The 144,179-nt window shown below is 37.2% G+C and overlaps 5 protein-coding genes across 13 annotated transcripts; 2 read left to right on the forward strand and 3 right to left on the reverse strand.

Annotated features, from left to right (window-relative positions):
* Positions 1-3,355: 3,355 nt before the first annotated feature.
* On the reverse strand, positions 3,356-6,318 carry RPL27 (ribosomal protein large subunit 27). Its single transcript, XM_008803453.6, has 3 exons — positions 5,960-6,318; positions 3,747-3,848; positions 3,356-3,657 (listed from the first exon to the last, which is right to left on the reverse strand). Exons 1-3 carry the CDS (start codon positions 6,245-6,247, stop codon positions 3,481-3,483), a joined length of 567 nt encoding a protein of 188 aa, XP_008801675.4. The 5' UTR covers positions 6,248-6,318; the 3' UTR covers positions 3,356-3,480.
* Positions 6,319-23,053: 16,735 nt separating this feature from the next.
* Positions 23,054-36,893, forward strand: LOC103715715 (F-box only protein 6). 4 transcript variants are annotated; one of them, XM_088708598.2, is made up of 4 exons: positions 23,113-23,286; positions 32,003-32,049; positions 32,198-33,462; positions 36,395-36,893. In XM_088708598.2, exon 3 carries the CDS (start codon positions 32,256-32,258, stop codon positions 33,435-33,437), a length of 1,182 nt encoding a protein of 393 aa, XP_088564724.1. In that variant the 5' UTR covers positions 23,113-23,286; positions 32,003-32,049; positions 32,198-32,255; the 3' UTR covers positions 33,438-33,462; positions 36,395-36,893. The 4 variants fall into 4 exon arrangements, with proteins under 4 accessions (XP_008801672.1, XP_008801671.1, XP_088564724.1 ...); XM_008803450.6 differs by lacking the exon at positions 32,003-32,049 and having other exon boundaries at positions 23,054-23,286; positions 32,225-33,462; XM_008803449.6 differs by lacking the exon at positions 32,003-32,049 and having other exon boundaries at positions 23,063-23,286.
* A 6,909-nt stretch (positions 36,894-43,802) lies between these two features.
* Positions 43,803-60,092, reverse strand: LOC103715714 (uncharacterized). Of its 3 annotated transcripts, XR_015971971.2 has the most exons (4): positions 59,877-60,092; positions 56,816-59,199; positions 56,439-56,542; positions 43,803-44,192 (listed from the first exon to the last, which is right to left on the reverse strand). XR_015971971.2 is itself a non-coding variant. In XM_026807944.4 (3 exons), exons 2-3 carry the CDS (start codon positions 59,048-59,050, stop codon positions 44,178-44,180), a joined length of 2,250 nt encoding a protein of 749 aa, XP_026663745.2. In that variant the 5' UTR covers positions 59,051-59,199; positions 59,877-60,092; the 3' UTR covers positions 43,803-44,177. The 3 variants fall into 3 exon arrangements, 1 of the variants encoding a protein (XP_026663745.2); XR_015971970.2 differs by having other exon boundaries at positions 56,439-59,199; XM_026807944.4 differs by lacking the exon at positions 56,439-56,542.
* Positions 60,093-62,883: 2,791 nt separating this feature from the next.
* LOC103715713 (protein NUCLEAR FUSION DEFECTIVE 4-like) lies at positions 62,884-73,450 on the reverse strand. Its single transcript, XM_008803445.6, has 3 exons — positions 72,613-73,450; positions 65,851-66,788; positions 62,884-63,776 (listed from the first exon to the last, which is right to left on the reverse strand). Exons 1-3 carry the CDS (start codon positions 72,946-72,948, stop codon positions 63,266-63,268), a joined length of 1,785 nt encoding a protein of 594 aa, XP_008801667.3. The 5' UTR covers positions 72,949-73,450; the 3' UTR covers positions 62,884-63,265.
* Positions 73,451-134,486: 61,036 nt separating this feature from the next.
* LOC103719127 (putative histidine kinase 3) lies at positions 134,487-142,813 on the forward strand. 4 transcript variants are annotated; one of them, XM_088708604.2, is made up of 11 exons: positions 134,487-136,327; positions 136,579-136,860; positions 137,491-137,660; positions 137,763-137,975; positions 138,082-138,268; positions 138,402-138,453; positions 138,535-138,764; positions 138,859-138,957; positions 139,046-140,154; positions 140,400-140,694; positions 142,336-142,813. In XM_088708604.2, exons 1-10 carry the CDS (start codon positions 135,932-135,934, stop codon positions 140,683-140,685), a joined length of 3,024 nt encoding a protein of 1,007 aa, XP_088564730.2. In that variant the 5' UTR covers positions 134,487-135,931; the 3' UTR covers positions 140,686-140,694; positions 142,336-142,813. The 4 variants fall into 4 exon arrangements, 3 of the variants coding, with proteins under 3 accessions (XP_088564730.2, XP_089782589.1, XP_088564731.2); XR_016397976.1 differs by having other exon boundaries at positions 134,550-136,327; positions 139,046-140,176; XM_089926463.1 differs by having other exon boundaries at positions 134,550-136,327; positions 142,344-142,813.
* The last annotated feature ends 1,366 nt before the right edge of the window (positions 142,814-144,179 follow it).

The raw sequence follows: 144,179 nt of genomic DNA on the forward strand, positions 1-144,179 counted from the left end.
AACCTCGCTTTGACTGATCTGCACATGTCAATAACAGAATGCAGCTATGGATGTCAAAAAAGTTAGTATCTGATGTTATATTATTTCTTAGAGGTGACTATCCCCTATTAAAAAAGTGGTGGATCTCACATCTACTGTTTCTCATCCCAAGCTTGAACCTCTCATTCTTTTATATTTTCTTTTTTTCCTCCCTTAGGTTCATGACTTCTATAGTATGTTACTGATTCATACAAATGCACCTTCATCAATTTTCCAACTGAAATAGGACAGAGAAAAGTTTATTACATTTATCTTAGAAGGAAAACAAATGAATGTTTAGACTTGCTGAATATAAAGGCTTAGGTGATGCAGATCATGGTTGCATAACAAAGTTTAGCTATATAATGATACCATGACTTGAAATCATGTATGCCCTTATAATATTCAGACCACTACGGATGGATTTTTTAATGTTATTGTAACCACATGATAGCCCTAATCCAGAATTGCTTGTAGTCATTAATTAGGTAAAGAAATACTTAGGTGTGCTTAACATTTGAGGCTACCATATCTCTCATATAGCACAATCCATTCACAAACATCTCAATTTTTTTCTACCAAACTCTTATCCTTGTTTCTTATTCTAGTCATTGTTTATATATGCACAGTAATGACCCAAGACCTCATGCATAAAAGCTAGCCAAGAAGTTGTTATTGGGTTCCTTGGCCCGGTATAACTACCAAAGATCTTCCCCATACACAACCAATAAGATACTAAACACAACCTTACGAGACCTCACATGCTACCCTCATTTAAGCCGTGCATCCTCGTCGAGCTAACGATCCAATTAGAATCATAAACACCAAGATAGGCTCGCAGTCAACCCCAAAAAAGCCTGCGTTGTAGTATCCCGTAGTCCACATAGACCATTAGTTGAGTTTGAAACCATTTGCAACATCCAACAGCCCTACACAAAAAGGCTAGCCAGGAAGTTGTCATTTGGAATCCTTGACCCTATATAAGTATTCAAGATTTTTCTTATATACAACGGCGTGGGACTAAACACATGCCCACAAAAGTTTCTAATGACCCAGGGCCTCAGACAAAAAAGCCATCCAAAAGGTATTATTTTGAGATCCTTGGCCCTATTTAAGTACTAAAGATCTTCCGAACGCACAACCATATAGGACTAAATATATGCCCGCATGGATCCTCGCACTCCCTTTATTTAAGCCTAACTTCCTTGCCAAGAGAAGGGAATCTCATAGTCAACATGATCGGCTCATGCTTAGTCCTAAAAGGGTTGTAGCATCTCCTCGTCACTCATGAACCATGAGCAAAGTCCACTCCGATACCACTTGTAATGATCAAAGGCCCGGCCCAAAAAGACTAGTCAAAAGGTATTATTTTGGAGTCCTTGGCCCTCCTTAAGTATCCAAGACCTACCCAACACACAACTAATATGGGACTAAACATACACATGCATGGGTCCTCACATGTACTCTTTTATAGACATACAAAATAGGCAACACATGCAAGTGGGTTATATCATTCTCTTCACCTACCTACAATTCTCTTCCCTACTTTTTGAAGCTAGTAATAACAAATTCTAATTCCCAATAGGAAGTCAAAAAGAATTATAATTAATTTATATTACGAAACAGATTTACAACTACTTGATGTTCAAATAAGTGGGTTTATATGTGCATTTGTCTAATATTATTAATTGCCTAAGGTTTTGGATGTTGTTAGCTTGTGATTGTATTATTCTTCATCTTGTTTAACTTGTCTCCTCTCCTCCACACCCACATCTTATGTCTAGACACTTTCTTGTTTTCTTCCCTATTTCTTTTGTCTGGGGAGTTGGGCTTAACGTGGACCAGCAACATATTAGGGCTTGCATAGAGTGTAAACCATAAAGCATTGTAGCCATAACTGGTTTAACCTCTGTCCAGCTTTGGAGTATAACTTAGACCTAGGTCCAAAACCCAACCTAAGTATCCTCTTAATGCAAATAAAAATCTTAAGTAGGGTCAAGGTGGTTATGGGACAAAGTATTATCAGTATAAAAGCCTTCAGGTTTCATTATGATATTTGAATAGAATACAAAGGTATAAACTTCAGTTTAATATTTGAATAGAATAAAAAAGTATATTTCTTAAGCAGTGCAATGGCTACATATAAATAGCAACAGTTTCCATGAGTCTCATATGCTAAAGTAAAACAGACTCTTGATTCCCTTTGTGTAAGAGACAAGACCCTCATCACAAGCTTAAGCACATAGAAATTGTGTTGGATGAAGGTATTCTTATAAAGCTATCAGGCACATGCAGCCAATTGTAGAAATATAGATCTCTGTTTCATTAATTTTGATAATATAGTATAGATCTCACCTATACTATATTATGAAAAGGAAGTTTCATATTTCAGAATATTCCTTGAAGGATTCCTTCTGTCAAAACTTTTTACCTAAAATGCCCTCAGCCAACACACTAATCCCACTAGCCATATTTTCCTTCCCTATTCCTTATGAAGCATGTTAGACATATAGTTACCCTATTGTTTTCCTTTCCTTCTATCCCAAAGGGCAATATTATGGGATTCTCTATGTTGGTCAAATTCAAATATCTCATAGTTACATGGAGCCTTTCATATCCACCAAAAAAGCTCTCCTGTAATATGACTTTTAGATTAATATACCAAAACACTTAAAAACTAACAATTACATGAAGCATGCCAACTATACACAACAAGATGCCTTCTCACCTAAAACCTTTACTTACAACAATCTCATTTTAACAACCAAATACCTTCTAAAAAATCTTAATTTTCAAAGCTCATAAATTTTTAATTATAAAAAAGAAGATCGTTATTTTGAAATCAAGAACCTTCTTATGCAGCCCTATTCTTTGTTCCGTTTATTTTATACAGGATAGAGTAGAAAAAATTTAATTAAAGCATAACTTATATTTGTATATCATATGTTTATTTATCCAGAATCCCAGATGTTTATTACATCTTCATGTTTGCTACTATCCAGAAAGTTAGCAGTTTAAATTTTTAAGTTTTATGAAGAAAGAGGGAACCGTCAAAACAAATTCAGCATGAGAGCCATAAACATGTTGATGCTCCAGGATCAAATGCACCCGCATAGTACAAATTCTAATCTATACTGCAGCATGAAACTTCCAAATCTCATAGACCCTCAATTTTTTTCAAAATCAACATCTATAGTTTAGTTAGGTACTATGTTGGGTACAAATCCCATAGCACCTTAACTAAGGAAGAACCATAATCATAGACTATTCGTTGCACTTCTATTTCTCCACAAAAAAATATCAAATCTAATTTAAAAAAAAAAAAAAAGCAAAAAGAGGCAGCAAAGAAAAATTGGAGCCTTCTCCTATTCATATTGCATTTGTTGATTTACACATCAACCACAGCAAAAGCAAAACCAGACAGAGAAGTTTTTTTGAATACAATCTTTCATAGGTAATCTGTCAGCAAATGGGAGCAGCATCAGAAACTTCCTCTGCTGATGCCAGTACCAATTGCGGAGAAAGAGTACCTTCCTTTTTGGCCTTCTTGCGCTCACGCTGTAGCCGGAAGTATTCCCTTTTCTTTGCTCTGTAACTATTCGGGTTCTCAGGCTGTTCAATTCGTGGGTAAACACTGATCTGTTGTGTTATATCAGATTACATGTCATTGAAAAGTCTAAAATTAACAAAAACATGAAAATGCATATCATCCAGAATTCCAAATTTACCTTTTTCTTGTCCGGCCCAAACTTCTCAAACTTGACCAGCCCATCTATCAAAGAGAAAATGGTGTGATCCCTGCCCAGTCCGACATTTTTTCCAGGATGGAACTGAAATTTTGCAATAAATTGAAGAGTTAAAAAGGAAATCATCATAGAATGTAATGCTACAAGCATAACATATTCTCAGTAATACTGACAGGAGAATTGTTGCAAATGTGAGGAATTCCTATAAAACCAGAGGTCACATTATTTGCTTTGTTGCATGGACACAGACGGGAGAATCAGATTCAGACTTATACGTGTCTGACTTTGCAAAAGGACAAAATGAAAATACAAGAATGTGTAGGAAAATTCTAAATTTACACATTCATTTTATTTATTCATAACAGAAAACATAAAAACTCTCACAGCTGCAAAATCATCTCAAGGATACAAGAAACTTTGACATCCCATAAAGTTATTTCAATACTTGCATCCTTAACAACCTTTATAAGTAATACAAATCTTCTTCTTCCGTCATTTTGGTGGGTTGGACTTATCAAAAATGCCAACTAGGCGTCATTCTCTAACAGTTGCTGCAAAGAATTAAGAAGCAAGAAAGAGCCCAAGACGTTAAATGTGGATCATATACATACATACATGTACCGACAAACAGACAAGCAGGCAAGCAGACATACATACATACACACTTACACACACTCATATATAAATACATATTTGAATATGCCTAGTAAACTGGAGGACAGATGAAAAGAAAAATGTCTACATCCCACTTTATCAGACATATTATCAGTCAGAAATAATATATTTGTGAGAGTGAAAAAATCTGCCTGAAAGACCAATGCATCATTCTTTGATCAAGAAACACAAAGAAAAATATTAAGCATGCAATTCAACAATGGCACAAGAACACAATTCTTTCATCAAAGGGCCTTTAAAAGAAAAATAGTAAGTTTGAGCATCACTAAGTCAAAGAAACTTCAGTAGCATTCCATGGGTCCAAGACAAAAGCGTACCAATGTGTCACCTCTGTAACCCCAACTCCTTCCTTGCACAAGAAAAATGAAAAAGTTTACTCCTCACAATGCTTCCTACTTAAAAGTGGTCCAAAAGTCAGGAGTACTTATAGTATTATGATGAAAACCTTTTGAATTTCAAAGTCTCAACTGAATTTCCCTTGAAAAAATGGAGGTATAAAATGAAAACGTGGATCATCAACCTTCAGCATTCCCATTCTTTGAAAACTAAAAAGTTAAAAAAAAATAATGGGTTAGACTGATCATATTTTCTTTGGCTTTCCCAACTCTTGAACACCAAATTGTTTCTCTTTATGCTCCATTCCTCTCTCCTACCTGAGATTACAGTTCCCATTGTCCCTCCTTTCTGTATTTCAGCTCTCTGACTTGTTTGTTTTGTGCTCTAAAGATGAATGCATACTATGCTTTCTTTTCACTTTAGCTAGACATTTTTCTAGTCCAAGGAAACCTTAGATGAATCTCATCAAAACCTTCATGTTTGGTTGGATGGTGGAAGATAAACCAAAGATTTGTCACCCATAATGGTCATTGCAGTATCCTATAGAAATGTAGGCAGATGTCATATCTACATCCTGTTGTACCTTCTCGTTGAAGGGTAGAAACTTCTGGCCGTAAAACAAGCATCAGCCAACAAAAAAATACTTTAGATGACCAATGGTAGCATCAGCTTATAATTTTGGACTAATGAATCCATCTCCAAACATGAGCAACAGCAATACAGCCACCTCCCACAAGTTGCAGACAATCCTGAACCATGAGGCCTTTCTTATCAACCCCCTTCACAATCCCAGCCGCAATCAAAAACAAAACCACCACTACCCCTCCTTCACCTTTATGTTGCTGTTTAACTTTAACAATCTAATGAGCACAGCTATATAAGGTTTTCCTAACAATAACGAATAGCTCTGGTAATACCCCCAAATGTACGACAAACTCAAAGAAATAACTCCCTTTTTACCACAAAAAAATTGATATCACAATCGTATCAGGAAACAAAAAAAAAGAGGAAATTCGATTCAATTTGTTATAAATGAAGTTCGGAATAAGTAAGTGTTGATGATGTTATATCAGAATTCTCCCAAGAATTGCACCAAAAGCCACAAAATTTCAAACTTTAACCGGAAGCATGATATAAAATTGCAAAGCAAAACGAAGTGAAGGTTTCAAAGGAGGGGCCTTTACCTTCGTCCCGCGCTGCCGAACGATAATAGCCCCGGGCTGGGCCACCTGATCGCCGTAGATCTTGACTCCAAGCCTCTTCCCCCTCGAATCCCGGCCGTTCTTGGTGCTCCCCGCCCCCTTCTTGTGCGCCGACTCGATCGTTAGCGGAGCCCTCAAGGGGAACGAGATGGAGGCCCCGCGGCGGAGCGAAAGCGAGCCAAGGTCACCCTTCAAGTAGGAGGAGGACGAGCTCGAAGCTAAGGAGAATCCTTTGAAGGCTCCGACGAGGTTGAAACCCACCGTCGCCATTGGAACTCTGAGAAGGAGGAGAGGTATTGGCGTTTGGTTGCAAAAAGCTTCAATATTTAGATTTTAGCAGGGCGAGCGAAAGGGGGAACAAACCTGGATAAGGGGGAAGTAGGGATTGAGATCTCATGATAGATCAGATGGCTGGGAGATGATGGTAGGATGATCCCACGGTGACTTCATTCGGGATTTGATCCATTCGATTAGAAGGCCTTTGTACTCCTGAATCTAATATGGAAGAGTGGTGGAAGGGATGGCAACAATTCTTGAGTTATTCATGATTTTTTTTCCTCATTGGAAAAGTGATTGATCAAGTATTTATCTCATCATTCACAAGTTCAAAAATTATTTATGAATAATTCATGAATTATCTAAGAAATCCTCCTTGGCATACAAATTAAAAATGTTATATATCACCATACTTCATGGTAATTTTGTTATAACTGTTTGCTGCGGTATCTCTGGCATTTGTTTAGATAAATATATTGCAGGATAGCAGGGATTTGAATCAACATCAAAGCATGGTGGGAATAGTAAATAATATGGAGAGGAAAGAAAAATACAGTAAACAATATAATAATATTTCATTGAAACTTCTCTATATCTCAATTACATTTATGTGGTGCTTGGTGACCCACATGAGATCCACCAAGATGATCTTTAATTCTTGATGATCCTTATCCCAGAATAATCCAATTCTATTTATGATCTAATATCAACTTATTTGGTATGCTATATTCCAACAATCAAAAATTCTTGGGCATTCATGAGTAACATGTTTAGTATTCTCTTACTTAGAGCAATACATTTCTTGGTCCAGCCATTCTTGATAATAGGAACGTGCAACGAATCTAAAAATAAGACAAGATACAACTAGGGAGCTATAAACAATTATTTACTTAGGCATTCTACGTATGGCTGAAATCAGATCGCATATGAAACAGATAATAGCATAACCATATTCATATTTATTTCATTTGACGAATACTGATACAGATACGGATGTTAGTCGAATGTAAAAATTTATATCAATATTTGTTTTAAATAGATACAAATACCTCAGATACCGAAAGTATGTATATAAATATGGATATAAGTCGGATAATTAAACTTTATGACCACAGTGTTAAAGATATTGCTAAGTGAGTGATCAATCAAGTTAATAGTATGTTAATATAGTCATTTATTTTTAAAAAAAAATCATAAGTACTATATAAAATTAAATAGGATTACAAATAGAACTAGATATTTGGATACGGATCGGATAGTTGTCTATCTATATCTATATCCATTTTTTTTTAATGGATATAGATACGAATACTAATATTAGTCAAATATTCAAATTTCTATTCATATTCGGATAAATTTAGATATAAAGATGGATCTAAATAGATATTATCCTATCCATTTTCACCCTTAATTCTATGTAAAGAAATTGCTTTATAGTCACCATAAGAAATTTGAAGGAAAAATTATATTTGAATCTCTAGTGGACTACAAATTACTTCTAGGTCCAACCATAATTCATATCTTAAGGGGCAGTTTTAATTTTGTAACCCCTTTTCGACAAGCTCACTCATCATATAATACCAAAACTATCTTGATACATTCCATAAAATATATTTATTAATAAAATAAAATATATTTTAATAAATTATTAATATATTTATTAATATATTAATTATTAATATACTTCATAGAAATATATTTATTAATCTTATAAATTATTAATTGCATAAAAATACATTAATTTATATTATAGAATTAATATTTATATTATCTTATTATTTTAGTATTAATATTTATTTTGTATAGAAAAATAAGATAAAAATAAGTGATATATTAAATAATTTCATAATATAAATATAAAGTACAATAATATATTTCTATTATAATTGAATAACATATTACAATAATTAATTAATAATATATTATAATATAATATGCATCATAGATATAATATATGTAATACCAATACAATATAATTTATATAGCATTGATATAATATATTAGGTATATTGATATACCCTTTTTTCTCCTAGATTATGGGGCATTCTTTTTCCCAAATTTTAGTCCAAAATCATTGCTCTAAGGGTGATCTTGGATACCTGACCTCAAGAACGGATTTTTCATCACAGAGTTAGATAATAATTTAAAAAATGGGAGTGATTTAGGATCACTACTACGTAGAATTACTATGCTGCAACTAAATACGATGATCTTGTCACCTCCACCACTATCACCCTTGATCTCGAGATGATCACCCCATACCAAACACCCTGAGGACTTTATAATCAGCTACAAAAAACACCAGCTAAGCTTTTAACTCTATCATATTCTCTCTCTTATTCTTTCTTTACTAAATCTAATCTAATATTGAAATCCAAGCCTTTTTTTTTTGGTACATCGGCGGCTCACACCCGACAGGTGTGAATACAACCAACAAAATCAGAAAACAAAAAATTACATAAAGGCATTGGCACAACCCCATGGTCTGTGCAGGTAAAACCTCCAGAGTGATGAATCACGAAGGAAGCAACCTAGTCTGTAACACCATTTGCCTCCCGATATACGTGTGTGGCCTGGTAGAAGTCACACTCCCCCAGTGTTCTACAAATGTCATGGAACAGCGGTCAATCATCGACTGAGCACCCTCGACTCCGGATCCACTCAATTACCGTGGTCGAATCCAACTCAAGAAAAAGGCAACCCGCACTCAGTATCCGCCTTGCATAGGGGACACCCTCCTAGGTAGCTCTAAGCTCAGCGCACACTACTGACGAGTCGAAGATCTGCCGCCTTCTTGCCACCACTAGTCTGGCATCGCGGTCCCTGATGACAAATCCCACACTTCTGCGGCTTCCGTTCTCTACTATGCTACCATCGAAGTTCACCTTGAGGAAGCCAGGGGTCGGGGTACCCAAGAGAAAAATACTATCCTGAATGCTGTAAGAGCAAAATTGGCACCCCAGATGTTCCTAACCAACCTAGTAGGTGAAGCCTCAATAATGCTGATGATCTCCGCCGCATGCAGTAATGGTCAGCCCGCCACCACCCTCGGATGAGGGCTATCGTCCTCAAAAACTCATGCATTCCTATCCAGCCAGCAATGATAGGCCAGGTAGGTATCATGAGTCTCCCTCTCCTCTCATCCGGACCTCCGAACCGTGGCCTCCAGATGTTGCAGGAACTCCTCAATGGATGCCCACATCTGCCACTAGTCGGATTAGACCGAGGCACATCTCCATATCTGACTAGATCTCGGGCACCTGAAAAGAGCATGGTAAATGGACTCCTCCATCACCTGGTAAGTTCCACAGTACAGGAATCCTCACTTCCCGCCACACCAGCACCCCTCTGGTAGATAAGCACTCCTAGGCTACCTTCCAAAGGAACAGGACAATCCAAAGGTGGATGTGCATCCTCTATATCCAACTGCCATCAATCTACCGCACCGACGGCCCTCCAGCCATCCTCGATAGGTCCCAGACGCTCACCGTCGTCCTCCCAGTCCTGCTCCACACTCTCCTATCTGCCACCTCCCCCTCTGGGATCGACAGAGCCAAAACAAGCTCAGCAAGTTGCTCTCTAAACACCTACTTGACGAGGTCCTCCTCCCACCTCCGCTCTCCCTGGGCAAATAGATCACACACTCTACGACCCTCTAACTAGCCATGGTCAATCATGGTGGGCCAGCCCTATAGTGCCACCTCAAATAGCTACCTATCCTCCAAAATGTTAATCGTTCGATCTGCAGTCCTAGCCTATTCGAACTCCATTGCTGTTCACCGTGGCCACTTCTACATAAGATGGCAATAAGCACAAATAATCTAATATTCTCTTAACAACCTTTAACTTATCCTACGGTAGCTCTTGTTAGGATGCACATTAGGCCAAAAGCTTACTCTACTTAGCTTGCATCATTTGAAGGTTTTCTACGATTTGGGCTAAGGTTGGGTCGCAAACTTTTGGCCAAATTAAAATTTGCCGAGCTTGGCCCAGTCATTATTAGCCCAATAATCTAAGTTGGCCTGATTCAATACCTACATAGCATGTACATGTATCGGCATGTATATTACACAAATATAATAAAAGATATAATAAAAGATAAGAAAAAGGAAGGATATCAAATTTTTACAAAGGTGAAGACCAAAAAAATCTATTATTATTATTAGGGTGAAGGCGCAGGAACAAGCTTCTTATGAGTATAGGTGATGAGTGTTTCCAAGATGAAGATGGCAATGATCCATCATATTATATAAGATTAGTTATCAAGTTTTTTTTTTTTTCTAATTAGGGATTGTACATAAAGTACCAATATAGAATTAGGATTATAAATATGACTACAAATGATGAATAAGAGTATTCTTTCTTCTTTTTTTTTGGATTTTGATTTGTTGCTAATTTGGGATGGTCTGATTTCAACCCAGCTTACTTGTAACTTATTGGGCTGGGCTAAGTGGGACCTAAGTGTTATAACCTGGGCCAAGCCTGCAACCATCTACAGGAGCACTAATGCTCAAAAACTATTACAACATAAATGCTAATAATCCAAATTTTAACACTAAAATTGGATTACCTTTTCCAACAACCCTCCCTAATCCAAATTTTATCAATGTCTATGGTCATCAATACTAAAAACCAAACCAGTTATGTTTTCCGTACTAGTGTGAGAATTGAATGAGCTTCCGGGAGATGGGTCGAGACTGGGGAGTATTATATGGTCTTCATATACCATGCATAGGCATATATGCATGCATGCATAGATAACAATTTCCATGTATAACATAAAACTTAAATTTGCTATGTTTGTATTGTTATCATTTCAATCTAAGCACTTACATTATTTATTTAGTCATCACACATGTTTATTTTATTTATTGTCATAGGCATGAGAAGGTATACTCATTGGATGCTTTCAAATGAAATTTTATAATCAAAAGCATTTGATTTGCTGCCACATTAAATGTAGGAGATATCGAAACACCAATTTGTTTTTCAGTACTTTTGTATTGGAGGTGGGGTATTTTGTACGTAACAATTTTGGTACTATATTGGATATCTTCGTAGTCACAATGGAGATCTATTTTTGCTTGCATGAGATGCAATTTTATACACGATCGAACTATATACATCCATGGGGCCATACGTGTTTCTTTTCATAGGCGCTCTATTGCATGCCTAGTGGCTGATACTAAATTTCTCGCAAACTAGGTAGAGGCTCTTTTTTCTCTTGTATAGTTCTTCCTTCTAAACTCCGAAAAAAAAAAAAAAATAAACTGAATGACAATAAACTTGAAGTTGTGAGCATCTCTCTTTCTCATAACATTGATAAATAATGGCTCAACTTAATTCCCCTTCTTCTATGTCTTCATTCTTCCATCAATACTGGTTGGTCACCAAATATCTAAATGCTAGTGCAATGTCTTGCTATGTTAAGCTCATTTTTATTTACTATCAATTGCAGCACTTTTTTTGCTTGTAAGGTCATGTTTCTGCTGTTTTCCAATCGCAATATTCTAAAATTAAAAATCTTAAGATATTTATATATTTAATATATATGTCTTCCATTTAATTAATTTTTTATTTTATTTTTTTAGTAGCGCATGAAAATTTAGCATAATGTTACCATTTGATCCTTTCTGTATCCTGGCTCTGCTCCTGATTCTCTATGATGTAATTAATTTTTGAATGTTCGTCATGTGCACCGATCGCACAATCTTGTGAGTAGTCTTCAGTAAATTCAGAGTGTTTGCAGCCGACCTTAGCTTAATCACTGTACATGCTTGTGGTTATGAAAGAGACCATAGTGGAATTTAGGGCCAATTACATCGTGTATTAAACCCATACTTGGCATATGCCATATGAGTGATCGTATCCTGATGGGCTTGGGCTTAAAAGCAGTAGGCTTATAGTGAGTTCGGGATAGAGCTGATCAAACCCTAGGCTGGATTCGGGCTTGATCCAGGTTCTATTGCGAAAATGAAGCCCAAAGGCTATGTCCAAACCCGACCCAGCCCGACCATCGGGTTAAATTTTTGCCTAGGCTCGACCCAATTTTACAGAGCCAATCCCAGACCCATCCAACAAGCCCGATTTTTTCTTTGCTCAGAAGTGGAACCAGCAATGACTCAAGTTGTTTTAAGGTCAAAATTCAAACAGAGAGATCGAGGCATTGCCTGGTGACGCTCTTTAGGACTTGGATGCATTTTTCTGACTTTGTTTTGTTGCCCTAATAATTTACTGTGCTCTTAACACGTGGCTGTTGGTTCCATGTTTTATATCTATATATATATAATTTTAGGTTGGATCGAATCGGATTGGATCGGATCGGGCAGTTTTTAAAATTGTTGTAGCCCAATTTGATCTCCAAGCAAAACAAATTTCAGGCTAGGCTCGGTAGGGCGTGATCAGCTCTGGTGCGGGAGGAGGATGCACGGCACCCTAGCGCATGGTAGGTGGATGCTGCTGTCAAGTTTGATGCCTACCATGTTGACAAGAAACACCAGTACAAAAAAAAAGGTTATGTTCCGACAGCCTACAACGAAGTAAAATATAAGGTCACACTTTGCATTGGACAACATCATGTCACTTCCATTTCGTGATGATTAAATCCCTTGGCTTTGCAATTGGAGTCATGTCTAAACAGTGCGATGGCTGCTGCTCTGAAGTCTAAAAAGTTGTAGTCAATGTTTGTGCGACCAATCTTTCAAAAATGGTTGAAAACCTACTTACTTGGTTACTGTTTACCAACAAGGAAGGGGTGTCCTCGTAACAACTCTAATAAGATTGGTTCTAGCTGAGATTTTTTTTTTTTTTTTTTTTGGCTTAGGAAAGAGAAAAGGGGGGGAGGGAAGGGACAAGCCCACCCCCACATAGCAACCCCCATTGGGCCTCCATACTACCAAAAGAATGTTCGATGCGAGCAAAAATGATCATGTGTTGGACAACCCAGCCGGTTTTACTCATATCCTCTCCACCCGTGGGTCCGGCTCGGTTACCCCTCTGGGCTCCAGCACGAATACCATGTGTGAGTACGTCATACCTGGCACCACCGATGCTACCAGGAGAGCGGTACGTCCTTTCAGACCCGTGTCCGAGCAGAGAGCATCTGGTCTCCACAATTTAATCGACGTCTGTGCATTTCGAACTCGGAACCACTTATTGAAAGTAAGGCCATGCTTCCACTGAGCTACCACCTCAGTGGTAACCAAACTCGAAACCAAACTCCGATCATTCGACTTATTAAGTGCCATCTATTATTTTTAAACTATTTACCATAAAAAACTAAACAATTTGAATAGGATAAATCGAGTTCTTAAGTGTCATTTATTATTTCTAAACTATTCACCGTAAAAAAACTAAATAATTTGAATATCTCGAGCTTTTGCAATGTCCATGCAGACAATGGTAAAAACATAAAGAGTTTAGATAATACGAACAATATATTTTTTAATCACTAAATATATAGGCTATAGATCTTCTAATCTATATATATATATATATATATATATTAGTTTGACAATAAACTGGCTAGAGATAGACCATATCGAATGGATCAGATCATCGGTATTGAGCTCTTAGTCTTTTGGTTAGAACTGATTTTGTTATGATTGTTATGCGAGCAGCCACATATTAGCTTTACTAATATTATATATTAGTAAATATGGATGTGCAAATGCATATAAATGTTAAACTTCAAAAGAAAGCAATAAAAGTAGATTAAGATAGGATTAATTTTATGAATGATTATCATGATCTATTCTCCACACTAAAACCTGATTTGAATTTCAAGGTATCTTAAATTGTTGATGTACTTATAAGGGCAACTTATAGTTCAATAGATTTACAAGGGAGTAGATAAACATCCCTTCTCTCACATTAGTAACGATGATTAACTTTGAATTTAACAAAATCGGAGATCTTGTTTTTGTGATATATAGTGTAGGCCAATATTAATATCTGTGTACTCCTATCATAAATGGGGAACCAGAAGCTCAAGAGTTTGTTAAAATATTATCCGAAGCCTTAGTATTTTTCTTGCTGAACAACATGAGTCTTCATCTAAGGTCGTAGATTTAGTGGGCTTTGAACGACCATGATGATTTGTTAAATCTAGTAGTTACGTTCGTTTATTTATATAAATTAATTGAATTTTATAAATTTTGAAAAGAGTCCAATAAACTAAAAATGTGGATATATATATATATATATATATATATATATATATATATATATATATATATATATATATATATAATACATTCTTATAAAAAGAATTCAATTGATTTGGGAAGTTAAGAAGAACCATATAAATAGGGAATAAACACAATAAATGTAGGTGACTCGGATGTATACTGTGAGGATCCATTCAGGCATATATTTAATCTTATATTTATTATTTTTTGAAAAGATTTTGAATATTTATACAGGGCTAAAGAACCCATAAAATATTTTCCGGCTATCCTTTTTGGATAAGGTTTTAGATTGTTATAAATGGTATCAAAACTGATCCGTTTCATAGCCCATGCAGACTAGAGACACTGCAGCACGAGCCGATCATAGTACTTGTGATTAGATTTGAATATAGCTAGTCTTTTTGGGTGAGGTCTTTAATTGTGTTATATATAATCCTTAATTATGTTTTTTTTAGATATGTATGAAAGGATGAACCTAAGGAATTCTAATTGCAAAATTTGATAAATTGATACTAAACTCATATTTTTCTCTCCCAATAAACTCTCTCTCTCTCTCTCTCTCTATATATATATATATATATATTATATCATGCATCATGGCTATACACAGCATCAATCCCAGCTATTCATTTCTATAAACCCCATTTATCAGCACATATCACAGTGCACGAACGACATGGATCGATGAAACTACATGTCATTGATCATGGAGCGTCAAAGAGTCAGAAGTTGTCAGAAACTTGTAAATTGATATTTCTGTATGTCATACGTTTAAATAATATTACTTCAACAAATGAATAAGATTTTTTTTGGAATCTCAGAATTCATTGTGCATGGTAGGCAGGCATGAAATAAAAACTTAGGGTTCATCTGCTCGGCAAAAGAAGAAATATATCGTATTTGGTTAAAGTTTTCAACAAAAATACATAAGAAAGTGTTTTTTTATGAGAGTAAAATAAGAAACATTTATATAGAATACAGAAAAGTCCAATTCTTGCAAACTAGGAGTTGAGATTTTTTTTTAAAAAAAATATTTTTAAGTTTTTAGATAAAATAGAACAAGATATTTTCTCTTTATTAAAGATATGCTCCAGAAAAATAGATATTCAATCAAATATAGACTACTCTAAAATGTGCCATTTTTTCATGGCCAATTAAGCATGCAAAAACTATTCTTCCAAATATTATATATTCAAGTATCAATTTTTCAAAAAAAATATTTTAATAAAAAAAAATTCTTCTCGCGAATCAGTTGAGCCTTTAACTTTCACTCTGTACATAATCTAAATGACCAAGTCTCGCTCCAAAGTGTAACTATAACTAAACAAAGCAAAAATCCATTATGATCATTACAAATTTTGTTGAACAACTTTGGAAGGAATGACACTTGACATGTTCAATCCTTCATCATTAGTGACTATATAGGCTTCCATGTAGCCATCAAAAAGAAGGCAAAAGAAGAAGAACGAACCTCCCTACCATTTGATCAAGTTAATGGGAATTTGAAAATGTTGCATACTCACTGCTGCTTCTTTTTTTTTTTTTGATGCAACATGATGACTGTTTATTGATCTCTTGTTTTGTTTACACCAGTTCAAGGTACACATTCTGCCAACCTCCGAGTCAAAAAGTCTAGTTCTTATGCCTCCATCTTCCTCCGTCAGGCCCTGATCTAATCAATGGCTGTGGGGTCCCCGGATGCTTAGGTTTTCAAACCTGAAACAAGCAAAGCTGCAGGCCAACCAAAAGGTAAGACTGGCTTGTCGAAATCATTTCTTTAGGGCTCGCATCACAAGTGACACAAAAAGCCAGTCAAGCAAAAAGACTTGACCCATAGTCATACATTTGCATTTACCAAAACAACCCGGTCATATTTCCTTGGCTCAATGACTCAACATCTTCTTGAAACAATTCCCCTTCCACTTGCATTTAGAATCCGGCTCAAATCATTCATCTCCATGAGTGTGAATCTTAGCTCATACTTCTAATTACAAACTTGGATTCAATATATGACTCAGAACTCGAGATGATAAGTTTACTCTGAACCGGACCGGCCTGGATCGAACCCAATCCATCCAACCAGACCCCACGGAATCGGCTTGCCACAACCACCAAGTATTATTCCCATTCCAAAAGGCCAAGATGGGTCACAGGTCATGAGTGGATGGAAGGCAGGGCTCATGTTAAAAAAGAGAAGTACTCATGGCATCCACCTCCCTTTCTCCCCCTTCCTCCCTACATAGTCATGGCCTATGATTACCCGACTCCATATCTTCTTGGGTTTTCGGCCAAACTAATCATTAACCCCCCCTCCCCTACTTTCTCCTCACCAATAGTACCACCCGGCAACAAAGACCACCATGCCATCTATTATTCTTCAAAATCTTAACCTAGCTCCAATCATGTCATCTTCTTCTATTAAAGCTACATCTGACCATCCAATGAGATGCATCTAGCTTGCAAGAGGGTTCGCTTGGGTCCGGATTCGGCTTGCTGTGGATCCAACCCAAACTAGCTTCGATATAATTTTTAAACCTAGGCCGGACCAATTTAGTTTGCAAGTTGGATTGGAGCCTAACTAGGATTCAATTCAAAAGGTTGCAGTTAGGTACATCGAAGTCTCATGAGAGCAAATCCAACCTAAAAATAATCGATGGGTTCAATTTTCAGGTGGATTTGGTAGAAACCGAATAAAATTATGCTCAAATCTATGTCTCATAGATCTCCTTGCATTCCCATCCCAACTAGATCATGAGACAAAAGAAGAAGAAGAGAGAAAAAAAAAAAAAAGAAGGAAAAGTGAACCAATGGTGATGGGATCTCCACCTAAAGAAAGGACTTTAATGGTTATTATTAGTTTTGGTTAAGTAAAGAGAAGGCTATTATGACATGGTAGCATGGGGGATGAGTCTTTTTTGTGAAGGCTCCTTTATAATTATATTGCTAATCATCATGGGGGTAAGGAATATAATGATGGATGGCATCCAAAGTTTGGGGGTGCGGCAACTGGAGCTCCAGATCAAAAGCGACTTGGCAACTAAATCCTGATCGTTGGTTTGGTAAGATCTTTGCTTGAAAGCAACTGTACCGTTGATTGTACCCTATTCACACGTGTGAGGCACGACACACACCCTATTCCATTCCTGCCGCTCCCCACACCCCAAAAGAGCCACCATGCTCCATCTAAATTTCAATAATGTCACTGGGTGCACATCAAAACCTCATTTCTTATGGTGTACGTGTACACACGTTTAGTTTATTGATGACCCTTATTTTAGCATAATTTGTTCTTCGATAATTTAAGACTATCGCATTTGATATGCTATGTTTCAGTGATTAAAAACTTCCACATATCAATGGGTAACCTATTTGGTATTTCATAGAAATCCAAGATTACTGACTATAAAATACCAATACTATCTCTTATATATTCCATAAAAATATATTTATTAATTATATAAAATATATTATAATAAAATATTGATATATTAATCATCAATGTATTTCATAAAAATATATTAATTATTATTATAGAATTAATATTTTTGTTTATATTTATAATATATTTTTTAATGTTAATATTTATTTTGATTAGAGAAATAAGACAAATAGAAGCAATATGTTACATAATTTCATTATATAAATATAAAATACAATAATATATTTTTACTATGATTTAAAATTATTATTGAATAATAATATAATAATAATATGATTAATAATATAATATATTATAATATATATTAGAATATTAATATAAAATAAATATTATATATATAATAGTAAATATAATATATAAGGCTACAAATGGATCAGGTCGACCCGTGACCCGGCCTGATCCGTGTAAGACTCGATCCGATCCGAATTTTAAGATCCGTGGGGCCGGGTTGGGTCCTAAATTTAGACCTGTTCTATTTTTCGGGTCGGATCGAGTCCACCCAATTTTGACCCGAATCCGGATCTAACCCAACCCATTTTTTTTTAGGCCTCGAAAGTTAGAAAATGACAGCATCATTTAGGCCTACTTTTTGGATCGAGTCTGAATTATATATGGACCCGATCCGATCCGAATGATCCGTCGGGTCAAAATTTGTAGGCATGAATCTGACTTGATCCAATTTTTAACTGGGTCGGGTCTGGGTCCACAACTTGGACCCGAACAAGAATCCAGGTCGGATTAGGATCACTTAAGATCCGATCCAACCCAACCGGACCTATTTGCAGCTCTAATATATTGATGGTATATTGATAAACCAATTTTTTTAACTAAAAGGTATTTTTATTTTTTAATTTCAGTTTAAGATTACCGTTTAAGGATGGTCTTAGATTTTCAACCTCAACAATGAATATTTTATTATTGTGTTGGATGGTAATTTAAAGAATAGAGATGATCTAACATCACTGTCATATAGAATTATTGTGGTAAAATTAAATGTAAATCATCATTTCTATTCACATCACCTCTTCCAAATGCCTTTAGCTCAACAAGGAGAAGAGAACAGGACGTTACCCTGTAACATCGTTCTGCAGGACTTGGTGCCATGTTCAGCTACATGAAACGCGTCACAGCAGAGCCCGTGAACCTTCTGTGGAGTGATATCTAATTTCTAACAAGAAAATCATAAGGCTGGCTATATCACATCATGGGGGCGATGGAAGTATTAATGAATGTAACCAGTACTCACCTGGCCTACTGGGTTGTTCAAAAACATCTGACATCGCAGAAGAAGGCCCCCATCAATGCTGAAACATTAATGCAGTTGTCCTTACGCTTTGGTGTTTCCAATATAGTTTTCTCTTTTCCCTTGGAAGGAAAGATTGTCCTTAAAATATGTTTATAGGTTAACATCAACCTGAGAAAAAAAAATATCGATCCATTGTTGGAATCGCCATAAAGTTAACAAAGTGTACTGCTTCATAACAATAAGAACTAGAGGGGTGGTGACTGGTGAGCTAGAGGATTTCATTAGCACTGCGAGAGTTTACTCATTTGTAACTTGATATATTGATATATAGACTCTATATGTGATGATAGAAATGAGTGAATGCAGTTGTGGAAGGAAAAAGATGTAGCAAATGTATTGGAAGCACTGTTTGGCCGCCATGTTGCTTAAAAAGAAAACCTAATGAATAATATTTTCCTAATATTCAAGTTTCTCTCAAGTGAATGGGCATGTTTTTGAGCATTTTAATGGCGTAAAAAATTTGTAACTAGTGAGATCATTGGCTAGAGTAGCAACATGTGATGGAAGTTATAAATTTAGATATGTGCTAAGAATGTGTAACTTGCAATTATTTGATGCAATCATGTAAAGTATTTGCATACTTGGACATGATAGGTGCAATGCATTTCCACTAGCAACCAATTGCCATCAATAGGCAACCTAATATGAATTTACTTGTTATCCAATATAGAAGGTTGCATTTCATGACTTTATATTTGCATCATAGTTTAAATAGACCTTTTAACCAAAGTCCATTGGTCTAAGCCATTCTATTAGTTATGTCTGTCTTCACTATCTGTTATGTTTATATGCCTCTTCTTCAACAAGGATCATAGCATAAATTGTTTGTCAAGTACTTTGGAAATTATGGCATTGCATGATGTGTGACAATAGTTGTATACAAGGTATAGATATCATGCGATGTAACTATGATGGCTTGTTCCAATTATGGAAAGTCTAATGCTACTTGGATGTTACATGTATGTACATGAAAGTAATGGCTACTTTATATAACATAACATACATCTATTGGCTTGCATCTATTGATCTAATACTCATGCTTTAATTTCATTAAACTCTGTTAACAAAGTCAAAACAAGCATAGACCACTTTTATCTCTCGTCTCTAATAAAAATCAAAGCCTAAATTCGTTTGTTTATCACATGAACAATTTTGACATATGTTATTCTATTGTCTTGGTTAGTAAGATGCCACAAGTGTCATGCAATATATGCGATTTTCGACATGGCATGCAACCTGATTTGTTAGACCTTGACTTGATCATGAAAAATATTTTGACACTTTGATGTGTTAGGTATTATATACATACGTACTTGTCGGTGACTACCAACATAGAAAACGTGATACATTCAATGACATGCATGTGTTTAGAAGACATTCATTTCTCAACCAACTAAACATGCCATAGCTAGATGGAACTCTACTAGCTACATTGCTAGGTCTAGGCCACCTAAGTGGATTCATCTCCACTCTTCCACAATCTTACATGTCTCTTTTCCAGCAAGAATCGATGAGCAAAATTGTTTGTTTCTCACAAGAAGTATTTGACAAGAAATCTTCGAAATTATGTTGTTGGTTAGATAGCAATCTTATATTTGCATGCAAATTAGTCATACCATACATAACCTAGCTAGTAATTGCTCGATCTAATCATGGAAAGTATTTTGACACTTTGATATAATGTGTCAAGCACAAACACATGCACTTAGAGATGGTTGTGATCGCAAATAACTTAATGCCTCTCTAGTAACATGCCCCGATCCAGAGGGCATGCAAGTCTCTCGACCTAACGGACTTGCTTTAAAACAATCAAACTGCAATAACTACATTGTTGGACCAAGACCACCATGTGGATCTATCTCTAATCTTTCACACCTCTACATTTTTTTTTTCCCAACAAGGATTAAAGTGTAAAATTGTTTGCTTCCACATATTTGTTAATAATCGAAAAGATCCAACTAAGAGAGATATTGTGTGGGCACTCCTCTCCTATCAAACGCAATGGCAAAATGGAAATTCTACGAGCGAATCTGTCCGTTTGCGGGACCGCCTCCGTAAGGTCTCAATCCGATTTCTGTCGAACGGGAAAGCAGCAGGCGCGGAAGTAAATGCGGGCGGTGCGTGTAATAACTCTGTACGAATATCCGTATCTAAATTCTATGCGTACAATAAAGAGAGAATTTTTAAATTAAAGTATAGGGAAAAAAAAGGAAGCAAAAAACGTTATCCCTTCTACGTAAATAACTATAAAATAAAAGTGGCTCACATAATATCCATTTAGATCTATATTTTATCCAAAACTATCTAAATATGAATAAAAATTTGAACATACGATATCTATAAAATAATAGATATGAATAGACAACTATCCGATCCTTATCTGAATATCCGATTTTATTTGTAATCCTATTTAATTTTATATAACAATCACAATTTTTTTTAAAAAATAAATAACCACATTGATATACTGTCAACTTAATTTGTCAACCATTTAGTAATATTTTTGATTATATGGTCATAAAGTTTAATTATTTAATTTATATTCATATTCATATCTATACTTTCCGTATTCAATTTGTATTAATATTTAATTTAAACTTTTATGGTAGCAGATATAATTTATTTTTTTCTGAATTTTTTGCTTTGTATCTCATCAAACGGTGAATTTAAAAATAATTGAAGACATAATCTATCTTTTGTGAATATAATTTCAGCGTTTTGTCCCATCAAATTAATGTGCATTATACCCGAAAATGGTATGGCCCATTTTTGAAATATCTATACAGAATTTTCTTGCTCATTTTTAATTTTACTAGGGGTGGCAAAATATGACCCGACCCGCCAACTCGACCCGTGTTCGACCCGCCATAAACAGGTTTGGATTTGGCCTAAACAGGTTCGGGTCGTAAACAGGTCGACCCGTTTAACCTGTTTATTAATTGGGTCGGATACGGGTTTTAGATGTCTGATCCGTTTAAACCGTTTAACCCGTTTAACTGTTGGGCAGGTTAAACAGGTCTAAATAGGTTAAACGGGTTAAACAGGTTAAACGGGTCTAAATAGGTTAAACGGGTCTAAACAGATCGGATTGGGCAGGTTAAACAGGTTGGGTTGGACAGATTAAACAGGTCTAAACAGGTTAAACGGGTCAGGTTGGGCAAACAGGTTAAACAGGTCGGGTCGGGTTGGGTAAACAGGTTACCTGTTTATTAAACAGGTTAAACGGGTCGGGTCGGGTTACCTGTTTAATAAACAGGTCAGGTTCAGGTTTGTAATTCCTGACCCGTTTAATAAACAGGTCGAGTTCAGATTTATAGTTTTCTGACCCGACCTGTATTTGATCCGACCTGTTTATGCCTGACCCGACTCAATTGCCACCCCTAAATTTTACCGATCAAAATTACAATATTTTCATTATTTTCTCAGAATATTGTTACTTTGCTCAAAATAGAAATAATTCAAGAAAATAATAAAAACAATAAAATACATTCGATTCTGAGTTAAAGCAGGGTCTAAAGTATTTTTATTTATATAAAATAATAAAATAGAAAGGAAACTAAAGAGGGTTTTATGCCGGAAATAAAGTTATTCCAGTCTCCCTTGAAATAGTTATTCCAGAGATAAGAAAGTTTGACTGGAATTGTTCCCTTTTTCTTATTCATCCTTAAAAAAAAAAAACTCCAGGCGACTTTATCCCCCTTCAAATTATACACGCACAGAATTTAATATGCGAAAGGTTTTAGGATAACTCTCAGCAAAAAAAAAGGTTTTAGGATAACTCCTACTTCAACCTCGCCGGTTTCCGAGAGAGGGGAATCTTAGTGGCATATTGGGCAAATAAAGGCAACCACGGAGCCCTAATTGGAGAGCACGCTGACGTGGGAAAAGGTGGGGTCTTAGGAGTTAGAGCTATAGAGGCCACGCAGGGAGAGGCGAGAGAGGGGGCGGAAGGGGGGTGGCGGAGCTGGCCGGCGGCGACGCGGCGGCGTCGGCGGGGAATGGAAGGAGTGGCGGTGCTGAGGCAACTCGTCGGCCAGATCCAGGAGCTTTGGGAGCTCTACGGCTCGTTCTGTCCCGATCATCCCCACCTCAATCCAAGGCATGCCCCCTCTTCTCTCTTTCTATCTTTTGAGTTTTGATCGATTTGTTCTCATTTTGTGATGGATGCTTGGGTTGATGGGAGGACGTTTCTCGGGGGTTTCTCCGTTTGGTTTTGGGGGGAAGGACGAAGAGTGGATTCTTAGTGAAGTAGTTTGTGTACTATATTCTGGTTTGGGAATGGAAAAGTTGCTTAGGTTTCGGTTATCTTGAAGAAAGTGGAGAACTTGAAGGGATTTATTTTGTTTGGGTATATTTGACTGTGGAAATTTTCCATCCGGTCTTTGAAATTTGAGGGCTTCTTGCGGTCTCCGCCTGTTTGTTGGGGCATTTTGTTGCATGATTGCGGCATCTTTCTGTTTTATTGTCTGGATAAGTGTTTGATTTCAGATTTGTCTTTCTCTTCTTATTGTTCTTATTCTTCACGGATTTTGTCTCCCGATTTTGTGAATTAGAAAAATTATTTTTTTAGAGGCACCATCTTTTAAATATTAAGATTTATTGGAGGTTTTGAGTATATTTGTTTTGATCATACTGTTTAGTTGATTCTAGGTTCATTTAGCTCTTTGCTCTTCATGATTCTGAAGCTATCAAATTCTGATAGTTTATAGATTACTGCTGTAAAATTGTTCTCGAATTCTGTAGGAAAATTTTTGCATTTTGATATGCACCCCCCCCCCCCCCCCCCCCCCCCCCCCCCCCCCCAAAAAAAAAAAAGAAAAAAAGAAAAAAAAAGAAAAAGAAAATTCAAACATAACAGGCCCTCTCAAATTTTTGACTTACTGTTGTAAGGGAACTTTCTAGATGATTTCTGCACCTGTTGCTCATGTCATAAGAAGCTTTTTCTTTGACATGTGCTCATTGTAGTGTGGTCAACTCCATGAGTTTGATGTATGCGTGTTGTATCAACTGCTGACATTCACAGGGGAAGTTGTCAGTTGATCTGAAGGATAATATAACTTTTTTTTTTTTTTTTGTATTGTAAGTTGATATCACAAAGAATAAGTTAATTAGATGCATTGCCCAGCTTTTTTTTGTTATTTAAATGCTGAAGCTCTTGTTCTTCACGATTCTTTGTGATGTTCAAATAGTGTAGCATGGTTGACCATTTGCTGAACCAAAGATGCGCATATTTGTCATGCTAATGCGGTACAAATTCATGATTGGTTGGCATACTTTAATGCAGCATCATTAATTTCCTTTCACATTTATGAGGCTCGTCCCTTAATGTGTAATGATCCTCCACTCTGCATAATTTTTTTGAAGTTTTTTTTTTTCGAACTCCACTTTTGTGTGATTATTTTTTTTTACCTTACTTGATTACAACTTCGTAGGTTCTGGATTGACATCCATGTAGTATAATATTTTACATAAGCATACTTTGAGGGCCTCTGCTTTGAAATGAGCAACTGAATGCATCAGTAACAAGTATACCAAGGTAAGGGCTTATAGTTATTGACAGTATATTGCTATTGAGAACTCCCTGATGTTTTGTCTCTATTATTATTAGAAGAAAATGTAAAAATGACCAAGATGATAAAGAATAAGTAGGAAGGTAGTGGTTTCAACCAAACCACTTAACTGGTGATAAGCGGGGAAAGAAGAAAGTACCCAAAAAAAGAGGCTCCTGACAAATTTTCTTTATTAAAATTATGCATTCCATTGCCTTTCATAATCATGAGCATGCTTTGTTCTTGGTGTCACTTGTCATTGTGTTGGAATCTATCTTTGCAGAAACTCTTCTCTTCCTCTCCTTTCATATCTCCCACCAAAAGGTATGCAAGAAGATATTTCATAGCTTTCCTTCATTAATACTTGAATTATTGGATGTTACTGAGCTATCCTCTGGCTCCAGCAAACCATGTCTCTTTCAATGGGAAAGAAAAGCCAATGTTGCAAAAAGCAGCTATCTTGGCCATCTTGATGGTCTGCTAGGTGCAGCTGTCTGGATGCCTTATCAGGTTCTGTTGTGTTCAAATGAGAGGATGATTGATTTATAAATTACTATAGGGTATCTCCAAGTTGATAGTTGCCATAGCTTGCAAGTTTTTATATAATAAGTTATGTTTCATTTATAAGATCTAGCTTTCTTTTTGGAACTCTCTTCATGTTATTTTTATATTTTAAACTTATATTTTGGATTTCCTTTTCCTCAAGGTGTCCACCTAGGCACTCATTAAGCACCCAGGCTCTGGGTGCCCCCCTAAAGGCCCATCTGTCACCTAGATTCTTTTTCAAATATTGAGAATAGCTAAATTTTTGAGAGAAATTTAAACTAACGATCCCAATGAAAATTCGTGGTGTTAAAAGAAATGAGAAACTTCTTTCTTTCACCTCAAACAATTTATCCTTTGCACTTGGATATGTAACAAGTGTATGTACAATATGCAATTTGATGATATGATGAGCCCCCATTACGTCTAAGACCCATACAGACACATCACAACTTACATGAGCCATAATGCAATAGGCAAGTGCTGGCTGGTCATTATTTTAACAGTGATGTGAGGATGGAAGAGGTTTGTATGATTTTGGTGGAATAGTGGAGATAAGGAAGTTTATAATGATTGTTATTGAATGAGGACTTTCAGAAAAATGCTTTCAATGAATTTACTTACATACCACATGCAATTTGGATAGATGGAAACATGTTGCAAAGAATCAAAATGGATGGTGATATTTAAGATATGATAAAATAATGGTGGAAACTTGATTATTTCAGTTAGCTTATTCTATGAAAAACAAGTGTGCAATGGATGGAGAAGTCTCAAACTCTCAATTGTTTACAATTTACACCAATAATTGTGGAATCAAATTTAAAGGTGCAATTGTTCATAGTATGAAAAAATTCATGGAAGACAATGTTGTAAGAAAAGTTAAAAAAATGATGATAATCTTTCAAACCCAATTTAAGTAATATGCTTGACCTTGAAAGTCATCTACCTTAGGCAATTGATGATGTAATTGATGCAGTTAAGAAAGGCATAACGTTTAGAAATAAATCCTGGGGTGTTAAGCAAGTTTCAATATGCTAGAGTTATTATGTTTGCATTTTAGCTCGCATATTTCCATTAAAATCTAGAATTTAATTTGGTCATGGCTTAAAGACTTGGTTTCAGCTGAGCCAAATGAGGTTAGCTTTGGCATTTGCAGTCAATAATTTCACTTGTCCATAGCAAATAACTATACAGACTTAGCCTTGTTTTGTCCGCACTTGTGCCTATTTTATACATACTTGTGCCTGCTTTCTACACACTTATACCTTGTTTTCTGCATTGGCCAGGGAATAAAAGATGAATGGGGATTTGAAAGTACATTTATGGCCAACAGGCTCTGATTGTTAAATTGCAGTCAAAATAGGGGCTGAAAATTAACTCCCTTAAGATAAATCGGGAATAATGAATGAGACATTATTTCAAACTATCATATATCATTATATCTTTTAGGACCTTTAGTTGTATTGTTTTTTGGGTTGTGCATCGAAACAATTCAAAAGTCATGTTTAGAAGATACTATGTTATTGGCAATAAAACATATGTTAGCAAAACTTTCGAGGAAGTTAGAGATTTAAGATGGAGAAAGCTTTGTCAAATAAAGTATATTTCCTCTAATAGAATCTTATGTCAGAATGTTCCCAATTTTCTCAGAAGCTGCAAACTTCAACTGAATTCTATAGAAAATGCTTCCTAACATCCAAACGAATGAATAAAGGCAAATAACTAGAATAAATAACCTACATAGCACATTTACATTACATTTGGCATCTTTTGTCAATGCTGGCTGATGCTTTGTAACTGATCCCATTTTCGTATGAATTTATGATAAAATTGGAACATCTGGTTCAGAGCTTCATGAAAAACTTCAAATAATGATTTATGCCCATTTTATTGATTGGGTTCAGTGGTCTTGGATAGTGTATTGGATAAAGTCCAGCTATGCACGTGGCAAATTTAAGGGAAAACTTGAGCAAAGGAACTAAGATAGCGTCAGATGTCAAGATAGAGAGTGGAGGATCGACGGCATTGATCCTACATATAAGCAAAAACAACTATGCTTGTCATACCATTTTTCATCTACCACATGGATTTATCTAGAATGCCTCTACACAAATTGATAAATATTTTTTCCACTCCTCAAGTTTTATATGGGAACTCTTAATTAGCTGACAGAAAGGGTTTATTAAGGATTAATTGCTGGATATGGAATCCTCCTTTGTGCCCAATAAACATCATTATTTTCCCTCCATCTATAACAGTTTTTCAGTGGATATAGCAATTAATGTGAATACAGATTATATTGTTAACAATAGATTCCGAATTCAACTTATCTTTGTCAACCTATTAGCGGTCCATAATATTTAACCTTTGATGTTTCAAAAGGAAAAGAGGATAATAGCAGCTAAAAGGCAATACATCTAGTGCAGTGGATATGAAAAAAATGGGGGTGTGCTTATCAAGAATGAAAGGTCCTTGATGGAGTTTTGATCCCATCAACGAGGAATCATTGAACAATTCTGCAATCCCTTCAATTGGTGGAGTGTCACATATTCGTTGCAGGTCATGGTTCTATGAGAATGCTTCAGATCTATGCTAGAATTTCCTTGGAAAAAATTTAAATTTCATGGCACTGTGATTGTAGGACTGGAAGAGGTTCAGGTCGGCTCTGGATGACCACAAATCCAAGAATTCAATCCAAATCTGAGACATTCACTTTTAGTTTAGATCATTGTCTATAATAGATCAAGTTCTAAAACTAGTGTCTGTTGGGTCCAAATGGAACCACTTGGTCTAGATTTGATTATGTGCAATTGATGCCTAACTGAACTCATATTCTATTTTGTCTGGGTTGGATCTCCCCTTTTAGGTCCTTTCCAAATTGTAGAAGCTAGACCTGGACATGTGTGCGTGCGTGTGCGTCCATTTGATGTAAGAATTTTACCCCATCTGACCCATTAACCACCTTTTGTTCGGTGCAATTTGGTCCATTCGAACCTTATGGTGGTGGTTCCAATTCGACAAGTTAGAAGGCCCAACCTGATTGGATTTTGGGTCTTTATTTGAAATCTGCACTCAACTGCTATGAACTTTTGTAGCTAAGAATTCTATTAGTGATAATGCAATGCATCACCATAGTATCACGTAACATTATGATAAGGCGCAACCATTTTTTAGAATAGCTCCAAAATAATTTAAAACACATCAGGTGCATGTTTTTATATTTTTGTTGGTATATCACATGATTAGTTTCATTTTTTTAGTTAGTGCGACTTTTTCTTATAGTTTGCCTCTACTTAGTTAAAATTGTATTTATCTTTTAAATGCATATGCACATAGGATTTTACTAATGCAATAATTACAATTTTCATTTCTTGTTCTAGCAAACAAATAGTCATCAAGTCCTCCTCTTTTTGTACAACATATACAAAGAAACCCATCAACTGGGAAATTTTTAGCGAACCTCTGAATGATAGATGTTTTATTTATGATTAGTCCCTTTTTTTCCTATCCCCCATAAATCTATTTTTTTAGTTATTCATTAGAGCAATATGATACTGAAGTTGACCTGAGGCAATTTTTTGGATCTATTATGACAACAATTAAGTGCCCCATGGACCCTTCTTTTATCTTGGAAAACCCTTTACTGGCTGACAAAAACATTTTTTTTGTGCAATCTAGTGCATTTATATCTGAATGTATAAGTGCCCATATGGATCAACTTCCTCGGAACATGATATCTTATTACTTTTAATTTCAAATCACAGGATAATTCATTACAATTAATAAGATCAGTTTTGATGTCTTATAGTGGTTTGAAAGTGTCTGTTATTAGCTTTGTTTAGTTATATTCAATACAGATAATATTGCTAAGGATCACTGTGACCCCATCAATCTTGACTTTTTGGAGCTGGTCTATTAAGCACTCCCTTTTTTATGTACTTTTTCTATATGCATGTAGGTACATACTTATGTATATAACATCCATATATCTATATCTGTCTATATTTATGTATGCATGTGTACACATTTGTATTCATGTATCTAGGTATTTATGTATGATTGGAGGTCCACCACAAGTATTATCATTATATAATATAGTTCTTTTTAATGAGAGTTTAGGTTTAGGATGTAGGATTAGATGTATGTATGTACATACACGGGGTTTGAGCTCCACCATGAGTCGTAGGATTATAAGATTAGGTTTTGCCTTTTAAATGAGAATTTAGATTTTGGTTTAATGACATCATCAATTGATGGCTGCGGCATTTGAGATAGGTCATGTCTACAGATGTCTAGATCACACCTCTTTTGATCGTGTGGGGCCTGCATGGCTGCATCAAGTGCTTGTGGGTGCAGCACACTAAGGGGAATGGCTCTATTCTCATCACATGGATATGCCTCATTGCAAGGTCCGACGTACCGGTACCGGTCGGCGTACCGGTAGCGGCCCGGACCGGTACGTACTGGTTCCATACCGATCCCGTACCGGTCTGTACTTGTTTTCTACGGGTTCTCCAACGATAAGTTACCGGTACCGGATTCCACACTGATCTGATACCGGTTCCAGGCCGGACCGGTACGTACCGGCCCGTACCAAAGAGAAGGTGACTCTTAGTTTGCTAGTGGATCGTTGGTAATTATATTTTTGGCTGCTGAGATCTATTATCTTGCAGCTTACTGGCTTTGTATTTGTTTTAACATCTTACAGCATCCTTCTTTTTAGTTGCCCTCGTTTGTGAGAAGTTAGCATGGTAGGTTTCTGGAACACTTGCTTGATGTTGTGCTGGTGTCACTGTTGGGAGTTACAAGAATTTCATTGGTTGGACAATAATATTTCTAAGTTGTTATAATAGTTTTTGCACAAGAATTTCATTTGTTTTTTTTTTTTTTGTTCAAACGGTTCCTTTTATAGTATTCTTCTTTCAGATTCTCAAGAACCCTTATGTTTGTTATTTCTTTTCTCTTCTACTTTTCCTAGTCGCATAAATTGTTTACATCCTTTAAGTAATAGATATGCAGCTATTTTTTTGTTGCAGTGGCAAATATTATTTTGCTGGCACAACGGAATATTGGGTTCAAGTCCTCTCGAGCAAATAGCATTAAGGTTTTTGATCTATTTGGCGACAGCTGACACACAACTTAATATGTTCTTTGGTGGAAAGTTAAAATGGATAGCATTATCGACATTTTGGTAACCTTTGTTGTAGCCAACTAGAAATTCTGAGATAGATTGTTTTAAGTTGTTTCACAGAGAAGTTTAAGAAAAATTTTTCCATGAAATTATTGCTCCTACATTTTGATATTAAAGAAAAATAAATGGAATATGGCCAAAATGCATATAAGCATGCGATATTTGTGAAGTAAGTACTTTAGCTTAGTGGGTATTTGTTATCCTTAAAACTAATTCTAGATGCAGAATTCCTGTACTATGAATGTCTGGGTCTTTAACTGTGGACTGTCACATAATTTCTAAGATTAAAAGCATCCTAGTCTTTAAAGTCTAGGCAACACTGCTGACATTCGTTAATGATCAAGATTCCTTTTTTTTAGATTTGTATGTGTTATCCACTATAGGATTAGTACAAAGACTCATGTAATGATTTATGAATGTGGGTAAAATGAGATGCTATGACACAGCATTTGCAATAGATAATAATCTCTATCAATCTCTTAATTCTACTTTTTTCATCAGCCTCTCAAGTAGTATTTTCTCTGACTGCCTATTGATGTCCAAGGCTTAAAGACTGTATAGCTCTTCCTTGTAATTATCTGGTGAAATCTTCAGAAGTTTAATACTTGTTCTCCCAATACTCTGTATTTCTTGTCCATCATTTTGGGTGTTTCACCACCTGTAAACAAATCAAGTCTATTATAGCATGTACTTAACCTATTTTGGATGGTGTGCAAAGTCTGATTAATGTTATGTTCTGATCCATACCTTCCAAGCAATGATACAGAAGTAACTAAAAATTTCATATTACACAGATTGATAGAACTAAGGATTCTGGAAATATGGATTATTATTTTGATTTAGAGTTGTTTTATGAAATGTAATGCAGGCCATAGTTAAGAAGTCTGCCTTCTCTACCTTGAGCTAATCATATATTGAAAGATAAGAGCAGAGGTTAATTATTCTACAAAAAAAATGATATTATAATTATGTCTTATTGGGAAGTTCATCAGAAGATATTTCTGTTGATTTCATTCAGATCTTCATTAGAATTGTCACCGTACTAATTGTTGCCGTTGCGGTTGGTGTTGTTGTTTTCATTGTTGTTATTATTGCTCTTATTGTGATAGTTATGTTGTTGATTTTGTTTACATTATCCTTTGGTGCAACTTTTTTCACCATTTGAAGGCATGAAGGCATTATGCATCTGTATTGACTAATGTCTTAATTCACAAACTTGCCTTTATATGTGCTATTTTTATTTTTCATTTATCTTCTTGAATAAGTTATAGATGTTATTGATTCCTGAGGTTGTTTATGGTATATGTATGTTTTTGCTTTCTTGCCAGAATGCAATCAATTTATTCAATTGATTATACTACATCTTTAGCACTTTACTTCAGGAACTCAGCATAGTTACTATCTATTAATTTTGTCTTTTTTCCTTGTTGTTTTGGTTTACTATAATGATTATCCTGTACTTCACTAATCTGGGAGTCTCCATGTATTGTTTCTTTTTTTTCCTGTTGATTTGAAATATTTGAGCACAGCTTGGTTTTGGCCCGGAGTCATGAGAAACAGTCTAAAGCTATATTAGGTGCACTTATGCTTCTTCATATGTTTATCAGTTTTTACTTTTGTAACAGTTGGCTGTATAGGTATTCAATCATCAGTTAATATACTGTTGCAATAGGAAGAAACAAAATAACTGATCTGAGTATCTGTTGAACACTGATTTTGAACAGATGGTATTTACTTGATCTTGATAACAGCTCAGTGGAGGATGATTATTGTGGTCTTATAATGGGAGAGAAGTCTGAGTACCTAAAGATGTTGGAAACTAACAAATCTCCACCTTGCAAGAGATCTCGAAGAGAAAAAAATCGTGAAAAGTCACTTGTTTCAAGTTCAACTGCGATGGAACAACAAATATGGAAAGAATTTCCTGAAGATCTTTATGAAGGTGTTATTGCAAGACTTCCGATAGCCACATTTTTTCGCTTTCGCTCTGTTTGCCGAAAATGGAACTCTTTATTGACCTCAAACAGCTTCTCCCAGCACTTCGCTGAAGTTCCTCGTGTGCATCCATGGTTCTATACAATAACTCATGAAGATGTGAACAGTGGAGCCATGTATGATCCTTCTATGAGAAAATGGCACCACCCTTCCATCCCATTTCTGCCTGCAAAAATGATTATTCTTCCTGTGGCCTCAGCTGGTGGTCTTGTCTGTTTCTTGGATATAGGCCACAGGAACTTTTATATTTGCAACCCACTAACCGACTCTTTCAGAGAACTTCCACCAAGGTCTGTCCGGGTGTGGTCACGAGTGGCAGTTGGGATGATACTAAATGGGAATACAGCCAGCAGTGGCTACAAAATAGTATGGTTGGGATGTAATGGTGATCATGAGATCTATGATTCGGTACAGAACAGCTGGACACGTCCTGGAATTGTTCCACCAAGCATCAAGCTCCCGCTTTCATTAAATTTTAGGTCACAAACTGTATCAATTGGTACCACACTCTACTTTATGCGTGCTGAACCAGATGGCATTTTGTCATATGATGTGGCCACTGGTGTTTGGAAGCAGTTTATCATCCCATCACCGCTGCACCTAACTGACCACACACTTGCAGAGCATAAGGGGCAGGTTATGCTTGTGGGTTTGCTGTCTAAGAATGCTGCCACATGTGTCTGCATATGGGAGTTACAGAAAATGACTCTCTTGTGGAAGGAGGTGGACAGAATGCCAAACATCTGGTGCTTAGAGTTTTATGGTAAGCACGTGAGGATGACATGCTTGGGCAATCGAGGGTTGCTCATGCTCTCACTGCGGTCAAGGCGGATGAACCGCCTAATTACATATGACATGTCAGACAAGCAATGGCAGAAGGTGCCGGACTGCATGCTTCCTCGTGGCAGGAAAAGGCAGTGGATTGCATGTGGCACTGCATTTCATCCATGTCCCACTGCTTTGGCTTAACTGCTTTCTCTGACTCTGGCGATAGGTACAAATTATAGCCTTCTAGTGTGTGCATTACTCCTGCTGATTGTTTTACTGGAAATTTTTTCTCTTTTCGCTGATGCTCTAGATATTGAGTGGTTACAATAACCTCTTCTTTGGTGGCTGCACAAACGAAACTGACATGTTAGCATATTCACATGGTTAACTAGCTGTCTTATCTTTCCCCATATCCATTTTTCTGGTTCCTCAGAATTTTCATGTCTGAGAAAAGGTTGCTGCAGTTTCAGTAATAAAAGAGCACCAATCTTATCCATCTTGAATATGCCGTGCCATTTAAACTATGTCTTCTCAGGGAAGCTTAATATATTGATACAGTATGTTCCTTAAATCTTTTAAATATGCATCCATAGTAGAAATGCAGTATTTTGAACTATGCTAGGATGACTGCAGTTCAGATTATAGTTTTTTCGGTATGTGCAGAATGGTCGCTTCAAAGAGATAAGAATTTATTCGCTATAATGTTAAATAATAATAATAATAATAAATAAAATTGCCTTGCATAGTATATAGTATTATTATCAATAGTAATATACATTATTAATTAATATTTCAATAATATCAAATCGATAATATTATTCTTATTGTATGAAAATTAATATATCATGTCATAATATATAATAATGTACTAATATATTATATGATACTTCCATATTTCTATTAATATAATAAAAATATCATCATTTTTATATATTATAACATTTTCATCATATGATACATAATATAATAATTGTAAATGTAATTATGTTCTATCAGTAAAATAATGGTATCATACAATATGTGATATAACATGTTAAAATGGGTTTTTCTGCATATTTGTCTCCATATTTTTTTGTAATTGAATATTAATCCCTGAAAACTTTATATTTGCATATTAATCCCTGCAATCTATTTTGTTGTGCATATTAGTTTCTGCTAGTATTTATGAACCAACTTGTGCTTAAGGGTTACCAGAGTTTGGAAATGATGAAGAAAACCTTTCAAGAGGGTTGAAGGAGTTAGGTTGTTTTCCTAATGTTTCGATTTTCCCTCATCTCCTACTCGTTTTTTTTTTTTTGAAAGTGTTCTCCTAGACTAAGTAAAGAGGTTATTTTACTAAGAAATAAAAGTTTATTCAACTATCCTGTAAGGCAAAACAGTCATTAAATCAAACTTGTTGATAAAGTAACACTGTTAGCGAATGAATAAGGAATATTCAGCTCAGGTCTAGTTTAGTTAATTTGAGGGACTTACGTGCAATGGGTTATAGGATTGCGGGGATTAATATGCAAGTATGAAGTTTGCAGCAATTAATTCACAAATATGAAATATCGTGGGAATAATATGCAACAAAAAAGACCCATATAATATATAATCTAATATATGTTATGATAATATAATTATATAATGTACACTACAATAATATAAAAATGTATCACATCACTATAATATAATATTAGATATGTAATACATTCTATACCTTCCATTGCTGGACTGCCCCTTTCAAGCTCCTTTGTAAAGGGACTTATTAGAATCTAATTGAATTGGAAGATAAAAGTGGAAAAGTAAAAAAGAACAATTGCTCCACAACATAAGAGGGAGGCTTTGGCATTTGAATCCTCGCTCTTCAGTGTATGGATAAATCCTAACCATTCATGCTTTCTTGCATATGCATCACATTAGCCAAATACTAGTTATAGCAATTATATTATAATAATAAACTATTATTTATTATAAATTGTTATGTAATATTAAATTATGAAATTCAAAAGTACAATTTTTCTGTCATGTCTAGTCAAACAATGTTTTTCCTTTTACTGCAAATGCACTCACAAACAGCTGTCAGGTAATTGAAAATGCAGTAATACTAAATACATGTAATGTTGACGTAGATATTCCCGAGTAGGGACTAGAGAGGCCCTTAGTCTCTCTAATTTCAAGGAATCACAGTAGATGTTGGAATACACTAATGTAAAATGCTTCAGAATATGGCTTCTGTTTTTATTGATTTTATTTGCCAGTATTCACAATTAGCATCTAGTGTTTGCTATATCAATGTCTTGTTTATTTTCAACTCATGCCTTAGAAAAGTGGGTGATTCCTCCGGAGGGCAAATATCACCTTAATATACACAGTCTTTAGATTTCTTGCATGAGTTCAAACTGCATAATCAATGAATAGTTGATTTTATTCCAATCTTCAAGTTACATGGGAAGTATCGCCACAAAGAATTGTAGGTGGCAGCTGGCTGTAAGATTATGTCAGACTTTAATGAATTAATCTGATTCATAAAGTGATCCATAGACATTGGATGCAACTTGCAGGTTTCGACAATATTTAGTGCCTTTATTGCATGGCGCATTTCCCCAATGGACATCTCATTCTTCAAGTTTTGGATCATATTCTCTATGCTTTCTGGTTCAAGTGGCAAGTGCTTTTTAAAATCTCCAATATGTTAGATGCTGCTGGTAGTTTTTTGATTCATTTTTTCACCCTAACATCGTCGTGGTCATAAATTGTCTTCGTTGACATCTGACTTCTCTAAGAGTTTACTCAGAAAGAATATGTGGCCTATTTAAAGTGTTCTGAGTACATCACTTATTACAATTTGCAAGTCTTGTTTAGCTTTGATAACAGTCCTGTTGGATACATGCTAGTTCCATTGTCAGAAAGAATAAGGCTTTCATCCTGCATCTTAGCCTTTCAACAGTCGCTTTTTCTTTTGCTCCCTTTTCTATATGATGTATGTCAATTCATGTCTATTTTTGCCAAAGCGACTAGATCTGCAGAGAAACTACAATTGTCTTTGATTTTTGTGGATGATTTTTTGTTTTTATCAGTTTTGTTATAACGTGTTATAGCTGCAGGTACGGTAGAGGTTTCTTTCCTTATATAAAACCAATTTTTATGCCAAACTAATGCTATCACTGGTCATACAGGTTTAATGATTCCAAGACTGCAAACACAAGCAATTCATGTTTTGCGGAGGGATTTGATCTTGCCAGCTTATTGTCAAATTTAATACATTCTTAGTCAAAACTATGGTTAAACTCTGAGGTATACTTATTGCCGGGCCCTTGAGCTCATGCCTGGATTTACTTAATGTCCTAAGCAGAATAAATGGGTTAAATGAAGCTGACATGTCAAATGCTTCCAAGGACAATCTTTTCTTTTGTTGTCAATGCTGCTTTAAGACATCCAACTTTGTTTCCTAATAATGTCTGTTTCATAGTTTCCTTGAGTTTGGAACCATGATGGTAGAGCCTACTTTTATCTTCAGTTTGGCTGGTGCTCTTCCAAATTTCCTGCTGCAGTAGATGTTGCTTCATGGATCAGTTTCTGGTTAATTTTACTTTCTTGAGTCATGATGCTTGCATTTACAATTTGCCTTTTGAATTATATGCATTTTAACGGATGCTTGGTTAATGATTTTGACAATGACCCATTCTTGTCTGTGGAAGGTTGTAATCGCCTTTCAGCTTAATCACATTCTTCGCAAACTATGGTTATGATGGCTGTAATCACATTCTTTCTTGGTAATGATCCGTTTTAATGGTTTGGTAATCCAGCAGGATTTTGGATGGAGTTTTTTTGCTGGATTCGTGGACTGAGAAGTCTTGTTTGAGCATGTCTCGTATCAACCCAACACCCTCGCTTTTCTCAGCTCGAATCTTGTGGATGGGTAATTGCGGATAGGTAAATAGAATCCTCATAATTTTTTTTTTTTTTGGGCTTACAAACTAGTAAGTCCAGGTCCAAGATGGGATTTCGGCAGGCTTTTAGAAGATCCAGGTTGTGCTGGGAGTATAATTTCTGTGAAATATCCTAACAGGCTCTCAATATTATTATTTCCAAAGAACATTCCAAAGCTTCCTCGGGAGGAACACAGGTTTGCTAACCAAAGATAACTTAGAAATTAGTGGGCTTCCATAGGTCTTCCATGATTAATTCTTGCAGCCGGTCCAGACTTTCTGTAAGGTTATAAACCTGTTTCTCTGAAGAGACCACAACTCCTGTGGAGAATCTGCATGGCAGCTGCTCCTGTGGTCTGATTCGCCTATCTTAGCCACTCAAGGTACCATCTTGGATTCTGGCTTGTAAACTCCTATAGATTCTTCTGTCCAACTGTCCTAAGATTGTGGTATTGAACTTTGGTATAAGATTGGTGGTTGAAATTTTTTGTGGTCATACCACCTAATCTTGGTTTAGATGGTATAATTCATTTCTACTTTAGGTAAGGGGGAAGCATTCGATTCTAAAAGGCATAGGAAGTTTGTTTTGACTATGATTTATACCTAGGTCCTGGTTTTCCGAGCTTGGGTGAAGAGAGATGGGTATGGAGTGGTGGGTGGAGAATAGCCCTTCTCAGTTTCAAAAAATAAAACAAAATAAAACTTGATAATGGTGTGATGGAGGACTCCCAACTCTGTTGTACATATCTGCAGCAGCTGTGCAAGAATGTTAATGTATGTGCCCCCTAAATCCATCGTCTCAAAGTCTACGGTTGGTATTCCAAACTAATTCATTCCGAATTAGCTCTCGTTTTGTCTTGTAGATGTTCAAGTCTCTTAAGATTTGAGTCAATAATAACTTGACTCTTCCTCTTTTCAGCCTGATTGTCTGAGAAACATTCAGTGTCCGTATCATACTAACTCATCGATCACATGATAGTTGTATAATTGAAATGGCCCTTCAATATGATAGCCATGATTTCAACAATCAGACCTAGAAGTAAAATATAATGAAAAGAATAACCAGAACTGAAAACTTTATCGTCGCCATCGAAGAAAATAGCAATTGGCTTTACATTATCGCTATAGTCAAGCCTCGATAACATGAATACATGACAAGGCCTATTATCGACCTAGACTACTATATCATCACCATTATAAGAGATGAGGAACTGATGAACCGAAGACATGATAACGTAATTAGTATGGATTCAACGTTTACCTAGAAATGCATCGTAGCTGGCCTTCGTATTAACCACAAAGAAGGTTTTCAATGTGACTTTGTTTCCATAGTCTCTTCCTCTCCAGTGAATTTACTGATTGTCAACTTTGTATTTTACCTAATTTCTTAATAACAGAAAAAGATAATAGATTAGATATGGAGTCATTATCGACCAATACACGGTTACTGATCAACCATCCAAATATATGTTTCACATACGAAGGCTTTAGATGTTTTGCTAAATTTACATGGGGTTTTTTTTAAGTACAATTTTATTGGGTCCTAATGAAGATTCCAATCAGTCAGACTAGATAAACTACACTTATGGCCTTTCTGTGGGCTATATTTGAAATGGAGCTTGCCGGCCTTGTAGTACTTCTTCAATTTACACGGGCCCGGCCCTCGTGAGACGACAAAATGCATGTTGGTCATGAAGGATTTTTTACAGCCTTACATGACTGGTACTCCCTCCATCTAATTCTTCTTCATCATCCTCTTCCACAAGAAAAGTAGGACAAGGGTCGGCATCCGTAGCTTTCTTCAAATTCCCCCCAAAAGCTTTACCCAACTTGCTGGATTCTTCTTCGATAACGTATGCTTTCTCTGCATGCATCTTGATCTTCCTTTCTACTGATTTGGTCCTAGGATAGCCTTCAAACAATAATGTAAGGATATGTACGGGCGTATGTTTAATTCCACATCGGCTATGCACTGGGCGGATCTTAGGTACTTATACAGGGTCAGAATCTAAATAATACCTTCTTCGCTAGACTTTTCATATGAGATTTTAAGTAGTGACAAATTGTATTAGAGTAAACCCAATCTTTGACGTATATGGTCTAGGAGATATTGCACTATGGGTCCATTAGAGCTGACCATGGGTTGATCATGGAGTTTGTGATTAGATTTGATTATATTTTGACCCTTAACCTGGAGAGGACGCTAGGGCTTGAATGGAAGGAGTATGTGAGAATTTGTGCAGATGTAGGCCGACATCAACTATCTTCTTGGCTAGCCTTTTCGTATGAGGTCTTGTGTTGTGAAAAATAACTAGTAATTTCCAATTTAATAGCAGCCACCTGACAAAAAAACCCTTCTTTTCCAGCCCCATTTTATTTCTAGCTTCATCCATTCATACAAATTTAAGGGCGATGGGTGTTGTTAAGAACTTGGGTTATCCATGAATGAGGTTACCTAATCTAGATCTACATCATCATCCCCAGAGACCATACAGCATCACTAGATCTTCATGCTCTTGAAATGATGGCCAATTCCTGTATGAGTCATGAACAATTGGCTTCTTTTCTTATGTTGCTAAAAGCCTTGCTAGATGAATTGGTCATGTCATGTTTTCCTTTTTTTTAGGTTCCTCATTCTTCCCCTCCTCTTGGATTGGGTTCCTGAGGTCGTTAGGGTTTACTGATGCTATATTGACTGCTAGAGTCTTAGGGAATGGATCACTCTCTACTCCGAGTACTTCTTTATCTTTCTCGGCCTTAGAAAGTTTCAATAATTCTCACTGGATATTGCCCTCTCTATCACATTTCCAAAGATGACACAATTGTTAGTCAAATGGATATATGAATTGTGCCACTCAGGATATTCTCTTCCTGCTAATTATTCTACAGTAGGGTATTGTGTGGTTTCTAGGTAGGCAGATGAATTGATGATCTAAAACATAGTCGAATGCCTAATTTGCTCTTGGTTATATCGAAAGTATAACATCGCCTGGATTTGTACAGAGATTTCTTTCTCCCAGGATGCTACAATAGCATCAGACTTGGCCCTTGACAGACCATCACAGCTATAAGACTTTTTCCTATTACCTCTGCTGCGTCGACTTTGATAAAATCGAACTCACAAGTTGTCCTTAAAATAGGCCCCGTATGATGCATTTTTTTCCTTCACATTTCCTGCTGAAGCAATGCTTCATATCGAGAAGCACCGGTCGATAACTAGGTCACTGAATTGAACCAGCTTGTAACTTATAATTGAGCCTGGCTTGCGCATCTACAAGGACTCACATTCAGCCAAAGTTAAGCAAAATCTTTGTCTGAATTTCTTAAACTTGGCTATAAAATCTTAAGCAGATTCTCTGTCATTGATATAATTTACTCTGAAGCCACACAGATATCTGAGTTATTCCTATAAAATTGAGATGGAACTCTTCTTTCATTTCCTGCTAGGTATAAATTAAGTTTTACTGAAGGATATACATACCACTGACAAGTGGCCACGGCTAATGAACTAGGAAGTAATTGTAACTTGCTAAAATTATATCCACTAAGTTCACCATATCGAACAGCCAATCGAGCAATATGCTCAATGATCGACTACTTCCATCGCTAGTAAACTTGGTGAAGTCAGGGATTTTATAGTTCCTAGGATATTCATATATCCTTTAATATTTATTAGGATATGGCTGTTTAAAAACTGGCTAATCTAGCCTTCTGAGAGCATGCCCAATAAATTCAAGTAATAACTAAATCATTTGTTCCTTATTCAACCCTTCAGCGGGTGGAATATCATACAACAAATTTCAGTTTAAGAGCCATATTTGACCTGTTTTCTAGCAGTCTTTGTTTCTCACAAGTCTTGTTATGCCCTCGCAGGATAATCGATCTCTTTCTCATCAAGATCAAAACTATCAAAATTCTGCCTTTTGGGCACAGGTCGAGAAGGCCTCCTAATCTCATTTATATTGATTTCAAGAGTTGGTTGCTAAGAAGCACAAGAAATTCAATTAATGCTTCTCTCTATAAAACCAAATCTTCTAATTTGGTTACATTCATGGCCTTGTGATCAAGAAACTTCTATAAGTTGCAAGTCCTTTCCTTGCCATTTTTTGTCAATGACCATAAAATCATCCTGGTTGAGATGATACTGATGCATCATTAATTGAAGGGTCAACAAGTTCCATATGATCATTCTCTCGTGAAGTTTCAATTGGCTTATTTCTTAGAGTTTCTTTGGCATTCTATCTTACGATGTCCCACCCGGCATACCAAAAAATGTTTTCTAGGAAAATAAACTATGGTCGATTTGGCCTCTGGCGTGCCAGATTGAGCAGATGATCAATGGATTTAGTCTATCAGGAAATAAGGTTTGGTTTTGTGGACCTCGCAATTTCCAACAGAAGAAGATTTACACAAAGAAAAAGAGCAAAAATGAAAATTATAACTCACAGGTAAGAGAAAGAGGCTAGCAAGACTGATTAACACAAGGATGATTGGGTATAAGTCGAACAATTTCTCAGGATGGAATGATCATCATGCCAAAAAGGAGACAGTTGTTGAAGTGTTTAAGATATCCTTTGATCATGGTTTCATTGACTTTTAAACTCATTAACTGTAACATTTTAATCTCAAACAGCTGCCCCAAAATCGTCGAATCTAGGTAACATCCCGAACTGCAGTCAGTTCTTGGAATTGTTTCATTGCTCGTGCTAGTCCTTTGATCACTTGTTTATTTGCCTTGAAATGATTACTGGATTAATAATCAATCAATCATAGGGTTTCAAGAGAGGGTCAATTTGTGCTAAAACTTGGCTTTAGAACTTAGGGTGAACAGTTAGAAGGAACAAGAAAGCAAAGCTGAAAGATAGATTTATTGGTGAAATAGTTTTGAATATGCCTTCTTGGAGGACTGACTTCATGGATCAAGGTAGCATATATTGAAGCTGGAGAACATTTTATATCCTATAATTTTTTGTTACAGGTAGCCTGAGTTGGATTGGGGATTGGAACACGAGAAATTCAATTCATAAGCATAAGCATATTGTATAAGAACATAATAACTAAATATCTAAAACAGTTAAGCAATCCATTCCATGTAGGATTGGTTGCCAACCAAATAGGACTTGTAATAAAACCGAACAAATAAATAGTTAACTACATAAAATTTATCACTAGAACCAAATTGATTTAATAAATTCAAAGAGGAATACGAGACATACAATATTTATTTCAAGTTGATTTGGTTCAGACCAGGGCAATTAGTGATACATATCCGATCCCTTATGAAATATTATCATATTTTTGTATACGAGACTGGTCCAAAGAACTGTGGTGGAAATAGGATATGGATATGTTTTGGGTCGGTTCTAGATTGGAAGGAAATCAATTCAATCCTTCTGTAGAACTAATAAATTGGCAAAGTTTCTCTGAGGCATGGTATGATTCTAGGACAAAAAAATGAGAGACAATTCCCAAACACAAATTATGAGCCAGAGATTAACAAATTGACAAGTTTTTTTCAAAAATGCCCGAGATTAGATTTTCCTTAAAAAAAAACACTAGATTAGAATCTTTTCACCATTGCAAGAGTACAACAGGCAAGCATGGGATAATGGCAGACATTATACAGCATTCAACAACTAGTAAAACTACCAGTCTTTCACATTACAAAAAAGCTATGCCCACTGCCATCATCTATATAACACCTATTAAGATTCGCCAGAGTAGATTTCTTCACAAGGAAAAAAAAAAAATCAACTGGGTACCATGTGAACTTTTTTAAGAGGTAATGATGCCATAAAACTTCTCAGGGTGCAACTCGAGCTCATTCTAGTTAGAAGCTAAACGGCTGAGATAGCAGTCTTCAAAGGAGAGGCTAGGCCGACAGCAAGGATCAAGTGTCATATGGAGAAAGGATTTAGAATCATTTCTCAGAGTCTTTCAGATATATCTCTGGAGCTTGATCAGATAACCAAATGATAGAATTAGCAAGCACAGGACATGAAGCTCGATCAACTAATAATAACAGCTAGAAAGTCAGATACTAAGAGGCTTCCAAGTATTCTTTTACAGGTATAAATAGGGGCAACGATTTGATAATCTGGTAGTTGAAATGGTAAAGAGATGATAAAGGACATAAAAATGGATTCAGGAAATGAACTCAGGCAATCAAAGGATGTGAAAGATGATATGTATAATGCTTCAGATAATGCTATCTTGGATGGGGAGGCCTACAAGTTTGCTGGAATTTACATAATTGTGGTAATTTGAAAGTTGGGCTTTTTTTCTTCTTCCCTGAGAAATAAAAGCAAATCATGCTATCTTCATGTATCAGGCAAAGGAGTATGAACCAAAAAATGGGAACAGGGAATTTAAAGGTTGTTTTATTAATATGAGATGAGAAATCCAACCAAAACAAGAGAAATCGACAAGAATAAGATAGACTCTATTCCCACACAATTTATATTTATGGCATATTTATCAGAAAAAAACGACTGGATTTTCTATAAACAGGGCATAGTAAAACAAACAGCTTCTCATATTCTGCATACATAATCAATAGCCATAACCATCAAGCCCGGTCTCGATTATCGGAGACCAGCTGCATCTCCACCACTAATTCTTACTGTATAACATGCACTTCATGATCATGATAAAATTTGTATAACAACATCCTAATGAAACTTGCATAGTTTTTCAAGTTATGACTTACAAGAAGACTTAAGAGTCTCAACCACTGCCATTTTCTGCATGCTTACAGACAGGAGGGACTGAGCCCACTAGTATTATACCGACCATTGACCAAGATGACAAGGTCCAACATTCTGCTATATTAAAAGTTCATATAGAATGAAAAGGTAAACTAGAAATATAGAAAACTGTAAATATATAATCCAGCTACAGGCCCTATGATTTTAATCTCCAGACATTCAGATAGAACACCATTGTCAGAGCTCTTAGCTTGTACTATCAACTCCCCACAAGGCAGAAAACAGCACAGGCCAACAGGCATTCCCTGGAATTTTCCTTCCATCTATAGCAGCTTCAGCTGTTCAAATAAGCCAAATAATAATAATTAGCACAGAAAACACCTTGGTGAGAGCATAATTAAACTTTGACAAAGCACGTCTTGCAAAATCTAAATAGTGATGTCCCTCTGTTTGGATTTAATCTAATTTGAATACCAGAAAAGGGAAACAATTAGCAACCCTAACAGAAGTAACAAGTGTATAATCAAAAAAAAAAGTAAAAATAACAAGAGCAATTAATTAGGTAAAATGTTTATAAAGAATTACAAAGCAATGCCCATCATAGTCCTATGAGAATGGAAGTTCATCAAAGATAATTGGAGAGTCCAGAGTATGCGTTCCACTCAGCTTACCAAATCTCAAACTTATTACAGTTGAACAGCAAAAACAATAACCACAAATACAATTCAAAGTGTAACTATGTATCCAGGTTAAGATGCTCAAGCTGTATGGTGCCTCTATCAAGGTTAAAATTCCCATCACAAATGCTTGTGATCACACAATTTTGCTTGAACTTCCCTGCTGTGGGCTTGTTTATACAGTCAATGACACTACTCTTCCATCAATGCTAGCCAGATTAATGGCTTGGATTTAATTTCAGTGCAGAAATTTGCCTCCAAATGGTGCAGGTTGTTTCAATCAGTGCCCATGAACCAGTCAATACATGACAATTTGAATTGAAACATTTACTCTTCTATTATACATGTAAATAATACAATTTTTTGTCAAAAATCATGAACCTGATCGCATTTTAAATGAAGACTTAAGCCATTAAGTCATAAAACTAACTTAATAAGTTTTTTAATAAATATTTTCAAACAATAAAATTAGAAAAAATAAATTTTCATTGGAGAATATCTAGATATATAAAATGTTCATATTAGTGAAGTGGGCAGATATAACATTCAAAATAGTTTTGTATCTATTATAGAACAATTCTACTATCTTATACCTATTTTCCTTTTATTTCTGTAATAAAAATGCATGCAAATGGTTACGAGAAAGAATTGAAAAATGCAAATATGTTAAATCATCCATAGTACATATCTAAAATTTAACAACTCTTAAAGAAGATTCTATTAATGACATATAAATGTCCCTTTTTTTGTGACTAGCTTCACATGTGAGAATTCATCAATTTGATGTGCCTCAATAGTTGAGACTATCCTTGAGTTTCTATGCATGCTTTGATGATACAAAATTTCTAGCTTGCATCCCAAAGTTGTCTTATAATCTCAAAATGTTAGTTGTTCCAACCAAGGAATGCCGTGCTGGTCGATACCGGTGCATACCGACCGTACCAATACACCCGGTACCAACTGTACCAATACGGGAGCATACCAACTGAACCGGTACACCTGCTAGGGGGTGTACTGAACCGGTACGCCTGGTACGAAATCCAGTTGGGCATACTGACATAGCAATAGATTGGTACTGGTACAGGGCCCGATACTGAGATGGCATCCCTTCGTTCCAACACTGTAGCAATTTAATTTTAACAATTTTCAACATCTCACTGTAGTCATTTAATTTTAATGTTTTCACTCAATATCACACATGATTGATTGGAACGGGCATACCGAACCTTTACTCCCGATAATGGGCCAATTGGGCATACCGACATAGTAATAGATTAGTAGTAGTATGGGGTCCAATACCGAGATGGCATACCTTGGTTCCAACACTGTACTAATTTAATTTTAACATTTTTCGACATCACACTATAGTCATTTAATTTTAACATTTTCACTCAACATTACACATGATTGATTGATGTAAATTTATCCATGACAAGAGTTGCTGAAATTGTGGGTTACAAGAGGGCCATGGTTTAGTATGTTTAGTGCCAACATCATGCAAGTCTGAGACACTTGCAATGTATGATTTAACTGAAACAAACATGTTCAGATGCTCCAAAGCCAACTCTAGAACATAACTAAATTAATAACATTCAATATACTTAAACTATTCCTAGTCTACTTGTGCATACACATGATAACCTTAACAAGGTAATATTCAGAGTGGACCGTGCCTCAATTGGCAACCCACAACCAGGTAAGAATTTTGCAAGCATGCAGACCAGCCTACCCATGTTCCAATAAGTTTCAAAGTTATGTCGCATCAATTAACCCATAAAAACAAGCTACTTTATCAAGCCATAAAATGTTAAAGAACTGCTGTGACTAAGAGGTGGAAACAGCTAAAGTTAAACTAAACTAAAGACAACAGTTTCTACTTTACTAGTTTACCAGTTTATGATATTGTTACCATCAATCTTGAAGCAATCAACACATGTTCAAGTTGATAAACAAATCATACATCATATACCATCTTTAGATACATAAAACAAGCATAATGCACCAAACTGCAACTCTAAACCACAAACTAACATCAAATATAGACTACTTCTAAATGGTAGCTTTTTCATCTTTCTTATTGGTAAAATATATGAAATATATCAAACTATCTCGTATTTTATTAAATTTTACTCACTGTTCCACACCAATGGTATCAATTATTCTTACAAGATAAATATCAACAAATTAAGGTTTTCAGTGCACTACTGCTTAGTATATACAAATTACCAACTAAATGATAATTCCAAGGTCCGCCGTACCGGTGGCCGGCCGGACCGGTACGGTACCGGTCCGGTACGTACCGGCTGGTACCGGTCCCGTACCGGCCGGTACGCGGTGGTTTCAAAAACCACAGCGCGCGGCGCTGTGGTTCTAAAAAAAAAAAAATCGTACCGGTGCGAACTGGCCGGTTCGCACCGGTACGAGGCCGGTACCGGCCGGTACGGGCTCCGAACCGGCCGGTACGAGGCCGGTACCGGCCGGTACGGGCTCCGAACCGGCCGGTACGGGCCCGAACCGGCCGGTACGCACCCGTACCGGCCGGTTCGGATAAAAAACCAGAAAATACCGGTTTTTTATCCGTTCCGGTACCGGTCCACGGCCGGACCGGTACGTACCGGCCGGTACGGGCCGGTACGGCATTCCATGGATAATTCTATTAGATATCTGAAGCACAAGAATGCATGGGCACAAGAAGCCAAAGGGGTGGGAAAGATAGTTCTTTTTTGTACTGCACTGATAACTTCTAAAAAGAAAATGGTCTAGCATAGCAGGAGAAACACTAATATACAAGGAGAAAAAGCGAATATGCTAACTAAAAAGTCTTGATTTTGTTTTAGATACATTTTAGGTTATACATAATTGACTATTTAAATCTGGACTCAGTCTGGATTTTTTATAGTTCATTGGATTTTATAACAATTACAGGGGATTATTAAGATTCCTTAAATAATAAGGTGTAATTACTTTAAGTTTCCATATTTAGATCTGTTCATTTGGAGAGATCATGAAGAGATAATTTACAATTTCTGTATTAATAATTCAACTTTTCAAATAAGTTGTGAAAGTCTATCTGTTTCTTCTAGGGTTCTCATTGTAGGAAGGTACCGGTGCTGCTAAGAGATTTACAGTGAGAATATAAGACCAGTTAAGAAGAATGGAAAGGACCTATTTCAAATTAGTCGGAAATTTGTGCCATGAAAGACTGCTGCTTGGAGACATGCAATTGTGAAAACGATTATTCACTACATTCTAAATTGTCCTTGCAAGGAAGTGATTAATTATAAAGATCACAGACTAACAGTAGTCCTCAAAATAGGAACCCTTTCCATTTGTTGAAACATGATGTGCTTATTATGTTCCATGGAGTAGGCCTTTTAATCCAGTTAGACAGTAGCAGAAACCTTCTTTATTTTCCTGGTTCTAACATAATCTTGTTCACAGGCCTTCTAGTCAATTCATGTTTTGCCATTGTGATTGAAAAGCATAGCAACATGTATTGTCAATTATTTGAAGATGAGAATAAGATAGTCAATTACTTGCATAAAAGGCAATTGAACACATGTTTGCAGACCAAAACTTTATTCTGACAGTTATAGTAGGAGTGCTCCTTCACATACGCACATTAAAGCTACTAGTACCTAATTAACCCTCATATTGCTACAAATTAAAATCATTGTGATCGATATGTTAACCAGCTACCTGCCTATTTTGACGTATTCACCAACATGATACCTTGGACCAATACTATAACAAAAAGGGAAAAAAAATATCGTACTGTTTATCAATATGAACATCAGAACAAGAATAGCAAGAAAAGACTTTTCCTTTTTAAGTGATGTTCTCAAACTAAAATTTTGCACTAGCTGCAATTGTTTAAAAAATTTCCCACAAAATTGAATGGGAACATGATACACACATAAAGGTCGCATGTGGATCAGATTAGCACAAGGAAATAATTCATAATCCATTTAGACAAACAAACATGTAGGAATTTTGACAGTATTTAATCGATCTTCACATTGTTATAAAATTAATGATTAATACTTTCAGTGTATGAATTTTCAAGGATTAACACGTTCACATGTTTAGGCCTGTACGTGTCTGAATCTTAATTTTATGAACTCACTCAAGAGTCCATTAACACTGAAAACCAACATTCATTGTCAAGCATTAGATGCCTAGAATTTCCAGAGCCTCAATTCAAAATGACTTTTGTCATTTGCATATGATAATATTAACAAAATATCAGTAAGCTAACCTGAGAAAATACACCTTATCAGAACAAACCTTTTAAATGCAATGTTTACTTTTTGGCCAAAGTTGGTCCATTTTGGCTGAATCTAATCGGTTTCAGCCAAGACCAAACCAAAACTGACCCCCAATCTCATGTTTTGGTCAGTTTCAGCCAAAGCTGACAAGTATCAGTCCAGCTTCAGCAAGTTTTGGCAAAAACTGATTGAAACTTGCTAGAAACATTTTTCTAAAGCTTTCTTTAGATGTTTTCTATCATATATTTGTCATTTCTTCTTTTTTTTTTTAATTTTAAGTACATAACTATGTAATACCAATTTCCAATGGATTTTTTTTCTCTAGTTAAAAAACGATACATAATAAATATAATTCTTGATGGCCAAGAATTCTAATGATCCTTGTCCTAGTACTTCACAAAGTTATTCTAAACAAGTAAATACAATACATCGCAAAACTAATAAGTTTTATATACAATAAATAAAATATTTCATAACTTCTTGGATGGGTAGGAAGTCATCTCATGGTTATCCTCATCTCTATTAATACTTCCACTCACATTGTAATGATGATGACCGCTATTATTTGTGGGACTCACCTTGCAATAGCATGTGGTGTAGAATAGGTAAACCTAATTTATTTTATACTCCTGTGTACTTGTCTTGTTAGTTAATGCTCGATTTATTAATATTTGGTATCTTACTTGAGGGATTGGTATCATATAATATGTTTAAAGCAGATTCAACATAGTTTTGTTTCAGTTTGAAACTATCCAAAATTCCAAATTATATAAGTTATGATCCTAGATAACTTAAAACACAATGATTTGCCTATAACTTCAGCCAGAAACTACCCGACCTATATTATGAACCTAGATAACTTAAAATAACCAGACTAATCATAAACCATAGCAGCCCATAGCACTTCAATATGTTGGTAACAGCATGTTTTGGGGCTTCTCACACTTGTAAAGATGAATTCAAAAGCTGAAATAGGCATTAAACCTCCTGATATGACCCTTATATGATTTATAATTATATCCCGAATTATAGTTAAATCAAATCTCAGATCTGGAAGTCCCACCTAAAAGCTAGTCACATCAACTTGCCCTCAATCCACATTTTACCTTTCAAATCTTGTTGGTTTCGATAATTCCAAACATCCCAGCCTTCCTTCTCCAAGATCTAAAGGCAGAGACCAGCCTGAGGATATCGTACAACAGGACAACCAAGTCCTAAACTTTGGCTAATTCAATCAACAACTTTGGTGCACCCAATTGGCTCTATGGAGAAGTGCATTGATGCATCAAAATACTAGGCTATCACAAGCCCGTACTTTAACATGATCATCAAACTTAAATTTACTTCAAAGGTTACTGATCGCAATAATTGACCATACTTCACTTTTAGATCTTCAATTGGATGAGTGCATCATCAATTATTGGATCAGTTCCAATGTCGAAGGATGGAAAGCAATGTACGCCATCTCGATACCGATCCCCGTACTAGTGCCATCCGGTTATTGTGTCAGTATGCCTAGTATGGGGACCAATTTGATGTTCCGAGTGTCAATACGCCCCCCTAGCATATTCTAGTTCGGTACCAATATAGTACAGTACGTCTCGTACTGTCCGGTACAGTAACGTATGCCGTATCTTGACGGAAAGAGTGTACAACAATTATGTCCTCAATATTTTCCCAAAAGCTTGAAAAACTCATTTATCCTCAATAACCCAAAGACAATAAATATATTAATAAATGATTTTAAATAAATAGAAAATAGAAATGTAAGGGCACTATGTGTTCAGAAGGCAAAGCATGTGCTTTAAGCATTAAATACATTTCCATGTATTGTTATATAACCTTCCAAAATAATCTAGTTTTTCGACCAACCTTCATATAGCAATTTATTAGTATATCCTCAAGGGACTTTGTATTTTGTCTTCAATACTTAGTCAAAAGCTTGAAAAGCTTATTTATCCTCGATAACTGAAAAAACAGTAAATGTATCCATATGTATTTATAAATGATTTTAAATAAATAAATAAAAAAAAGAAATGCAAGTATATTATGTGTTCAAAGGGCAAAGCATGTCATTTAAGCATTAATACATATCCATGTATTGTTATATAACCTTCCAAAAAAAATCAGAATTTCCTAGCAATATTCAATTATTCATGAATAATTGTATTACATATTGTCGAGGCTACATATAGTTTCATGCCAAAAACTACTAACAGAAGGCATGATTTGACGTGGTGTAATTGGCCAATCCTAGTAATAATACCAGATCCAGTTTTATTTTGCAACAACTCAAAAACCCAAACCTATTGATGGACAAATTATAAGTCAAGTCAAACCAAGCCCAAAATAAAGCCCAATCCAAATATGCCTAAAATAGCTTGTCGAGAGTCTCAGGCTTGGGATAATTTAAACCAACTCCAAGTCCCATCTGAATGAGCCTTTTTAAGGCTCAAAGTCCCACGTTAGGATAATTATCTACCCTTCCCTCTTTGATTACACCAGGGCTTGAACTAATTAGGCATAGACAACTTGCTGAGCTTGAGGCACAAAGAGACAAGAGAGAGGAGGGGAAGGGGGGAAAGAATAGATACATCAACCACATCAACTAAACCTATAAATAATATGAAATGGATCTACCCTTTCTTCACCTATTTTTTATGCTGCATTCTAGTTCCTTGTTTCTAAAACTTAAATCTGTCACCTTAATGTGGTTTGATAAGTTGAGCCAGGTTGTTCTGAGCTATGGATGTGTGCTGACCATCCCTTTAGTATACATAGTGCACATTGTTTTTGCAATATATGCTGATAGCATATAATCATAACTGGTTTAGCTCGAGACATATGGGTGCCAGAAAACCCAATGCAGAATCCAATGCCTCCAAATCACACCATTCCTAGATTGACATGTGGGGTGAATGTGCATTCATGGGGTCATTGGATTTCGCTCCAAGCACCAGTGGCACATGTTTGCCTCCTGAAGCAAGGCAAGACGAACATAATGATCAAAAAATAGTGTTAAAAGCTATGTGCGAGAATGAAGCATTGCTAAAACAACAATTTCCATTCATTTCCTTTGTTAAAATGAAAAAGATCTAGTATAGGAGGAAGACCACGCAAAATCAGATGAGGCGGGATTTGAACCTGGGTCACTAGTATCAACATCAAGTGCCTTTACCAACTGAGCAAGTTACCCTCGTCGCTGAGCCAAAAAAACAGTTTCAAAAAAAAAAAAGGGAAGTTTGCCTTGTTATCAATCTAATTTAAAGAAAAGATGTTTCATTTACTGGATGAAACAGAAATGTCAAGTATTAAATTGATATCCTAATAGATACAAATGTTAAGCTCATGGCAAATATAGGGAAAGTACATATTATCCAAAGACATGAATTGAGTTTATTGACAAAATGATTGTTTAATTGTTACCAGAACAATATCGCATGAACTAAAGACAAGGAGATAATGTGTGTTAACTACAAACTGATTGTTTGGCCAACTACACTATACATTGTCTGTGGTGTTAGTGTTCACGTATAACCTAATTTTGGTACAAAAATAAAAGTTTAGAAGATAGCTTAGGCAACTCCTAGAAAGAACAAAAAGTCATGGCCATTTACAAGTTGAAATAATAAGGCCTAAGTCATGGCCAGGTACGCCATCTTGGTGCCCCATACCAATGCTACCTTGTTACTATGTTGGTACACTTGGTATGAAGGCTGATTCAGCATATCGAGTGTTGGTAAGCCATCGCATACAAGTGCCGAACCATTATAGTATAGTACGCCTCATAACATCCAGTTCAGTACGCCCCGTAACATCCGGTTCAATACAATATAGACTTTTGACTTATTATAAATAAGTCGGGTTCAGATTGATAGATTTTTGATCATATCTTATATCTGACCAAACTCGTATCTGGTTTGACTGACCCGATTGACACCCCTAATATGAAGCAACCAAAAATATCAACATAAACTACACGTTGTTGTTGACATGTAATAAAGCTCTTGCCAACCATATAAAACCTATCTTTTATTCTTTCATGAAATCATGACACCAAATTGCGAGCACTGACTTTCCTTGTCTTAACTCACATTTCATGTGTCCTTATAGCTATTCCTTACTGCTGCATGGATGAGGTCCAATATCAAAGGTTTGGCGTAAACAGGTAATAAATCACATATGAACGGGATCAAGGTCCGCAATCTCGATACCGAGTACCATATCGATATCATACCGGTTCAATACGGTATGATCAATACAGTATGGTACAATCAATACAGTACGATACGCATTCCGAACCAAAATAACCCTCTAACCATTTTTCACACTTTTTTATCTCGGTACATCTCGGTACAAAGCAATACAGAGCCTGTGTCGATCCAAACTTGAGTTTTGTACTAGTTCCCACCCGATACCGTACAGTACACCTTGTACCGAGCAATAGCGGCAGTATGATAGTCCATGCACAGGATAATATTCCTTCCACTTCCATATATGACTATAAAAGTAGAGTGATCAATTAACACCTGTCATGCATTTCTCTCCCAGCCCGTCCCTCAAGAGATCTTTCGTAGGAAACTAGAATCTCATAACCCAAAATCAAATGTTGAAGGCACATTGTCCATAGCCTATACTTGCAAAGAACCTTCCAGTCAAGGTCGGCCGAACCAGACCGAATCGCCCAATTTGGCCCATACCGAGCCGACCTGGTAGGGGAGCGGGTCAGTTCGACTATTAAATTCGCAAACCGGTTCAGTACGGTATGACCAATAAAGTACGGCACGATCAATACAATATCGGTATGTATGTTGTACTTTAAATATATATAATTTGTATTATTTTATATTTTTCATCTTACTAGTTGATTTTAAGATATTTCATGTTGCTTCTTGTAGCATGGAACGTCTCACCAATCATTTTATTTTAAAACAACAAGATGCATCATTTAAGTTAAACCGAGATCATAGACACATCAAAAAATATTAAAAAAACCATCAAATTAGACTTAAAATTATTGAAAAAGTTGAAAATGATTGATTATCAATTAATTAAATTTGAAAAACTCAAAAAAAAGGCATGCCCCAAAACCGGCACGCCCAAGCGTACCGTGTGTCGGTAGGGTACCGAACCGGTACCGTACCGACTCGCCCGCTAACTCATACGGTTCCGATACCGATTCGCCGGATCTTGCTTCCAATTCTCCCAAATATTTTGCAATTCATCAACTTTCATTTTAAATGAATATAGATAAAAGTTTGATTAATCAACTTGATCATTCCATGATATCAGAAATTTCCGGTGCTTGTGCTTCGTTCTTTCCATTTTTGCCACAAACGGCCATAAAGACATTTAAAAGACCCGCAACTCAATTAACAGCATTGTCAACCTCGAAAATGAAGATTATCATTTCATATTTACTTTGCAACCACATGACAAAGAAGTGCTTGATCATTTGACCCTCCTACTAAATTTGAGGGAACAAGATAATCAAAACTGAGTGTATCAAAATGGTGAGCAACAATGTGGTGTCATGTCTAATACTCCAACAAGCATGACCATGTCATGTGACATCTGTTACGTCACTAATATATTCAAGTACATAACCACTACCATACCCAAGTAGTACAAATCCCAACCCATCTAATATGGGACACTAATGCATGCAGATCATGGACACGGATACATGAAGTCCATGTGGCTTCAAGAGCACAATGACCACAAAATTTCTTTCCTTTTTACTTTTTGGGTCATAACATGCACATCTGTGTGCTGATTCTAATAAGCATGTCAAGACAATTGAAAGTGAAAAAAGCTGCAAATACATAGGGATTCTTGTGAGCTCCAACCTAGAGATCTCTTGCCAAGCATTGATGTTACAGGAAAAATTTTGAGGTCTAGCCTCTACACCCTAGTGCAACTCCATGCCTAGGAAGCCATGCAGAAAGAGGGGCGCATCACGTGGGTCAGTCAACTCTGTTCTTGTGCAACTCATCCAACAGATACAATTGGGGAAGCGAAAGATCGAGCAAATTCCACACACTAAGTTTTCCACCCAAGTTGGACATTCCATCCCAAGAAAATTCATAAGCCATAAATAAATGCCTGATGGTGCGAAAGAGACTATTGCAGCAAACAGATGACACCTTACAAAATATCGGATTGTCAGCCAAATATTAAAATTTTACCATAAAATAGGAGGGAGAGACCACCAGAATTGCATAACGGCTCTACATCTATTCTTTTGGATTCTTTGCGTCCCTTGTTACCCTAGTTCCTCTAAATGTTTCCCCAAAGAAAGACACGTGCAAGCACACACATAAGCACGCACAGTTTACCCATGAAACAGGATGGAGAGACCAACCAGGCTTGGGCAATGGGCTCCATGTTTTACAACCATTGTTGCCCTAGTTCCTATAAATGTTTACCCAAAAAAGACGCATGCAACCGTGCAGGAAGCACTCACATACATGCACGCATACACATTTTATCCATAAAAAAGGAGGGTGAGACCAATCAGGATTGGAGAACGGGCTCCATACCTCTGTTCTTTTGTGTCATTGTTCCCTAGTTGCCATAAATGTGCCCCCAAAAAGGGCAAGCATGCAAGCACGCATGTGGGCAGATTTACACAGGTATGTGCACACAATAACTATTATCTTTGGAAATACTGCAACCTTTTAATCAGTAAATCCATCTTGGCTTTTAAATGGAGAGAAACAAGAGAAGTACAACAGCAAAAAGAAAGTGCATTAATCAAGTTACATTAAGAATGAAAAGAATCTTTATATTAGACAGGTAAATCATAGCCATCTGCGCCTCTTCTAATGTGCACCGGAGGCACCCAAAACTAGATTAGCATAACTAATAGCCTTAATTAGAAAAAACAGGTACTGCTCAGCTTAGATAATGAACTTCATGTTTACACATGTAATAGCAGGCTTAATTCAAGTGCCCCTTTATAACAACAACAATAGAATATGTAAAATTAAATTTTAATAAGAGGAGAAGGTAATAAATACTAGCATTCTTGTACATAAGGTAGCCAAGAAAAATGTTCAAAAGGAAAGGAGTACTATCCATCAATGAGAAACATGAAAGGGAAGTCTTAGACTTTTTAACAAAAATAGAGCGCAGATAAAATATTGTAAACATACAACCAATCCAATATACAAAATAAGTAAACCATTTTTAGCATTAAAAGCTATTATTGCAAACAGAAGACCTATGTCCATATAAAGTATAAACGACACAAGTTTCGACCAAATTGTTGACCGAGTTATAGACCGGAACCTTAAAACTTCTACAACAAAATAATTCATAACATCTCACCTCATCCTTCTTGCTTAACTACCCATTAATGTGATGGTAGAGAATTTAAGGAACAGTACAAATTCTAATAAAGTAATACAACCTTAAAGAACCACTGAAGGAACAAATTTAAATATTACAGTCAGTAATGTGCTTTGATGTTGTATATGAAATCAAGAAGTATGACTTAAATTTAAACATACAAAGCAAAAGGATGAAACTCTTTAAAAAAGTGCAAAGAATTTAAGCAATAGGATACATGAGGAAATATATACAGCTTCGATGTAATGCAACTGAATAGCTACAATAAATACAGCAGTCAACTTACCAATCATAAAAAGCTCCATCACCAGAAGAAACACCATCACAAGCTCTGCCATCAGTGTTTAATTCCACCATATGGATTCTATGAACTATGCAAACCTAAGCTATCTTTGTATCATAGAGAAAATTTGGGGTTAGAGACACCTATTGAAAACTGTCACAGGTGACTGCACATAGACAGCTCATCCTGGCACATATTCCCAGTAACCAGCCAAAAAAAGTCGAAGAAGCTATACAGCTCTGAAAAACCAATGAATGTAGGAATGCTTGCAGTATGAATTGATGCTAGAAGGTCAATAAATGGACCTAGATAATCCAGTATTAACTGACTGGTTTTTCCACAGATTACATAACCTTATCTTCTTGAGTTTCTGTAATTACCTGAAGAAGTTCCAAAGGAGTTGCTGCTGGGTCAAGCTCATGACAACCCTTTGGTGCATTTTGACCTTCCTCACCTGTCAGCACATATGAAGGTACCTGATGTGAGAAACGAAACATTTCTTCTCTAGGGACCCTCTTTGCTTCTCTTGGGTCCACGTGCCGACAGAATACTGTTTTAAATCCAGCAACTTTGACCAAAGGGATGACAGATACACCTTGTTCCTCATTGTAGTCATCAAGTACCTCTACCATGTCGTATTGGTGGATGACTCCATCAGGAGTGTTCTCATCCCAATCAGCAGACCAGTTTCTGTAGAGGGCCCAGATCTCCCCTTTCCTTGGAAGAATCTTAATCAAGCCACGTGGGCCTTTCTCAAATTTAACTCTATGTGAGAAAATATTGATTGTATCATTGGTTTCATACCTTCCTACCCTAAAATCCCCACAAGATTTGGTAAAACCTGAATCAACCCAATTAAGCGGCCCAAATTCTCTATTGGCCCTTGAAGTTAGAAAGCTCAGGCGGGTTTGAAAAGGCTTCAAAGAGGTGACTTTCTGAACCATCACGTAAAAGCGGGGCATTCCATCGTCATCATCATAGGTTGCCCATATCTGGTCACCTTCAATAGATTTTTCTGTTCGATCTTTATCAAAATCATGAAAATCTGGATCAGGAACATGAATTGTTACTGATTCACCAACCCCCTTGCCTGAATCAGCATTTAAGTCATTCGAGGAATCCTTCTTGCCAGTAGCTGGTTTACCCTTGCTCCCAAAGTCAACCAAGACATCTTGATTAGCATTACCATAAACGACATCCTTAATCTTTTCTTCATCATTTTCGTTTAGTTTTTGTTTCTTCTTTGCTTTTTCTTTTTCTTCCTTTTTTGCTGCTGCAGCAGAATTCCACTCTTCTAACTTTTTACGGATTGTAACCTTGGTTTTCTGAATCAATATATTCCGAATATCGAGTTGGGAAAACTCCCTCGCTAAGTTGAACTGCCTGGAATTAGTTCTGGATTTGAAAAAATCTCCAGTGCCTCCATCAACCCTTTCCATTTCAGAAGCACCCACTCGTCCTGTCTGGGCCCCTCCATTATCATTCCCAGCATCCTCACCAATCCCTCTTCGTTTCCTTGTAGGCACACTGTCATTTGACCCTGTATAAAGATTTCCAGACCCACTAGCATTCCTCTTGGAGGCATAGTGCTTCCTGCGAAGAGCCTCTTCCTTTCTAGCAGCTGCTTGTGCCTCTTCACGTTCTCTTCTTACTTTCTCATATGTCTGATGGACCACGTTTGCAGCCTGTGCAGCAGCAGCTGATGATGCAGTCGCACTTGCAGCCCCCGCTGTTCTAGAGAATGGGCCCCACTGGAAGTTTACGTTATTGTATGAATCAAGATGAACTCCAACTCCATGCTGGAAACCACTGGCTCCCATTCCTGGGGTGGAGGTACTTTTCCCAGGACCATAAACATTTTTTCTTGTAGAATTATGTTTGGAATTCTGCTGACGCTGCTGCGAAGCCGACCAAGAAGCGGAAGAGTTTGGTCCATTGGTTGGAAACCCAGTTTCTGAAGCTAAGAAAGGCTCGCGGCAGTTAGGACAGAGGAGATTGTGATTAAGGTATACTCTGAGGTACTCATACTGCATCTTACAACGGTTGCATGAAGTCCAGAAGGTATTGGGCTTTGTTGGCCGAGGAGGAGGCGGATTAGCAGTCGGTGCTGGACCAGAGGTGCCCTTCTGAGCTCTTGCCATGGATGTAGCACTGTTAGCAAAATTGTAAAAGCCATTGCTATCTTTATTACCCAGAGAAGTCTTCTGCTGGAATCCTTTTACATTTCTCTTCTGGTCATACAATAATCTCTTAGTCTTATCAGATAGTACATTCCATGCCTCGGAAATAAGCTGGAAGGCACCTTCAGCACCAACAGATTTGTTCTTATCAGGGTGAAGCTGGAGAGCTAACTTCCTGTATTGTTTCTTCAGTGTCTCATCATCGGCTAAAGCATTGACACACATAATCGCATACCAATCCTTTTCACCAGGAACTTTCACTTCTGAAGCAAGATAGACATCTAGTGTTGCGATCAACTGGCTGATGCCCTCAAGTGATGGAAAGAGATTCTGTGCCTTCAAGGCAAATTTTTTCGCACCTGCTACGTCCTTTTCTAGGAACTTCTTTTCAGCGATCTCTTTTGCCCTAAGGGCCTCATCTTTATTGCATTCCATTCTTTAACCTCTTTCTGGCTCTAGAGCTTACAATAGTACTGCCTCCCAAAAATGCACCACTTACAATCAACTAGAGCTCAACTTAGAAGAGGGTACCAGCAGTGATATCAGTAGATGAAACCAAGCAGTGCCAATGGTGCCATCAAAACCTTAATTTGAGAAACAAAACAAAATAGGAAAAACACTCATTAGAAGCACAAAAATTGGATCTCTATGAGTACCAAAGAGACGAAGAATACATCAAAATTCAATCTAGCTCCTGCCCAAATTCATCAAAATCCTAATTCTGCGAGGATGAAATCAAAATTCTAAAGCTCCTGAAACCAGGACCAGCCAACGAAATACTCGAGGTTTGAATTTTTTTTAATCAATTAATCGCTACGATAACGCATGCATGAACTCGAAACGACTGACATTATGGAAACTAGAAAGAACTCGAAGGTGCTACAAAATGAAAAGCAAATCAACGAATCCTCGTCATATCCACGAACCAAAACCGAAATTTTCAAAAGATTTTGAGTTTTAGAGCACAGGAATGTTAGAAAACGGAAAACCTAGGCAAGAACAAGGAAGGAAAGCGAAGAGGAAGCAGTGTGAACTCCTCAGAAATAGACAAAAAGCTCGAAGAACATCATGCAGAAGATTCCAAGCTGTGGAGCTTAGAGTTTCGAAAGGCACTCACAACTCCACGCACCGAAAAATTCCAGAGTCTGGAGACAAGACATTGAAACCCTAGACGGCCGGATCTCGGCTCTCCGGCCACCGCCGGCGGCGAAAGTACACTCTGTAGAAAGCAGGAAGGAAGTAGATGCGATCAAGATATTACCTGTTTAGAGAGAATCCACACCGTCGGAGGAATTTGAATCGCCAGGCCGCCATGAGAAGAGCTCCATCTCCAAAGATTTTCCCCCCAAATCTGAAATTAGGGAAAAAAAGAAAATAAAACCCTCCTCACTCCTCTGGCCTAAACACAAGAAATTCTCCAAATACCAAAATACCCCAGGAAGAAGAAATGGGAGGAATGTGGTGACAGTGGGGTTTGCCTTCTGATTTTTAAAGCATTTTTTCTAAACCTGACCAACCCTAAAAACCCTAACTAGGGTTAATTTTTAACCCTAGGAGTGGGTCCCACTTATTGCCAAATATAGTAATTTATTTTGCAATAAAAAGTTTCAAAAAAAATGATAATGTATTTGTCTTCATTTTTAAATGTATGCATACTTCTTTTTAAAATATAATATAATATTATTGGGATGCAACTTGTGGTTATTGGTTATATTATAATTATTATACAATTTATTGCATATAAACATTTCTTTAAACCTTTCTAAGAAAAATGTATATATCACAAAATCTTATGTGAGGGATTTTTTTTCAATTTATAACTGGGAGTAAATATCCATGTGGGACCCACATCAATGAGGTGGTTCAACTGTAGGGAAGTTCTAAACACATGTAGGAATAAGGTGAGGCTTAGGTTCTTAAATCACCATTGTTAGGGTTAGCGCTGTGGTTGGATTACCTAGGATATGAGGTTAAGGTACTCACCTATGTGGGTTAGGCTAACTTGGGTTGGAGGAGAATTATGTGGACCATCCAAAAAGATGCCCCACCCCACCATGAGGGGTGCCCATGTGTGAGCTTATTGTGCATGGGACCCACCCCTTTTTTCACTTGCTTCTAGAAGTCTCTATATTTTCTCATTATAAATTATTTATTATTTTTTATTAGTAGATATATGCACCTTAATTATGGCCTTCTATATACATTATCAATTTGTGCATGAATTTAATGTTTTACCTATTAGAACATGACACCATATTTTTATGAATATAGTTGATATCATTTTATGAGATATAGTTGAAATACTTCATGAGATATATTTAAGATACTTTTGTAATTTTCCTCTATCGATAATAATAGGTGATAAGCATAAGCTTTTGATATGACCAACAAAACCGTAGTATGTTGCTAGCATAACTTATTTCCAAGATATCTAGATTAATCATACTACAGATATATGACGTGTCGAGCTGCATGAACTAGTATCAACTAAACCTTCTGTATCCTGTTATAAAATGGACACATGTTATACATTCAAAAGGTTACTAGGCCACATGTCGTCGAGACGACAGATAGCAGCATTATGTTCTTATCCTAACTATATCTACCTCTCGCAGAAGATGTGATGCATTGTGATATTCATTTTTGTAGTACTAATAGATGAAGATGAATATTGTATGAGTTTTACACAAGTTATTCTAATATAATGCAATACATAAAAAAGTATGTTGAATTGCATTTACGTTTAAAAATATTATGCAAATTTCTTAAAACACAAAATACTAGAAAGTTATTTTAATGCCTGGATTAATAGCTTGACATTGATAACATGTTGAAGAGTTTAATGAACAATGCAGGTTTACAATAACCCCTCAAGCTTATTGTGTTAGTAGCTCAAGAGCTGAATGTTGATTTATTTGAGAAGACAAGCTGAAGTTGGTCCAAATTTAGATTCATTTACTGGCAGATTTTCATATGATGGGAGTCTCCACTTTACCACTACTATAGGCATATGTAATTACTTCACTCAGTAGTATTGCAAGTGAACCTAGCAAGTGCAAGCTTGGTGTCACAGATGCACTTGAAACCACTGCAGGTGAGATTGCCTGTCATTTGTTGCCCACTAAAGCAACAAATGCTATTGCTACTTTATGAAGACTAAGATGGTTTTCATTTTTTGTGACTGCTCTTATTCTATCATAGTGAAGTGTGAAGGTGGAAGTCTAAAACCAGCCTTGTCCAATGATAGATCTCTGGCCTACTTCCAACAAATATTCTATTGCAATGTGCTTCTGCTCTTGTTTACATCACTACATGCATGGTACATAGTTTTGCAATATAAAATAGCAGCATCCAGCTTGAAATCATTTTTTTCAGGCCATTGAAGCATAATGGCACCGGCTTCCAAGCCTATGGCTGGAGCATTCCACTTTAATGAACTCTTCTAGTTGGTGAATAGGCATTTCTACTTAGAAATTAGTAGAACATTGATCAACAAAATTTTCTTCACCCAATGTTTACTTTTTTATATTGCTTGACCATACTGCCTGACTTCTTATGTTTTATTTCAAAGAAATTTCATTCAGAAATATTATCGAGCGTGTTTATGATTCAGGTTCGGTTATTCCATAGCACTCGTGACATCGTGTATTTTCTAGTTAGCAAGCATCAATAACAAATGAGAGTTGAGATAGCTAGTCTCATTGGAGGATGCTCCCAGATAATACAACATTCTGAAAAATTCTGGTTGAATGCCAGAGAGGAAAACAGGAAGGCGTGCCATTTCGAATTGCAGTTACCATTGCATTCGATCGCCTTTATAACGCAAGCTGATCAAGGAAAATCAAAGAAAAAAGTAGTGGAACATGACACTTATGATCTTTATAGCTAGCATCTAACTTATAAAGGAGGATCAAATTGACCAAGGGACAAAAGTATATCAATGTTGACATGACTTTACCATATAATGATTCTACTTTCTTCAAACAAATGGACTTGATCAGCTTGGGGAATTGATGGCAGCAACGGTTGGTGATCTTATGACTCAACACTCAGCAAGCCAGAATTATCACTCAAGTGGAGTGAGTCAATAGTGATTACTTTCTGTATGATCCTGATAACCAATATTAGTCACAGTAAGATAAAATTAGCAATGGCTGCTCCTACCCCCATTAAACCGAGCACAATAAACCTGGAAATCTTCTAATGCATTCAGAAAGTTTCATCAGATATATCAAATATACTTGATAGGCAAAAGCCTAAGCATAAGATGCAGAAAAGAATATTAAATGATTCATGTTCCACTCGAAAGCTGTAGCACAGGTTACACATGAACAAATAATCCCAAACACTGAAAAACAGAGACCTTACATGTGGAGGTACTGGCTCCATAGCATCAAAAAGAACTAATAATACATAAATTGGATTAAACCTCAGGACTTTGTAGAATAATGGATGAAAAGCAATAGAGAAGGTCACATTGTAGTCTCAATTGATCTCTTCTTCAAGATAATATTCACTGAACGAAGGCCCCCAAACATATGAGCTTGGGCTGAAGAAATAGTTACTTCCATATATAAGTTTTCAATCATTGCCAATATAGAAAAATCATAATCTCAAACACGAGATTGCGTGCTTCACAATAAAGAGAGCTCATGTGAGAGGTTTCTGATAGAGGTGAGCATAGACGATCTTGGTCCTATAAACAAGGATCATGCTCAAGATAACTGCAACTATGCAAAATCCTGACATTATCAAGGAAGAAAGGAAAAAACATACAGCCCCCTCACATTTTAGTGGCTCTTCATCATGAAGTTGTACTCCCAAAAGCATTCTCCAAAATGTGGATCTTGTGTTATGGTGCATGTGTGCTTGTTTTTCAGCTTCTTGATCATAAATACCACTAGCAATTAGACCCGAGAATACCAATGAACCAGCAGGGTTAGCCACTGTGAGGAAATTGTACAAGGCTCCAAAACTTTTCAAGCCAAACAACTCAGAGGCAGCAGCTGGCACAATAGCCCAATGAAATCCATATCCAAGTCCAATCAGCAATGTTGCAATGTATATTGTTCCAGGCCAACCCATTGCAAAGAGGAAGTGTCCAAATGCCATTAAAACCTGAGCCACTGCCAAAGCCACTGGCCTTGGATATGCATGTTCTCTGGAAAAGACACCAGGAAAACTATCAATTATGAGTTGAGCAGGCTTTATGTTGAGTCTCAATATTCAGAATGTTAAAAATTACAAGAAAAATTATAAGAGTTTTAGGTCATTCAGCATGAGTGAGTGAAGGTTCCTTTCAAGCTCAAACCTTCACCTAGTGCTGACCAGCATTCCTCCTTTCAGCTTTCACTTTCTACAATTTTAAAATTTCTAAATAGAAATTAAAAAAAGAACTATTTGACCATATTGCTTTTCAACCAATTTAATTTAAGTTGTTTTATGTTAACAATGTTCAAACTTCAAAACCTCTTTTAGGTTTCCAATGGTATACTTGTGCAACAAAAAAGGACCAGCCCACCCAGGCTGATTTTTTCCAGACTCGGACTAGGGTTCTCAGCCCATTAGAGCAAGTCCTAGGCAGGTATTTTAGGCCTGATATAAAATCTGGCTGGGCTTGGGCTTGAGCTTCGCATTGTTTAACCTGGCCCGAGTGGAGGTATAATATAATCATTTTATATATCTTTTATAGCTTATATAAATCTTTTCAACATATATAATGTACACTATATTATATTATCTTATCAATTCCTCCCTCCCCATCCCCCACCTGGCCTCCTCTCTCTTTACCCCCATCCCCTAATCAGCCTCTTCTTTCTCTGGTCAGGACAAGCCAGGTCTAGTTCGACTTTCCTCGAGTCAAGCGACCTAGTTTCACTTTCCTCTGATTAGATGGATTAGGCCGGGGCTTCTATAAGTTGACCTTGGCCAGGCCTGGGCTCCAAATTCCAGGCTTCAGGCTGGGTCAGGGTGAGATCAAGCCTGGCATATTCGATACTAGACCTAAACCCGACCTGACCAAGCAAATGCTCAGGTCTATCCAGTGGTCACCTCCTATACAGAAGAGATGCTACTTTTGAAAGGCTTTCTTAACCATTAGACTTTAATTGATCACCTACTTCTATCCAACCACAAACCTCGACCTTTTATTGCAGTTATCTTTTCCCAATTTGTGTCTGTTTGGAGTAGGAAACTTTTCTTCGATAGCTATAAATAAGGGTTGAATGTTTGGAAAGCCAAAACAACACTTAATGGCTAAATACAATATAATTTTCAATCTCTTAATAAAGTAGATATTGATTTTCACAAGAAAGGCAATGATTTTCTTATCATTAATTAGTTGCAAAAGGAAATGAAGTTTGATCAGCTTTCTCCTCTTGGTTTTTTTTTTTTTTTTTTTTTTTACTTCCTCTATATTCATATACGTAGGCTATCGTGAGGGTGCCGGATCAAAGTTGCACCGTCCATTACACATGTACACAAATCAGTAAGTACTGGGTTATGACTACATCTTGAGAGTAGGGACTAACTCTACAAAAAGGACAATGTCAATGATGTGCACCTCAACACAGGCTGCTTTCGAATCATGTTTGTTATTTGTTTTAGTTTCCTAATTAATTTGATATACAATAAATCCTAAAAACCCTGAAAAAACCATTATGTTTGACATTCTTAGCGCAGCTCAGCCCACAAACCAGACTAAAGTTGCACCAAGTTTGAGACTGACATATTGAAGCCCATCTTACGCTGGGCTTGGTCCTGATAATTTCATTGCCAGGCAAAGACCTGGGCCCACCCCCGTGATGGTGGGAAAGAAAAGGAGATGTGCAACTCTATCATTTGCTATGGAGGCAGGGAACCATGAAGGAGTTTTGAGTTTATTCTAGTGCTCGTAAAGTTAATTCATGTTGGCAAGTTAAGACAAAAAAATTCAGTATTGACTTTTTGCAAATAATAACATAGCATTTTAGCATATTTTTCTCAAAAAAGAATACTAAAACATTTTACAACTGAGTTGCAAGTAGATAAGCAAAAGTATATTTTAGAGACACAAGCAATTCAAGAGCTAATCTGGATTTTCAGTCTTTTTGTAAAACAAACAATAATTCATCTTTATGTTAATGCAGGTTGATTTAAAAATGCTGGAACAAGCTATGTTTTATGATTATGGAAACATCCTACGATACACTCAGAGTTCATATATCTGGCCTAATTTGGTGAAGTGACAATCATACCTTGCAATAATCTCAGAAATATAGCCTCCACCGATGCGACCAAGAAAGTTCCAAATGCTAATCATGGATACGAAAATATGAGTCTCACTGTAACCCAAAGATTGGCTCATTTGACCCAAATTGTCAATCACTGCTAAACCGGACCCTGATCCCAACAGTAGAGAGAAAAAAAGAAGCCAAAAATCTGCCTTAATTAGTGCCTGCATCAGGGTGAAATCTTCTCCTCTATGAGGACCTCTCCTCCTTTTCACCCTCACAGCTCCTACAGCTGCAGCTTGAAATAGTCTTGCTTGCAACTGTGCAATTCTCTTCTGCCTCTCTGATGCAGGAAGTAAGTCAACTTCCTTGGGCTTTTCATCTTCAACCTCACTCAAAATAACCTCATGTTGTTCTGTAGATTCTCTTGATTTACCTGTCTCTTCTTTCTGAGGCACAGGTAAAAGAGACTCTTGAGCAGGACAAATGTCATCGAAATAGCATGTTAATAGCAAAGGTATTACAATTGGAACTAGCAGAAGAAAGAATAACACCACTGTGCACAAGGTAGTCACAGTTTCACTCAAGCCAACTAAATCTTCAAGAAGCATGACACCCATCAAATAAGCAGCCAGGAGCAAGCACACACTGTAAACAAACACAAAACTGGAGTTATCCAAAGGTCGCACTTGTCTATGGCCTCCAACAGGCCTGATTATGAACATCAAAGCAATGACTACCATCGTAGGTCCAACTGCAACCATAAAGATGAGAGCTGCATGATCTGGTTTATGAATCATGGCGTAAATTTGAGTCAAAATAGCACCACTTAGACCAGCAAATCCCTTTAGGATACCCACTACAGGTCCCCGGCTCTTGGGGAAGTTCTGCACGCATGAAACCAGTGCAGCTGTGTTGAAGTAGGTTTCTCCATTATTGCCGACAAAGATAAGAATGCACATCTGCAAAAGATGCATCAACTTAACATCAACAAACCAAATAGAGCTCAAGATGAATACATGAGAAAGAGGAACTGCCAGACTCCAAAACGAACACAAATCCTAAGTAGCATTTGGAGGTTTGAGAGATACAGTTTCTGATGGAGAATGCCTTTGTCAACTAAATAGCTCATTATAAAGTCAATAAACATAGAAAGGCTAATATATTTAAAAGATATAAGTGCAATAAACTTCATGAATTTTTCTGAAGGAGTCCATAATAAATAACTCTAAGATACAAGTAACAGGAAAGGTATTAAATTCTGAATATAAAGACAACCAAACTAGAACTTTATTGACACACAAGAAAATATCCATATTTAGCTCCAAGGACTTGCGGGGAAAGAAAAGGACTGAGAGATATCACAGTTGATAAGGAAAATAGAAACTAACTACTTGCCCAAGAAGCATCCATATGTACAGACCAACCTATGTTAACATGAGTGAAAAACCAACGAGCCAACGACCTTATGTTAAGCAAGATTTTGTTGAATTAGTTGTTTTAGCAATATATAGACAAGTTTTCAGACAGAGATATACAGGTCGCAAGCATGAGCTAAATTGGCAACATTAAGCATGGATTATGACAAGAAAATGGGACACAAATTGTTTCAAGGGTGTCTTCTCAGAAAAAAGTTGTTACAGGAGGGGCAATGGAATGATGATATGCAGAAAGAGCTTTAGAAACAAAATCAACAGTACATATACTGAAGAGAGTCCTCAATACAATTAGCAAAAAGAGAGAGAGTACTTGATGTATATAAACAGTATAAATGACGATTGTTGTTCCATCACCAAATATGCAGATGATCATATAGCTTATTGTCTCATTATCAGCAACACACGTGAAAGGTCCATGCAGAACAGCAAATAATCTAGTCCATAATCCCGATAATGCACAAAAAGGAAAAACAATCGCTGTTGCAGGGCTAGGAATCAAATGAAGGCAGTAATAGTATTGTTCAATAAATGGTAATTGATATAGAGCAGACAAGACTTGGTGATGCGAACTTATACAAAAACTAGACGGAATATTGATTTCTCAAACAATATCCTTAAGAATAATAATGAATAGCAATAATATCCACCAAATCAGCAATACAACACAGAATCTTTCAGCTAAGAAGAATCTGAAAAAATCGAGAGTGCTTTAAGTACTTGGACTAAATGATTCTGGCTGTTGGCCAAGTGGCCCAGTTCTACCATGAAGAAGACACTCAACAATGTATTTTATGAAATTCATGAAATGTAATAGATACATGAACTGCAACTCGATCGTCAGCGCAAATAATTCCATAGTAAGTGAATCAGGTTATGCATGACAGCAGGACTATAAGTACAATATGGATTATCCAAGGATTGATGTGCCGGTACCGGTTGTCGGGTGGCACAGTTCGATAAGATACTGTGCCGTTCCATGCCAGACTCGTACCGACACAGTAAAGCCAGGGGAGAGTGAGGGAGAGGGAGAAGGATAGAGAGGAAAGAGAGATAGAGAGAGAGAGAAAGGGCGGGAGAGGGAGGAAGGGGGGGAGAAAGAGGGAGAGGGAGGGCGATGGCCAAAGGAGGCCGGAGAAGGGCCGGGGAGGGGCAGAGGAAGGGCTCTGCCGTCCTGTTCCCCTATTTCATTCGAAAAAAAGCCCCAGGGGGCCCTTTTTTATTTTGAAAACTTTAAATAAATTTTAAAGTTACATTATGGGTTGAATATAAAACTTCATTCAAGATTTGCACCTTCATGGAACCCTCCTTAGTCAAGTTACATGTTTCATTTTATTATGTATTAGAGCTACACTACTAAAAGGGCCTCTCCATGCACGTATATTTTTGTCTAGGGTTTGCTGACTATCTCTTGTTTTGGGGCTTTCATGTGCTAGGAAAATTGAGAGCTTTATATTGGGGATTCTCTCCTCCTTTGTACTCTTCAAATGTTTATAAGCTTTCTCTGATCCTCTCCACCCATGGATGTAGACCATATTTTGAACCACATAAATCCATGACTCTTTGTGTGTTTCCTCTATTTGCACTACTAACTCTATATCTAACTTCTCTGCATAACACTACCAAACACCGCCAGGCTCTTTTATCTTCTCTACAGAACTTCCCCATTTAAGTCATACAATCAACCATTCTGACAAAGCCAACTAGGGCATAAAGAGAAGAAAACATACTTATGGGACCATCTATCAGTTTTCTGTCAATTATCACGTCCCAAGAGTCAGAGTGGCTCCCTGAGGTTGGAGGATTTTAGCTAAGAGATGAAGCAAGAATTTGATGGACAAACAAAGAAAGATTTGATCATGCCTACCATTTCAGAAGAATCAGATAAAAACAAAAGCATATGGTAAATTATGACTACCATAACCAACCACAAATTATATCACTTCTCAGTGCAACACTTAAGCTCCGGAATATACAATTATTCCAACATTACTGAATTTTTCCACACTCCCCACCCAATATCCTCTTTAAGATCACATTCATTCTTTGTTAATCTTATTATTATGTTCTGCACCACTGAAATACATATAAATAGGAAGTTTTGTCTAATGAAGATTTCTTTCATGCTTCAATATGCAATGTGTAAGGACCCATGCGAGCGTGTGTTTAGTCCCACATAGATTATTCGCTGGGTAGATTTTGGATACTTATACAGGATCAACGAACGCAAATAATAACTTCCGGCTAGCTTTTTTGAGTAAGATCCTGAGTTGTTACAAATGGTATCAGAGCGGACCCGGCCCATAGCCTGTATGGACTAGGAGACACTGCAGCACGGATTCATTGGGGCTAACTGCGGGCCGATCGTAATGCTTATAATTAGATTTGAATGGATTTAAACCCTTAATCTGACGAGAATGTCAGGATTTAAATAGAAAAAGTATGTGAGGATCCGTACGGACGTGTGTTTAGTCCCACATTGATTATTCGCTGGGTAGATTTTGGGTACTTATATAGGATCAAGGAATCCAAATAATAACTTTTGTCTAGCTTTTTTGGGTGAGGTCTTAGATTGTTACAAATGAAAATAGTAATAAGCGACACCAAAATGAAAATATAAATTATTAAACTTTTTTTCAAACATCCAATATAACTCAATTAAACCAACAAATATTTGGATACACATGCATTAAATATCCAGCTTATCAAAAGAGACAAATCACGACATACCAATAAAACCTTTTATTCAGTATTGGTTTTATGTGTCTCATCAACTATTTCTCATTATCTCAATTTCAGGTTCCATAACAATAATTTTTCCGCCTTTGGACTGACCAAGATCATGACCCAATCCAAACTACTAAACAAAATTCTATGCGTAAGCCCGTGGAGGCTATCCCACGCATAAGCTAGGCTATCCCACGTGTAAGCCCGCGAAAGCCATCCTATGCATAAGCTCGTGGAGGCCATCCCACGCGTAAGCCCGAGGAGGCCATCCCATGCGTAAGCCCGTGAAGGCCGTCCCATGCGTAAGCTCCTGGAGGCTATCCCATGACGAGGTTAGTCCAAACTATATCTTATCTGTCTGGTTTGCATGTTATTTTTATCAAATCACTTTCTATTTACACAATGTATTTTTCATAAATTTCAGGTATCATTGTTCATCTAATCATGTTTTCAATATCTGATACATATAATGATTGTACAAGTATGTTCGTACTAGAAATCATATAAAACATACCATCTCATACCAAACCAAATCCATCAATATAAATCTCGCAATGCAAATCTCATGATGCAAAACCAACGGTATAGATTAACAAACATGTTATATATATTGATGATCAAGTATAGAAATTCTTACCTCTACCAAAGACTGACTAAACATAATAATTATGTGAGAGCCCGTGCGGGCGTGTGTGTTTAGTCCGACATTGATTATTCGCTAAGTAGATCTTGGATACTTATATAGGATCAAAAAATCCAAATAATAACTTTCGGCTAGCTTTTTTGGGTTTGGTCCTGGGTTGTTACAATAATATCAGAGCGAGTCTGACCCATAACCTATGTGGAATAGGAAACACTGTAGCACGGATCCATTGAAGCCGATCATGGGCTGATCGTGATGCTTGTGATTAAATTTGAATGAATTTAAACTCTTATTCTGACGAAGACGTTAGGGCTTAAATAGAAAAAGTATGTAAGAACCCATGCGGGCGTCTGTTTAGTCTCACATTGATTATTCGCTAGGTAAATCTTGGGTACTTATATAAGATCAAAAAACCCAAATAATAACTTCCAGCTAGCTTTTTTGGGTGAGGTTCTGGGTTGTTACACAATGACCATACATTGCACTGGATTTATTACCATTTCCATGTGGCTAGCTCAAAATCTAATAGAAACAACCTCTTATATCTCTATATAGTTTATGCTTTGGTTAAATTCCAAAATAGTGATTTTCCGATGTTTCTTTGCCACTAGGTTGGATCAAATTTTTCATTCCATATCTATTTTGATACAAATTACCAATCACCACTAGAATAGAAAATGGACAAAATACTTTCTAAATATCAAAAAGGGAGCAAACAGGACAAGTAAATTGCAGGATGGAGTTACTTCAACAAGCAACTGCACCAATCATATAAAAATTTCTTTGGCACAGAACTTTCAAACAGCAAAAAATTATGGGGACACAAGAGGCAAAAAATGCAATTAGACCAATTTCTTCAGCAAATCTACAACATTCAACAATATTGAAAGCAAAAAAATTGGTTAGGTTCAACTAAGAAACTTAGTTATAGGTGAAAACCTTATGGAAAACAACTATTGATGAAAGATTATCCAGATGTACCAAAAAAGAAAATAAAAAATTAAAGGGAACAGCACCAATCATAGCAGAGAAAATTTCAGTGTCTATATGAACATATGGGGGGGGGGACCAGAAAGAATGCAAACCCTTTTTCCTTAAGAAATAAGAATATAAACATGAAAAATAGTGGAAAAAGACTTCCATATTACAATTAAAACAAATTCAAAACCAGTGAATGTCTTTGCCTTTTGGTATCCATGCACATCACAAAATTTCTTTCTTATGTAGCTCAATAAAAGTCGTCAAATAGCCAATGACAACAAATCGGCATTCAACCTTAAACTAATTTTTTTTAGCACCACACTGCATTGCAGCTTCCCAATTTGAATCAGCTTTCTATTTTTGGAAAAAAATTAAAGAATTTTTAAATCAAGACCAGAATTTATTTACCCAGACAAAGCCCCACTAATTGAAACAAAAGAAAGGTCATAAAGAAATAATTCTATCTACGGGGAAAATCTGCAAGTGCCAAAACCATATTAAGATATATAGAAACTACTCGGAAGTCCAAAAAATGAAATTCTATTCTTTCTTGAGAAGAGAAAAAATAAAATCTAAGAAAGATGCTAATGTAATACAACAATTAACAATTCACAATTCAACAGATTAAAAGATCATTAAGAAAAGCTGCCACTTCCATTAATTGATGAGCAACATTATACCACATGAGAAAAATCAAATTACTTTACTAAAATTCAATTAAAAAAAGGAAAAGAACAAACACTTTCCAATAGCAGATCATCCAACAAATAACCGAAGTAAATATTAATTTACCCAGAAGAAAATCATAACTCCTCATATTCATGTGCACAAAAAGAGCATATCAATCTATCAGGAGAATTCCATCGAATCCAATAACAGAAATTTTACTTAAGGTGGAAAATTGCAGTAAAAGAAAATAAGTAGCAACCAAAATATGAAGACTGAATGAGAAACCATTTAAATAGTTAATGGATATAAAAATCATCCATTTCCACTCACCACCCAGAGAGGCAAAACAGGAACTCTCCCAGTGACGATGAGCCAAACCCATCCATAACCGATCAAATTCTGCAACGCCCCGATGAGCAGCGCCGCCCAGAGGGGCAGGATCTCACAGAGGGTGCCGGCAAGGAACCCGAGGCTGTCGCCGAGGTCCTTGGCCACGCCGAGGCTGGCGAGCTGCCGCTGGTTGTAGCCGAGAGAGCTCTTGATCACCGGCGAGATACTCCCGAACAAGTAGCCGATGCCGGCGCAGGACTGCATCCACATTGCCGCCACAAACACCAGCCATCGGTTGTTCAGGAACGACCGCAGCTTCCCCTGGAGCGTAATCATTGGTTCTCGGAGTGGAGGGCACCAAATATTGAGCAAAGATTAGATCTTTCGATTCTTTTGGAGCTCCTTCGATTCGAAAGAGGGGAGGAAAGGGCCCAAGTCGGATCCTTTCCTCCTTCTTTGAGCTTTGGAAGGATTTTCGCACTCCTCGAATAAAAAGGAGAGGCCTTTTTGGAGGTGACTACCTAGATATTAATAGAGGCAAGACAGAAGGACAAGAGGTTGTTGGGATTTAAGCGAATATTAAAACAAAATAAAGGAGATATGGCAAAGAGAGTTCTTCTCCTTCACATATCTGCAAAACAGAGTTCGAGCTTCAACCAGACGGAGGATTTGGTAGGTTTAATGGAAGAAATCAGGAGTTTCTTGGGGGACAAATAGGAGTAGAAAAGTGGGGAAGCAGAAGCAACAGCTAGGAGAGGAGGGATAATGGATGGTTTCAACTGTAGGTACAAATAACATCCCTTGAAACGGAGAAACAGTAGAATTATCGAGAGAGAGAGAGAGGGTGGGTGTTTAAAAATGGGAGAAAAAAAGGATTTTACAAATAACCCCCTTAACATATTTTTATAAGTTTTTAGTCTTCTTCCTACTTGCGCACATGGAAAACACCATGCCATGGGCACTTTTAAGCAAACAGGAAGGAACATTAATAACTTATTGCCACCGTAGTGCAGGCATAATGATAAATAGGGATGGCAAAACTTGAGCAGACCAACAAACTTGCATGAACCCACTCCAAATAAATAAATATAGGTTAGGAGTTTTTCAATTCAATTTTGAAATAGGTTAACTAAAATTGACCCGTTTATAAAATGGTCAGTTTAGGTTTAGCTTTTGAACTGGATTAGTCAAGTAAGTTGAAATACATCAGGAGGATATCACATTTTTTAAGTATAGTAAAGATAGCAACATTACATGCATTAAGGTATTATTTACATCATATCAAAATCACTGATTGTGATCTAAAAGCCGATACATAGGGAAGGTGCAGCCCGATGCATCAAGGATGCAGGCTGAGTGACTGCAGTGTAGATTGAAAAAGCGAGAGTTATCAATCTAGGATGAGACCTCTTATAGAGTGGAACTAAGGAGTGGCTAAGCAGAAGTTATCACTACTCAATACATAGATAAACGACAGTGTTATCTAGAATATGATAGTAGTAGAAGAGAAATGATTGTCATGCATAGTGGTCCATATAGCACAAGCCATCGAGTATTAAAACTGAGCATTTACGTCTATTTTGCCACTATCCAGAACATGGAAAGGGCGGAACAATTATCTAAAATATAAAAGTAGTAAAAAGAACATAATTACCATGTATGACAATAATAGCCCATGTGATACATATCAAAAAGTACAAGTGTTAAAAGTTAAGTAGTGATACATATCTGAATAGTTAGCAGGATCCCTTTATAAAATTTAACATAGATCATTTGCTTAAAAAAATAAAAATATTCTTTTCAATTTGGATAATTAGATGTTTCTCCTATTGCAAAATCACCTTTTCATTGTTGACTTTTACCTCTACAGTGTTAGCAAAAAGTAAATAAACTATTTGTTCATCTTATTTACTTGCATAATTCAACAAGCATAATGTAGGTGCTCTAAGAAAGATTGCTTTCTTTGCGACATTCTTTCCTCCTATGTTGAGATGTCAAGTCCTTTCTTACTACTTCATTTCTTTTCATAAATTAATCATTTATATATTTAATATAACCTCATTTGAATGAAACCTAACAATCAAATATTAAAAGTATTTTTTATTAAAAATATAGTTTTCAAAAATGCTTCATTTTCGGATTTGTAATTTCTTTTTTAAAAAATGACCCACTTTGAACTTTATCATCATAAGAATCATGTCTCTTTACTCAATTGGATGCATTTATATAAAAAAAAAAGTCTCCCATCTTTCAATAAAAGTTGATTTTCATTGAAAAATTTCCAATTCCGTATGCACACGATTCTTCCCATGATTGTTGCCTATTTTTCAAGTAATCTATTTTTAGCTATATAGGTCCATCACACCTCTGTTAGTTTGTGTTAGCCATTCAAATTACTTACTTGTCGCTAGTTATCAGGTTTTCTCTTTCTAACTCTAAACTATATTTCATGTCAAAGATAGTTTATATTCTTTCTAACAAATTTGCCTGATATATTGCTTTTCAACTTAACTTGTTTCTAAATTGGCCATGACTTCATTCCATTAAAAATGCTATTTTGTTCTATTTCAAATTAATTTTGGCTCACAATAATATTCATTACTTCAATATAAGTATATGTTCCAAGTTAGAGTCCTCCATTCATAGTGAAACTTTGTAAATTTTATCTCTAGATTATAAATCAACGTTGAACCAAGCCAATATAAGTATGAACATCGGTTGCTTCGATTGTCCTACCTTGTTGTTTAGCAACTAGAGATTTTAGATTTGACTCGTGATGATGTACTCTAAAATACTGGGAGTAGATAATTATAGTGCGGGTGAGGTCAATATTCCACTATCAAAACTAAAACTGATTCAAAAGACTAGATAAGGCCTAGGGAACTTTTCCATAAATTTAAATCTTAAGTAGACTTGTAATAGAAAAAAAAAAGGACTTGCTGCACCTAGAGGTGGCAATTGGATCCGGTCAAGTTAGATACGGGTCGGATCAGACGCAGTTCAGATCAAAAATTCATCAGCTCAAATCCTACCTATTTATTAAAGAAATCAAAATTTTAGATCTGAATCCGACTAATTTATTAAATAGGTAAACTGATCCGACCCATATAACTTATTTATTAAATAGGGCAAGTCAGGTTAATTGGATTTTTAACAGATTAAATGGATTTAAATAGGTTAACCAAGTCGGGTTAAACAGGTCAAGCAGGTTTTAAATAAGTTAAAGAGATTTTAAATAAGTTAAATGGGTCAGGGTGTGACCCGACTCAATTATTAAACAAATTAAAATAGATTAAATGGATCAAAGTCCAAACATAAACCTAATCTTTTTAATAAATAGGTCTAAAACGAGCCGATCCATTTATGATCTAAATCCATTTATGTCAAATTTAAATCTATTTAAAATAGATCATTTGTGGATCGATTGATGGGTCGGATCATAAATTATTACATTAGCTGCAGCAATGGTCATAGAGATATAGAATTACAGTTAAAGAGAAGGATAAGCCCTATTGGACCATTTTATAAATTTAAACCTTAAATATACTTGTATGCTTAAAAGACCTGGTCATAAATATACAAAATGGTCCCTAATTTGGTTCCGATTAGAAGGTTACAACTTTGAATACATTATTCTTTGTGTACCCCAAAAAAAATTGTGGCCACACATGTGCGGCACGTGGTGTTTGCCGGAAATAAAAAATAAAAGATATCGCTGTCGGAGAGCCGTCGGCCTTGACGGTGATGCGAAGTCTAATTTCTCGCCCATCATCTCCCCCCCGCCCCCCCTCCTCTGAATAAGATAAAATATCCAAGATTTTCACTTGGCCTACGTGGCCTCCATGTCTGTGTCGGGTGGGACCCACACACAAAGCTGTTCCAACTTTGCTTGAAGACTCTTTCTCCACCACTAGATTGTGCCTTGTACGTAGAGTGCATGAGTTCTTGCGGCCACGTCACAAGGTGGTGTATTTGAGCAACGTGAAGTCACCACTATTTTCACGTGTACGTGGCATTTCACATGATTACTCAAACGGAAGGTTAGGAAGGAGCTTTATGATTGTAAAAATGGTATTTTTCATGAAATAATTTTGGCTGGCTTTAGCATACAAGTTTGACAAATATAATTATTTCTATGGTATTACTTTTTTTTTAATTTTATGAAAAGATGGTTGCCTATCAATATTCAGTAAGGGAATGAATTACAGCAGCTATAGGTTATAGCATACTCTTATTTCATGAAAGATGTACGTGAGGTGAACTATTCTTTCACATGATGACATTATTTATATTTAGTATAAATTTTTATGGAGAAAAATACTTGCACTCGATAATAATTTCAAAAATTATAGCTGAATAAAATTAGAATAATTTAAGATATAATTATTTTCATAAATATAGTTTTTGATGTTTCTGATTTTCTTATTCCAAACCAAGCATACTTTATTTTTTTTAGCGGACTTTGCATATAAAAATCTTTTAATTATCGACTTTGCAACAAAATATTCTTTTGCAAAATGGTACATATTTACGACGATGAAACAATGTAATTTAGAGAAAATACAACAACATCCTTTCAGATTTGGACGAGAAATCACATTGATCTTAAAAGTTTAATAATTTTTAATTAACTTCTAAAAGTTATTTTTTTGTATCAATGTGACTCGGTCATCTATCTCTATTAGAAAATGCTACTACGTGATCATCAAATGATAATTTAATATCTCTGTTATTCCTAAAATACCCTTCTCTCTGTTGACAAATGAATTGTATTTAGGTATCATCAAGCCATTTATTTCTCTTCTCTCATATTCCACCATCCATTCTTCAAGTTTGTATTTTCTTCAATCTTTCTTTTCCATTTCATAATATCTTTCATTTCTTAATGCACGCTTTCGCATTTAAAACCTATTTTCTTTCCTTCAATATTCTCTTCTTAAAAGCCATTTATTTCTCCTCTCAATATCTACCATTCAGTCTTCAAGTTTTTATTTTTTTAGTCTTTCTTTTCCATGTCCTAATCTCTTTCATTTTCTAATACACACATCCTCTTAATATATTTTTTGAAGCCATTTAGTATCAATTATTACATTAAAGCAGAATGATTTTAGCTTTTTATCTCACTTATTGACCAGTTACAAAATTCAATTTTAAAACTTCTGTCATTAAAGTAGAACGATTTCGATTTTATATTTTTAAAATCTCATTCATTTGCCTGTTACAAATTTAAAAGAAAAATATTACACATTAAAACTTGTTAATATGTTGGAAATTTTGAAAAATTTCTATTTTAAAAGAATTAATTTTTAAAAGGATCCTTATCCCCTTCTCTTTTTTTTGTTATTTCAAAAACTTTAAACTACTTTCTTTTTTCAGTCCTACGTTGGAAATCCATCGATAAGAAATGTTAAGCCTATCAAGTGCTTAAACTTTTATCCAGTATAACCTTACAATTTTTATACAAAACTCTAACCTGACGAATGTAAGAGATCCTTGTATAACCAGCCAACCTTCTTTCACATGACATCCTCTGTATGCTGCATCAGAGAAGCACTTGTTCACCATTAGGTTCAACAAAGGTTTGTGATTATCACTCGAGAGCCTTATCTGGCTCTAGTAATTCAGAAGGTTGAATTAAAGTTTTGTGAAGTTGCTTTAATGGTATGTTCTCTACCCATGAATCCTCGCAAAAGCGAGTCCCCTTCTAAACTCTAAAAGTGACTATGTTCTAAAACGGGCCAAGCGATTTACAAATCTCTCTCCAAATCAAGAAGTGAAAGCCAAAAAAGCCAAGACACCTAAATCTAGATCCTATTCTTCCATGAGAATAACAACTTATTCAAACAACCTGCTTCTTCGTTAGCTAAGAACTTATATGTCTACTTGGATAACAAAAAAATAATAAAATCATCGAGTTTTTGTTATCCCTAATCCAACTTTCCCCTTAGCTTTGAATGAAGTTCTAGCCGACAAGATAGCCTTTTTCCTTTCCTTTTCATAAAAAAGCTTAGTGAAGTTCATCGATTTCGGAGATGACCCATTTTGGAACTTTGAAGTCTGCCATAAAATAAGATCATAAGGATGTATCTTTTTGCCAAATTCAAAATGCATGATTGAAAGAACCAAAATCTTGGAGCTGTTCTCTCCTTCTTCATGGTGGGTTATTGTTATCTAATTCAAATGCTCCAATGCAAACTCTATTTGCGTGTCCAAGATTCTTTACTCGTTGTTTTTAAATTGATATAAAGAAAAGAGCATGTGAACGTTTCCCTTATGAAAAAGGCGGACAGCAACGCGTTTGACCATTTAAATAGGACAACTACGATGACTCAGCGGCATATCAAAATTTGGGCCCCACATTTTGTTAACTAATGACTCATCTTTGTTTAAAAGGTCCACACACAGTCCCATCAATATATAGTAGCGTGAGTTGGTGGCCCACAGAAGGGAAAGCTGTGTAGAATAAGCTAGTTCATGCGTATTTTTTTCCAGGACAGATTGGAAAAAAACAGGATTGCTTTGTGATTGTAAGTATTGGAAACAAGCGTTCATTATATTACTAGTCCATGCACATATTTAGACCATGATATTTTATTCCAACTATGAGTTTTTCATGGTTTCATAAAATCTCAATTGCAGAGAATTTAATATATATTGGAATGGTCCTACTTGTGGAATACATGCTCTCAAAGTAATGAAGCCATTGATCACATTGCTAGCTACTTGTAGACCAGGATGGGAGTTGTACTCATTACTGCATTATTTGGTTGGAAAGCACATTTTTGCTCTTCTCTGTTATAAAAAAGGTTTTGCATATATAGTTTTTCTATTTGTTTCTTGTCTCTGGAGACCTGTTCACTCTTCTCATTTTGATCTTTTCCCTTTTCTTTTTTGTCCCTTTGTACATTCTAGTTATTTTTTTTTGGTGAATGTACTTTTTTGGTGAATGCTAGATAAAACAAGAAAAGTCATAAGAAAAATCTACATTTATATTAACAAAATCTGCACTAAAGATGAAAGCTGTTAAGCTCATCTTTGTGTGCTGTCTTGACTCCTCTCTATATTTTTCTTTAATGGTTGGAGGGTTACTCCCTGCCCTCTACCTCTATCCACCCACTACACCAAGCCCTCTACCTCTACTTTTGGGACTGAGGATTACTGTAATCAAGGGTCAATGCAAGGGCAGATGCCCTGTAGGATTGAAACCCCGCCCCTTGCCTAAATGGCCAAGGGTCATGCCATCCAATATAGAAATTTTATCTTAATTAACAGACTAGGAAATAGAACATCTCTTCTCTATATGATGTGTTCCATTTCCTCTATCTAGCTTTCTTCTTAAATCAATGCACCTCACTTCCTGAAGACAAACAAGAGAATTCCTCCTCTTGAAATTTGCGGTTCATATTTCACAAAAAAAGTTGTATTTTATATATATATATATATATATAATTTAAAATTTTAATTAGAGAATAATTAAAGTCCACAGATCCTTTCATATGAATATAGTTTAGGTTTATTATACAGTGGAAGTTGAGCTCCACTTCCGACTCACATATAATAATGCACAACAAACTTCAAAATTTGGACAAGCTGGTGATGAGCATGTATATGTAGCACAGATCATATAAGTGAGCTTGATGTAAAATAGTTTCCACTTTCTAGCATCCATAAAGGGCACTCTTTTACATTTGTCTATGTAGGGCTAAATATAACCTTGCACATAATAGTAACAAAAAAAGGTCCACCAATGCCATATTCTATTTTCCCTTCTCCTTCCATTCCCCTCTATAACCATCATTAAGAAGCATATTAATCATTTTTCTTTTAATCTACTTAATTTAGAGAAATTTAAAAGTGAATTTATGAAAAGCTAGGGCATCATTATTAAATTACATGAATTTATACTAGATACATACATACATACCAGATATAGTAGGGAGATCACAAACACATGCTTCCACCTTGTATAAAATGGAATTATCCTAAACTTGACTCTTGTTTTTTTTTTTGCTTTTGTTTTTTTTTGGTCCATTATAGGGTTCAGCTGAACAAAAGTATAAAAAGTATACATCTCATACATCATAAGTTATGCACCAAGATAACAAAATAAGTAATTTGCATCTTGAATATTTCACACCATAGATTCTTTGTTTGTCGTTACTTTCAAGAAAGACTATGGAACGATTATGACACCAACACCACTCTATAGCCAACCTCTTCCTCTCCACTTGGCCGAGGTCCACAACTCTGAGCAAATTTAGCCTAAACTTGTAGAACATGGTACTAAATAGTAGAGGCTGAAATGAGGGTCAACACTCTTCAGAATCGAACCTCCCTTTGCCTTAAGTGGAAGGGGTATTCTTAGACAATAAATATTGACAACGTAAAATGAAATGAACAAGTGAGGGATCTTTAGAGGTTTTGAATATAAAAGTATATTAACTCTGTTAGAGCACATGTAATATTTTGAATAAGCTTAACTTGAAGTTGGCTCAAAAAATACAACACGAAGCTTGCTAATCCTAAATCTGATGTTTCTAGCATGCATACTGCTATTTTCCATTCGAACAATGTTAGTGTTTTATATATGGAAGTAAGTGCCTATGTGATGGTCAATCTTATCAATTCAATGCTACGAAGAGTTGTGTATTCTCATTCTATTGAGAATTTTCCTTATAATCGGTTTATCAACACCGAGCACTCTAATTAAGAGATAGTTTCATAATTTGGATTGGCTTAGTTCTTGATTTATTTGATAAATTCCAGAGTTAGAGAGCTAGTACTTTTATATTATTTTTGTTATAGTATTTTTTTGCACATATACCTTATTATATATTTACCATTCAAAAATTATTACTATATATCCCTTAAATCATCCTGTTTTTGCAAATATAGTTGCCGGTCTCATTAGATTTTTGGTTGACATCATTAACAAAAAACTATTTTGAGTATCATTTGATACTATTATTCTTTTACCTCTGAAAAATTTAATATTTCATTGTACTGAAAAAAGAATTTTTTTATATAAATTTTTAAAAGGCACTAATGAAAAAGGGTGATAAAGTTATTTTGTACTTAGAAGAACGACCATCTGTGGATGACTAAAGGGAGAAAATTAAGGAGTTCTAGGGATACATATTGAAAAGGACTATTGCCCTTTCTCAGCTAAGGCATGCTGGCCTAATAATCCAACATCAATGCTCAAATGGTTTTGTTAGCAGCTTAGAAATTAAAATTCCCTATAGTGAAATACATGAAACCCTATGCCAGGATTACCCTATGGAGACCTAACTTTTTTTTTCAAAATCTCTAGTTATTCATGATTTCTGATCATGTATCTTCTTTGCTCCGACATATAGCAATACCAGAAAGCATTTACATCAAGTTCCTTTCGATTCGGAATTGGATACTTTCACTTAGTATAATAAATCAGGGCATTCTTACATCTTTAAATTTCATGACTATCCAAACTAGTTTCCAGCAAAACAATGTGATAACAGTGAGCGATGTTCATTCTCCAAAAATTAGTCATGTTAACTACTATTCTATTAAAAAGCCAAAAAACAATGATGCATGTAAAACAAGACATAATGTTGTTACTCTTGTTGATATGTCCAAGCCGAATCAAGTTTTTCTGGTCCAAATTATAGCATTTAAAGATATTGAACAACACCAAAACCAAATTATGTTGGATTCAGGATCTGATCAGATCTCCAAACATAACTTGTAAATTGCATGCAAAGTAGTGGGGTAGTCTATGAGCACAGCTTGGGCATGTGATTGGACTAAATAAAAGCAGTGGCAACCATTGGAAGAGTGGCATAAGGAGAAGGCCCTATAAAGAAAAAGGCAGGAAAGAACATATTTCTTGCAAGTATGCCAGGAGGAAACAACCAAGGAGATGAAGGCCATTTGGTGGATACAAATGGCTTATCTCCCCTTCCGTGATTTTTTTTTTTTTTTTGTTAAGCTTGAGGAAAATATTCCTCCTTGACTGCTCCTCACCCTTTCTTCCTCCAAGCTGGTAGCTCGAGGTAGTATGATATGTATAAATTTATAAGGAAGCTTTACATTAAAAATAAATGTGAGACTACTCCTTAGCTTCCCCTGATCTCTTTCCATTCATATTTTTAATATGAATCGAAATCTTAGATTGATGTTCTAAAAATTTATATGAATCTATGAATTTATCCTTATTCTTCTTTGTGGACCACAACTGAAGCTGGTACCAAACTATTCTATATTTGAATAATGAACTTTTGGCACTCAATGCTTATCTAGTTTGAAGTTTGCTTGCTCAACTTATCAGACCATGTCAACCTATCTATCTAAATTGTCATCTTTATTAGCCGAAAGCCAAACATGAAGGAGGCTAGGACACTTATCTTGTGGTCAGATGAGAAAACTGATATTTGGTTGGTCTTCAGTAGTGCAATTAATTAAACTGTAAAAGTAAGGTTGACGCAAATCTTAATCATGCATGGTTATTATCTAATCTATGTATTCATTTTTCTTTTCTTTTCCTTTTTTGGGTGGGGGGGTGAGGATTTCATTGTTATAGTATTTCTTGTTTAATATATACTAGTACATGAAAACATACAAATACTTGTTAGCAAACAAAAGGATCGAGATTTGTTGGCAGCAAAGATAATCAAGTGGAATTAATAAAATTTTTGAAAGAGATAAGATTGGTCAAAGATAAGTATGAAGAGTTTGTCAGGTAATTGGATATGAAGTATATGATATTTACACTGAGAAAAGTTTAAAATTGAAAATTCAGTAGTCATTTGAGTGCAAAAAAACATACTCGCTCCTTTTAATATATATCAATAAGGTAATATATAGTCTGTTAGCTTGTCACATTAGATATCTTGCCCTTTCTTCCCTCAATATGGTTTGAGTTTTGCTACAAAATTTAGCATGCATGCATATCAACTTTCCACATTTGCTCGAAGTTTATATCTGATCAACAAAAGTACAACAATCCAAACACTCAATCTACAAAATTTTTGATGCCTTGCAAGATGATTGCTTGAAATTTTTGAACAAAGTTTGTGATACAGTTGATGGGATGACCATGAAATATAGCGTAAACAATGCATGATTTGTAAACATATCCAAGCCTAGATCCAGCGGGATCGTGCATAGAATAGATATAGCCATGGGCCCATGGCAGTGTCATGTCGAGCTATCTTGTAATAGCTCGATACATAAGACTTAAAAATTAATTTTTTTGACCATTTAGCTCTAAGTTGGAAACTCGAAACATTAACAGTTATTTCTGTTGTAGTCACAAATATGACCATGAACTTACATGAAGAGCCACATGAGAGTTAAGTCACGGTTCCATGTATTGTTAGGGTCTCTTGCCGAGAGTTCTAGTTTGGCTTTAGATTACACAAGGAGCCATGAGAAGAGTGGCCTCATCAAGCCTAAAAATCTAGCAAGTAGTAGGCCTTTGGAAAGAACCTTGGTGGGAGCACAAGAAAGGGACTGTTAGGGGCTATGAGCTATTGTTTTTATAGTTGTTTTTGAGTTTCTCTATGGAATTGGTGCATAAAATGCATCTATCAACTCAATGAAAGATAACTATCAATTATTTTATGGCATCCAATGTCATCACTTCATTTGCAAATCTTTTTTCAGTATTCTGATCCACCTTAGATCTAGCCCATATTGTAAATGTTGGCATGGTGTGGGTCCTAAACCAAGATCCTTCACTCCAATGAAGTCTGGTAAAGATTTAGTACTAGTTGAATTGAACCATTGTTCAAACCTTAATTTGTCCAATTAAACATAGTGAAATTGGTCCGAGTCAGGATAGACTGCTAAGCCTAAAGAATAATTTAGAGGCAATGAATATTAGTTCAAATGATAGGAAATCTAGTTGTTTAAATGAGTGGATGGGTTTGAATAAACTGGGCATCAACCTGCATTATTGGCAGGCCCCTATCCATTTCTCAGTCCTAAGCTCCTGCCTAGGCTGGCTAGGGGTTGGGTATGGGGATGGAATAACCCTAAGCTTCCTCTAGCTCGAAAAAGAAAACAAAAGTTTCAAAATTATGTTGCTATTAGGCATCTCACCAACATCTATGTTTGTAAACTATTATTTAGCTTTTGACAATATGTGCAGCGGTGGCAATAATAGTAACAACGGAAATAGTGGTGATGGAGGTGGCAGCAGAGCTTTGGTGGAGGAGGTAATAAACATAAATTTTTTATTTTAAAAGTATTGAAAATAAAAATTTCTTATTTTTATTTTTTAGAAATAATAAAAATTATAGCACCAACTATATTTTTATATGTCTAATATAATTAGTATTTTTGAAATTAAAAAAATATTTTGGACCAGTAATTATTCTAAAAGGTACTACTGATTCCGCAACAAAACCAGTTATTTCTGGTAATGCCATTGAGAAACTACTGAATATGGTGAATGTTTTTGTTAAAATAGGAAACAATAGACAAAGGTGATGCCAAAGAGGACCTTAGTTGCCAAGGATTCAACCAACAATTGCTATGATCTTTAATCAGGCCATTGCCATGATTTTCACCTTATTTTTTTACAGTTGGACTTTTCTAGATATATTTTACAGTATCTTTAAACAAGATTTTAAATTACCTGAGCTGGACATGGATCTGGGCTAACTGCTCTTTTGTTTCACTTTTCTCTTCATCTTTTGGTTCTGCTTTTATACCTCCTTAATAAAATGCTTTGTGTAAATCTTTGGATACATTTGTCTCCCTTATAACTGCATTAGTATTTCACCTTAAATAGTTGGATACATTTGTCTCTCTTATACATTAGTATTTCACCTTCCCAAATAGTTGGGACATCTGCTTTATTTTACACAACCCTAATTTGATTTGATAATCATACGACTTGAAGGGTAAGGATCGGAAAAGTTAGCCAACTTCTCCATGAAGTTTTTTTTTGTCACCTTTTTAGTTTTATTATAAAAAAATAAAAATAGAAGATAAGATTATTTAATTATTTGGCAACTCCATACTTACGATCAAAAGCCTTGCCACGAGTGAGAAGCCAGTGGCGAATCTAGGTACAGATGGAGATCCGCGGAGCCATTTATGGAAGAAAGTTATTGAGAGAAGAAACCTAGAGGCTTATTTTTCATATTAGGAGTAGTTTGGTTTAAAGAAAGAAGGAAAGTAGAGTCAATGAGAAAATGGAGAAATACTTCATTTTTTGTTGGACTTTTTGAAGGAAAGAGATAGAAAAATAATTTTTTCATGAAATAAGATCTATATTTCATGGGAAAGAAAAACCTATATGGGACATGGAAAAGTCCAATTCCTATAAGTTGAAAATTAGGGTATTTTTTTTTAATGGTGCTTTCAAGCTTTTAGATAGAATGGAGTAAGGTTTTTTTCTTTACACAAGTATAACAGGTACTCTAGAATGTGCCACTTTTCCACGGTCAATTAAATATGTAAAAATTATTTTTTCAAGCATCATATATCCAGATATCAGTCTCTTATAAAAAATATTTTAGTAAGACTTTTTTTTTTTTAATGAACCAAACGAGTTCTTATAGTTTCCTTTTTCTTTTGTGTGGAATGTAAGGTGCATGGCATGAACTGCTATAAAGAATGTACTTGTGATGGAGTTTTTTTTCTTTACCATTAAATGACTTGAAAGCCTTGCAAGAAAATAGGTTTGGCTAATGTCGGGATGCATCTACTATAATGGGGACATGCTACTATATGAACATGCTACTTGGAATCGAATTAAAATACCAAATCAAGTCAGCTCGGTATTGCCAAAACTGAACGATTTGGCCTGGTTCGGCAGACCCTACAAGCCTCTCACAACTTACAAACCTAACAATACAGAAAGCAACTCTCTTGCTCTTGCTGCACTGCGAGCTAATTGTGGATGTAAACAACCATCTGTCAGTGTTTATTCTTAGGTCGGATCAGGGTTGGTGTCACAAGAGACCATGTTCTGGTATTGTAGCGAGCCTCGCAACCTTCCTTCAAAACCCGTAGTTGATCTCTTCGAAACCTAACCTTCCTACCCCCAACACCACTAGTTTCTTATATCTGTTACCGATCCTTATAATCCACAAACAGACTTTTCTTTCTAGCCAAAAAGGTAGTTGATTTCTTTGCTATGTTTTATTACCCTAAACTTGATACTGATTAGCTAGAATTTCCAGCAATCTATAAGTTTAAGCCTTGCTTCCCTAGACATTATAGACCCAACTGTCTAGACCGTCATACATCACATGGTTGCCTAACTTCCCTTAAAACTGTACCTCTTTTTTCTATATTTTCCTCACTAGTCAACACATTAAAATGCTTATCCATGTTTTTAAGATAATACAAGTGCATATTTGCTTGGAGAACAAATATTTGACTTGAGAAACAGATCTTCTGTGGAGAGGAATGCGAGTCTACTTTCTACCATCAACCTAAAAAGGAGGGAAGAATAAAAGGGCTATGAAGAAGGAAAAGGGAGAGGAAGGAGGAAATGGAAGGGGACCGTGGCTGTTGAGGAAGAAATAGTAGGAAATATGGGATATATTTAACAATGAGCTTGAAGGCTTCACTAGTAACATAGTTAAACACTCTAAATATTTAATTTAGCTGGAGAAATTTGTTACATAGTTGATACAAAAAGAACAATGCTTCTCGAGCCTCTAATGTTATCATAATTGTTGAAGTATCAAAACCCTTATTTGAGCTTAAGTTTTATCGCAACAATTGAAATGCGGCATGCAGAAAAATCTAAATCTTAGCCATTTATCATACTCTCGATCAAATTTGCACCTATAATATAATCTTGGAGATCATAACAGGAAAGATAATTTTGTTAGTTTTCTTCCGCCCCGACAAGAAAAAAGCAAAGAATGGACATTTAACTTGGTATACAGGATACAGAGTTAAAATTGTGAGATTTTGGCTTCAGACCTATGTAGCAATAATCTTAGCTTTGCAAAATAATTTGCTATATGATGTTGGAAGTTCATTCACTTTATCTAAGAAAATAGCTAATTGAGTTGCAATATTTCAGCCGGCAGATGGATATCTGTTCGTAGTAATATGCTTTGACTAAGCCATGCAATTTTAAACTATAAATACAAGCTGCCTGACATGATTTTGTAAAATAACATGCCACAATATCATGCCATTCATTTGATATTCCCCACATTGGTGGATCACTGAATTGAGAAAGTAAAGGAATATTGGAATGTGAACTATCAGTGGAAGTGAATCAGTATTCCATTTTTTTACCAATCTTAAATTGTCGGGATGGTAATCAGTTTGGAAGATGATTTCCATCAAACAATATTGAGACTTGCACACCATGAGGACCTCTGATCATTTGGACATCATCATCCTTCTCAAGCAAATTATGAAAGTTCCTATTTTCCTGGTGACATGACCAAACCTAAAAGCTCGAAGCTCATTTTGGATGGTATCGAGTCAATATGCACTTTGCTAGCTTCATCGATTGGAGAATCCCTCAAAGAACAAGATAAAGAAAATAATATATTTTATTCTCTGAATAGGCACTCAAAGCACTGCAAGAGGCCATTACTCAGTCCCAGATCTAAGCTCAGTGGCTCCTCTAATTATGCTACAACTTATTATCTAGCTACCACTAATGAACCTGAGCAAATTTGCCACAATAGTTGGCAATCCAATGTAGATGTTCAATCATGTCTCACCATCGTACACATGAAAAAAAAACCACAATCTTGGTTATGTCATTTTCTAGATAATGAATTTTTCTGTTCGATATTCAGCCAGACAACTTTCTGATAACAGTTTATTAAGCTTAGGATACATATACACATATGACATATATTTCACTACAAATATTTCTCCGAGAAATTCTTATTTCTCAAAGTAACAAAAAAATATATATAGCATATCTGGGCATGAAGTAGGTAAAGACAAGTGTATGAGTTTCATATAGCAAGCAATTGACAGATTTAGTATATCATTGCAGCGAGATGCTTCGCTTTTGTAGCGTACAGTATTATTGAGGAATGTAACATGAAGCAAATCTAGAATGACTAATATCTATAAAAATAAACAAGCTATTCATTAAAGCTGTCATCAACCAACTATCGGAATATGTCATCAATCGACGGCATGGAGATGTCATCACGGAGTGACCTAAGTAATGCGGCTATCTTCTCTGTCTCCTCACCACTGGCTTGCATAATTTTCCTCCCAAGTAATGTGGTCATCTCCTCAGTCTCCTTTGTCTCCTCACCACCAGCTTGCATAATTTCTCTCCCAACCATCTCCTCAGTCTCCTTTGTCTCCTCGCCACCAACTTGTGTAATTTCTCTCTCCAGTAATGCAGCCATCTTTTTAGTCTCCTCACCACCAGTTTGCATAATTTCTGGAGAGAAGGCAATGATGGAATCCTCTGCATCGATATCCTTCAAGGACCGGTCAAGGTTAGCTAGCCTTGACATATGGTTTGGACCTTCTTCCATCATCTCCGCATGCACCGGAACGGTTGGGTCAGATTGCGGCAAGGTGTCATCGGCGAGCTGATGTATTTGGAAGAAGTCAATAGCAATGTCCTGGCTTGGAATTGATGGCTCCTCACCAGCATATTGTGTAAAGAAACAGCTATCAATAGGCATGTCCGACACATGGACGAGCAGTGGTAGAAAATTGTTTGGTAGCTGAAGAATTTGACAACTACCGACAATATCTTGGCTGGGGTGAATGGAAAGTGAATTAATAGTTTGTGGATCTTCCATCCTTCTCCTTTTTGCTTTTGGCTCCGGTGGAGCGTTGTTTACTGGTTGTATTTCAGGTAGATCTTCCTGTGTCGTATTAATCTTGCGAGCTTTCGGTGTCAAATAGATCTTACAGATGACCCAATCATCGAGCTGCAATCAATGAAAAGAATAGAGGAGAAATAGTTTGGAAAAAAAAAAATCCATGTCCAATATCAAGAAATCACAAGCAATAGGTACAGTGGGTGTTCTTTAGGGTGACATGTATACCTTATTTAAGCCATTTATCGCAGACGCACCGGCTCTTTTTTGAAGGCTAGGGATGGAGTGTTGAAAAGATAAACTTAATTTAATGAATGACTTTTAGGAGGATTTATGAATATGTGAAGGGTCACCTTGAGAGTGGTGATTTATGTATATGTATTTAAGTGGTTTATGTCTTTTGGATTTTCTATGTGCATTTAAGTAGTTCATGTACTTAGGTTTATTCATGTACCTAGAAGTCCTATAAATACAATGTAAGTCTTATAGTTTTGTAAGCAAGGCAAGAGCCAAAGTGAATAGAAAAATCTGAAGTATTCTTCCTCTCCATCCTTTCCTCTCTAATCTCTCTTCCTATATTTTCAACAAACCGGTATCAGAGCTCCAGTTTCTTGATCCTGGAGATGGCCAATTCTACCTTTCCATTTCAATTCCCTCGCCTTACAAAAGAGAATTATGAGAATTGGTGCATTCGTATGAAGGCTTTGCTTGGATCGCAAGATATGTGGGAGATTGTGGATAGAGGCTATGAGGAGCCTCGTGAAGAAGCTTTGATGAGTTCTGCTCAAAGGGAGGCTCTACCCAGAATACAGAAGAAGGACCAACAAGCTCTCACCCTCATCCATCAATGTTTGGATGAAGCCATGTTCGAGAGAGTGGCTAATGCGACCACCGTCAAGCAAGCATGGGAGATCTTACAAAACTCCTACCAAGGAGTTGATAAAGTGAAGAAAGTACGCCTTCAAATGCTACGAGGAGATTTTGAAGGCATACGAATGAAAGAATCCGAGTCTATTGTAGATTTCTTTTCGAGGGTGTTGGCCATAGTAAATCAAATGAAGAGGTATGGAGAAAGATTGGAGGATGTCCGGATCATTGAGAAAATTTTTCGTTCGTTGCATTCGAAGTTCGATTACATCGTCGTAGCCATCGAGGAGTCCAAAGATTTGGAGACTATGACGGTTGATCAACTTATGGGTTCATTACAAGCCCAAGAACAGAGAATCAACAAGAAGAAGGAGGAGCCGATCGAGCAAGTTTTAGCCACCAAGCTCTTGGTGAAGGAGAAAGAAAGGAAGTTTGGGAAAAGTCAACAAGGAAGAGGATGTGGAGGTGGACAAGGTCGAGGGAGAGGAGGAAGAGGAAGAGGAAGAGGTGGACAATGCAATCAATACTCCAACAATGAAGAAAGGAGGTATTTGTCAAGAGGCCGTGGTAGAGGAAACTACACAAGGCAAAATGATAAGTCCAAAGTTTGGTGTTACAATTGCCAAAAGATTGGGCACTATGCTCGGGAGTGTTGGAGTTCTCCTTTCAATGTTGAAGAGAAGGCTCATCATGTTGAAAATGAAGAAGCGGAGGCCACTTTGTTGCTAGCCTTCAAAGGAGAAGAAAGAAGCAAGAAAGATTTGTGGTATTTTGATAATGCCGTAAGCAATCACATATGTGGAGATAAAAATAAATTTGTGGAGATTGACGAATCGGTGACCGGGTTTGTCACTTTTGGAGATAACTCTAAAGTTCCAATTGAAGGCAAAGGTACGATTTTAATTCATATGAAAAATGGTGGCCATCAACTTATGAGTAATGTTTATTATATTCCAAGTATGAAAAGTAATATTTTGAGTTTGAGACAACTTTTGGAGAAGAACTACGAGGTTCATATGAAAAATTATAGTCTCTTACTTCAAGCTGATAGGGAGAATGTGATTGCTAAGGTGCCCATGACAAAAAATAGGATGTTTTTGCTTGACATCCAAACCGATGTTGCTAAATGTCTCAAGACTTGTGTGAAAGATTCTTCTTGGTTTTGGCATTTGAGGCTTGGGCATGTGAATTTTGGAGACTTGAAGTTGTTGGGACAAAAAGAGATGTTGAAGGGCTTGCCGACTATTGACCAACCGAATCAATTATGTGAAGGGTGTCTTGTTGGCAAACAATTCCGAAAAAGTTTTCCAAAAGAAACTACTTCAAGAGCAAGGGAGCCACTTGAACTTGTTCATGCCGATGTTTGTGGACCAATCAAGCCTTCTTCATTTAGTAACAATCGGTATTTTCTTCTCTTTATTGATGATTGTAGTAGAAAAATTTGGATTTATTTCTTGAAAGAAAAATCTGAAGTATTTGGTGCTTTTAGAAAATTTAAAGCACTTGTTGAAAAACAAAGTGACTATTGTATTAAAGCCTTGAGAACGGATAGAGGAGGAGAGTTTACTTCTAACAAGTTTAATGAGTTTTGTGAAGCAAATGGCATCCGGCGGTTCTTGATTGTTCCAAGATCTCCACAACAAATGATATCGTCGAAAGGAAGAATATGAGCATTCTCAATATGGCTCGAAACATGTTGAAGATAAAGAAGATGTCAAAAAAATTTTGGATGGAAGCGGTTGACTGTGCAGTGTACCTATCCAACCGGTGTCCAACTAGAAGCCTATGGAACAAAACTCCTCAAGAAGCATGGAGCGGAAGAAAGTCAAGTGTTTTCCATTTAAGAGTTTTTGGAAGCATTGGCTATGTTCATGTACCAGATCAAGAGAGGTCCAAACTTGATGATAAAAGCAAGAAGCAGATCTTCATCGGGTATGATCAACGTTCCAAAGGCTACAAGCTCTACAATCCAAGTGTTGGCAAGGCAACTATTAGTAGAGATGTGGAGTTCGATGAAGAAGATTCTTGGGATTGGAGTAATGAAGATAAGGAGAGGTATGATTTCTTTCCATTCCTTGATGAGGAGGAGCAAAGAAGAGAAGTTCAAGAGCCCATAACACCTCGATCACCAACAATTCCTAGTACATTTTTTTCATCTTCTAGTGGAAGCTCTAGTGAAAGGCAACCACGAATGAGGAGTCTTCAAGATCTTTATGAGGTAACAGAAAATTTAAGTGATGATTTAACTCTTTTTTGTCACTTTGCCGATTATGAGCCCATAGTTTTTGAAGAAGCGGTCAAAGATGAGAAGTGGAGAATTGCCATGGATGAAGATATCAAGTCAATTGAGAAGAATGACCCTTGGGAGCTAGCAACCATACTGAAGGTCAAAAGCCCATTGGTGTGAAGTGAGTTTTCAAAGAAAAGAACAATGCTAAAGGTGAAGTAGAGAGATATAAGGCAAGGTTGGTAGCCAAGGGATATAGCCAACATCTCGGGATTGACTATGGTGAAGTGTTTGCTCCTATTGCACGGTTGGAGACCATCCGAATGATAATCTCACTTGTAGCTTAAAAGAAGTAGACGATTTATCAAATGGATGTCAAATCAACTTTTTTGAATGGCATTTTTGAGAAAGAAGTTTATGTTGAACAACCTTTGGGCTATGTGATCAAAGGCCATGAAGACAAAGTGTTGAAGTTGAAGAAAGCATTGTATGGTTTGAAGCAAGTGCTAAGAGCTTGGAATAGTCAGATTGACAAGTATTTCCAAAAGAATGGATTTACCAAGTGCCCACATGAGCATGCTCTCTATGCTAAGGTGCGTGAAAATGGAGATAATTTGCTTGTTTGCTTATATGTTGATGATTTGATTTTTACGGGCAATAATCCAAGTATGTTTGGAGAGCTTAAGCAAGCTATGACTAAAGAGTTTGAAATGACGGATAGTAGTCTCATGTCTTATTATCTTGGCATTGAGATCAAACAAATGGAGGATGGAATTTTTATTTCTCAAGAAGGTTTTGCCAAGAAAATCCTTAAGAGGTTCAAGATGGAAGATTGTCAACCTGTGAACACTCCGGTGGAATATGGAGTAAAGCTGTCTAAGCATGAAGAAGGAGAGAAGGTAGACTCTACAACCTTCAAAAGTTTAGATGGAAGTTTGAGATACCTAACTTGCACAAGACCGGATATACTTTTTGGAGTTGGGCTTATTAGTCGGTTTATGGAGTCACCAAGCATGACACATTTCAAAGTGGCGAAACTAATTCTTCGTTACATCAAAGGTACAATCAGTTTTGGCTTGCTTTATTCATGTTCTAATGAATTTAAGCTTGTGGGCTATAGTCATAGTGATTGGGCTGGAGATATGGATGACCGGAAGAGCACTACCGGTTTCATTTTCTACATAGGAAATACAGCTTTTACTTGGAGTTCAAAGAAGCAACCAATCGTGACACTTTCTACTTGTGAAGCTGAATATGTTGCCGCTACTTCTTGTGTTTGTCATGCCATATAGTTAAGAAGATTATTGAAGGAGTTACAAATGCCACAAGAGGAGGCCACGGAGATTTTTGTTGACAATAAGTCGACCATTGCATTGGCAAAGAACCCGGTTTTTCATGATAGAAGCAAGCATATAGATACAAGGTATCATTTTCTTAGAAATTGCATTGCAAAGAATGAAGTGCAAGTGAAGTATGTGAAGACCCATGACCAAGTTGCAGATATTTTTACTAAGCCTCTCAAGTATGACACTTTTAGCAAGTTGAGGATGATGCTTGGAGTTACAAGAAATTAAGTTTAAAAGGAGGTGTTGAAAAGATAAACTTAATTTAATGAATGACTTTTGGGAGGATTCATGAATATGTGAAGGGTCACCTTGAGAGTGGTGATTCATGTATATGTATTTAAGTGGTTTATATCTTTTGGATTTTCTATGTGCATTTAAGTGGTTCATGTACTTAGGTTTATTCATGTACCTAGAAGTCCTATAAATACCATGTAAGTCTTATAGTTTTGTAAGCAAGGCAAGAGCCAAAGTGAATAGAAAAATTTGAAGTATTCTTCCTCTCCATCCTTTCCTCTCCAATCTTTCTTCCTATATTTCCAACATGAAGTACTCCTCCATGAGCTATATGGTCTTCCTCTCTCCATCAGATGGATTTCTTTCCATATAGCAGAAGCTTTGCTTTGAACTGAGGACGTTGAGCTTGGAATCGAGCACCATCTTGATGCCTTGGGTGGCCTTCCACCATCCCGAGGGCGTAGATCATGATGCCCGGCAGCTGTCGCTGGCACCAGGATGTTTCCGAGCCATGGAGGCGAAGAAGAACCATTCACCATCCGGATTTGCCATGTCGTACCGAGCTGCGACCACCCAAGAAAAATTCAAACAAAACCCAAACAAGGCAGCAACCGCAAGTCAAGAAAGCGTGACAGAACACAAGGTAACAAAAAAACCAAGGAATTAGAAGGAGAAAGGTAGGTGTCAATCGTAGACGTCGACCTCCACAATGATGTCAGAAGGAAGCGGTTTGCCGAGGATCTTCTTCCTCAGGTAGGAGTCCAGGAGGTGCTTGTCCAACGGCTTGAACAGGTAGCTGGGCACCAGCACCATTGTTGTGTCCGGCAGTATTTTTTGGCTCACACGACGAAGAACAGAGAACGGAGGAGGAACACACCGAGAGAAAGAAACGAGGTTAGGACCGAGATCGGCTGGGGTTACGAGTCAAACACCCGAGAGAAAGAAACAAGGCGAGGCTGGCAGCACCGTTTTCGTCTCCAGCAATGTTTCTTGGTTTTTTAGCTTCGGCGACGAAGATCAGAGGTTGGAGGAAAACACTGAGAGCAAGAAACCAGGCATACGAGGTCAGAACTCACGTATGGAGAGAGAATAGTGAAACAGTCGGTCTATATATATAAGCGGATCTTCTATGATGCTTTGTTTGCACCCGCAGCCTAGTGATTCCTCCCATGTGTCAAGCTGCAGATCGGACGGCTCTAGCACATGAACCTTCCAAACGATTTTTAGAATGGATAAAGTGTGCCCCCATTATTAAAGAACCTGCAGAAAGGCTCATCAGTATACGTTTCATCCGTGTGAGTTTGAATATTGGCACATCAGATGAGTTTGAGGGGTGGATCGAGGAGAGAAGGCCTTGCAATTGATCCATTTGGGCTGATTCTGACTGAAGATGAGAGGTGACCAAAAACTCGGATCGACCACTGTCTTGATCTTTTGCAAGAACCATAACGTGAACCTGCAATGGTCGCCTTCTCTAATTTTACCATGCCCTCCTTGCCTCTTGCTCCTTGATCCCTCCTCTCCACTATTCTCTCCACGATGATCCTTTGCTGCCTTACCATCCTTGGCCAGAGCCTCGAGACTCTCCACCAAATGTGAGCCTTGGCAGGAGGGTCTCCACATCCTTATCTTCGAGCACGGTGGGGCGGTTGGTGGGACCCAAGTGCACACTCAGCCCTTCAAGTTTGACCCTTAGTGCTTGTGATTATATTTGAACCTTTAACCCAATGAGGACGTCCAAGCTTATGAGGTCCTGGATTGTGATAAAGAAACATTGTTATAGATAATTTTGGTAAAATCATAGGTTTGGTTTGCCAGTTATAGACCAGTTATAGATAATTTTGATAAAATCATAGGTGCGATTGCCAGTGAGTGATAATGAGCCAGACCGCCAGGTGAGCTCCTTGTGGAGCACCTTACTTTCTATTGGGTTGAGATCTTAAAGTCCTAAGCACCTTACTTCATGTCTCAGTTGTTAATATGACTACGTGAACTGTAGAAGCTGCTCTCTTGTGCCTTTCTGGAAGGAACACCTACTGATTTTCTAAAACTAATGTACGTACTACAACATTCTAAGAAGGTACATACGACTTCTTGACACCATTAATTCCAGTTGGTCTTGTGATCAAGATCCTATTTTATCATTCAATATGATTTGTTTGTTCATCAATTAGTAATATGGTAGTCTTCCAGAACATTGCAGCATATTTTTCATATTCTGAGGAATGCTAGAGAGAAAAACTACCTAATGCCCCTAGCAAAAGTGGCAGTGATTGGCCTGAACACTCCGAGAGACTGCAATTTTACGGAAAGATTGTACAGAAAAAAAAGTCTCCTTCTTCATATGCCTAAGGTTTGGAAAGGGTGTCATCAAATATCTTCTTGGTTGAGCTCTATTTTATTGGTAAGGTTTGAATTCTAATGATTTAATGAAGCCATTAGGCATTGAGCGACACTTAGTCCACTGCATTATATTTCAAACTTCGAAGATTTTAACCCCTTTCTATTTTAGAGTAATCATGCCGTCGATCAGCACAGCAACCACTGAAACAACAGTGACTAACAAGTGAATCTATCATATCAAGCAAATAGAGAAGAACCTAATTTTCTGAGGTCTAGATTGATGGCAGATACACAGGGGACAACCATGTCACAATAATTGCAAGCAAGCTTTTGCAATCATTTGAGAAGAACCTGATGATGGCTCTGATAAGTCATCCAGATTGGACATGCAAACCTCCAGTAGGGCTCCTAACTTGGCATTGCCTCCTGATCCATCAACATCTCCAGGTTGGAAGGTCTTCTTACGAGCTTGAAATCATCTCCAATTACTTGACAAAACAGTTACTTGTCAGCTCCTTTTCCTGGAATTGTTATATATAGACTGCTCAGTGTATGCAATTGTTGTGGAAACTAGAGATGGACTTCATTGTGTTGGTTTCATGGATCCCAAACCCAATAAATGATGATGAAATGATTTTAATCTGGCTTCTATTCTGCAATTTTTTTCTTCCATCAGAAGCCCGTAACGTATCGACATCACTTAGTTTGTGTCTTAGTATTTGATAATTTGAATTCAGAAAGATAACTTTTTTAATGATTGACGAAGAATTAAAGCCAAAGAGCTGTAGAACGAGGAACACTATTATAGTTACAGAACATTAAGAAAGTAAAACTAATAATTCACACACAATAGATGTTGGCAAAACAAGGCTTGAAGTTGTGATCTTGAAAAAAGTAAATAGCATGTGAATAATTTCTGTTCGGTTCATTCATTCGCATGCACGGCGAAGAAGATTCACCAATTATTGCAGAATTACAGTAAATAAAAATGATAATATTGTTGCTATGCATAAGTTTATATGTGACCAGCAACATTCTAATACTCTTTGGATCCACCTTATTCAGCGAGCTCATCATAGGTGAGTTGTTATCACCCTCTGGGTTTGGCATGACCTGCCACTTGAGATGCAAAAAAATAAACACAAACCCAATCAACTCTAGATTCCTCTGCCAACAAATAGATGCAATGCATCTCTCTCTCTCTCTCTCATACTGCTCTTCCCAGTACCATTATCAAATGTTATATTAAGAATGATATTTAGCTAAAATAAATGTTCACAACATCTAGTTTAATTTATTTATTACTGTATTAAAGTGGATGTTTATAACATCTTATCAAAACAACAGAGTGCATTATGATGATGAATTTTTTTATCAAGTATTATTGTTTTAACAAAATAATAACAATAGTATTTAACAAAACAAATACTACGAATTATATGGATGTGACAATTATACGAGTATTATAACTATTACCACTGTTACAACAGTCATAATGTGTATGTGTAACGCTTCTTGAATCATATATATGCATTATCTATGTTTAAACACAGATCGGTTCTGAGTACAATTATAAGTTTTATGCCGTTCATGGTGGTGCATACATCAAAATAAGAAATTTTTTTATGATTTATCATAAATTCCAAATGTAAGAGTGAGAAGAATGGGAATGAAGGATCATGGCTGCTGTAGATCACAAGGACACGTTACTGACCTTAGGAAAGAACAACATTGATACCTTTAATATTTTTGAGAAGGGCAATTAAATGGGGGGATTTGGAGGGATTCCTTCAAGGGGGAAGAGGAGAGGTGCATAGTAGTAGCAGTGGGTAGCTTAACCTCATTAAATTCCATTTTCAACAAGCAACAGCCACTTCCAATTATCAAACAATTCAATAATCCAAATACTGCTTTTATTAATCATTAGAATAATGGCTCTGTACCCAAAAATAGACTAATATATGATGAGACAAATCAAGTCCATATTATAGCATATAGATTAGCGTATTGAATATGAACTAACTCAAGACTATGATATGAAGAATGGTTTTTGAGGATGATAGTGTTATTTTGATGATTAACAAGCAATTATCTAGAGTATATTATAAGTTAAATTGATACTTCATTTATAAGTTCATTACTCTCAGTATATTTGCATGAATTGATATAGATACATGTCTTTGTTCATTTGAATGAATCTAACCTTGAGATGCAGCAAAGTGCAGATTGAGTCGACCCAAAGGTTGATTGGGTCGACCTCGGCACATCAAGAAGTCATTTGGCACACTTCTGCAAAATTGGCACAGATGAACAGTGAGTTGGGTCGACCCAAGGTAAGCATGAGTCGACCCAAACTTCAAGAACCTCAAAACATGAAAGAAATATGTTCTCTGGATTTACTGAGAGGGTTGACCCAAACAGTGGTTGAGTCGACCCAAGCTTGAGTCGACCCAAACCCTGAGAGGGTCGACCCAAAGGCAAGACAGAAAGGCAGACAGAAAATGGTTCTCTGGAATTACTGAGAAGGTCGACCCAAGAAGAAGTTGAGTCGACCCAAGTGAACTTTGAGTCGACCCAAAGAATGGTTGGGTCGACCCATGGGAAGGAAGGCTGAAATTTCAAGTTTCTGTGTTTTCTGAGAGGGTCGACCCAAGGAATGTTTGAGTCGACCCAAGTGAATGTTGGGTTGACCCAAGGACAGGTTGAGCCGACCCAAACACGGGCTGAAGCATAACGGCTAGTTCTGCAGATGTACTTTTTGTCCTTCCCAAGGTCAGTAACGGCTAGTTTTTCAAATCTAACCATTGGGGCTTGTCCAAAGGATGTGGGAAGCTATTTAAAGGGGCACTATTCATCAGATAGAACAATTTTTGAAAGAGATATCAAAGAGTACACAAGAAAACAAAAGTGCCCTAATCTTCTTCATTCAAGTGCTTCATTCAAGAATCAAAGAAAGGGGTTGAGCAGATTCAAAGAGTCATCAAGAGCTCCATCCTCCCTTGAAGAGTGAAGCATCCTTGACAAAGAAGAGCAAAGCCACTTCAAAGCGATAAATACTTTCTAACTCTTCTTTGTAGTTAATATTGTTTCATTTGCTCATTTAGGAGTTTGAATCTTTCTTTTTGTTTATCAAACTATTTGTAAAGGTTCGTTGGTGAGCCCGTAAAACCAACAAAGGTTTTTGGTGAACCCGGAAAACCAAAGTGTATAGGTTCGTTGGTGAGCCCGTAAAACCAACAAAGGTTTTTGGATTGTGAGCCCGGAAAACAATCCAACTGTAATCTGCGAGATTATAGTGAATTCCCAAGGGGTCGCTTGGAGAGTGGACGTAGGTGCTAAGGAGAGCACCGAACCACTATATATTGTTGTGTTTGTATTGTGCTTGTGGTTACATTTATTCTTGCATTATCTTCCATCGTTGTTCTAGTTTAACTCATTCAAATAATCTAAGAAAGCAACCACCGCACTTAATTAAGAAAGCTTTTAAAACACCAAAATTTAGAAGAAACCAATTCACCCCCCCCTCTTGGATTGTCACCTAGGGCAACAAGTGGTATCAAAGCAAGGTGCTCTAATAGTACTCATTGATCTCACAATCAAGAGTTAAAGATCATGACAACCCAAGTGGGATGTGCAATGAGTGAGGGGCAATCCACAAATAGACCACCTCTATTTAATGGCACAAACTACACATATTGGAAAGCTAGAATGAGGATATTCATTCAAGCTTCAGATTATGAACTATGGCAAATCATCACTAGAGGACCTCACACACCCACACTTAACATAGAGGGCACTATCATACCCAAACCAGAAATGGATTGGAATGAGAGTGATAGAAGATTAGCACAGTTAAATGCAAAAGCTATAAATGTACTTTACTGCTCATTAGATGTAAATGAATTTAATAGAATATCTACTTGCACTACCGCCAAAGAAATTTGGGACAGACTTGAGGTCACACATGAAGGGACCAATCAAGTTAAGGAGTCTAAGATAAACATATTAGTACACAAATATGAATTGTTTAAAATGGAATCTACTGAGTCCATAACTGATATGTTTACTCGTTTTACTGACATTATAAATGGGCTTAAGAGTTTAGGAAAATCTTACTCTAACTTTGATTTGGTGCGAAAAATTCTCAGATCTCTACCAAGGAATTGGGAGGCCAAGGTAACCGTTATTCAAGAAGCAAAGGACCTCAACACACTGCAGTTAGAGGAGCTTCTAGGATCTCTCATGACCCATGAGTTGACAATGAGGCAAAATTCAGAAGATGAGGTCAAGAGAAGAAAGCCCATTGCCCTAAAGACTACCACCCCTAAACAACTAACTGAATCGGAAGATTCAGATGATGATGAAGAAATCGATGAAGAAGGGATGGCTGTGCTTGGGAGAAGATTCAGAAAATTCATAAGAGGTAAGAATAGGTTTCATAAAAAGAAAACCTTCCTTAAAGGTAACTCAAGCAAAGAAAAGGGTAAGGACAAAGAAAAGGAAAAAGAAACTCCCATTTGCTATGAGTGTAACAAACCCGGGCATTATAAGATAGATTGCCCAGATTTGAAGTGGATGGCAAGAAAGTTGAAAAAGAGGAATTTCATGGCTGATTGGAGTGAAAGTGAGGAATCAAGTTCGGAGGAGGAAGATCATCAAGAGACGGCCCAAATGTGTCATATGGCCAATGACGATGAGGTAGATTCTGAACTTGAGTGTGATTTTACTGTTGATGAATTACATGATGCTTTCTTAGAACTCATGGAAGAACATAAGAAACTAATTAATAAAAATAAAGCTTTAAAAGAAGAAAATCAATCTCTTGTCAAAGATAAGCTAAAACTGTCTCATAACTGTGAAACATTAAGTAGGAAACTTGCAAATGAAACCAAGAATCTAATTGCTGAAAATATCAAGCTAAAAGAAGATGCTGAAAAATATAAAACTTTGGTAGATAAATTTACTCTTAGTTCTACCAAATTAAATTTGATTCTTGATAGCCAAAAAGCTGTATATGATAAGGCCGGTTTAGGATATAAAACAAATAGGAAACAAAAATTCTTAAAGAACATTTTTGTAAAAGCTAAAAGTGAAAATATTACTTGTTATTGCTGCAATAAGTTAGGACATAGAGCATATGAATGTAACTTTAGAAAATTCAGTCAAAACAAATTAAGTTATAATCAAAAGATTAAATTCAAGAAAGTTTGGGTTCCAAAAGGAACATGGAGTACTAACCCTAAAGGACCCAACTTAGTTTGGGTACCTAAAGTTTCTTCTTGATCTTGATTGTAGGTGTGTCTTGCAGCTGACAAAGTGGAAAAACGATGGTATCTAGATAGCGGCTGTTCAAGACACATGACCGGTGACGAAGATCAATTTGTCACCTTGGAATCAAAGAAGGGTGGAGTAGTAACCTATGGAGACAATGGTAAAGGGCATATCATTGGAAAGGGTAAAATTTTCATTGCTCCATCTATTTTTGTAGAAAATGTCTTATTAGTTAAGGGTTTGAAACATAACCTTCTTAGCATAAGTCAATTTTGTGATAAAGGGTTTAAAGTTACATTTGAAGCATCTGTATGCATAATCACTAATCCTAAAGATAATAGCATTGTACTTGTAGGACAAAGGCAAAGAAATATTTACTTAGTAGATCTTCATGAGTTAGGCAAGAAAAATGGATTATGCTTAATTACTAATGAAGAAAAGAAAAATGAAACTAGTTGGCTTTGGCATCGAAGATTAGGACATGCAAGTATGGAATTAATATCAAAACTAGTTAAGAAGGAATTAATAAAAGACGTGCCAAAATTGATCTTTGAAAAGGACAAAATATGTGGACCATGTTCATTGGGAAAACAAACTAAATCATCTTTCAAATCGAAGAATGTAGTATCAACAATTAGACCATTTGAACTTATACACATGGATTTATTTGGACCTACTAGAACTACAAGTCTAGGAGGGAAGAAATATGGACTAGTTATTGTTGATGATTTCTCAAGGTATACATGGGTTTCATTTTTGGCACATAAGAATGAAGCATTCTCAGAATTTTTGAAACTATATAATAATATCATAAATGAAAAGAAACTCACCTTAGTAGCAATTCGAAGTGATCATGGTACGGAATTTGAAAATCAACACTTTGAAGAATTTTGCACTAAAAATGGAATATCACATCAATTTTCAGCACCTAGAACGCCTCAACAAAATGGGTTGTTGAAAGGAAAAATAGGACATTGGCAGAAATGGCACGCACAATGTTGTGTGAGTCAAATCTTCCAAAGTACTTTTGGGCTGAAGCTATAAACAATTCTTGCCATATTCTAAATCGAGTTTTAATACGACCTATAACCAAGAAAACTCCTTATGAACTCTGGAAGAATAAGAAACCAACTGCTAAATATTTTAAAGTGTTTGGATGTAGATGTTTCATCTTAAATAATGGCAAGGAGGATCTAAGTAAATTTGATGCCAAGTCAGATGAAGGTATCTTTTTAGGATACTCCACATCTAGCAGGGCATACAGAGTATTCAATAAAAGAACCTTAGTAGTAGAAGAGTCAGTCAATATTATATTTGATGAGTCTGACAGTGAGTCTGCTAGGAAAGAAAATATTGTTGATGATGATACAGAAATTATCGACTTTGAAAAGTTGAATATTGATGACGTGCCAAATCAAGATAAGGGAGATGATTGCGTGCCACCACAACCCCAAAATTTGCCAAAGGAATGGAGGTATGCATATGGACACCCTAAAGACTTAATCATTGGTGATCCATCACAAGGGGTAAGAACTCGATCATCTCTTAGAAATTTAAATGATTATCTTGCTTTTGTTTCACAATTAGAACCTAAGACTTATGAAGAAGCTGAAAAAGATACTAATTGGATAAATGCCATGCAAGAAGAATTAAATCAATTCAAAAGAAGTAATGTATGGACATTAACTGAAAGACCAAAGCATAATTCAGTAATTGGAACAAAATGGATATTTAGAAATAAATTAGATGAAAATGGATTAGTTATAAGAAATAAGGCTAGACTTGTAGCTAAGAGATACAATCAAGAAGAAGGAATATATTTTGATGAGACATTTGCTCCTATAGCTAGATTAGAGGCTATTAGATTACTTCTAGCATTTGCATGTTTCATGGATTTCAAATTATATCAAATGGATGTGAAGAGTGCATTCTTAAATGGTATTATTGAGGAGGAAGTATATGTAGAACAACCTCCAGGATTTGAGAATCATGAATTGCCAAATCATGTGTTTAAACTACATAAGGCATTATATGGATTAAAGCAAGCACCTAGGGCTTGATCGTTTAAGTAAATTTTTGCTTGATAATAACTTTAGTAGAGGAAATGTAGATAAAACTCTATTTTTCAAAAGAAAGGACAAAAATCTATTAGTGGTACAAATATATGTAGATGACATAATCTTTGGTGCCACTAATGATACTCTGTACAAAGAATTTGCTGATTTAATGCATGGAGAATTTGAAATGAGTCTAATGGGAGAACTAAGGTTCTTTCTAGGTTTACAAATCAGACAAACTAAAGAAGGCATTTTTATTCATCAAACTAAGTATACAAAGGAAATACTAAAGAAGTTTGGGAATGAAAATCATAAGGGAATTGGCACTCCAATGAATCCTACTAGTAAGCTAGACAAAGATGAAAAAGAAAAGAGTGTTGATATTAAGCTCTATAGAGGACTAATTGGATCCTTGCTCTATCTTACTGCTAGTAGACCCGACATTGTATTTAGTGTAGGGATATGTGCTAGATACCAATCGGATCCTAAGGAGTCACATTTAAGTGCTGTTAAGAGAATCCTTAGATATTTAAGAGGAACTACCAATATAGGATTATGGTACTCGAGAGACTCCAGTCTAGATTTGCTTGCATATTCAGATGCTGATTTTGCCGGATGCAAATTAGATAGAAAGAGCACAAGTGGCACATGTCAATTCTTAGGAAATAACTTAGTATCATGGTTTAGTAAAAAGCAGAATTCAGTGGCACTGTCCACAGCTGAAGCTGAATACATAGCTGCTGGTAGTTGTTGTGCTCAAGTATTATGGCTCAAGCAACAACTAGAGGACTATGGAATTAAACTAGATAATATTCCTATTAAGTGTGATAATACTAGTGCTATCAATCTTACTAAAAATCTAGTTCAGCACTCCAAAGCCAAACACATAGAAATAAGGTACCATTTTATTAGGGATCATGTGCAAAATAGAAATGTATGTATTGAGCATATATGCACGGAAAAATAATTAGCCGACATATTTACGAAACCATTGAGTGAAGATAGATTCTGCATGCTAAGGAGGGAATTAGGCATATGTGATCCTTTTTATTGAAGAAATATAAAAGGGAGCTAGAAGTCTCATGATACACTCATCTAATTTCAAAAATCCCATGAAACATGAGTCAAATTTGTTATCCATAGATTCCTTACTCATGTATCATTGTCCCATAAAGAGTTTATAAGGACTGGAAGCAAGTAAAACTTTTTAGAAGCAAAAAGGAAGAGAAAAGAAAAAGTCTGCACTTGGGTTGACCCAACCTAGAATAGGGTCGACCCAATGTTGAGTCGACCCAAGAAAAATCTTGAGTCGACCCAACGTCGGGACCCCACTGTTAAAAGGGGACCCGAGAGCATTTCTAGGGCACTGTTTGCCCTTTGTTTTCTTCCGGAAAAACCTTTCTCCACTCTCAAATCTTCTCCAATCATCTCCAAATAGTAGATTTCCTTGAGATCTTAGAGAAATGGGACCCAAAAGAGCCGTAGCCAAGAGATCCGGAAGAGTGACACGGATCCAACGGGAGGAAAGGCAACCTACCGAGCCATCTCCCGTGTCTCCACGATGTGAGGCACGTGCGGAGGGCCCTCCTCCTCCTTCCCCCTCAGTGATACTTGCAAGATTTGCGGGGAGGCCGGTTACAACGGGGAGAAGGATCCATTCCGAGTTCTTCAATCAAGAAGGGTTTCGGATTTGGGAATGGATCCAAAGGCAAGGTTGGGAGTATCTTTGCTCCCTAGATGTGGTTATCTACCCCGGATTGGTACAAGAGTTCTATGCCTTCCTCAAAACTGGTATGGGAGGGCTTGTTTCGGAAGTTCAAGGGGTTCGAATTCGAGTTTCCGAGGAGAGCTTGAGTGAGCTACTTCATCTACCCTGCATAGAAGCCACTCCGGAAAAGCCAGAAAACAAAATGAGAGCTCTACAGTTGATCATGGAAAATGAGAACTTCGACTTTTCCACGAAGGTAATAGCTAGTTCTCTTTCCGCTGAAATGAGATTACTGCTCAATATGATCAATAGGATTTTATTTCCAAAGACCGGGAGATTCGATCTCATCACAGAGCAAGATCTAGCTGTGATGGAGTGTATGATTCGGGGGATTCTCCTAAATCTTCCGGCTATGATACTGAGACAGATGAGGAAGGTAATGTGCAGCAACAGGGTATCACTACCTTATGGTATGATACTCACCTTGATTTTCCGTCAGCACGGTTTACCTCTCGAGGAGGAGGCATCCAAGAGTCTGCATCATACTGATACATACACTGCACGGACACTTATACGCATGGGATATGAGAAAGTGAACGGGCAGTGGATTCACACTGGAGCAGGCATTCAGGGTGAGGCGCCAGAGGGAGATGCACCAGAGGATGAGGATGAGGAGCATATGGATCATCCTACTGCACCCTTAGAGGCTGGACCATCGTCATCCGTTCCTCCGACAGATACGGATAAGTTCTGGAGCAGGATGACTGAGCTCATGTCAGCTCAGGCGAGGACTATCACTGACGGGCTGACGAGCCGATTGGACGCCCGGTTGGATGTCATGTCTGCTGAGATCAGTGATCTGAGGCAGCAGATAGGAGCACTCCGGAGAGAGAGAGAGAGACCCATAGACCATCTGTGCCACAGGCTGCTGAGTCAGAGATATCGGCACAGAGTCATCCAGCTCATCGTGCTCCACGCCAGACACAGTCTCACCAGGCTCGACCTCCCCTCGCCACGTACACTAGGAGGATGAGGACTAGATCCCAGCCGTTAGAGTCTCCCTAGGCTGATCTTAGCATCTATGTTTAGAGCCTAGGCTAGATATCTAGTTCTCATATGTATCTTGCTTTTATCATGTATCTTTAAATCTTGATTAAGGAACATTGTATCTGTTTTTTTTGTTTTTGGACATGAATGTATGAAAATGTTCCTATTTTGATCAATGAAGTTTGAAGTTTGTTGTTTATTGCATCTTTTCCATGTATCTTTTTGATGATAACAAAAAGGGGGAGAAGTAAAGAAAGAGTATTTATTTATTTTAGGAAGTAAAGAAAGAGTATTTATTTGAGGAGAAGTAAAGATCTTAGGTGAGAAGTAAAGATATCTTTAGAGTAAGTAAAGAAAGAATAATAAGAGCAAAAGTAAAGAAAGTTAAAGAAAGGAGAAGTAGAGAAAAAGAAATAAGAATTTATGCAAGAAAAGAGAAATAATTGGGCAAATAAATTAAAAATCATATAAGAAAGCTTATACATCTAAGGGGGAGCAATTTGTAACAATGAAATTGATTAAATCAAAAATTTCTATCAAATTTCATAATTTGGCACATATAATTTCAGAATTTGGCACGCACCTCTCGCACCCCGATACATAACCTGAAACTCATAGTTTATCTCAAATTTTTGAAGTTTCATCGCTAATGAATTATAAATGAAAGGGGGAGCAATTCAAAAAGTCAAATTGGCAACATTTAAATAATATAGGGAGAGATTTCACTCTTATATATGAAAAGCTGAAATTCAGCAATTTAAACCCTTTTATAAACTGTTTTTAAAGACAAGTATCAATAGGCTTATACTCTTTATTTTGTAATCATCAAAAAGGGGGAGATTGAGGATGATAGTGTTATTTTGATGATTAACAAGCAATTATCTAGAGTATATTATAAGTTAAATTGATACTTCATTTATAAATTCATTACTCTCAGTATATTTGTATGAATTGATATAGATACATGTCTTTGTTCATTTGAATGAATCTAACCTTGAGATGCAGCAAAGTGCAGATTGAGTCGACCCAAAGGTTGATTGGGTCGACCTCGGCACATCAAGAAGTCATTTGGCACACTTCTGCAAAATTGGCACAGATGAACAGTGAGTTGGGTCGACCCAAGGTAAGCATGAGTCGACCCAAACTTCAAGAACCTCAAAACATGAAAGAAATATGTTCTCTGGATTTACTGAGAGGGTCGACCCAAACAGTGGTTGAGTCGACCCAAGCTTGAGTCGACCCAAACCCTGAGAGGGTCGACCCAAAGGCAAGACAGAAAGGCAGACAGAAAATGGTTCTCTGGAATTACTGAGAGGGTCGACCCAAGAAGAAGTTGAGTCGACCCAAGTGAACTTTGAGTCGACCCAAAGAATGGTTGGATCGACCCATGGGAAGGAAGGCTGAAATTTCAAGTTTCTGTGTTTTCTGAGAGGGTCGACCCAAGGAATGTTTGAGTCGACCCAAGTGAATGTTGGGTCGACCCAAGGACAGGTTGAGCCGACCCAAACACGGGCTGAAGCATAACGGCTAGTTCTGCAGATGTACTTTTTGTCCTTCCCAAGGTCAGTAATGGCTAGTTTTTCAAATCTAACCATTGGGGCTTGTCCAAAGGATGTGGAAAGCTATTTAAAGGGGCACTATTCATCAGATAGAACAATTTTTGAAAGAGATATCAAAGAGTACACAAGAAAACAAAAGTGCCCTAGTCTTCTTCATTCAAGTGCTTCATTCAAGAATCAAAGAAAGGGGTTGAGCAGATTCAAAGAGTCATCAAGAGCTCCATCCTCCCTTGAAGAGTGAAGCATCCTTGACAAAGAAGAGCAAAGCCACTTCAAAGCGATAAATACTTTCTAACTCTTCTTTGTAGTTAATATTGTTTCATTTGCTCATTTAGGAGTTTGAATCTTTCTTTTTGTTTATCAAACTATTTGCAAAGGTTCGTTGGTGAGCCCGTAAAACCAACAAAGGTTTTTGGTGAACCCGGAAAACCAAAGTGTATAGGTTCGTTGGTGAGCCCGTAAAACCAACAAAGGTTTTTGGATTGTGAGCCCGGAAAACAATCCAACTGTAATCCGCGAGATTATAGTGAATTCCCAAGGGGTCGCTTGGAGAGTGGACGTAGGTGCTAAGGAGAGCACCGAACCACTATATATTGTTGTGTTTGTATTGTGCTTGTGGTTACATTTATTCTTGCATTATCTTCCATCGTTGTTCTAGTTTAACTCATTCAAATAATCTAAGAAAGCAACCACCGCACTTAATTAAGAAAGCTTTTAAAACACCAAAATTTAGAAGAAACCAATTCACCCCCCCCCCCTCTTGGATTGTCACCTAGGGCAACAGTTTTAAATGATAGAATTTTGACTAGGAATTCATCTAGAAGCTAGAGCTACATCATATAAAAACCAAAACTGATAATTTTTTAAAGAAAAAAGGGGTTAGACGACTCACAATTGTGACAAGCTAAACCTTCCATGTAGAGCTGGAAACAGATCAGTAATATCCAACCATATCTAGTTCTATATCTGATTTAAATTAGATTTATATAAAAATTCTAGTATTCCATTGAATCCGATTCAAATTCCCACTTATAATTTCACTGGATCCAAATTCGGAAGTTTAGAAATTCTCAGAACCTTTAGCTCAAGTGAGAAGTACTCAACCGCTTAGGTAATAATCCTTTTTATTTTGATCAAAAATAAAAATGGATATGCTTAGTTTTATTCTTTATGATATTTTCAAATCTTTGTTGGTAGAAATATTTAAAAAATGACTTCCACATATTCCTATGTTTATACATATTTTTTTTTACCAATTCTCTTAAAACTAGAAAGTTTGTTATTATATTTTATTGATGCTGCAATTAAACATTAATAGTGGCATTTAATATAGAAATTCTACTAATAGTTTATTATATTTTTTTTATTTTCAGTATTTTTTAGATTTTAATATTCTAATACAAACTATATCGAATTAGTGATTCCAATTGTTAGCCAAGCCGATCTCCATCCATGTAATTACCTTTGCATTGCATGCAATCTGGATAGTAGAATCCATTTCCATCCTTTATAATAATCATTTATATTAGTTTTTATTATTGAATTCCAATCAAAAATATAATTTATATCCAAATAATATCTAATTTATATTTGGAGAGGAAAAATATAGATATAATTAATAATTGGCATGTACCTATATCCATTTAGAATAAATATAGTTATGCTTAATATCTTGATTCATACTGTATCCATTTATATTTTTGTATTTGCACCATTAGTAAAATATAAATACTAGTATGGATATACTAGGATCTGTATTAGATCTAGGCCTGTTAACGCGTCGAGCCGAGCCCGAGCCTGGGAGGCTTAGGCTTGGCTCATTTCACAGAAGCTCGGGCTCGGGCTTGGTACCGAGCTTTGTATTGGGCTCGAGCTCGGGCTTGCTTGGCAAAGCAAAGGCTTGGGCTTGAGCTCGTAAAGCTCGTTTCAATTACGAGCTCAAGCCCGAGCTTCAAGCTCGGGCTCAGGCTCTCCCAAAATAAAATCCCCCTGTCACACCTCTCCGTCGTGCTACAAGACTCCCTTCTTCTCCCCTTCATCTTCCCAAAATGTCCTTCTCCCCCTCCTCCTCCGCCGCCATTGCCGATGACAACGCCACTACCGCCGCCTCCCCTCCAACCTCCTCGTCCTCCTTCTTCCTCCAGAACCTCAGCAACCTCGGCCTCGGCTACGCCATCATCATCGCCCTCGGCATCCTTGTCCTCCTCTCCACCATCCTCCTCGCCTCCTACATCTGTTGCCGCGCCCGCGCCCGAAGCATGAATCCTAACCCTAACGGTGGCGGTGCTGGCGCTGGCGAGAACTCCAACGGCGTCGTGCTGCCCCGCATAATCTTCGTCGCGGAGGAGGAGGAGGACGACGAGGACAACAACAACGAGGAGGGCAGCCGTGGCGGCCATGGCTCCGCACCCACCAAACTGCACCCAGCGGCGATCAGCTCCTACCCAAGGTTCCCATTCTCCACCGCCAAGGGTGGGGACGCCGTGGATATCAATCAAGAAGAGCTGGAGAGGAGGTTAGGGGCTAGCAACTTTAGGGAAGAGATTTCAAAGTATTTGCAACAACTTGATTTACTTCGTTGTCCTTCGTTAAACAGAATCATTCTCTCTGTCCCCCTAAATGGTTTAGGAGACTAGAAGAGCTGGAGAGGAGGGCCTTGGCCCGTTGGATGTAGGGTTCCAAAGATCTCAACTGTCGAATTCCGAACTCATTTGGCCGTGTTAAGTCACGGGCTTGTTTGGGCTCGTGAGCTGCTCGGGCTCGAGCTCGGATTTAAACGGGCTTCATTTTGAGCTCGGGCTTGGGCTCGTTTGACTAACGAGCCGAGTCCGAGCCGAGCTTTTACCGAGCTGAGCCCAAGCAGCTCGGCCCGTTAACAGCCCTAATTAGATCATTTTTCACGTCTACTTCCATATTGACATTGTAGAGGGTGTCATGGCATTGAATAATTTCTTGGGCTCCAATCAAATTGCAATGACATAGGATCTAAGTGTCCTACTTTTATGAATCATAATATTTTTCTTCTATATTTTAATTATATTATTTGAGTCATGTGCATGTTTGAGTTTATGGGTGTTGCTTGTTCTTGGAACTTTGTGGGCTCTCTTAGGTGGGCCTTCTTAAAATAAGCCCTACTATAACAATCAATAAGTAAAAGGCAAAATGGGTTAATATTGGTGGGCTCTTCTTGACCCACCTTTTCTTATAGTTAAAGTAGTAGAGGTGCTGGCTAATGCAATCCTACTTGAAGATGCTTTGGCTACAGTGATCGGCTAGATCCAGAGCTGCACTGGTGATATGGGTAGCTGTCATTTTCTACTCCAGGATATTTGGGGCATGGTAGGGGGAGACATTAATTTTTGGGCCAAGTATGTCTCTACGAAAGCTAATGGAGCTGTGGATTGGGTGGCTTCGTTTGTGGCATATCATTCTGGAAGTTTTCTAGATTGGTAAGAGGGAGCCGCGTAGAGCGCTCCATAACCTATTACTTTCTGACTTTTTTTGGAGGTATTTATACTAAACTGGTATAAGCCATCTGTTGTAGAAAAAAAAAAATCATCAAGCAGTGAGGAAAAAAAATCTCTCTCTGTCTAATCTTTCTATCTTATTATTATATTCACCCATGTCTTATACTACTGTGTGGGTGACCAGATAGGGGAAAGAGATGGAGGGTGGCATCAATGCGTACAAGTAGCCCTTGGAGCCCTTTGAGGTGGCATGTGCTGCATTTGAACCCTTCCTTCTTAAAGGCGGCTATTCATTCCAAAAGATCCCTTTGATGGATTCATTGACCCCTATTTTGTAGTCAGATCTGGAGATACGACTACATGATCCTAAGGTACAATTGGCTACCCTCACAGTGCAACCTACTCTGATTGAAAAGATCAAGATGTCTCAGAGAGAGGATCCAGAGTTACAGAAGATCAGAGAAACAGTAGAGTCAGGTGTGCAGTCAGAATTCCGAGTGCATGAAGATGGCCCTTTAAGATTCGGGAACAGGGTATGTGTGCCGAAAGTACCAGAAATGAAGAAAGAGATTCTTGATGAGGCCCATAACTCAGCTTATACAGTGCATCCAGGAGGTATTAAAATGTACCGGGACTTGAAAAAAAAATTTTGGTGGAGTGGCATGAAGCTAGATAGCTCAGTATGTTGCACAGTGCTTAGTGTGTTAGCAAGTGAAAGCTGAGCATCAGAGGCTTGCTGGACCATTACAGTCTCTTCTCATTCCTCAGTGGAAGTGGAAGCATATCACCATGGATTTTGTGACTGCCTTGCCTAAGACCCCTCGGGGTAATGATGCAGTTTGGGTGATTATTGACCGACTGACCAAGTCAGCACATTTCTTGCCTTTTAGAGTTGGCTTTACTCTGAAGAAATTGGCAAGTTTGTACATAGAGCAAATTGTGAGGCTGCACGGGATTCCAATTTCAATTGTGTCTGACAGAGATACTAGATTTGTATCACAGTTTTGGAAGAGCCTTCATAAAGCTCTTGGTACAAGACTGGACTTCAATACAGCTTTTCATCCACAAACTGATGGACAGTTGGAGCGCACTATTCAGATCTTGGAGGATATGTTAAGGGCTTGTGTCATAGATTTGGGTGGTGCTTGGGATAGTCATTTGTCGCTGGTTGAGTTTGCCTACAACAATAGTTATCAGGCCAGTATTTAGATGGCTCCTTTTGAGGCATTGTATGGCAGGAAATGCCGATCTCCAATTTGTTGGGATGATGTGGGAGAAAGAAAAGTATTAGGTCCAGAGATAGTACAGCAAACTGTGGATAGGATACAGGTGATCAGAGAACGGCTCCTTATAGCTCAGAGTAGACAAAAGAGTTATGCTAACAATAGGAGAAGAGAACTAGAGTTTCAGGTTGGTGATCATGTTTTCTTGAAAGTATCTCCTAGTAAAGGTGTAATGAGGTTCGGGGTTAATGAGGTTCGGGGTTCGTGGCAAATTGAGCCCTAGGTATGTTGGTTCGTTCGAGATACTGGATAGAGTTGGAGAAGTGGCATACCGTTTGGCTCTACCACCAGCTTTATCAGGTGTGCATAATGTATTCCATGTTTCAATGCTGAGAAGATATATTCCGGATCCGAACTATGTGGTAGATTTTGAGCCTATAAGTCTGCATGAGGACCTAACTTATGAAGAGTACCCGGTACGGATTGTGGATAGAAAGGATCAAGTGTTGCGACGTCGGACCATTTCTTATGTAAAGGTACAATGGAGCAATCACTCAGAAAGAGAGGCCACTTGGGATCTCGAGGAAGAAATAAAAGCCAAACACCCTCAACTCCTTGGTATTCCAGGTACGTTAATTTCGCGGACGAAATTTTTTTTTTAGGAGGGGAGAATGTGAGAACCAAAAAAAAAAAGGAAAGGATGGACGGGCCGGTTCGAAAAGACCGGGCCCATCCCCCTTATTACGATGGTGCCCTAGGCACGATCGTGGAAGAAGAGGGGTGAAGGGGCGGTGGCGGCGTTCGGGAGGGGGTTGATCGCTAGAGAGAAGACCGACCGCCGAGATCCGGCCGGCCGCGGAGGAAGCCCTAAGCCCCTTTCCTTCGGTGAAGATCCCCACAAGAAGAGATCTTGGAGCCGTGCGCGTTGATCCGGGTTGCTCACAGATTTTCTCCACTGATTCCTCGTCGGAAGGGTCGCCGGAGCACCCCGTCGGACCGAGGTACGCGTGGCTCCTTCCCTTGTGCTTTATTTCCTGGATTTGGGGCTGTTTTGGTTGGGGTTTTGGCTGGTGAAACCGTCGGAGAGGGATCCAAAACAAGGTACCCCTGTTTCGGCCTCCCTCTTCTGGTTTTCGTCGCCACCGGCCACCGGGTTGGCTAGGATCCATGGCAGTTGGGTTGAATCGGGACTGTGGGAGGTCGGAGAGGGATTTTCTAGGGTTTATTGGAGAAGGAGAGTGATGGATCCGAGGTCTTCTTCCTCGTGACTCCATTGTTGCCCAAGGTGACAAGCCAAGAGGGGGGGGTGAATTGGTTTCTTCTAAATTTTGGTGCTTTAAACGTTTTCTTAATTAAGTGCGGTGGATGCTTCCTTAAACTATTTGAATGATTTAAACTAGTGCAAAGATAGAAGATGATGCAAGAATAAACGTAAGCACAAGCACAACACAAACACAACAATATATAGTGGTTCGGTGCTCTCCTTAGCACCTACGTCCACTCCCCAAGCGTCCCCTTGGGAATTCACTATAATCCCGCGGATTACAGTTGGATTGTTTTCCGGGCTCACAATCCAAAAACCTTTGTTGGTTTTACGGGCTCACCAACGAACCTATACACTTTGGTTTTTCGGGTTCACCAAAAACCTTTGTTGGTTTTGCGGGCTCACCAACGAATCTTTACACTTTGGTTTTCCGGGTTCACCAAAAACCTTTGTTGGTTTTGCGGGCTAACCAACGAACCTTTACAAAGTGTTTGACAAACAAAAAAAAAAGATTCAAACTCCTAAATGAGCATATGAAACAATATAAACTACAAAGAAGAGTTAGAAAGTATTTATCGCTTTGAAGTGGCTTTGCTCTTCTTTGTCAAGGATGCTTCACTCTTCAAGGGGGGATGGAGCTCTTGATGCCTCTTTGAATCTGCTCAATCCCTTTCTTTGATTCTTGAATGAAGCTCTTGATGAAGAAGATTAGGGCACTTTTGTGTTCTTGAGTACTCTTTGATATTCCTTTCAAAAGTTATTCTCTCTGATGAATAGTGCCCCTTTAAATAGCTTCTCACCTTCTTTGGTCAAGCCCCAATGGTTAGAATTCAAAAACTAGCCGTTACTGACCTTGGGAAGGACAAAAAGTACATCTGCAGAACTAGCCATTACTGTTCAGCCCGTGTTTGGGTCGGCTCAACCTGTCCTTGGGTCGACCCAACTTTGCTTTGGGTCGACTCAAACATTCCTTGGGTCGACCCTCTCAGAGAACACAGAAACTTTGATTTCAGCCTTCCTTCACTTGGGTCGACCTATCCTTTCTTTGGGTCGACTCAAAGTTCACTTGGGTCGACTCAACTTCTTCTTGGGTCGACCCTCTCAGTAATTTCAGAGAACCATTTTCTGTCTGTCTTTCTGTCTTGCCTTTGGGGTCGACCCTCTCAGAGTTTGGGTCGACTCAAGCTTGGGTCGACTCAACCACTGTTTGGGTCGACCCTCTCAGTAAATCCAGAGAACATATTTCCTTCATGTTTTGAGGTTCTTGAAGTTTGGGTCGACTCATGCTTACCTTGGGTCGACCCAACCAACTGTTCATCTGTGCCATTTTTGCAGGAGTGTGCCAAATGATTTCTTGATGTGCCGGGGTCGACTCAAACAATCTTTGGGTCGACTCAATCTACACTTTGCTGCATTCTCAAGGTTAGATTCATTCAAATGAACAAAGCATGTATCTATTATCAATCACACAAATATACTGAGAGTAATGAACTTATAAATGAAGTATCAATTTAACTTATAACATACTCTAGATAATTACTTGTTAATCATCAAAATAACACTATCATCCTCAATCTCCCCCTTTTTGATGATTACAAAATAAAGAGTATAAGCCTGTTGATACTTGTCTTTAAAATCAGTTTGTAAAAGGGATTAAATTGCTGAATTTCAGCTTTTCATATATACGAGTGAAATCTCCCCCTATATCATTTAAATGTTGCCAATTTGACTCTTTGAATTGCTGCCCCTTTCATTTATAATTCATTAGTGATGAAACTTCAAAAATTTGAGATAAAATATGAGTTTCAGCTTATGTATCGGGGTACGAGAGGTGCGTGCCAAATTCTGAATTTATATGTGCCAAATTCTGAAATTTGATAGAAATTTTTGATTTAATCAATTTCATTGTTACAAATTGCTCCCCCTTAGATGTATAAGCTTTCTTATATGATTTTCAATTTGTTTGCCCATTTATTTCTCTTTTCTTGCATAAGTTCTTATTTCTCTTTCTTTACATAATCCTTTCTTTAGCTTGCTTTACTTACTCTTAAGACATCTTTACTTCTCCCCTTTTTGTTACTTTGTTTACTCTCTAAACAATATCTTTACTTCTCCCAAAATTAATACTCTTTCTTTACTTCTCAAATTAAATACTCTTTCTTTTCTTCTCCCCCTTTTTGTTATCATCAAAAAGATACATGGGAAAGATGCAATATACCATAAACTTCAATCTTCATTGATCAAAATAGGAACATTTTCATACATTAAAAACAAAAACAGATACAATGTTCCTTAATCAAGATTTAAAGATACATGAGAGAAAGCAAGATACATATGAGAAAAGCAAGATACATGTGAGAACTAGATATCTAGCCTAGGCTCTAAACATAGATGCTAAGATCAACCTAGGGAGAATCCAATGGCTGGGATCTAGTCCTCATCCTCCTAGTATACGTGGCGAGGGGAGGTCGAGCCTGGTGAGACTGTGTCTGGCGTGGAGCACGACGAGCTGGATGACTCTGTGCCGATATCTCTGACTCAGCAGCCTGTGGCACAGATGGTCCATGTGTCTCTCTCTCTCTCCGGAGTGCTCCAATCTGCTGCCTCAGATCACTGATCTCAGCAGACATGACATCCAACCGGGCGTCCAATCGGCTCGTCAGCCCGTCAGTGATAGTCCTCGCCTGAGCTGACATGAGCTCAGTCATCCTGCTCCAGAAGTCATCCATATCTGTCGGAGGAACGGATGACGATGGTCCAGCCTCGGAGGGTGCAGTAGGATGATCCATATGCTCCTCATCCTCATCCTCTGGTGCATCTCCCTCTGGTGCCTCACCCTGAATGCCTGCACCTGTGTGAATCCACTGCCCGTTCACTTTCTCATATCCCATGCGTATAAGTGTCCGTGCAGTGTACGTGTCAGTGTGATGCAGACTCTTGGATGCCTCCTCCTCGAGAGGTAAACCGTGCTGTCTAAATATCAAGGTGAGTATCATACCATAAGGTAGTGATACCCTGTTGCTACACATTACCTTCCTCATCTGTCTCAATATCATAGCCGGAAGATTTAGGGGCATCCCTCGAATCATACACTCCATCACTGCTAGATCTCGCTCAGTGATGAGATCGAATCTCCCGGTCTTTGGAAACAAAATCCTATTGATCATATTGAGCAGTAATCTCATTTCTGCAGAAAGAGAACTAGCTATTACCTTTGTGGAGAAATCGAAGTTCTCATTTTCCATAATCAATTGTAGAGCTCTCATTTTGTTTTCTGGCCTTTCCGGAGTGGCTCCTATGCAGGGTAGATGAAGTAGCTCACTCAAGCTCTCCTCGGATACTCTGATTCGAACCCCTCTAACTTCTGAAACAAGCCCTCCCAATCCAGTCTTGAGGAAGGCATAGAACTCTTGTACCAAGCCGGGGTAGATTACCACATCTAGGGAGCAAAGATACTCCCAACCTTGTCTTTGGATCCATTCCCAAATCCGAAACCCTTCTTGATTCAAAAACTCGAAATGGATCCTTCTCCCCGTTGTAACCGGCCTCCCCGCAAATCTAGCAAGAATCACTGAGGGGGAAGGAGGAGGAGGGGCCTCCGCACGTGCCTCACGTCGTGGAGACACGGGAGATGGCTCGGTAGGTTGCCTTTCCTTCCGTTGGATCCGAGTCACTCTTCCGGATCTCTTGGCCACGGCTCGTTTGGGTCCCATTTCTCCAAGATCTTTAGGAAATCTACTGTTTGGAGGAGTTTAGTGGAGATTGGAGAGTGGGGAGTAGGTTTTTCGGAAGAAGACAAAGGCCAAATAGTGCCCTAGAAATGCTCTCGGGCCCCCTTATAACAGTGGGGTCCCGACGTTGGGTCGACTCAAGATTTTTCTTGGGTCGACTCAACGTTGGGTCGACCCATGTTCTGGGTTGGGTCGACCCAAGTGCAGAAATTTTCTTTTCTCTTCCTTTTTGCTTCTAAAAATTTTCTTGCTTCCAATCCTTATAAATTCTCTCTGGGACAATGATACATGAGTAGGGAATCTATAGATAACAAATTTGACTCATGTTTCATGGGATTTTTGAAATTAGAGGAATGTATCATGAGACTACTAGCTCCCTTTTATATCTCTTCAATAAAAAGGATCACATATGCCTAATTCCCTCCTTAGCATGCAGAATCTATCTTCACTCAATGGTTTTGTAAATATGTCGGCTAATTATTTTTCAGTGCATATATGCTCAATACATACATTTCCATTTTGCACATGATCCCTAATAAAATGGTACCTTATTTCTATGTGTTTGGCTTTAGAGTGCTGAACTGGATTTTTAGTAAGATTGATAGCACTAGTATTATCACACTTAATAGGAGTATTATCTAGTTTAACTCCATAGTCCTCTAGTTGTTGTTTAAGCCATAATACTTGAGCACAACAACTACCAGCAGCTATATATTCAGCTTCAGCTGTGGACAGTGCCACTGAATTCTGCTTTTTACTAAACCATGATACTAAGTTATTTCCTAAGAATTGACATGTGCCACTTGTGCTCTTCCTATCTAATTTGCATCCGGCAAAATCAGCATCTGAATATGCAAGCAAATCTAGACAGAAGTCTCTCGAGTACCATAATCCAATAGTGGTAGTTCCTCTTAAATATCTAAGGATTCTCTTAACAGCACTTAAATGTGACTCCTTAGGATCCGATTGGTATCTAGCACATATCCCTACACTAAATACGATGTCGGGTCTACTAGCAGTAAGGTAGAGCAAATATCCAATTAGTCCTCTATAGAGCTTAATATCAATGCTCTTCCCTTTTTCATCTTTGTCTAGCTTACTAGTAGGATTCATTGGAGTACCTACTCCCTTATGATTTTCATTCCCAAACTTCTTTAGTATTTCCTTTGTATACTTAGTTTGATGAATGAAAATGCCTTCTTTAGTTTGTTTGATTTGTAAACCTAGAAAGAAGCTTAGTTCTCCCATTAGACTCATTTCAAATTCTCCATGCATTAAATCAGCAAATTCTTTGCACAGAGTATCATTAGTGGCACCAAAGATTATGTCATCTACATATATTTGTACCACTAACAGATTCTTGTCCTTTCTTTTGAGAAATAGAGTTTTATCTACATTTCCTCTACTAAAGTCATTATCAAGCAGAAATTTACTTAAACGATCATACCAAGCCCTAGGTGCTTGCTTTAATCCATATAATGCCTTATGCAGTTTAAACACATGATTTGGCAATTCATGATTCTCAAATCCTGGAGGTTGTTCTACATATACTTCCTCCTCAATAATACCATTTAAGAATGCACTCTTCACATCCATTTGATATAATTTGAAATCCATGAAACATGCAAATGCTAGAAGTAATCTAATAGCCTCTAATCTAGCTACGGAAGCAAATGTTTCATCAAAATCTATTCCTTCTTCTTGATTGTATCCCTTAGCTACAAGTCTAGCCTTATTTCTTATAACTAATCCATTTTCATCTAATTTATTTCTAAATATCCATTTTGTTCCAATTACTGAATTATGCTTTGGTCTTTCAGTTAATGTCCATACATTACTTCTTTTGAATTGATTTAATTCTTCTTGCATGGCATTTATCCAATTAGTATCTTTTTCAGCTTCTTCATAAGTCTTAGGTTCTAATTGTGAAACAAAAGCAAGATAATCATTTAAATTTCTAAGAGATGATCGAGTTCTTACCCCTTGAGATGGATCACCAATGATTAAGTCTTTAGGATGTCCATGTGCATACCTCCATTCTTTTGGCACGTCTTGGGGTTGTGGTGGCACGCAATCATCTCCCTTATCTTGATTTGGCACGTCATCAATATTCAACTTTTCAAATTCGATAATTCCTGTATCATCATCAACAAAATTTTCTTTCCTAGTAGACTCACTATCAGACTCATCAAATATAATATTGACTGACTCTTCCACTACTAAGGTTCTTTTATTGAATACTCTGTATGCCCTGCTAGATGTGGAGTATCCTAAGAAGATACCTTCATCTGACTTGGCATCAAATTTACTTAGATCCTCCTTGCCATTGTTTAATATAAAACATCTACATCCAAAAACTTTAAGATATTTAGCAGTTGGTTTCTTATTCTTTCAAAGTTCATAAGGAGTTTTCTTAGTTATTGGTCGTATTAAAACTCGATTCAGAATATGGCAAGAGGTGTTTATTGCTTCAGCCCAAAAGTACTTTGGAAGACTTGACTCACACAACATTGTGCGTGCCATTTCTGCCAATGTCCTATTTTTCCTTTCAACAACCCCATTTTGTTGAGGCGTTCTAGGTGCTGAAAATTGATGTGATATTCCATTTTTAGTGCAAAATTCTTCAAAGTGTTGATTTTCAAATTCCGTACCATGATCACTTCGAATTGCTACTAAGGTGAGTTTCTTTTCATTTATGATATTATTATATAGTTTCAAAAATTCTGAAAATGCTTCATTCTTATGTGCCAAAAATGAAACCCATGTATACCTCGAAAAGTCATCAACAATAACTAGTCCATATTTCTTTCCTCCTAGACTTGTAGTTCTAGTAGGTCCAAATAAATCCATGTGTATGAGTTCAAATGGTCTAGTTGTTGATACTACATTCTTTGATTTGAAAGATGACTTAGTTTGTTTTCCCAATGAACATGGTCCACATATTTTGTCCTTTTCAAAGATCAGTTTTGGCACATCCTTTATTAATTCCTTCTTAATTAGTTTTGATATTAATTCCATACTAGCATGTCCTAATCTTCGATGCCAAAGCCAACTAGTTTCAATTTTCTTTTCTTTATTAGTAATTAAGCATAAACCATTTTTCTTGCCTAACTCATGAAGATCTACTAAGTAAATATTTCTTTGCCTTTGTCCTACAAGTACAATACTATTATCTTTAGGATTAGTGATTATGCATACAGATGCTTCAAATGTAACTTTAAACCCTTTATCACAAAATTGACTTATGCTAAGAAGGTTATGTTTCAAACCCTTAACTAATAAGACATTTTCTATAAAAATAGATGGAGCAATGAAAATTTTACCCTTTCCAATGATATACCCTTTACCATTGTCTCCATAGGTTACTACTCCACCTTTCTTTGGTTCCAAGGTGACAAATTGATCTTCGTCACCGGTCATGTGTCTTGAACAGCCGCTATCTAGATACCATCGTTTTTCCATTTTATCAGCTGCAAGACACACCTGCAATCAAGATCAAGAAGAAACTTTAGGTACCCAAACTAAGTTGGGTCCTTTAGGGTTAGTGCTCCATGTTCCTTTTGGAACCCAAACTTTCTTGAATTTAATCTTTTGATTATTATTTAATTTGTTTTGATTAGATTTTCTAAAGTTACATTCATATGCTCTATGTCCTAACTTATTGCAACAATAACAAGTAATATTTTCACTTTTAGCTTTTACAAAAATATTCTTTAATAATTTTTGTTTCCTATTTGTTCTATATCCTAAACCGGCCTTATCATATACAGCTTTTTGGCTATCAAGAATCAAATTTAATTTGGTAGAACTAAGAGTAAATTTATCTACCAAAGTTTTATATTTTTCAGCATCTTCTTTTAGCTTGATATTTTCAGCAATTAGATTCTTGATTTCATTTGCAAGTTTCCTACTTAATGTTTCACAGTTATGAGACAATTTTAACTTATCTTTAATGAGAGATTGATTTTCTTATTTTAGAGCTTTATTTTTATTAATTACTTTCTTATGTTCTTCCATGAGTTCTAAGAATGCATCATGTAATTCATCCACAGTAAAATCACAGTCAAGTTCAGAATCTACCTCATCGTCATTGGCCATATGACACATTTGGGCCGTCTCTTGATGATCTTCCTCCTCCGAACTTGATTCCTCACTTTCACTCCAATCGGCCATGAAATTCTTCTTTTTCAACTTTCTTGCCATCCATTTCAAATCTGGGCAATCTATCTTATAATGCCCGGGTTTGTTACACTCATAGCAAATGGGAGTCTCTTTTTCCTTTTCCTTGTCCTTACCCTTTTCTTTGCTTGAATTACCTTTAAGAAAGGGTTTCTTTTTATGGTACCTATTCTTACCTCTCATGAATTTTCTGAACCTTCTCCCAAGCACAGCCATCCCTTCTTCATCGATTTCTTCATCATCATCTGAATCTTCCGATTCAGTTAGTTGTTTAGGGGTGGTAGTCTTTAGGGCAATGGGCTTTCTTCTTTTGACCTCATCTTCTGAGTTTTGCCTCATTGTCAACTCATGGGTCATGAGAGATCCTAGAAGCTCCTCTAACTGCAGTGTGTTGAGGTCCTTTGCTTCTTGAATAGCGGTTACCTTGGCCTCCCAATTCCTTGGTAGAGACCTGAGAATTTTTCGCACCAAATCAGAGTTAGAATAAGACTTTCCTAAACTCTTAAGCCCATTTATAATGTCAGTGAAACGAGTAAATATATCAGTTATTGACTCAGTAGATTCCATTTTAAACAGTTCATACTTGTGTACTAATATGTTTATCTTAGACTCCTTAACTTGATTGGTCCCTTCATGTGTGACCTCAAGTCTATCCCAAATTTCTTTGGCAGTGGTGCAAGTGGATATTCTATTAAATTCACTTACATCTAAAGAGCAGTAAAGTATATTTACAGCTTTTGCATTTAACTGTGCTAATCTTCTATCATTTTCATTCCAATTCATTTCTGGTTTGGGTATGATAGTGCCGTCTATGTTAAGTGTGGGTGTGTGAGGTCCTCTAGTGATGATTTGCCACAGTTCATAGTCCGAAGCTTGAATGAATATCCTCATTCTAGCTTTCCAATATGTGTAGTTTGTGCCATTAAATAGAGGTGGTCTATTTGTGGATTGCCCCTCACTCATTGCACATCCCACTTGGGTTGTCATGATCTTTAACTCTTGATTGTGAGATCAATGAGTACTATTAGAGCACTTTGCTCTGATACCACTTGTTGCCCAAGGTGACAAGCCAAGAGGGGGGGTGAATTGGTTTCTTCTAAATTTTGGTGCTTTAAACGTTTTCTTAATTAAGTGCGGTGGATGCTTCCTTAAACTATTTGAATGATTTAAACTAGTGCAAAGATAGAAGATGATGCAAGAATAAACGTAAGCACAAGCACAACACAAACACAACAATATATAGTGGTTCGGTGCTCTCCTTAGCACCTACGTCCACTCCCCAAGCGTCCCCTTGGGAATTCACTATAATCCCGCGGATTACAGTTGGATTGTTTTCCGGGCTCACAATCCAAAAACCTTTGTTGGTTTTACGGGCTCACTAACGAACCTATACACTTTGGTTTTCCGGGTTCACCAAAAATCTTTGTTGGTTTTGCGGGCTCACCAACGAACCTTTACACTTTGGTTTTCCGGGTTCACCAAAAACCTTTGTTGGTTTTGCGGGCTAACCAACGAACCTTTACAAAGTGTTTGACAAACAAAAAGAAAAGATTCAAACTCCTAAATGAGCATATGAAACAATATAAACTACAAAGAAGAGTTAGAAAGTATTTATCACTTTGAAGTGGCTTTGCTCTTCTTTGTCAAGGATGCTTCACTCTTCAAGAGGGATGGAGATGCCTCTTTGAATCTGCTCAATCCCTTTCTTTGATTCTTGAATGAAGCTCTTGATGAAGAAGATTAGGGCACTTTTGTGTTCTTGAGTACTCTTTGATATTCCTTTCAAAAGTTATTCTCTCTGATGAATAGTGCCCCTTTAAATAGCTTCCCACCTTCTTTGGTCAAGCCCCAATGGTTAGAATTCAAAAACTAGCCGTTACTGACCTTGGGAAGGACAAAAAGTACATCTGCAGAACTAGCCGTTACTGTTCAGCCCGTGTTTGGGTCGGCTCAACCTGTCCTTGGGTCGACCCAACTTTGCCTTGGGTCGACTCAAACATTCCTTGGGTCGACCCTCTCAGAGAACACAGAAACTTTGATTTCAGCCTTCCTTCACTTGGGTCGACCCATCCTTTCTTTGGGTCGACTCAAAGTTCACTTGGGTCGACTCAACTTCTTCTTGGGTCGACCCTCTCAGTAATTTCAGAGAACCATTTTCTGTCTGTCTTTCTGTCTTGCCTTTGGGGTCGACCCTCTCAGAGTTTGGGTCGACTCAAGCTTGGGTCGACTCAACCACTGTTTGGGTCGACCCTCTCAGTAAATCCAGAGAACATATTTTCTTCATGTTTTGAGGTTCTTGAAGTTTGGGTCGACTCATGCTTACCTTGGGTCGACCCAACCAACTGTTCATCTGTGCCATTTTTGCAGGAGTGTGCCAAATGATTTCTTGATGTGCCGGGGTCGACTCAAACAATCTTTGGGTCGACTCAATCCACACTTTGCTGCATTCTCAAGGTTAGATTCATTCAAATGAACAAAGCATGTATCTATTATCAATCACACAAATATACTGAGAGTAATGAACTTATAAATGAAGTATCAATTTAACTTATAACATACTCTAGATAATTACTTGTTAATCATCAAAATAACACTATCATCCTCATCCATCTCCTTCCTTTTTCCCTTTCCCTCTCGTCGGCGGCAATGACGGCAACTGGCCACCGACGGCGATGGCAGCTGGCCACCGGCGGCGACGGCGGCGGCGGTCATGGGCCACCGGGGTTGCCGTCGGGTGGGGGCCGAGCCACTGTCAGTGGATCTTCGGTTGATGATGGAGGAAAGGGGGGGACCCTTTCGGTTCTTGGGGGGAAGAAGAAGAAGAGGGATCTCCTCTTCTCTCTTTCTTTTGGCCGGCCACCATCGCCGGCGACTGCAGCAGAGGCAGCCGGCGATGGTTCGGCCAGTGGTGGCTGCGGGTCGGGAGGGTGGTGGCCGAAGGTTGGGAAGGTGGAGGCTACTGCCCTTGGACCAAGATATGGGGAAGGGGAGATGTACTCCCATTTGTGAGGAGAGAAGGGTCTTCTTCCCTTCTCTCTCGTTCATCCTCCTTTTGGTCTTTTCACCGAGACCGGCCACCGTCGCCGGCATGGCGGTGGCCATGGCTGGCGACGACATGGGCCGGTGGTACAAGTGGAGGGTCGGGCCACCCCGACTGTCCCTAGATCTGGAGGGATTGAGATGTTTGGGGACCTGATGATGGACCCTATAGTGGATGTGAATTATGGTTTAGAATATTTATATATTAAATAATTTAGTTTGTGATTTATAATTAATGTTGTAGGGGAAGAGTCAGCGGTGCTAGGAGATTTTGATCAGGGGACTCAGCACCCCAGAGCGTAAGTTGTGATTCAGATCCGTGTTTAAGTCAGTCTACAATTTCTGTAAGAATCCTTATATCTGAGCACCTCTATTTATGCATGTATTGGATTTATCGTTGGATATATTTTTATCAGTATGTTGTTATTAATTTTATAAGCTTGTATGACACATATGAGGTGTGCATTTGGTTTATTATGAAAATATTGGAATAATTAAATTGGGAAGAAATAACATATTTTTGAGAATTTATAAAAATATGTGATGTGATTGGAATTGGATTAAACATGTAAAACTAGACATGTAAATGGGTTGGACTAACCTTGTTATGAGATAGCCTCTACGAGCTTATGCGTAGAATAGCTGCCACGAGCTGATGCGTGGGATAGCCTCTACGGGCTTACGCGTGGGATAGCCTCTACGAGCTTATGCGTAGGATAGCCTCCACGGGCTTACGCGTGGGATAGCTGCCACGAGCTTATGCGTGGGATTTGTGCAGTCTTGGACTGGGTCATGATCTTGGTTAGTCTAAAGCCAGAAGTGAAAAATCTTAAAACTTGGGAATCAGAGCAATACGAAAGTGGATCACATAATGTGTAAAAAGGATTTATGTATATATACTAGTTATATATATTTGTTGTTTGTTGAGCTTTTGAATGATGAAACGACATTTATTTGTTGCTTTGATTATTTTATTATTATTACTGTGTGTGGCTGTTGGGATTTTTACTGGGCTGGAAAAGCTCATACTACTCTTACTTCCTTTTTCAGAGGCACTAGATTTGTAGAGTCCATCGGGTGGGACGAGAAATGAGATCAGCATGGAGTCTGACTGCTAGATAGTTAGAAGTTAAATTAGCTTATGGACATTTGAAATTATGTAATTAATCAGTACATTTTAGTTGGTTTGGTTTAGATACATTAATTATGGATTATTTGGAATTTTTGTTTATCTTAGGCCTTGCATGATCTTTAGGGCACTGCTCTAGGGCTCATGCGGCCAGTCACGTACCGGACCCGGGTGATGGGTATGAGGCGTGACAATTATTATATTCACTCGTGTCTTATACTACTATGTGGGTGACCAGATAGGGGAAAGAGATGGAGGGTGGTATCAATGCGTACAAGTAGCCCTTAGAGCCCTTTGAGGTGGCATGTGCTGCATTTGAACCCTTCCTTCTTACAGGCGGCTATTCATTCCAAAAGATCCCTTTGATGGATTCATTGACCCCTGTTTTGCAGTCAGATTTGTGTCTGAAATTTTTAGCCGTTGGCGCCCTATGACAGATCTCTCTTTTATTATCTATTATTGCTTTTCAAAATAACTTCTGAACATCTCTGAAAGAGCTATGAGAGCATGAACATGAACAGACTGTATAATGGTATTGCTTATTCTCAAATCATTCGTTTTACATAGGAGATATATATATGCCAAGACAAAGTTATGCTTCAATAGACTAGGGCTTTTAGAAAGAGCTGCTAAATTATGCCTTAGGACCTTTTAGTCTGGGTAGTGATATAGGCTAATGCAAATGTTTAAGAGATCTTTCTATTTGTCATTCTGGGCTAAAGTTCAACTAGATGTATTGATCTCTATAAGTACCAAGGAGACCCATAATTCAACCTAACTATGGTTGTATACACCCCTCCCCACAAAATTCAACCCTTTGAAGTCAAGCATTCTGGTTCACTTGGGTGCATTGAACCATCATATTTATTGATCACACATGACATCGTTCGTGCAATGGCGCGCATTGTGGACATGATGCACGAAGCATCATATGGTATGGAAAAGTACAAGTTAATGGCCAACTAGCTTGAGTTGGATGGCATTGCACCTTATGACTGCATCTAAATTAAGAATTATAAGATGACTCATTACTGCAGCTACCTATGCTAAATACAAGGAATGTTGTTTTTAATAAATTCAAATTGTAGTATCTCATTGATGGAGAGGCTTAACATTTCTTAATGATATAGACTTACTATCAATGAGATGAGTGGAGATACATATTAATATGGAAATATATACACTTCTAATGCCTTTTTATGTTTCTATTATATCACCATGAAGAACCTCTTTCAGGTAGTGATCGAAAATTCATTTCTATAAGTTGGAAATAATATTTTATAGGCTTTGAAAAACCACTAAACTATGGCTTGAGTTCCAAGTAGCCTCAACTGATTTTCAACTAGTTTTTGTAAGGCTAATTTGGATTAGGGAACATTTTGCACAGGTGGCTTTTGCTTATTTAATTATCACGTTCCAATATAATTCTTCCTGTGGTAGCTAGCAATGTACATTAATTTGTTCTCATTTTTTTAGATATTCAAATATCAATCCACCATTTTAAGTTGTTTGATATGCTTTTCATGTCTATGCTCATGCACATGTAGCTTAATTTATCATCAAACTGGTCGTGTGGTGTTTTAGGCTACTTTTGGTTGCTAAGAAACTAAGAAAAGGAAGTTCTCTTCATACATCGGATAGGAATTAAAAATTGATTAATACAAGCTTTTTAAAAGAAGAAGAAGCAAGTGGATTAATATGATTTATTCATACCCTAACAACTTGCTTTACGATTTTCTTAACTTAACCAAATAAAAGAAATTTATCATTTTTCCTTTTATTCTGTTAAATTTTCTTTTCTTTATTTTTTTCTTGCACCAACCAAATAATACTTTAGTATATCCACTATAATTTAATTACTTGCAAACCTTGACTTTTAAGTGGTTGCTTCAATCATAATCAATGCTTAATTAATCAAGTGCTAGAGGTAACAAATAGCAAGTATGTTATAGAGAGAAAAATATGAAAATATTTTGGGGTGCATGTTAGTTCACATGAAAAGTATGTTATATGCATAAATGCTAATATTCAACGTCCACCATTATATTACATCAATTCCCATGAATCGGCACTAATCTCCTCATTGCATGTGATAGGAGTTTTTTACACCAAATAGATTGCTCCTAAAATCACTTCTAAAATGACTCAAGAATGACAAATATTAGAGAATTTTTCTTTCCCACCCTAAGACCAGAGTTGAGCTTGTTAGGATTTGAATTTCAACGCAACAGAGGTGGGGAAAATTATTGTTTTCTTATGCTTTTGATTACATTTAACCATAGCCTTTAATGGTATGGTTGCTTCATTATGACTAGAGTTCATGGGTTTGAAACACGAAGACTCTCCATATGTGGAGGTAAGGTTGCATATATTTAATTTTTCCTGGATCTTGCAATGACGGGAGTTTTGTGAATTGGACGTACCTTCTCTCCACAAATTCTTTATCTTCCTCTGCTATTAAAATGCAATCTTTCAAGTCATATGGCTTTATCCCTAAGCAACTCTAGTTTCGATATTCCCTCTCAAGAAGATTTTACCTCTTTCATAATGTGCTCAAAGAACTACATCCTGTTTCTTGTTAACTATGTTATTTATACCATATACATATCTTTCTTATTTGAAATGTAGCTCTACAATAAGAAGGGTGACTTTGCCATGAACCCTATCATCTTATTAGGGATCATAATCATCCATCCTCCTCTCACATGCATCTATAATGTTTTTTTTTTTTTAAGGTGGGACTCTATTTTTTTTATTCTACCCCAGTTTTATTAATCTTTAAACTGATCTCTAGTTCACTTATGTGCATACCTCCTCTTTACTCTCCACTCTTGATGAATTTACAATAGACCCCAAGAGACCATGATGATTTTGTTTCATCTCTTTTTTTTCTCCTTTTATCTATATCTAGCATTACGATTATTCTCCCTTTTCTCTTTATGGAACATTCCACATGGTCCTATTATCCCTCTGACATGCATTATGCATGCATGTCCTGCTCGAGTCATGTGTAAGCTAACCAATTTAGGTCCCACCATAACTCAAGATATTCAAAAAACTGATAACCCAAAGGTAGTGCAATTTATAACATGTTTCAAATCAACTAATTACCTCATCTTTATTTCTTTCTCATAGATGGAGTTTCTTTAAAACAAACTAAATTAAACACACTACGGGTATGCAAGTAATCCAACATTCCCGATGAGGGTTCCATCTCAACCAAGCAAGCTAGAGGCTCTTTATGTTATTTCCAATAATTAAAAAAAAAAGCCCTTCTTGAAAATGAGGCCAGTTAGGATATTCTAGGAGTAGCTGCCCACTTAATCAAATACTTAACCGTTTAATCCATTTAACTTATTTTAACATATTGTAGATCGAGCTAGATTACCTGTTTAATAAGATTGTCGAGTTGGAATTTGAATTTGATCCATTAAATAAACAGATTAAGTTTGAATTGATAGATCTTTAATCTATCACATAGTTTCAAATCCAATCTAAGTTTTTCTACCTGTTACCACATAATTAGGGATGTGCTGTGAAAAAAAAGGTAACAGATTTCAACCTTGACAAAGGCCAATTTAGTCGCTTTAGCTAGGATGGGGGTAACCTTACCATACGAGGTGCACGAACCGCCCATTTCCGTGTTTGGCCGGGACTCGATTGACGCCTTCCCACCCGACACTCGAGAAAGCGTCCTCATTGGTCGACACGTTGCGTCCCAGATCTAGTCGTCGGTGCGGGCCGTCGAATTGTCGCATTCGAACCATTGGGAGCTGTCCACGTGGATCCAATGATCACCGTCGGCGCCCGTCGCTGTCGGCTTTTGGGAAGGTGGGTGGTGGTGATGGGCTAATCATGATGGAGACCATCTCCAGTCTTGCGGCTGGCGGCTGGCCCGGTCACCGCACCGCCATGCCATCATCAGATTATTTGCCTAAACTGGCATCATAGGATTCCTTTTTACAGTTTTTTTTCCCCTCCTTGACATGTCACGATGCCATGAAAATTTTCAAAAAAAGATTATTTAGAAAATTATGATGCAGAAAAAAGAATATAAAAAAATAAAGTTACATTAAATTTTTTTTCTTCTAATTAGCAATCAGATACAATGCAATACTTGTTTGAAAAATATGGAGATTTAAACTATATTATATAAAAAAAATGTAAATAGAATGGTAAGATTTCTCTTATATTATTTTTTCGTTTTATCATCTTGAAACTAATAATTTTTTTCCCTTTTAGGAGTTAGAAATTTTATTATTTTATTTTTCAAAAGGTAGTTCGATTTATTTAAATAAGAGTTGGTACATATTGTAAGAGATGTAGAAGGGTATTTTTAGAAGAAAAAAACGAGAAATGGACCGTAATATTCTTTAAATCTAAAGCTATTATTTTTTATAAAGTATAGATATTTGTTTATTTTTCACTATCTAAATATTTGGAAAACTTTATTTTTTCAAAAAATATTAGTTTGACGGAGCTTTTTCCAAGGAGCCCTCTCTATATCTTGCTTTAGCATGGTGCTAAGTGAATCTTTGGCTATTAGATAAGATGGAAGGCTAAGTGGAGAATGGAATGGTGACTGCTAGCAGTACTTTAATACTACTAGCATCTTACCATATTCAATCCTATCTAGTTTTTTTCTTCAAGTTTTTTCTTTGTACTCTCCTATAAAGATAAAATATTACTTTAATTATCTTCATTCTCTGGTCATCTCAAGGTGAACTTTGACGACAGTGCTTCGGCAGGAAGAGATAGAGAAGGAACTGGGTTTGTGATTCGGGATCATACTTCCAAACTAGTCGCGATAAGTGGGCGACACACCAGTGATATGATGGCTATTGGAGCCAAACTCAGGGCAGCATAGGAAGGAGTCACCTATACGAGGAGGAGCCTAGGGGCAGACAACCTCATCCTGGAGAGAGACTCCTCTACGGTGACCGAGTGGATTCGGGATGTCGAGCCCCAGGGAGATGGCCATCCTATTCTCAGAGACATCCAAAGGTTAGTGGCAGGTTGTCGTTCGATTCAGATTGTCCATGTGTTTCGGCAGACGAACATGATTGTAGATTGGGTCGCCTCCTTTGCTGTTCACCATTTGGAAGAAGTTCTTTGGACTGAGTCCGACTTTGTCCCCTCACCTTTATGTAGCCTTCTTTCTATTGATGCTGAGGGTAGTATTCATGCTAGGCCGACATGAACTACCGTTGTATCAAAAAAAGAAAGAAAGAAAGAACAAAAAAGAAAAAAAAAAGAAGAAGAAGGTATGATGGGTTAAGGAGCCCTTGGGTTTTTTCTTTATATTTATTTATATCTTCTTTGTTGTTCTCTTTCTAACTAGAATCTTGTGGTTTACCAAGCTAAGGAGCAACGGCATGGTCATACATTAGTTGCTAAATTTGATTTTTTTTGCTATAAAAATATTTTTCTTTTTGATATTATATTTTTATATTCTACTACAGGTGAGGTGTAAAGATGGAATCCTAGTATTCGTATTATGTATGTGTGACCAAAAGATTATAGTAAATATAAAAGCTATTACTTTGCAAATATTGATGGTTTTTATATGTAAGGTCACCTTTAACTCTTAACGGAATATGGACTTTTTGGACTTATTATTAGCCGTAACCTTTGAGATATTTCAAGCTTCATATTTTTTGAGTTTTAAGTTATGCTTGATCGAGTAAGCTAGACTTGTGCATTTTACTTTTATGAAGATGGAGATTTAATGAGCTCTCTCATAGTTGGGAGTTGGAGCAATTTTTTGATATATTGGATCCTCTAGACTTATTATTAGCCATAATTTTTGAGACATTTCAAGCTACATATATTTTGAGTTTTAGACTGTGCTAATCACACCCTTTTGTCTAGTATAGCAGTGGTCTTAGGTTCCAGTGATGGATAGTGCATTTTCAAGTATTTAAACTTTTATATTTATAATGCCGATGAGCCTCCCATCTTTTCTCGGAAGGAAAAAAATATATATATCTTTTTAACATAAAATAATACAATTATATTATAATAATAGCAATTTAAGAATTCTAGTTGTTAAAATAATTTTCACATATTACAATATTACTTGAATTCCTATAATTATAATTATAAATATTAAAACTAAATGGTGATAAAATCAAATAATGGCTTATTCTATTTCAAAACTTACTCTCTTAGCTAGTAATAACAAGGATAGACCTGAGTGCTATTTACAAAAATTTACAATATTATGGGATCATTTGAAATCAGCATTCAACCATTACAAAGTTATACTGATGGTTATGGTAAATAGCAGAGGTTGACGGGAAGGCTTTCGATGACAAAAATATCCCATTGATACGGCTGCAGTCATCATGCACCTACACTTTTTCATTGCCAGCTTTTGTTCTCACCATCCACGCAATGCAATAGCCTAAAATAGAAATATTTTTACAAATTTATAGTTTAATTATTGGGTTCCTACTTCTAATAAGATAATAATAGAACTTTATATAGTGGACGGACAACCACCCACTTTCACCTATTATTTTCTTGCACCCATTCTATATCCAGGAGTGACACAATGTATTTGAGGGCCTAAGGTCATTTTGTCTTTGAGATCTTTTCTGCAGTGGGCCGGCCTAAGGCGAACTCACAGAGAGGCCTTTTTTTTTTATTTTGTCTTTGAGGCCTTTCCTACGATGGGCTTTTTTTGGGCCGGGGCCTCAGTTGCCTAAGAATTATGCCGGCCCTACTATATCATGTAAAATGTGATATAAAATATTAAATTATAGTTGTGAGAGGATAAAGAGATTCATTTATATTTTTTGTATTGTTTTCGGAAAGGCATTTTATGTAAAATTGGAAATATTATGAAATGCTTTTTTTTAAATAATGTCATGGATGAATGAGTGTTCCACACACACATCTGTGTGTGTATGTATATGTATGTATGTATTTGCGTGCATATATATAATATATCTTTCTCTCAAGTCATTTCCATGCTAAACAAATTTTTGATACCAATATTGTTGTCACACCCCAAACTCGTCACTCGGGTCGAACATGTGATGTGGCCACATAATCCCTAAAGCGAATCCCTAGAGATCATGTAAGTCCTAAGATGAATAATATCCACATAAAATCAACAATAATCAAATCAATCGAATAAAACCACTAACATTAATTAATCAACTAGTTCAATTACAAAGTTTCAATGTCCATCGCAAAATAAAAGAGATAACAAGCTAACTAACTACTAGCAGCACAAACTCCTCGTCCTCCTATTCTAAACTATGCCGCCTTTGACTTTAAAAAAAATGCAAGGAAGGATATGGACTTTTCTAGCCTAGTAAGATTTCCAAATTGCTATCATACACATAAGCCCATGGAGGCTATTCCATGTGTAAACCCGTGGAAGCTATCTCACACATAAGCTCGTGAAAGTTATCTCATGACAAGGTTAGTCCAAATGGGCTTATATGTTCATATGAAGAAATTTTTTTATTCCTAAGACCTCGACCTTGAACTGATAAGTTGAGGCCGGCTTGTTGTCTATGTATAGAAGACGGATAATTAGGTCTACCAAATGAATATAGCAAGAACGGGAGTTTGATCATGTTTAACAAAAGCAAGAGATAATACTCAAGTATAAATGAATCACTAAATTATGGAATTTTACATATGCTTTTAAACCTAGATGAAAATGGTGAGTAGATGCTCATGATGATAAAAGTTAAAAGATGCTTGTAATGACATAGATAATTAGCAAGTAGGTTTTGTGTCTAGATTTGGATCCCAAGCCTGACCTGATTGATTCCCCAAAACACTTCTATCAAAATAATTTAATTTCATATAAAATCTTAGTTGAACTGTTCTTGAAATAATTGAAGATTAAGCTGGGTTTGTATTCAAAAACTACTACATGTTCAAATTTCTAACAAAAACCAACTCAAATCAGGCTACATCAGCAGGAGTCTAGGCCTGTTTGATGTGCATGCTTGCTTGACAATAGTGAGGCATACATGTGACATGAACTAGCTAATTTTTGCCAACATAAAGTGAACTAGTAATTGCTTCTTAGCTAATAATCCTTTGTCCTTACCTACAAGGACTAGCTCTGCATTGTTTTTTTGAACTGGCTACTCGACATGACAAGCCTATCACTATACTATGAACGTTATTTATTTTGACAAAGAAATCAACATCTAATTTAGTGGCCTGTAAAACTCTATTCAACAAGCATCAACAGTTCAACACATACCAAATAGAACTAATCCTCTTGTGTCACACTAGCTAAGAATATTCCACTTTTTCTTGTCAGAGATGGAAAAAAAAAAAAACAACAACAACAGCTGCCTCAAATGGTGGAGCTTTATGGTGGCCCCACACCCTGTCATTCCTCATATCTCATCAAAGATATCCAAATTCCAAAAGCAGCTAAAACTACACCAAGCTCAACTCCACCCATCAAAGTCCAAGCCCGCTCTCAAGGAGCCTCCTTTACCCTCCCCTGCCTGCCTCTCTCTCTCTCTCCCCCCCCCCCCCCCCCCCCCTAACTCTTCTTAGTTCTTACTCTCTCCATCAAATGCTTCATGTCTCTCTCTGAACCCACCTACCCTTTTGTCCAAACTCACTGTTTCCACATCCACACCAAGAGGTGGCACACACCCCTGTCCCTGTGAACTGGAACAACACATCCCCTGTTCCAGTGGGGATAGAGAGCAATAAAGGGCCATTTTGGTCCTGGAGGAGAGAAGAGTACAGCTCCCACAAGAAGCAGGGCACTTGCGTGCAGGGCTTGTCCACTGCTCTGATTGGGATGGGAACACAGAAAGGCAACTGATCTGTGCTGAGTGGAGGTGGGGGGGATGCCTTTCTGGTCCTTTGTTATTGTTGATTGCTCTATTGGGTCTGTTTTTTTGTTTTGTTTTGTTTTAATCCAATTCCTTTGGGAGGATAATGGCCTTGGCATTCAGACACCTCTCCCCACCTTATTCCCCATCATTCTCTCTCAGGAATTTCCTTTCCCGGAGCCCATGAATCAAACTCCGTCCCACTCGCCCCACCACCCCCATAATCCCCCATCATCCTCCCCCTTGCTTCCCCTGTTCCTAGTCAATCTTTGAAACTCACTAGTTTGGCCTATTCCCTGTTTGATTCCAGGAGGTTTGGTTGCAGGAGATGAGCTGTGTTCTGTTTTGGCTGATTCCTTCATTGTCTTTGGTTATATTTCCTGGTTTGTGCTCCAGTTCATTTCTCTACAGCTCAAAATTGGATCTTGCTGGGTTTTGATCCATTCTTTGTTGCATTCCTGTAGGTAGAGTGTGGGACCTGGGCCTTTGTTGCATTTTTCCTCCTTGTTCGTGGCTCAGGTCCCTGTTTCATACCTCAAAATTGGATCTTGCTTGGACTTGCTTAGACACTTAGAAGGAGCTGTGGATTGTGCGGAGAGAGGAGATTTTTGAGTGTCTCCTTTTCTTTGATGTTTTGGGTTGTTTTCCTTTGGGTGGGTTTTATTTGGTTCCTGCCCCATCTGAGATTTGAGGGTTAAAGGAAGGATTTCTCTTTTTAGGCACTTTACTTACGTGCCCCTGTGGTAGGCAGCTAGGATAGTATGTTACTGTTCTTGTTTGAACTAAATAGGACTGTTTGAAAAGGTTCAATAGGAACTTTTTTTTTTCCTTTTTTGCATCAGAGGCAACAGTGCTGACCACCTTTCTGTTTCTCTGCCCACCAAGCCATTGAATCGCTTTGCCCTCTATTTTAATTTCGCGGTGTTATATCAGATAAGTATTGGATGAGTCCTTTGCATGCATTTGGGCTTGGATATAGTGTTCCTTTGCTTAGCTTTGATGCTTGCTGATGGCTGTTCTCTGAGATCCCCATGACTTGGTTCCTCGATGCTGATACGATGGAGCAGAAGGCTGGATTCCTTAGTGATAAGAGGAAGCTCTGGTTGGGATCCTGTGACAAATTCTCGTTGCGAGGCTGGAAGAGTCACCTTTATAACCATTACTTTGGGTCGAAGAAGGTCAGAGAAACATGGTGGAGGAAGCTTCTGATCTTGTGGGTGGTTGGGTGGTTCTTAGTGTCTCTGTGGATCTTCTGGTTGATGAATTCCCAGGGTATCAAGAAGAGGAGGGAAACACTTGCTAGCATGTGCGACGAGCGTGCCAGGATGCTTCAGGACCAGTTCAATGTGAGCATGAACCATCTTCAGGCATTGGCAATCCTCATTTCAACATTTTATCACTCCAAGGAGCCATCTGCCATTGATCAGGCACTAACTTCATTTCAGCTCTCTCTTCCCTTCAAAGTATTTTGGCTCACTGTTTCTTAATCTGCTGGTTAGATTGAACTACGTAATGATTAACTAGAATATGTTTGGTTGGCTAATTTGATCGAATCTTTCATAAAGAAATGTTAATAATTGTTAATGAATTGTAATCCTTTGAAGTGATTTGTTTTATTTGACTCCTTTCCTGACAGTCTGAAAAGTGAAAAATGCCTAACTAGATTCTTGGTATGCAGATGACTTTTGCAAGATATGCAGAAAGAACTGCTTTCGAGAGGCCACTGACGAGCGGTGTGGCTTATGCTGTGAAGGTGCTGCATTCAGAAAGAGAAGAGTTTGAGAGGAATCAAGGATGGACTATCAAGAGAATGGACTCCACAGAGCAATCCACGGCTTGTAAAGATGATTCAGCCCCTGAGGCCCAGGAGGTATCACCGGTTGAAGAAGAATATGCTCCTGTCATCTTTGCTCAAGATGCCTATAAGCATGTGATATCTCTGGATATGCTGTCTGGAAAGGTAGAGACAGACTTTGTTCCATGTCCATCATGTCTTCCATTAGATTTCCTATTTTGCTTTAGAATTCTGGATGAAAGTTCCCTGATAGTGGAGTTAGGAAATTTGCTCAGGTTCTAAAAGAGACACTTCATAAAACAGTTTCCATAAAGGCTTTCTTTCTTTGATTTAATTCCAATTTTTTATCATGTGTGTTGGCAAGTAAGGAAGCACCTTCTTGGCTTATTTGCTAAAATGATCATCTTTTGTTAGGCAGATCTAATAAGCATGTAATAAGCATACCGAGCTGTTCGTTCTATTGTGAAATTAGGTTAATCTGATGTAAGCAAAGAAATGTTTAACTTCTAATCTATTTGGGGCTTTTTGGGTGGTTACCACATTCTTTGGCTTAGGGAGTTGTAGCACGACGAATTTCTGGAATCATTGAAGTGTGTCAGTCATAATTCAGATTGTGGATGGAATGCTTGATAGTTATTTATGTTTGTTGATGGTTACTAAATTGTCATTTTTCCGATCCTGTTTTCATTGGAAAATGCTGTAAAACTTTGTTTCAATTAGATCAGACTTTGTTATGTTTTGTGTTTTCCCTCGTTACATTTGACCATCAACCTACAATTATCTGCACATATGCAGGAGGACCGTGAAAACATTCTACGAGCTAGGGAATCTGAGAAGGGGGTCCTAACTGCTCCTTTTCCGCTGTTAAAATCAAAACGCCTTGGGGTTATTCTGACGTATGCGGTGTACAAAAGAGAACTTCCTTCAAATGCATCCCCACTGGAACGTATCCAAGCAGCCATAGGGTGAGTAACCAACATGTTATTCATTAAAAGTTCCTGCTTAAGAACAAGTCATTCATCCATGCCATCAAAAAAAAAATGATTCATTCAATTTGGCTTAAGCAGGTACTTAGGAGGAATCTTTGATATAGAAGCACTGGTGGATAAATTGCTTCACCAACTTGCGTGTAAGCAATCCATTATGGTCAATGTGTATGATACCACCAAACCTAACAAACCTATCAGAATGTATGGTTCAAACATGATGGGCAGTGGTATATACCATTGCAGCACCCTTCACTTTGGTGATCCATTCAGAAATCATGAGATGCAGTGCAGGTACTTGACATACTTTGTTTTATAAAATACTTGTAGAAAATATGTATACACATTTGTTTACAGCAACGAGAAATACTGCTGGCACTCCTCTAAAACTTTGTTTTAGGTTTAAATACAAGCCACTGTTGCCATGGCTTGCCATAACAACATCAATTGGAGCTCTTGTGATTGCCTTGCTAATTGGATATATTTTTCATGCTACGGTCAACCGCATTGCCAAAGTGGAAGATGATTACCGGGAGATGATGGAACTTAAAAAATGCGCAGAAGCAGCAGATGTGGCAAAGTCTCAGGTAGGTTGTGCCATGTTAACCCTGGAAACCACATACCTTTTTTGTAGCCTTTCAGTTTATTAATCTTTTCTTGAAATAGTTCTAGTTTGAATTTGTCCTCCTAATACCTGTGGTTCCGTTTTATGTTCTGTAGTTCTTGGCAACAGTATCTCATGAAATCAGAACTCCAATGAATGGAGTTTTGGGTGAGGAACCGAAACATGTCCTTAACCAACTTAACATTAGAGCAATTTAGAATGATGCATATTGACAAAATTTAACTTTAGGCATGCTGCAAATGCTTATGGACACTGAGCTGGATATCACACAACAAGATTATGTGAGAATTGCCCAAGAAAGTGGAAAAACTCTTGTATCACTTATTAATGAGGTTCTGGATCAAGCAAAGATTGAATCTGGCAAGCTTGAGCTTGAAGCTGTCAGATTTGACTTGCGGGCAGTTCTGGATGATGTCTTGTCACTCTTCTATGGAAAGTCCCAGGAAAAACAAATAGAGGTAACTGATAATTTTAAGCATTCTGTTATCCCTATTTATCAATATTTCATCCCCTGACTGCATGCCACTGTTCTTATGGGATCCCTGAGAAAAGTTGGCAGTTTATGTTTCTGATCAAGTTCCCGAATTTCTTGTTGGTGATTCTGGAAGAATACGGCAAATCATGACAAATCTCATGGGAAATTCCATAAAAGTAAGTAGTTGCCTTTCTTTATATGTGAAGTAGATTGATTCTTATAAAGTTAAATAAATAAGCAGTTGCACATTTTTCCCTTTTGCAGTTCACAGAGAAAGGGCATATCTATGTGACTGTTCATCTCGTCGAAGAGGTGATGAATTCATTGGAAGTGGAATCAGAAGCTCAGTCAGTTAGTACCTTGAGTGGCTTTCCTGTAGCAGAAAAAAGGCATAGCTGGGAGAGCTTTAAGATATTCAATCAGGATTTGCCCGTGACTGAGCTGTCTCTTTTGTCAACCTATCCTGATCTTATTAACTTAATCATATCTGTTGAAGATACAGGGGTAGGAATCCCTCGAGAAGCCCAGTCCCGGGTGTTCACTCCTTTTATGCAGGTAGGCCCATCAATTTCACGCATTCATGGGGGCACTGGCATTGGACTTAGCATCAGTAAATGTTTGGTTGGTCTCATGAAGGGAGAGATTGGATTTGTGAGTGAACCCCAGATTGGTTCCACTTTCACCTTTACTGCTGTTCTTATGAGAGCATGCAGCAATTCAAATGAGTACAAATCATCTGAATTTCAAGGGATGACCGCATTGGTGATTGACCACAGACCGGCCAGTGCAAAGGTCACAAGGTACCATCTACAAAGGCTTGGTATTCATGCTGAACTGGCCAGTGACCTAAATCAAGTTCTCTCTAGAATAACTGACGGAACATTAATGGTAAATATGGTTCTTGTCGACAAGGAAACATGGTTGAAAGATGCTAAACTCTGGCCTCATGTTATTAGCAAATTAAGTAAGGATGACCAGACAAATATTCCAAAACTTTTTCTGTTAGCAAATCCTAGCAGTTCTCCCAAAAGCAGCCCCACTGGCTCTGCAGAACATTTTTCAACTATAATAACCAAGCCCCTCAGAGCAAGTTTGCTACAAGTGTCTCTGCGACGAGCTATGGGTGGTGGAGACAGGGACAATTTCCAAAAGGGAGGGGTCCCTCATTTGTCGTTGTGCAGTCTTCTTCATGGAAAGCAGATTCTGGTTGTAGATGACAATACCGTGAATCTAAGAGTAGCCGCCGGTGCTTTGAAGAAGTATGGAGCTGATGTAACTTGTACAGAGAGTGGGAAGAAGGCAATCATAATGCTCAAGCCACCACACGAGTTCGATGCTTGTTTCATGGATATTCAGATGCCAGAAATGGATGGGTACATCTCATTTACTTGCTTGGTCAAGTATCTCCTTTTTATTATTGGAATTGCAATGACTTCTACTGCAGTTATCATGTTTTTTTCAAATTTTAATTACAGATTCATTTTATCATTGCAGTTATCTTTTGTATTGCCGGATTTTTTTTTGACTATGTTTTATATTTTTGTTATATTCAAGTGTTTCTTAAACCTTTTATTTAGTTGTTTGCTGAACTGTGAAACTTCACTCTTAAATTGCTCAGATTTGAAGCTACTAAAAGGATACGAGAGATGGAAAGTGATCTTAATGATCGAATAAAACATGGGGAAGTACCATTGGAAGCTTCTGGAAATGTCTTGCATTGGCACACTCCCATATTGGCCATGACAGCAGATGTGATCCAGGCAACGCATGACGAGTGCCTAAGGTGTGGAATGGATGGCTATGTATCGAAGCCATTTGAAGGAGAACAGCTGTACAGAGAAGCGGCTCGCTTTTTCAAAAACGAAAAGAACCGAATAGAAGAGTTAAAAATATGCATGGCATAACAGCAGAGGGTAAGAACTTCAAATTTTATATGATTACCTCTATGATCAAATTGATTTTTGTTCGCTCAAATGCTGTGATGTAGCTTCAGATAACACTAACCTATCTCATTGTTTAGAGGATTGTAACATGTTCTAAAATATATCACACAGCAAAACATGCACTTGAACTTGAGATATTTATGTGGTGATTTAGACATTTTTTACATCAGATCATTTACATCTGTATGTCACCGTGTTAACGTATGTTAGTGTATTTGTTTGTGATAAGGTGTCCAATTGCAGTGAAATAAGAGAGAGATACCACTGTAATTTTTTTTCTCACAATAAATGTCACTTGGAAGTGTTGAAGTAACTCGGTGAACCGAATAATATGACTATCACATTGGTATTCCTAACAGTTAATGCTAAAAATTTTAGAGATGATAAGATAAATATAATATGTAGAACATAGGCGAATTCCTTCTTGAGTTTATGACAAGATATAACCAATCCATGAAGCAATTGCTTTGCTATCCTCTACACTAAGTACCTTCATTTAGAACATGACAAATCACTTCAACTTCACCCCTTTTCTAAGATCTTCATTAGGAAACAGAAATAATTCCAATGTCCATTTTTAGGCACATGGTGCTTCATTGGTGGAAGAGGAAGAAGTATGAGATGAAGCTTTTAATTCCATGAAATTTCGTAGCTATTTGTCTACCAAAGTAATCTATCAAGATGATTGCTGACCGATTTTTCCTCGTATCATCCATTGATCGACTTAGGAAGGATTCTTCTGTATCCATTCATGGATCTCACATCACATGCAGCAAATATTATAACGTAAAATGAAAGCTTCACAAATTATTAGAAATTATGCAAGACAGCCTTTAGAACACTTGAATTCATATAAGTTGATGATCACTTGATCACTACTCCTTTTAGTAAAAACTTTAATGTATCACTACTACTAAGTTGCAATGCCAAAAACTACAGGGTTTAACTTCTGATGTCATCACTGATGATGGAAAAGATTGTATAGCCACATAACTTGATTTTCATTTTCAGTTAATTCACTCTGAAGGTATTACTTCTATATATAGTGGCTATAACCTAAATAATAAGAAATATTAACCAGTCTAGACATTTCATCTACTAACAAAATAATGCATATCCTTCTTTTACCAAGAAAAGTCATCCAAAGTCTCAAATTGTGTTTCAACTAATACCTGAAAGTATTTGGAACAAGCTCTATTTTCTAATCTAGCATGTGACTTAAACAAACCTGGTGCCTGAAAACCTAAATGTCTTGGCTGCTCCATGTTTTGAAACACGGCATCTAGACTGCTGAGCTTCAGTCTTTCTTGATTGCAACTATGATTTGACTGTTCCAGTTGCAGTGGCAGTGCTGTCGCAGCCGGATCATCTAAACCAGCCTAAATTTTTTGTGCTATTAATCAGCATCAGATTATGCACTCCTTTAGCTTCTGTTTTAAGCGCTCATAGATTTAGCATGTTTTATGCTTCCATCATGCATGCTGTTAAACTTTCCACATTCAAAAACTTGAGACATTTGTTGTTTCTGGTTGCAAGAAATTTTCCATATGTTTTGTATTTATTTTGATGCACAATTTATAGAACTATGTTTTTTATATCCTTTTGAATTAGCCTGCCAGGGATGAAATTTGAAGATGGAAGAAGTATGTTCTATTCCTCATCTAATTCGGAATATCTAACATATGATACAATTTACGCATAAGGTGCTACTTTTCTTTTTTTCCTTTGTCTGGAACTTCGTGAAGAACTCCATTTTATCTCTCCAACAAAAAAGTTTTTCGCTGTCAGCGCTGTGTGAAGGAGCGACACCTTGCACTTGTCCTGGATTGCAGCGCCACTATCCTGTCGTGTAAAATAAAATGGGTCTTGGAAAAATTCTTTGCCCCCAAGAAATATGGAGTGTACAGAGATGAACAATCAGTTCAGATTTTTTTTCTTTTGTTTATTTTCTTGAATATGTGATAATACATGTATTCTTCAGAAAAGATTAAATTCATGGATGTAAATTACACATTCAAATAAAAATTGATGCATCAAGCAGTGTAAGACTCCTCTTGTATATAAAATGACTTTAGCCTCTTTCGTTCAATGAGTTGCTTTCTGAAGGTGTGGCTTTTATGATCTCCTGAATGTTTATGGATGCTTTCATGTTAATATTTTTTATTGCTGCATCATATGTACACTCATCCTAGGATGCTGAGAGCCCATGCATATGCTTGACTCGAACAGCATTTTGAGAATGATCATCTTGTATTATAACAATCCAAATGTAGTCTGCTGATGGATGACTAGCTTGATCCATGTTCATGATTTTCTTTAATTTTCTAACTGTTCGATGGCTTTGAACATTGACGGTTGGCTACCTAATATAGCCATAAACAATAAAGTTTGGTCCAGTTATTTAGGATGGATGAAATCCATCCAAGCTGTCACTGTCTACTCTCTGGCCCCTCCTCTTTTTTTTTTTTTTCTTTTTTTTTTTTCTTTTTTTTTTTTTCGGTACACCAGTGCTTCACACAACACATGCATGAGTATAGCCAACAAGGTCAGAAAAAAAAAAGCTGATGAAAAAAGTAAGAAACATCCGCTTGATTCACTAGAGGAATCCACCGGAGTGATGCGCCACAAAGAAGGCCACCCGGTTAGCTGCATTGTTCACCTTCCGGTAAACATGGGTTGCTCGAAATGAATCACAACCCCCCTTGAGCCTCCGGATGTCATAGAGCAGAAGTTGCCCATCCGAATCTCCTTCGAGGTGGATGCAATCTGTACCTAGATTATGCCTCGTATAGGAGTGCATCCCATACCGCTCTCAGCTCTATGCCGTTGACAGAGGTGTCATAGATCCGCCGTGGTCTCTGATAATAAAGCCCACTTAATTTTCTTGCGGATTGTTTCATGCTAGAGCTATTGATGTCGTCTCTGGCCCCTCCATTTGAAGCTCTTCCCCTTGCTTAGTCTATATCATCTCAAATGGTTATTTCACTCCGGAGTCCACATAGCCAATCTTTGATCATGTTTCTTTCCAACTCTAATTCCACTTCTACCATATGTCCTCGAATCCACCATCTCTGCTGTCATTGCATTCGTCCTATGTTCATGTACTCTCCGTTTCGCTAACCACTCCTGCTCTATAAATATCTCTTATCCACGTTTCTATGGTATCATGTCCATCTTCATTTTAGTATGCTTTTCTGGTCGCGACAACCTTGTCTCTCCATCTCTTTTTGTAATAAATCTACATCACTAATAGTATCCGTTTCACCTTTCCAGAAAATGAAGAAAACTAGTACAGCTAGAAGATTTGACCTGGGGTTCTTTTTATCTTCATCCTATTTACACCCTTAAACTTGTACTAAAATTTCTTTTTTTCACCTTTAGCATGTACCAAGAGCATCTTGCAATCATAAAAAGCACATACTATTTGATAAAGCATTCAAATCAAAGTTAAGGGC

The sequence above is a fragment of the Phoenix dactylifera genome, chromosome 12 (genome assembly GCF_051530095.1).
Source record: "Phoenix dactylifera cultivar Ajwa chromosome 12, Ajwa_hap1_PhDact_Kaust_v1.1, whole genome shotgun sequence".
NCBI classification, from domain to species: domain Eukaryota; kingdom Viridiplantae; phylum Streptophyta; class Magnoliopsida; order Arecales; family Arecaceae; genus Phoenix; species Phoenix dactylifera.

Bases quoted from the DNA above. Each gene is read 5' to 3' on its own strand.
- LOC103715713 (XM_008803445.6), bottom strand. From the start codon at position 72,948: ATGATTACGCTCCAGGGGAAGCTGCGGTCGTTCCTGAACAACCGATGG. The intron at 66,789-72,612 runs GTGAGTGGAAAT...CATCTTTTGCAG, and splicing joins CTGTTTTGCCTCTCTGGGTG to ATGTGCATTCTTATCTTTGT. The intron at 63,777-65,850 runs GTATGATTGTCA...TGTCTTTTCCAG, and splicing joins ATTTCTGAGATTATTGCAAG to AGAACATGCATATCCAAGGC.
- LOC103715714 (XM_026807944.4), bottom strand. From the start codon at position 59,050: ATGGAATGCAATAAAGATGAGGCCCTTAGGGCAAAAGAGATCGCTGAA.
- RPL27 (XM_008803453.6), bottom strand. From the start codon at position 6,247: ATGGCGACGGTGGGTTTCAACCTCGTCGGAGCCTTCAAAGGATTCTCC. The intron at 3,849-5,959 runs GTAAAGGCCCCT...GCAAAATTTCAG, and splicing joins TTCGGCAGCGCGGGACGAAG to TTCCATCCTGGAAAAAATGT. The intron at 3,658-3,746 runs GTAAATTTGGAA...ATAACACAACAG, and splicing joins TTGGGCCGGACAAGAAAAAG to ATCAGTGTTTACCCACGAAT.
- LOC103719127 (XM_088708604.2), top strand. From the start codon at position 135,932: ATGACTTGGTTCCTCGATGCTGATACGATGGAGCAGAAGGCTGGATTC. The intron at 136,328-136,578 runs GCACTAACTTCA...CTTGGTATGCAG, and splicing joins AGCCATCTGCCATTGATCAG to ATGACTTTTGCAAGATATGC. The intron at 137,976-138,081 runs GTACTTGACATA...ACTTTGTTTTAG, and splicing joins AATCATGAGATGCAGTGCAG to GTTTAAATACAAGCCACTGT.
- LOC103715715 (XM_008803449.6), top strand. From the start codon at position 23,186: ATGGAAGGAGTGGCGGTGCTGAGGCAACTCGTCGGCCAGATCCAGGAG. The intron at 23,287-32,197 runs GCATGCCCCCTC...GATTTTGAACAG, and splicing joins CATCCCCACCTCAATCCAAG to ATGGTATTTACTTGATCTTG.